Source organism: Equus caballus, chromosome 1, assembly GCF_041296265.1.
Source record: "Equus caballus isolate H_3958 breed thoroughbred chromosome 1, TB-T2T, whole genome shotgun sequence".
NCBI lineage: Eukaryota > Metazoa > Chordata > Mammalia > Perissodactyla > Equidae > Equus > Equus caballus.
This window is the reverse complement of record NC_091684.1, coordinates 193,064,677-193,186,572: the sequence shown is the minus strand read 5'-3', so window position 1 is coordinate 193,186,572 and position 121,896 is coordinate 193,064,677. Positions and strand designations below refer to the sequence as shown.

The following is a 121,896-nucleotide window of genomic DNA, read 5'->3' as shown; positions in this document are numbered from 1 at the left end:
AAGAGGAGAAAATCAAATTTAATTTTGTATGTGCAGGAACCCCACCAACATGAGAGGATCAAAGACAAAAAGGTATGATGAGGTATATATTCCATCTTGAGCTAAGGAACGGGATAGGGGCCTGAGGCTTTTGTGTGCATGAGGGCAATTCACAGGACAGTAAGAAGAGCAGATATTCAGTAATTAGAGGTTTGTCCTGCCACACAGATAGGTCATACGAACCTATTTCTCATAACATCTCTTATTATGGGCAAGGGCTCCTATTTAAATTCTTTAAGGGTGAGGTGAAAGTTTCTCTTGAACCCAAAGGGTCCCAATTGCCTTTAGTCCAAAATATTTCACATGCTAAGGTGGCACATCCTGGGAATACCTGTTCTGAGACCCTTCAGTGCATAGAAAAAAAATCTTCTAAGAAGACAAAAATTAAGACTGTAAACTAACCTCTGCCTGAAAAGCTTCAAGTACAAGTGACATTCTAAAAAAATGCAGCCTACTTATGTACTGTTTTTTCCCCCAGACTGCGATAGTTCCAAGGTTAGCCATTTCCCAGGTTAAAATGCTTGAGTTTAGAAAGATAAATGTAAAATTTCTCCTGTGAATTCTAATAGTCCTCTATATTATTAAGAGGGCATGAAGAATTTTTCCTATCAACAAATTTTTAAATCCTCGATCACAAATGCCTGTAGAATTGGGTGATATTTTGCTCACATTTAACTTCTGTAACTCATTCTGTAAGATTCTTTGGCATTCATTTCTATTTTTTCTTATCTAGTAAGAGCAACCTGGTTTCTATAGGGACTTACCCCTTCCTCATTTTGTGCAATCTTGGTGGAACTTCCAAAGTATCCTCTACTCTTCTGGAAAAAGAATGGTCATTCTACCTCAGATAAGCCAATCAGAATCTGTCTCTCAGGAATTTGACTCTGGAGTCATAAGACTTTAGAACAGAAAATAGTTGGAGATGATCCATTATGGGACATCTGGTAAAGGAAGTGTCATTAGTTTTTCTACCATGATTCCCAGCGTTTTGTGGTTTTTTATACTTTTCGAAGTCTGATCTTTCAGATTTTCTTCTGATTATGTGAGCAGTTTCTTATCTAGTATTCCTGTTTTAAAAGTTGACCATTTTATTTGAAAATAAAACATAGATACAGAAAGCCACACAGGACGAGCAAAAACTTCACAAACTATTATAAAGTGAACACCCTTATAACCAGCATCCAAGGGAAGAAATAGAACTTTGGTAGAAGAACATAATAGAACTGCCACCCCTGAATTCCCCTCACCACCACGGGCCCCATCGCAATCTCAGCCCTGTGCTTCACAACATAATTAACCACTATCTTGACATTTAAAATAATCACTTCCTTGAATTATTTACAGTTTTATCACCCAAGTGTAGATACCTACTTTTCCATTGCCCATTTAGCAGATGTTCATATGTCTGCTATCATTTTAGTTGCTATATTTTTTCCATTTTTTATAATACCATTACACTTGAAGTGAATGTCTTGTAGACAGCACATTATTGGGTCATGTTTTTTAAACCTACTCTGCCAATCCTGTCTTTTAATTGCTGTACTTAGACAATTTACAGCTGATTTAATTATTGATATGTTAGGGCTTAAGTCTGCAGTTTTATTTTTTGTTTTCTATTTGTTCCCTTTGTTTTTGGTTCTCTATGATCTATTTCTTCCTTCCTGTGGGTTAAACACTTTTTAGAATTCCTTTTTTGATTTATCTATAATATTCTTGAGTATATCTCATTGACAGATTTTTCAGTGTTTGTTTTAGGTGTTACATTTTATATATATATAACCTTCCTCAGTCTTCTAGTGTCAGGCTGTTTCATACAATGTGAACATAGGATTCAATCTACAACTGTGAGATGCCCCGTCTAATGCTAATTCATGTAAAATATGATCCTTTTTCTTGATGATATAGTGAAAACATATGGTAATCCTAATTAAAGTTCATGGCTATTCATTGTTTGTACAATAGATTTGAATCTCATGCAATTTTTATGGTGTAAAAGTGAATGGTGAAGGTACTTCTTCTAATATGAAAAGTGCAGAATTAAATTTTGAAATTAGAAAAATAATAGAATTATAGAATAGCACAAGGTGTACTTAATATTAAATTAAACTGGATAATTTTTTCAAAGTAATCATTTTTTTTTTTTTAAAGATTTTATTTTTTCCTTTTTCTCCCCAAAGCCCCCCGGTACATAGTTGTGTATTTTTCGTTGTGGGTTCCTCTAGTTGTGGCATGTGGGACGCTGCCTCAGCGTGGTCTGACGAGCAGTGCCATGTCCGCGCCCAGGATTTGAACCGACGAAACACTGGGCCGCCTGCAGCGGAGAACGTGAACTTAACCACTCGGCCACGGGGCCAGCCCCTAAAGTAATCATTTTTTAAAGAGGAAAGACAATGCTAAGTTATAGGAACAAGGTAGGTTTTCAAGATACTCTTTCTTGAAGCTAATACAGTTAGACACTGAAAATTGAAATAATTCCTTGTTTCACATTCAGAAAATCCATGTTTATTTGAAGGCTTTGGCTAATATAATTTTTTTTGGGGGAAGATTAGCCCTGAGCTAACATCCATACCCATCTTCCTCTACTTTATATGTGGGATGCCTGCCATAGCATGGCTTGATAAGCAGTGTGTATATCCGCACCTGGGATCTGAACCTGTTAACCCCAGGCTACCAGAGCCGAGTGTGTGAACTTAATCAATACACCATAGGGCCTGCCTCTACATATAACTTTTTGAATTATGTAAAACCAAGTTGAACAAAACTGGGACAGAACCATTAGAAAAGTTAATGAGGTCAGCATCATGGTGGAGTAAGTTCTCCCAGTAATCTCTCCCCTCCAACATACAATGCAAAGGACATTCATACTCTAACAGAGGACATGCAAACACAACACAAAAAACATTGGACAGACCCATGCAGCCATACAACAGAGGGTAGAAAGGCTGGAGCCCTGCTTGCAGGAGGTAGAACGGGGTAAGAGAAAAGTTCGCTCCCTCCCCTAAAGACTGTGATCCAGGACCACAGGAGGCCTCCGAGAGGGAAGGAACAGGGAGGGGATGTTCATTCACAGGAACATCAAGGATCACTGAGGTCCTTTGCAGCTTAGGGGGAAGCCCTCCACTGGGCTGAAAGCTTTTGTGGGGGGTGACCTCATCAAACCAACACCCCAGGAGAGCAGATAGTGAAAGCAGAGCGAGAAAACCCTGAGAGCATGCTGCAGAAAGCGCCCCTCCCCCTACCTGCCCAGCATGGCTCCAGTGCCTAGGATCTTTGTGGAAGGCACAGGGCTCAGAATATGTGGCTCTTGATCCCAACTCAGTGACGACAGGCAGTAACTGCAACCAAATAACACCACGATGTGGAAAAACAAAGCCAATTCCTCCAGCAATATCAAACATTATATTAGATCTCCGGACCAGAGAGAAAATGACAAATACCCAGAAATCAGTCCTGAGGACCAGAAATATGTAATCTAAATGACAAAGAATTAAAAATAGATATCATCAAAAAACTCTATGAATTAAAAGAGAATGTAGGGAAACAATTCAAAGAGTTCAGGAGCTACTTCACAAAAGAGATTGATAGTATAAAGAAGAATCAATCAGAAATATTAGCAGTGAAAGACACATGGAAGAAATAAAACAAAATATGGATTCCCTGAACGCTCGAGCAGACATCATAGAGGAGTGTATCAGCATAATTGAAGATAGACGTGTTGCAATGCTCCAGATAGAGGAAGAGAGAGAACTAAGACTAAAAAGAAATGAAGAAAATCTCTGAGAAATAGCTGACTCAATTAGGAAATGCAACATGAGAATTATAGGTATTCAAGAAGAAGAAGAGAAGAAGAATGGAGCAGAAAGCCTTCTCAAAGAAATAATAGCAGATAACTTCTCAAACCTAAGGAAGGAGGAGGAAATCCATGTGGAAGAAGCTATCATATCTCCTAAATATGTCAATGTAAAAAGACCTACTGCAAGGCATATAGTAGTGAAACTTGCAAAACTGAATGACAAAGAAAGAACACTAAGGGCAGCAAGGCAGAAGAAAATAACCTACAAAGGAACCCCTATCAGGCTTTCAGCAGATTTCTCTGAAGAAACCTTATAGGCTAGGAGAGACTGGAATGACATATTCAAATCTTTGAAGGACAAAAACTTTCAGCCAAGAATACTCTTTCCAGCTAAAATATCCTTCGGCTATGATGGAGACATAAACACTTTCCCAGACAAACATAAGCTACGGGATTTTTTAGGCATGAGATCCCCCCTACAAGAAATTCTCAAGAAGGCCCTCATACCTGAAAATAAAAAGAGAGAAAGGGGTTACAAAGGACAGAGTAAGTAGATAAATAGGTAGACAGAATCAGAACAGGATAGCAAATACTCAAGTATAGCATTAAAGACGAAGGAGGGAAAACACCAAAACCAAAGATAATCTTGTTATTTTAACCACAAATTCATAGCACAAGATGGAATAAGATGTGAGAAAAACAAATTAGGAGGGGAAGAGGAAAGGGACTGAACCAGTTTAGTCTAAGGAAATAAGGTGCCATGAGAAAAGGGACTATCTTATCCAAGAGATTTTGAATAAAAACCTCATGGTAATCACTAAACAGAAAAGCAGAACAGAGACACAAATAATAAATAAGGAGAAAACAAAGAAACACAACATAAAAAACTACATAACTCGAATGATAGACCAAAATACACAGGACAAGAAATGATGGAAATGCAGGAAAACTGGAAAATGAGTGATAAAATGGCAGCATTAAGCCCTCATATATCAATAATCACTCTAAATGTAAATGGATTGAATTCTCCAATAAAAAGACACAGTGTGGTGAGAAGGATTAAGAACAAAACACAACAATATGCCGCCTCCAGGAAAAACATCTCAGCTCCAATGACAAACACAGGTTCAGAGTGACGGGATGGAAGACGATACTTCAAGATAATGGCAAACAAAAGAAAGCAGATGTTGCCATACTTATATCAGACAAAGTAGATTTCAAGATAAGAATGGTAAAGAGAGACAAAGAGAGGCAGTATATAATGATCAAAGGGACATTCCATCAAGAAGAAATAACACTTATAAGTATCTATGCACCCAACACAGGAGCACCAAAGTACATAAAGCAACTATTAACAAACCTAAAAGAAGATATTAATAATAATACAATAATAGTAGGGGACCTCAACACTCCACTCACATCAATGGATAGATCATCCAGACAGAAAATCAACAAGGAAACAGTGGAATTAAATGAAAAGTTAGACCAGTGGGACTTAATAGATATATATAGAACACTCCATCCAAAAACAGCAGGATACACATTCTGCTCAAGTGCTCATGGAACATTCTCAAGGTAGACCATATGTTGGGAAACAAGGCAAGCTTCAATAAATTTAAGAAGATTAAAATAATAACAAGCATCTTCTCCAATCACAATGCTATAAAGCTAGAAATTCATTACAGAAAAAAAGCTGAGAAAGGGACAAAGATGTGGAGACTAAACAATGTGCTATTGAACAAGCAAGGGATAATTGAAGAAATTAAAGGAGAAATCAAAAAATATCTGCAGACAAATGAATATGAAAATATACCATAACAACTCATATGAGATGCAGCAAAAACTGTATTAAGAGGGAAATTCATCACAAAACAGGCTTACCCTAACAAACAAACAAAAAAATCCCTAAAAAGCAATCTCAAACTACACCTAATTGAAGTAGAAAAAGAAGAACAAATAAATCCCAAAGACAGCAGAAGGAGAGAAATAATAAAAATCAAAGCATAAATAAATGCTATTGAAACAAAAAAGGCAGTAGAAAGGATCAATGAAACAAAGAGCTGGTTCTTGAGAAGGTAAATAAAATTCACAAACCTCTGACCAGACTTACAAAGAGAAAAAAAGAGAAAGCTCAGATAAATAAAATTAGATATGAAAGAGGAGAAATAACAACAGATGCCACAGAAATATAACCGATTATAAGAGAATACTATGAAAAACTATATGCCAAAAAAATGCACAATGTAGAGGAAATGGATAAGTTCTTAGACTCTTACATCCTCCCAAAGCTGAATCAAGAATAAATAGAGAATCTGAATTGACCAATCACAAGCAAAGAGATTGAAACAGTAATCGAAAGCATCCCAAAGAATAAAAGCCCAGGACCAGATGGCTTCCCTGGGGAATTCTACCAAACTTCCAGAGAGGGTTTAATACCTATCCTTCTCAAGCTATTCCAAAAAATTAGGGAAGATGGAACACTTCCTAACACATTCTATGAAGCCAACATCACTCTGATGCCAAAGCCTGACAAGGACAGCACAAAAAAGGAAAATTACAGGCCAATATTGCTGATAAACATAGATCTAAAATTCCTCAACAAAATATTGGCAACTCGAATACAGCAATACATCAGAAAGATCATACATCATGATCAAGTGTGATTTCTACCAGGGACACAGGGACACTGGGACACAGGGATGATTCAGCATCTGCAAATCAATGAATGTGATACACCGCAATAACAAAATGAGGAATAAAAACCACATGATCATCTCAATAGATGCCAAGAAAGCATTTAACAAGATCCAACAGTCATTTATGATAAAAACTCTTAACAAAATGGGGATATAAGGAAATTACCTCAACATAATAAAGGCCATATATGACTAACCCACAGCCAACATCATACTCAATGGGCAAAAACTGAACACCATCCCCCCGAGAACAGGAACAAGACAAGGATGCCCACTATCACCACTCTTATTCAATATTGTACTGGATGTTTTGGCCACAGAAATTAGGCAAGAGAAAGAAATCCAAATCAGGAGTGAAGTGAAATTCTCACCATTTGCAGACAACATGATCTTATATATAGAAACCCCTAAATAATCCATTGGAAAACTATTATAAAAAATTAACAATTACAGTAAAGTTGTGGGGTACAAAATCAACTTACAAAAATCAGTTGCATTTCTGTACTCTAATCATGAACTTACAGAAAGCAAACTCAAGAATAAAATTCCATTTACAATTGCAACAGAAAGGATAAAGTACCTAGGAATAAATTTAGCTAAGGAGATGAAGGACTTCTACAATGACAAGTATAGCACATTATTGAAAGAAATAGATAATGACGTAAACAGATGGAAAGAGATTCTGTGCGTATAAATGGGAAGAATAAACATAGTTAAAATGTCTATACCACCCAAAGCAATCCACAGATTCAATGCAATCCCAATCAGAATCCCAATGACATTCTTCACGGAAATAGAACAAAGAATCCTGAAATTCATATGGGTTAACCAAGGACCCTGAATTGCTACAGCAATCCTGAGAAAAAAGAACAAAACTGGAGGTCTCACAATCCCTGACTTCAAAATGTACTACAAAGTGATCAAAACAGCATGGTACTGGTACTAAAACAGGCACACAGATCAATGGAACAGAACTGAAAGCTCAGCAATAAAACTGCACATCTCTGGATAGCTAATCTTTGACAAAGGTGCCAAGAACATACAATGGAGAAAAGACAGTCTCTTCAATAAATGGTATTGGGAAAACTGGACAGCCACATGCAAAAGAATGAAAGTAGACCATTATCTCACACCATACACAAAAATAAGCTCAAAATGGATCAAAGACTTGAAGATAAGTCCTGAAACCATAAAACTCCTGGAAGATAATATAGGTACTACACTCTTTGACATCAAACTTAAAAGAATCTTTTCGAACACCATGTCTTCTCAGACAAGGGAAACAAAAGAAAAAATGAACAAGTGGGAGTTCATCAGACTATAGAGCTTCTGCAAGGTAAAAGAAACTAGGATCAAAACCAAAAGATAATCCACCAACTGGGAGAAAATATTTTCAAATCATATATCTGATAAGGGGTTAATCTCCATAATATATAAAGAGCTCTTACAACTGAACAAGAATAAACTAAACAGCCCAAACAAAAAATGGACAGAGGATATGAACAGACATTTTTCCAAAGATATACAGATGGCCAATAAACACATGAAAAGATGTTCAACGTCACTAATCATCAGGAAAATGCAAATCAAAACTACACTAAGATACCACCTTATACCTGTTAGATTGGCTATCATCACTAAGACTAAAAATAACAAATGTTGGAGAGGATGTGGAGAGAAGGGAACCCTCATGCACTGCTGGTGGGAATGCAAACTGGTGCAGCCACCATGGGAGACAGTATGGAGATTCCTCAAAAAACTAAAAATAGAACTACCATATGACCCAACTATCCCACTACTGGATATCTACCCAAACAACTTGCAATCAACAATCCAAAGTAACATATGTACCCCCATGTTCACTGCAGCACTATTCACAATAGCAAAGGCATGGAAACAATCCAAGTGCCCATTGACTGATGATTGGATGAAGAAGATGAGGTGTATATAAACAATGGAATACTACTCAGCCATAAAAAAGACAAAATCATCCCATTTGCAGCAACATGGAAGGACCTGGAGGGAATTATGCTAAGTGAAACAAGCCAGACTGAGAAAGACAAACACCAGATGATTTCACTTATACGTGGAATATAACCAAGCACATGGACAAAGGAAACAGTTCAGTGGTTACCAGGGGAAGGGGGTGGGCAGTGGGCACAGGGGGTGAGGGGGAGCACTTTTGTGGTGACAAACAAGAAATAATGCACAACTGAAATCTCACAATGATGTAAACTATTATGAACTCAAATTTAAAAAAAACAGAAATGTTAGTAAGCAACTGGTATTTTCACATTTTTTGGTTATAAATTTGGTGTAATTATTAGCTACTGATTTTATAGGAATGTTTCCAAATCTTACCAATCTTTTAAACTGTGTCTTACATATTCTTAGAAAATTAAGTTTACGATTCATGTTTTAGTTAAATTTTGAGTATTTGGACTCAAATTATACTACAACAAAAATGGTAAAAAACAACAAACAACAATGGAATCAAATGAATCAGAAAGATTTCTTTGTATCTGACACATTAGAGATGAGTCCAATTGCTTCTTAGATTGAGGAAAATGGAAAGTGGGCATCTGACTTCCTCTGGATATGGAATACTGTCTGAAGTCTGTTTCCTAATCCACAGACCAGAATAGCTCTTGGCTGTCTCCTGAGACTTCTGACTTGTAATTGTCTTCCCGCCTGAGGACACTCTGACTTGGAAATGCAGCATATTTAAAGTTGACTGGTTCTGCCGAGTGTCTGTTGAGGGTGCTCCTGTTGAATCCCAAATCCTTTGTGTTCAGTGTGATCTCCTGGACTGCTTTTTATTCATCCCGTTTTCTCTACATTTTGCCTTACTGCATACAGTATTGATTCATAGGCCCCTGGTACATGGTCAATTTTCCTGTGAAGGTCAGAAAATACAGACTTTGAAACGTTTCTTATTGAGAGTGCTCCTGTCACTCAACTTCCGTTCTGAGTTGAAATTGAGAGTATAATTATTTATGTCCATAGTTTGGCTTGAGGTGTCTTATTGCTATAACCATTGCACAGGTCATGGGGCAAAAGTGGAAACGAGTCCCTGATTTGTGGAGACCCTGGAGGGGTACCCAGCTGGAGCAGCAATGCTCATGAGTCTGGTTCTTCCCTCTGCCTTCATTATGATTCATTCTATGTCACTCTCAGAAATGCATTCATGGATATTTATTCCTTGCCAAGTTTTAGGAAAATCCAATTTTTATATGTTGTCTAATTGCTTGTTACCAAAGTTAAGTTCATTTGTTTTTCTCACTTTAAGACCTTCAAATAGATTTTCCTTTCTTATTTGAAACAACTTTCAGCTAAGATAAATGAGCCAAAAGAACAGCTTCACTGATGTGCCTTCCCTTCTCGCTGGCTTGATGAAAGCTCGCTCTTTCTTTTTGGAATAGACCGTTCAAGATCTAGTCTGGCAGGAAGTCAGTCTCTGTAAAGTCTTCTCTGCTGGAAGCCTTGATCTGCATTCTTTTTCTCTCTTCAGGTCTTCACCCTCCATAGTGGCCGAGGGGTCATAACTGCTGCTTGTGGCTGATGAGGCTGCCTCGTAAAACACTCTCTTTCTCTACCCAAGCTCTGCGTCATCTGAGACCTGCAACTGAGAAGCTCTCTCAGGTAATATCTTTGTGGTTCTCCTGCACTTGTTCACAGCCCACATTATTTGCTTGACTTTAACATCTCTGTTACCGGGGAAGTTTTTAAATTTTGAAATGGGAAGTACTGGAAACAAAACTGATATAACCTGTTGCCTAGTCCATACTTTTCATTGTTCTGAGTTATCACACCAGCTGCTCATAGAAACACTGGTTGGATTGAACTAAAAAAGCTAAAGTGAAGTTTCAAAGTCGAGAAATTCTTGTCATTCTGGTAGACTTATTTTAAAGTTTAACGACAACCCCAGCTATCAACATGAGGACAAAGTGAGAATGTGAAGTTTGGATTGATTTAACGAACGAGAGATTATCATTACTCCGCTGGGGTATTTTAATGATTATAAACAACATATCAGCTAAATAGGTAGGTTATGAGTTGATAATTTGAAATGCACTCAACATAGCTTGATTATGAAAGAGAAAATATCATCTACTACTTTCACAAATTAAGTAAAATTGACAGTAAATAAAATTTTCAGTAGAGTGAAAGAGATCAAGATGTCAAAATAACTTGAACATGTGTAGCTACACAAACTTCTAAGCAACACTAAATACTTCTTCGACATAGTAAGGACTTAAAAGTCAATTTCTTCACATTATTTGCATATACTGTTAGTTTTATATTTGAAAGCCGAAGTCAATGTTCTGTAAAAATTTATTTTAAGTGTTTATAGAGGAAATGCTGTTTCTTTTGATTTATAACACAAATCCTTTGTATTTGTGGTTAAATACTCTTTATCAGTCTATAGGCCTTGACAGGAATGTATAGAGACAATTTATTTCTCATGAATGAAGACATCTGGCAATTTAAAAAGCTATTATAGTTTATATCTTTCATTCCTGCTCATACTCAGAAATAAACACTGGGTGGAAACATTTGCTGCAGAGAGAATTCTAAAGTATTGTTCACATTATATGGTGCTAGATATTCTTCATTTGCTCCCCCAAATCTATTCCTCTCCGTTCTCCACCCTGCTCTGTGCCCTTGTCCTCTCATTTTCCTTGATTTGACCAGTGAGGGTATTGGCAGGAGATCAGAGGGCAGACAAGAGAGAAGGCAGGTTTATTTCTCCTCTCCTCGACTTTCTGGGTCATCGATTGTCAGTGGCTGCTGTCTTCTGTTAAAGGCCACAGCTCCCACCAGGTGGCGCTCTCCTACAGCTACAGCTTTCCTCTCAACTGTGGTAACCTTTCCTTCCCATACATCCGGTAAGCCTTTTCAGACTTACGGTGCTAACGATCCCCTCCCCTTCTTTGCCAAACAGGGTGCTTCTCTGTGCCTTGACAGTTTTTCTTTACTCTTGCTAAATCCTTGTAGATTGTTTCTGTGTTAGTTTCCTAGGGCTGCCAATACAAATTAACACAAACTTGGTAGCTTAAAACAACAGAAATTCTCTCGGTTTTGAAGGTGGGAGGTCCGAAGTGATGGTGTCAGCAGGATTGGTTTCTTCTGGAGGAGAGGAGGAAGGATCTGTTCCATGCCTCTCTCTTAGCTCCTGGGGATGGTCAGAAATCCTTGGTGCTCCTTGGCTCATGGACGCATCACCCCAATCCCTGCCTTGGTCGGCACATGGCCTTCTTTTCTGTGTCTCTCTGTGTCTTTTCCATCTATTATAAGGACAACTGTCACTGAATTTAGAACCACTCCTAACCAAGAACGATCTCATCTTGAGAACTTTGCCTTGTTACGTCTACAAAGACCCTTATCCCAAAGAAGCTCACAGGCTCAGGTTCAGGGTGGAAATGTTTTCTGGGGGTCACTATTCAACCCACCGCGGTCTCTTCCTTAAATTCTCCTCAGTTAATCCTGTTGGACCTCTGAGTAATAGAGATACTGGTTTTAATATCTCAAAATAAGAAAAACCGGAAGATTATAACAAGCTATTTGATGAAAGAAGATATTTAAAATTAAACATGGCATGGCTAAGTTCACACTACAATAGAAACTAGAAATATATTGTCTAAAAGGAACACTAGTGAAAAGCATATTTCTACTCTCTTAAAGGACTGCTTTTCTTTAGAGTGCCTTTAAGACAATATACTTCTAGTTCCCTTTGGAAATTCTATTTTAAAGAAATGAGATTATTTGGTTTATTTGAAGTCCACTTCCCCTACTAGAGAGGATTTAATGAAAAAATCTCTAATAAAATGGATTAGTTTTAGTCTTTAGTCTATCTTATGGGAACTGTTGGGGCACAGATGTAGGCCTTACATTCCTGGGTCTCAGACGGTTAAACAACAGGCCCTCCCCTCTGTGATCTTAGCAGCTCACAAATATTTAATTCAATTGTGCAGTATATCAATATAATTCTCTAGCAGAGGAAATCAAGGACCAAGACCTCAATTAGGAAGACACTTTTTTTCCCCCTGGTGAAAGAAAGCACCCATGGAGTATGAAAGAGGCACTCCTCAGAGCAGTGGATAAGGCTGCAGCCCCAAACAACCTGAGACATGGGGAAATCAGGCCAAAAGCTTTCTACAGAAAATGGAGGAGGAGAAACCTGTGCAGGATACTCAGAGGCGGAGGACGGCGAGAGGACCTCCGAATTGGGCCCCAACCCGAGTCAAGACTCTTCTTTCAGTCACAGGGGCTTAAGCATTTTCATCAATTTGTGTTAAGTCTTGCCCTCCTCCCACTGTCTTATATTTAAAGAATCTGTGCTTATTAGAGAAAAATGTGTAAGGTCCCACTCCAGAGTGCTCAGTCACTGCGGATGAATCCTTTGTAATTCTTGTAACCTTCTCAACGAAAGAACCCCTCCAGGTTTTGTTAAAAATAGTTATTGAATACCTTCCTCCCATCTTTGTAAGTCGATGCTGGTGAACCAAGGAAACTAAAACTATGTAAGACTCATGCCTTTCAGGATGTTGCTTTAATGAACTATTTTATAAAAACTCTGGACGTGCTGCATGGTGTGCAAAGACGGGGTCCTATTTCTGTCATTCAGTCGAATACAAGAGAATGTTTAAATGAGAGAAAGTAATCTCCGTCTTCATTTAGTCATTGTTCTTTGAGGAACCTATTTGAAAATGACATTTTCCTTATTATAAAAAATGCAAATCTTTTCATATTTCCAAATGTTTTATTTACATTGAACAATCTAGCAAGATTAAAAAGTCTTTCTTCTTCCAAGGAGGAAATGAAAAATTGTGAAACTGCAAATCTGTATATATTTTCATTAAAATGAAAGAAAATGAAATACCATTTCATGAGGTAAAAATGTCTTGATGAGTAACAGAGATAAACATGGCATGAAATAAATTACTTAATAAACAGTTCACAGCTATGATTTCTTTAATACATTATACTTGACTCATATTGCCTGTTCCCATTAATGGCTGAGCATAAACCATTTTTGTCAGTGAAATTTTATTCAGTTTTAAAAAGAATAATGTAGTTTACAACAGATTTAACTACAGCCATCAACTATGCACCATCCTGTTGCTTTCAGATTGTAGATTGAGCATATGTTTTTAAAATCTTAATATGTCATATAATCAGAAGTGTTTTGTGTTAATATATGGCTTTGTTCGTCTGATTACAGCCTTGGAAGAACATTAAAGTTTTATGAGAGTCCTATAAAATTCAACAGTTTGATGGAATACTAAACAGAGTAATCACTATATTTTATGGAACTTTATTCTGACATGAGTTAGATTTTCTCCAGTGATTATTAGATGGAGTGACTTTTTCAGATCATTAATTTACCACTTGCTGTATGTGAGTAAGGATGGTACCTGGGTCTAGAGTCGTAGAAAATTAAAAATATCTCAAAATATTTATCATATTACTGTGTGACTCAAACCTTGGAAAGAGAAGGCCTTCAGTATGTGAGGACAGGCTTTTGTAAGAACCTAATAATAAATCCGTTGTCTTCTTTTTCTCTAGGAGTTCAGCAAACGTTTTCTGTGAAGGGCCAGGTAGTAAATATTTTCAGTTTCCTGGGCCATACGACTGTTTCTGTCTGCCTCAACTACTTCATTCTGCCCTTGTAGTGTGCAAGCAGCATGGGTAATATGTAATTAAATGGGTGTGACTGTGTTTCAATAAAACTTTATTTATAAAAACAAGTGGCAGGCCTGACTTGGCCAGCAGGTTATAGTTTGCTGGCCCCTGCTTCTAAATCTTGTTGGTTAGCTGGACTTTTCTTGAAGACAGCAATCAAGGGGAGGAATCAAGGCATCAGGCTGTTGCAGTTTTCTTCAATTTTTTTTAGTCAATACCCAAAGCCACTAATACAGGAGAATGAGCTTTTCCAGTCCTGGGATTTCCAACTATGTGATATTGGCCACAGGAAATCTTTAGTTTATTTACTCTAACTGATGAAGTTAGTGAATGAAATAACAGGTTTCAGCTGCATCATTTAAGATCTCCTAGGCTGAAGGCTCATTAAATTAGGTACAATTTCCCAAAACAATCCCCTCCGATATCGCACTGTCTCCTGAATACTTCCAAATTTCTTTCCAGACATTTTCTGAAGGTCAAGCTGACTAAAACTCATGCACTTGTATCCTTGATTACTGTTTCCTTCATTTGCATGGAGATTTTCTAATTATAATAATGTGGGTCAGGGGGCCCCATTACCTGGTTTGTAACTAGAGAGTTCACGTCCGTTTTAATCTTTGTGGAGAACTTCACCCCACGAAATTCAACTATCACCCTCACTTATCCGCGAATGAACACAACTTGGGTCTTCTTCCTCATCTCAATTATGTTGGCAGCCATTTAGATTCTTTCTTCTCATTTTACTGACCAGAGCATTTTAAATACTCTCTCTTTTTTGCCCGCAATCTTATATGAGTAACATACTTTTCGTTGTGTATTTTTCTTATTTAATCAATTTTTTTCCTCACTTTATAAGATCCTACTACTCACAGCTGACTCATCTTGTAGTATGTGGCAGTCACACTTCCTTACCCTGAGGTCTGAGGAGATACTGACTTCGAAGCAATGGACATTCTTCAGGCAGCATCAAGGCCTCCATCGATATGGAAAGCATGGGGAGAGGCAGAGTAACCTGCTGGTCCAGAGCTGGAGGGCCTGTTCTTTGTGAACTCTGTCCCACTGAGTTGGAGTTAAGTCATGGGGTCCTCTTCATCTACTTTCTGCCTTCTTTCGTAGGCACCGATTTCTATTATATAGTGCCTCTGGAATGGGTAATTTTTGGGGAGATGGTATAGGCCATGTAAGTATATGAAAAATGAAAATGTTAGCATTTTTTTCAGATGATTTATTCATTCAACAAATATTTATGGATAGGTTGGCCATACAATTTATTGTACAAATCATGACACTGCCCTTTTATTTTTCTGAAAAGAAGTAAAATGGAAAATAGGAGGAGACAAAAGGATGGTCATTGTATTTAATGAGCCCTTCCTATGTCTATGCCAGACACCAGAGACATAGCAGTGAACCAAACAGCAAAGTCCCTGTCCCTAAGGCACTTTCATTTAGAGTAAGGGGAGACAGATAATAAACAAGCAATAAAAAAGTCAACCTTTAAAAACAAATTATAAATTAAATATATTTGTTATAGGAAAAACTAAATTCATGGACTTTTTGTGGTTTCTTTGTTTTATATATTAGTATAATGGTGATTAAGAAAAGTTAACTACTGCTAGTTAAGAAAGTCTAAAACCAGACTTCCTGGGTTTGAATCCTGCCTCTTCCAGTCAAAGTACTAATGAGGAGATTAAATGAGTTAACACATGGAAAGGACTAACTCTGTGCTCAACACACAGTAACTGCTAAATAAGTAATATGCTACTTTTCCTATTACTTGACAAAGGCACTTCATCAATGAATCCTCTGAGAACTGGAAATCAGATTGTTTTCACTGTTCAACTGCGAAATCAATACCTCAGCGTAGAGATATATCAACTTTCTCAAAACCGAAGCATAGTTTTCCAGAGCAAAAAGTGTATTCTAGCTTTTTGCATGGATGAATATAGCTAAAAAATTACTATGTCAATCAGATGTGGTCTTTTAGCTACAGGATAAATGTTGGTATTGCCTATCCAAACTCCCCCAGGAGGGAGCGCGTCTTAGCCTGATGGCTACGCCTGGTGGTCCCCTCTGTTTCGGTAGGGGTCCCCGGAAAAGGTCCCCTTGGGACTTATGCCAGAAGAGAAGATCTTTCTTCCCTTTTTTTGTTGGTTACCTGCTAGTCCTCTAAAGTAGCGCGAGCTCGTAGTGGGAGCCCGCCTGATTAGCTTCCTCATAGGCAGTTGAGGTTTAGTTTCCCTTGCTGTGCTTAAAAGCTAAATTGGATTTGAGTTTTGACCATATTCCTTAAAGGAATTGCTGTCTTATTTTTGGTGTGGGGTACAGAATCTTTGATTTTACAGCCAACTTTGGTATATAGGTTCAACCATATGAAATTGCCATTTTTGTAGGTCAAAATGGTCCAATATTGGCAATATCACATGGCTTAGTTGAAAAACCTGGGCAGCCAAACTTAAGCACCTATTGTGCTCAATGTGATTCAGCTGCCTGCCTTTGCTTGGCTGGCCACATCAGTCAGAGAGGGGACCACAGCCAGCCAGCCAGGTGTGAAGGCTGTCTCATGAGTACAGCTGAAGGCAACAAACAGGACACGTCGTGCCCTCGTGGCCTCTTGGCAGCAGGCTGAGTGGTTTATGCAAGTGCTACTACTGCTCTTGCCAGACACAAAGGGACTCAGCTCCCTCAAGAACTGGTGGACCATGGGGACAAATCTGCTCTCTAGACTCAGGTTCTGTGTGTATCAGACCCTGTCTGTAGTGATGACAAACTGTAACCCTCATCTTTCCTCTTCAGCTAGGCGTCCTTTTCTTTCCTCCTGGGTCTTTGGAGGCTGCGTGAAAGCTCTCTCTGTTTTATCCACTTGTGTAAGCCTATGCCTTGTATGAGGCCCTCTCATCTAGAAGACAGGAATCCCCTCTGGCTTCCTGTCTTGGTTACACTGTGACACAGCAAGGCCACTTCTGGCTTGGAGATAAAGGAAGGGAGCTGTAGTTGACTATTCTGGTCCTACTGGAAAGACCATCCCTTTGGTTAGAGTCCTGCATCAGGCTGTTTTCCCCCAATGCCGTTAAGTATCCTGTTCATCTAATTCCCTCTTCAGATTCCAGGCTTGTCCAACAATCTTCTGCTCATCATCCAGCTTCTCCTGTAGGTATGCCCTGTCACATGGACTTACGAGTATTCTGGTTTCTGTGACCTTTTTTTCTTGTTGTGAATTAATAAATTTGGCTTCAGATTTATGTCCCCGTCTTATGAGTTCAGTTTATGTGAATTTCTGCCTGTGGAAGTTGCCTCTCTTTATTGGGTGCCAACACGATCTGATTTCTGTGAAAATGAGCCAAGACAAGTTCTCCAAACTAAGGAATTAAATCCTGTGAAGTCTTTTCAACGTTAGCCAAATTTCCCTTTTCTAGTCCATCAACAAATACCCTGTATCGCCATGGCACTTAGAACAAGTAAAAGCTTCTTTTTGCTTAGTTCTAAATTTTTACACGTATTGCTTCCCCCGCCCCAAAACCTTAATGTAAACAGTTTGTAGGATTTCCTGCCTAGTTGTGGAAAATTTCTTATCTGGAAATTCTTAAGATATTAGATATTTTTGGAAAAAACATAGTATTATTAAGTAGCTGTAAAATATACCAATTACATAGATACACCAAAATTTGTAGAACAGTACCACTATTGTTAAATATTCAAGTTGTTTATATATTTTTTCTATTATAAATATCTCTATGATGAGCTGTCTTCTTAACACATTCTTGTGCACATCTATTATTTTTCCCTTAGTATAAATTCCTAGAAGTGAAATTCATGAGTTACTATGTGCAGTCATTTTAGGCTCCTGATGTATACCTCCATTATTTAAAATGAGAGTATTAATTTACACTCCTATCAACTTTGAAAGCAACTTCATTTCATAGCACACTCACCAACACTGGTTTCATTCATATTTTTTAATCTTTGTGTTGTTATAGGTGAGATATACCCTGTGTTTTTATAAGTAGCTTTTCTTTCAGTCCTAGTTAGACGGAATTTTTTCAAATGCTTTTGGCAGTCTTCATTTGTCTTTCTGAAAAACACATTTTCATCACCTGCTCGATGGCTGTACAGCAGACGGGGAGACATGGCGAGGATCCTGGCGGTCTGAGGCTCAGAGACGCCAGTTATTTGCTTTCTTCATGAGCAATGGTGAGACTCTCAGACTGTGGCTCTTCAATGACAGATCCTATGCCTGGAAGACCAAGCCTATTTCCATCAGTGCTTTTATTGTGATAGTTGAGGCTTTGATTGTCATAACTGATCCTTTTCACACAGCGCCGGAGGCTGTATCATAGGCTACAGAGGGAGCTATTCAATCTCATGTATATTACATGCACCTTCTAACAGTCAATTCACATAATGCAGACACTTACATTCCTTTTTGAGGTATGCATTTCAGGCAGCAAACCCAAAAGAGGCGTTTATTGCATCATCCTGTTGCAGTCTCCTAAAATCAATTAAACTTGGTACACTGGAAAAGCAAATTTTTGCCCATATGTGATTTAAAGCACTTGTTTACAGCTGTTGGGGCTGCTAAAATAACTTGTTTACAGCTGTTGGGGCTGCTAAAATGACCTCCTGAAGCTAATCACCTGGAAAACATTATGGATTTCTTGCTGGAGGAGTGTTGCCCTTGGACTCGCTCTGGTCTCTGGTTCTTGCAGTCTCTGAAGAAAACCTGAAGCATGCCTCTCAAAATGTCAGTACCCTTAATCTCATCAGTGCTCTTTCTGTTCTCACTCCTAGCTCTTCACCCTGGGGCAGCACAGAGGGCAAGGCTTCCATCCATCTCTAGAGTGGCTGCGCTGACTGAGAAGTAAGGTCTTCCGAAGGCACCACAACTTCCTGTGCGTTTGTCTCCTGTCTGCGCTGTGTTGTGCAGCTGTCCTTGAACCCCTGATAACCTAATCTACATCCTTTCCATCCAAGTCACGGCTCTCATCTGATTACCTATTGGAATCTGTTTTTAAATGACGTAAATTATTATTTTTCAAACCTGTGCACATCCTTTTGGATATACAAAGTCTAATGTAACATGTCATGTTACACATTCAGAATAGTGCTGTTGCTCCTTGTTTCTATTCATCTTTATTGCTTTGCCTCTCCCATTCCCACAGAAGCTTCTCTAAAGCTTTATCACTTTTGAGCTTTCCTAATTCCACACTGTGTTCCTTCCTCTCAGCACTGGCCACTTTCTCACTGAGCAGATATCAGTTATGAGCCTTCCATCTTGCCTTCTTTCTGTCTCTAAATACCCTTGCAGATTCAGACACCCTGCTCCTCTCCTAGAGGGGAGTTCACTCTCTTTCCCAAGCCTTAGTCCAATAAGTGGATCCTTGTTCTTATAGCTTTAGTTTTTTTTCCTTCTTTTTATTAGTTTCTTTACCTCAGTTTAAAAATAAAGTTTCTCCCTCCTAAAACATTAATTTTACTTCCCCAAATACTTTCATTCAACTTAAGCACATCTCTTTACCTATATCATTAAACTTCTTGATGGACTATCCAACAGTTTTGTTTCCATTTCCTCACCATCAATTTAAACCTCAACTCACTCTAATTTGAGATTTGATTCTCCTTGGTTCCTGAGATAGCTCCTCCCAGGGGCACTGAAGACTTTTTAATCAAATAGTCTATTTTAAGTATTTTCATTTCTTTCTGCTCTCTGACACTAGCTAGCCACTCTTATTAAGTTTATTTTCTCCCATGGCTTCCACGCTAACAGTCTCTCCTGCTTCTTTTTTCCTTTCTAAATATTCCTTCTCACCTACCTTCACAAGCTTATCTACCTGAGATTACTTCAAGAATCCCAGGATTCCAGAATGGCTTCTCTTGTTCTTTCTCTTTTTCTTTCTCTTCTTTCTACATATACACGCTTCTAGACATTCTTATGTCCTCCCATGGCATCAAATTCCATCTGTTTACTGTACACAGTATACACTCTACTGAGGAAGAAATACAACACAAAATACACAAATCAGACAGTTACAATACTAGATGGTAGTTATATGCATATGTGTATTATTCTCAAGATGCTACCTGACCCCAATCATTTCAATCTACTTAACAACTTACATGGATTATGGTTTGGCTAATTTTAACGCACAAATTAGAATCAAAAGGCACATAAAAGAGATTACATGTTCCATGACAGCGGAAATTATTGGACTCCTTTGATTCCCCAAAGACCCAGGAGATAAGGGCTTTATACATCGTAGGCACTCAGCAACTTTATGAGACTTGTAAATAGTCACTGTGACAGTGTGTGACTGTGCTTGCCCAAGAAAGCTCCTCATGAAATAAAGCACAAAGGATAAAAATAGATGCTGCTCTTACCAAGTGCAATTTCCTAAAGATTATTTTTTGAGAACCAAAGCTAAAGAAATAACTTTAAATTACACACAATACATTTGTATTCAAATGTGACCTGTTCTTGGAAAGTTGAATAGAAAAATAAGATTCTGTAAGCTGCTAGGCCCCAGGACCATTATTGATCCTGTGTCTTGCTGGTGTTGGGGAGGAGGAGATGCCCTTCTTGTGTTCTTATAGCTGGACTGATAATAAAATTGACACAAGACCAGATGAACAGGAGAAAAACTCAATTTAATATGTATGTATTGGAGATCATAAAAATGATGCTCTGAGAGTGAACGAAGCCGGTAGTATATATATCTTTGAAAACAAGGCAACAATAAGTTTGTGAGGAATGACAGGACAAGGGACCTTAAGTTTGAAGCACATAATTAGTGAGGAATTTAAACAGAGTTTAGACTGGAGGTAATAAATTAGCAAGGTTTGTTTCCGCAGGCTTCTCGGCCCTGAATTCTCTAGCTCTGGTGATAAGGAGGCAGGGAGATTCCACACATTTCACGTGGAAGCTTTATTTCCTGCTTTCAGGGGAACAGAGACAGGAGCATCAGAAAGCACTTTTTTGCTTCTCAAGTAACAAATTTAAGATAATCAGTTGCCATCGTGGGATATTTTGGGGCACCCTGCACCAGTCCCCAACACCAGCGATTCTTGTTAAGTGGTAGGCAAAAGTGATTTTACATAATCATGTTAATCAAAAGATGAAGATGTAGAAATGTATGAGGCCTTTGAGCACTGCAGATAATTTTAGAAATAATCTGGTCTTATCTCTTCATTTTATATGAGAGAAAATTGAAGCCAGAGGGGTTAAATGTGTTCTTCAATTTCACTTAGCCAATTAGTGGTGGCAAAGCAGGGAGAATTCAAGTTTCAAGGCTCAGGGTTTAATGTGCTTTACATTATAAAACAGTGCTCATAAATAGCCAAAGTTGTTGTCAATTCTGGCAGAAAAATTAGACCTGTTTTCACATCATTCTTTTAATTAAATAAATAGCCCCTCCTCCTTACATCCGAGTCTATTTATTTGTTCCCTCTTAGACAGACGAGGTTCTGTGCAGGTAAAGAAAAGTGGGGCGACTGCTTTACTCAGCATGGTGAGTGAAGCTTCCAGATGATATTAATATTGGTGATTATGTTGCTTTTTTACAGGCCAGCTTTTGTTCCCCAAATGCATCAGGTGGTTGTTTTATGTCTAAATATCTTTATTTCTTATTTGCTCAATAAATATCCATTAAAAATGTACTTTAGGGCCGGCCCAGTGGCGCAGCAGTTAAGTTAGCACATTCCGCTTCAGCGTCCCGGGGTTCGCTCGTTCAGATCCCGCCTGCGGACATGGCACCGCTTGGCAAGCCATGCTGTGGTAGGCGTCCCACATATAAAGTGGAGGAAGATGGGAATGCATGTTAGCTCAGGGCCAGTCTTCCTCAGCAAAAGGAGGAGGATTGGCAGCAGATGTTAGCTCAGGGCTAATCTTCCTCCAAAAAAAAAGAAGTACTTTATTCCAGTCATAAGACTGGGAGCAGAGGATAGAAAGATGAATTATAATCCAATCTTTGCTTATGGAGGTGATGTGAGCATCCATTGAAGATTGATCAAATTGAATTGAAATCACACATGAAAGTGTTCTGTTAATTGTAAATTATAGTAAATATATAATCAAAATAATCAATTAGATGCAACTTAAACAATATAAGTGCTATAAATATGTATGTAAATACACTGATACTGCGTGGATACAAAGGAAGTGAGGTGGGAAAGAGGAAGACAGAAAGTTGTCATGGTGGCAGTAATCTTGAAGTTGAGTCATGAACAATGAGTAGGTGGTCTTGAAGAGATGATGATAGTGGGAGGGCAGAAGTGGGAATGAGGAAGACAGAAAGTTATCATGGTGGCAGTAATCTTGAAGTTGAGTCATGAACAATGAGTAGGTGGTCTTGAAGAGATGATGATAGTGGGAGGGCAGAAGTAGGAAGCATGGGGTAGGGACTCCAGGCAGAGAGAGCAGAGGAAGCAAATGCGTAGAAGTGTGAAATAAAAGCAGTTCTGCAAGGTTAGAACTTAAGAGGATGGAGTGGGAGGAGAGAACGGCAAGAAGCTGGAGAGATAGGGAGGAGCCAGACTTGGAGGGGCTTTATATGTCCGTGGTAAGGAATTTGTACTTCATCCTTGACTTTTGGGCCCATAATTGTCATCATTTGAAAGCATTATTGAGCATACTTTGCATGTGTATGCCTTCATAGTATTTCTTATGGTGTGGGAGAAAGAACCCTGGACTTAGTGTGAGCACACATGAAAGCAAGTTACATTAGCAGAAGTAGTATAAGAAAATATTGCAAATATTTTATGGAATTTTGGGACTGGAAAATACAAATAACCTAAACATCATGTTAAATAGAATGAATGCAACTTCATGCATTACATTGCAAAATTGAAGGTTAAGTATGGCATGAATATTTTAATGATCCCCATTTGATAGAATATTTTCCAACTGGGATTGCTCATTAGATTAATCATTGGAGATTATAGTTATGATTTTTCAAATGGGGAAGATGCCATATGATTTCACTCATATATGGAGGGTAAAGCAACAATAATAAACAAACGCATAGATGCAGAGAATAGATTGGTGGTTTCCAGAGGGGTAGAGGACAGGGAGGAGGGTAAAAGGGGTAAAAAGACGCATTTGTGCAGTGACAGATGGCAAGGAGACTCGGTGATGAACACGATGTAGTCTTCACAGAAGTCAAAATATAATGATGCACACCTGAAATTTATTTAGTGTTATAAACCAATGTTACCTCAACAAAAATTAACTAAATTAAAAAGGGGAAGAATATTGAGTTTACAAGTGAGATTTTTGAGCGGATCATTAAAAGAATGATTTTAAGTGCTAACAAATGGAATCAATAGGGATCTGTGGTAGGAAATCTCCAAGATGGCCCCCAATAATGTCTACCCTTTGGTATTCAGGCCCTTGTGAAATACTCTTCCCTTGGATATAGTCTGGACATACTGACTTGCTTCTAACCAGTAGAATACATAAAAAATGATGGGATGTCACTTCTGAAATTAGATTATGAAAGCCTGTGACTTAGGTCTTGCAAAGACTCTGTCTTGCTTGTTCTTGCTTTCTCACTCTGGTGAAGCCAGATGTGTGCCATATGACAGGGAACGGAGGGAGGCCTGTGGCCAACGGCCAGTGAGGAATTGCATTTCATATTCATTACTTCCTATATCTAATTCCATTTTATATTTAGAAAGTCATCATTCACCTTGAGATAAGTTAAATTTTCACTCACTTTTTTTTAGTTTTTTATGTTTTTATTTTCACATTGGATCCATTTAGAATTTATTTAGAATCCTCCTTTTCAAAGTTAAAAACATCCACCATACCATTTCTTTCATTCACAGACCATGATGATCCTTCACTGAGAAAATTTCCTAAAAGTGATTCAGAGAACCCTGAAATCTAAGACACTTTTCAAGTGATTTCACTAGTGACCCATTTCCTCAACTAGTGACTTCTGGAGTTGATCCAGATTCTGACCCTGGAAGTACTCTTAGTCCAAACGCTGAGCACAGATGTGTAGGAAAGAAAGTACACAGTTCTTAAAATAAATGTTTTACAGTGTTAGCAATCATTTCATTTAGGAGATGTGTGATTATTTTCTCTCCATTTTTTCTTTTAATTTCTAGCAAACGCTCCTGTAAAATGATTATGTGGGAAGCTATAAAAGAATGCATTTTACAAATAATTAATACTAAAGACCACATATAGAATCAGGGCTAATGAAGAAACACCAGTTGACTCTCGATTATCACTGCATAATGCACAGCAACAATCTGACTTTGCTGAAATTCTGAGGTGTTACTGTAAAATGGGCTGCGTTTTCAGATCTGGTGCCAGAACAGTTGCATGAATCATTCCTTGTAAAACTTTCAAACAAATTGGAATTGTCATTCTACATGGCAATCCAGTGACAACAAAGAACACTTTTGGAATGCATTTCTTCAAAGTCATGCATGCTGAATGGTACAAGCCAAATTTTGAACTTGGTGCCCCACCTATTAAGAATAAAGTTTCGTATTTGAAGATAAATGTACTGGCTGACCAAGAGTCAGCGTGTGCTTTGAGTTGTCTTCTGAGCAGTATGGTTTGCATCGATTCAGGCAGGTGCCTTTTTTACCCGTGTGTGCTGGATCCAAGGGGTGACTCCTTCTAATTTTAGGGAAGAGTGTTGTTAAGTAATACCGGAAGAGGTTCCACCCAAATAGGATTTAGTTGATCTTGAGGCGAACTACCTTTCCAGGTTTTAGGATAGACCCAATCACCAGGTTCCCATGGGTGGAGCTTGACCTGTGTAGGCAAGGGGAGACAGAACTTTCCATATCTATTGAGTGCATTTATTACCTGACTTAGATTGCTTGCGTGTTTGCGTAGAAACTCCTGGGTCCACATTTACAAGTGAATCTGTGTCTTTTAGGAACGGCCTTCAATAGGTCATTTCAAAGGGCCTGAGCTTCAGTTTGCCTTTTGGGGCTGCCCTTATTCTAATAAGAGCAGTTGGTAGTAATTTGAGCCAATGTTCATGTGTCTCTTGACACAGCTTAGCCAAAGTTTTCTTTAGAGTTGATTGGCCCATTCAGTTTTTCCAGGTGGCTGTGGTCTCCGTGTGGCATGTAACCTCCGCCTGGTCTTGAAGACTGGCTAATTCAGGCTGGCCCATTGTCACTTTGAATGGATCTAGGCAATTTGAAGCGGGAGATTATTTCTTTTAATAACATTTTTGCTATCTCATGTGCCTTTTCCCATCTACAAGGAAAGGCTTCAATCCATCCGGTAAACATGTCCATGAACACCAAGAGGTGTTTGTATCCCCCAGGGGCTGTGGGCATTACAGTAAAATCAACTTCCCAGCCTTCTCCTGCTAGACTTCCCCAAATTTGAGTTGCTCTGGCCAACGCGAGTACAGGAGGTCTAGTTTGCCTGTTGTTTTTCTGGCAATAGATACATTGTTCAGTTATGTTTTCAATCAGCTCTTTCATGCCTGGGGTGCTCATGACCTTTGCTAACCATAGGTATAAGGTTTCTTTCCCATAATGGATAGAATTATGAGCATTTTTAAGGAGGACCCAGGCTATTCATCTGGGAATCCATATCTTCCCTCATCGGTTTATCATCCAGCCCCTAAATTTTGGGGACTACTGGTAACCTTTCATGGTGGCTTCCCTTACTTCATCAGGGGAATATTCTGGAGTGAATTCATAGAAAGGCAGACAAGGAGTTAACAGTAGTTGAAGGAGTTCTCCTGATATAGCGGCCCTTTTGCTGCTGATTCTGCCAAGATATTCCCTTTTACGGCCACTGAGTCTCCTCTCTGATGGCCTCTACAATGGACCACAGCTACCTCCTTAGGCCCTGTACTGCCTCTAGCAGTCTGAGATCTCCAGCCTATATTTAGTTTCTTTACTGCTGCTCTTAAGAAGTCCCCTTTCTTTCCAAATGGCCCCATGAGCATGAATTACAGAGAAAGCATACTTAGAGTCAGTATATCTTGTTATTATTTTTTCCTTTCCCGATTCCAAAGCTCTAGTTAATGCAATTACTTCTGCTTTTTGAGCTGAGGAGCTGGTGTTAGTCCCTTTGCTTCTGTGGTTGCATGCAGGGACACTATTGGATAACCTGCTCTTCTTTGTCTGTTATTCATGAAGCTACTCTCATCCACAAACCACACTTCCTCAGCCTTAGAAAACTGTTCACTCCAGAGATCCTTGTGATTTGAGTAAACCTGATCAATCACTTCTCGGCGGGCATGGGTGAGAGGCCCATTGCAGTCAGGGAGAAAGGTGGCCAGGTTCAAGGTATGGCAGGGTTTTAGAGAGATCTGAGGGGAGTCTAGCAGCACAGTTTGATGTTGTAGTATTCTATTCTGGGATAGCCAGAGATGTCCCTTAGTCCCTAGTAAACCAGACACTTAGTCACCAGTAAGCTACACACCATCATAGGTTGGCCCATAGTCGATTTTTCTGCCTCCTTAATTCATAGGCAGGTGGCAGCTATGGCTCTCAAACATGGGGGCCACACTTTTGCCACAATGTCTAGCTGCTTTGAAAAATAGGTTCCCACTCTTTTTAAGGGCTCCAATATTTGGGTTAAAACTCCTGGAGCTATTCCTTGTTGTTCACGGACATATAGGTCAAAGGGTTTGCTGAGGTCGGGTAAGGCCCGTGCAGGCGCTTCCATTAGTAGGTTGTTAAACTTATTGAAAGCTTGGTCACGCAGCTTGTCCCATTCGAAGGGGTTTGTTTCTGGTCCCTGTAATTTGTCATAGAGAGGCTTGGTGGTCAGCCCAAAATTAGGAATCCAAATACAGCAAAAGCCAGGCATCCCCCAAGATCGCCGTAGCTGCCTATGAGTTTTTGGTGGAGCAAGTTGATCTATCAGCATTTTTGTCTCTTGAGGGAGGCCACGTTGCCCTTCTGAGATGATAAACCCTAACTACTTCACAGTCTCTTTCGATATCTGTGCTTTTCCCGTTGACACTTTATATCCCTTACTGGCTACGACGTTTAACATGGTTATTGTGTTCTCATCAGCGATTTCCTTAGAAGGACTGGCTACCAGGATGTCATCCACATGCCGTAACACAGTACACTATCTTAATTTTAACCTCCTTAAATCTCAGCCCAGGATCTCCCTGAAAATTGTGGGAGAGTTTTTAAACCCTTGGGGTAAGACTGTCCAGCAGTACTGCTGTTTTTGGTGGGAGTCTGGGTCTTCCTGTTCTAAGGCTTGAGTCCCATATTTCCTGGGACTCGGGGTCCCATGGGATGCAAAAGAAAGCATCCTTTAAATCCAGTGCCGTGTAAAACCTGCTCTCCCCAGGAAGATGAGCCAGCAGAGTGTAAAGATCAGGTACTACAGGATGTATATCTTGGACTGCTTCATTAACAACCCCCTAAGTTCTTAAACAAATCTGTATTCCCCTGTTCTTGATTTTCTAACGGGTAAAATGGGAGTGTTACACGGGGATCTACATGGTCTGATCAATCCTTGTTCTGAAAGTTTCTTAATTACAGGAAGGATTCCTTTTACAGCTTTTGGCTTGAGGGGATATTGTTTTACTTGAGGCTGGTGGTCTATCTGTTTTAATTTCACTTTTACAGGTGTGGCACTGGCCGCCCATCCACTTTGCCTTTGTGCCCATACCTCGGCTTAGAATGTCTTGGGGAATTTCTTCTTTTTCAGGTCCTGATGCGTCTTGTAACAAGGCCATGAGCTTGACCCCTCAGGTTCTGGGAACTTGGATTTCTATTTTATCTTGTTCCCAGCTCATTGAGGCCCCTAGTTTTGATAATATGTTCCTTCCATGGAGGGGAACAGGGCACCCAGGCACATACAGAAAGAAATGTCTTAACACTTTAGATCTTATTTCGCAGGTCAATGGCCCCTTGAAACCTTTTGGTTTCCTGACACCTCTTTTATATAGCACTTTATTTTTCTTCTGCCGAAGAAGATTCACCCTGAGCTAACATCTGTTGCCAATCCTCTTCTTTTTTCTTTTTTGCTTGAGGAAGCTTCGCCCTGAGCTAACGTCTGTGCCAATCTTCCTCTATTTTGTATGTGGGTTGCCACCACAGCATACCTGCTTATGAGTGGTGTAGGTCTGCTCCTGGGAAACGAACCCAAGCTGCTAAAGTGGAGCATGCCGAATTTAACCACTAGGCCACAGGACCGGCTGCCATACTTTCTTTTTGAAAAGTTTCCTTTTTGGGTATTCAACACCGTGAATGTGGCTCCAGTATTGAGCAAACATTCAAGGTGCTCTCATCCCACTGCTAAGGTCATCTGGGGCTCCTCAGAGGAGATGAGGATCTGGTTGCCTGGGGCCAACTGGGGAGCCCCAGAGCAACATCACATCTCCTGTGTGGTCAAGGGAAGTTGCCACGTGTGGACGACTGTAGCCTTGTCCACTCCCTTCCCTCTGGGGATGGTTCAGATGATCCCACTGTCAATGTCCCTCCTGCTTGCAGTGTGCACATTCATTAGGCCCCAACTCTGTTGGTGGCCTTCTGGTCCCTAGGTGGGGGCAGGGATCACTCACCCATGGTGACTTCTTCCTCTCCCTCTGGTTACCCTGAGCAGTCTGGAGGGCCACCGCAAGCAGTGTTGCTTGTCTTTGCATACTTTTATCTTTCTTCTTCTCTTCTGCCTCGCCCAGCTTGTTGAACAGCCTAAAGGCAGCTTCTACTAACTCTGCAGAACTGGTATCAGGACCTACAACCAAGTTTTGGAGCTTCCTTCACATATCTGGAGCACTTTGAGGTGTGAAATACATATTAAGAACAACTGTACTACCTTGAGCCTCCGGATCCCAAGCTGCATATCGCTGGAGGCAGTCCTATAGCCTTTGTGGGAAGACAGAAGGGTTCTCCTCAGGGCCTTGCTGCATTTCTCTCAGCTTTGACCAGTTAGCTGGTGGCTGACTCACCATCTGCATTGCCCTTAAAAGCAGGCCCTGAAAATGTCTTAGCTGTTCCTCATCATCAGAGTCATTGGGATCCCAGCCATGGTCAGTTCTTGTCTCTGCCTGCTCACCAGGCCTGTGGATATCTGAACCTGGGTCATACTCTTGATCAGCCTGTTCCCTTGCTTTTAGTAGAACAGCAGACTTCTCCTCAGCTGTGAGGAGTCATCAACAGGCTTTGAATATCTGCCTAGGTTGTATTGTGAGTGGAGATTCCCTTCATCAAGTTTATAAACTCCTCTGGGTCAGCTTTTGACACTTTAATGTTTGCTTTCCAATTTTACAGCTCTGAGGTGGAGAAGGAACGTGCACATTAATAAGTCTCTTTCACCATTGGGCATCTGTCTCAAGGGGTAAATCCCAGGCTTACAGTTGGTACCCAATCCAGTGGTACTGTCTGGCAGAGGAGGGTAAAAGGTCTTTGGTGGCTGGAGAGTCATATCCTTATGGGAAGACTACATGGTGGGGACAGCAGCGGATTAGGTCCTGAATCCACAGGGCTAAGGGATTTTGGAGTCACAGCCTGAAGTTTAGGTGGGGGTGAGGTTTGCATGTCAGGGGAATAAGGTGGGGGTCTCTCAGGACTTCCTGACTGGTTTGATGGTGGGGCTGAAGTCAGAGACAGAGAGTCTGGTAAGTGGGGAGATGATGTTTCCTTAGGCTTGGGCTTCCTGACCTGGAGGAATAAGCCCTCCTCGTTAAAAGGGTCTTGTGAAATGCGTAGCATCTTAGAACCTTTGAACTCTAATTTTAATTTGTAGCTTTTGTATTTCTTTTGTAACGCCTCATTTTGCTACAGTGCCATGAAGCACTGGACATAGGAGACCTCTTCCCGCATCTTAGTTCTCTTGCAAAATATGTCCAACTGAAGTATGGTGTTAAAATTTAGGGTCCCATTTTCTGGCCACATTACTCCGTCCTCTAGGAATACTGTGGCCAGGCAGTGTTACAGAGGAAGATCACCTGTTTTAGGGTTGATGTGAGTACCCAAAGGCCTTTCAGTTCTGGAGGATGCAGCCCAACAAGTTTCCTCTGGGCCAGAGCTTGCCCCCGGCCCCATATTCCAGTCTTTATTGAGGGTCTATTTCCACCCTCCCAAGGGCAGCCTATGATGGCTAGTGGTGATACAAATACCATAAGACTTTGTTCAAGTGAGATTGGAAACCTTAGCAGCTGCTAAGAAGTACAAGCAGTAAATAGGTCTATTCTAGATGGATCTACTCTCAACTGATCTTCACTGTACCAGTCTTGATACCCCAGTTGGGAGTAATGAATCTTGGTAGCTTCAATTACATCCATAGCCACTAAGCATTGCTACAATGTCCTATTGGGCAGGGGTTCTGGGTTTTTCCCTTGTAAGAATAAAAGCTCCTGAGTTTCTAACTGCGCTATTGAAATGAGCTCTTCAGGAAGGAGGACACCCTGGCAAACAAGGAGCTCTGTAGTGGTTTGATATTGCTTACCTTTTTACCTGTAAAGAACCTCCAAAAGAAGCACTAGCAGTACAAGATCACCCCAATGGGCTCTGAGAAGATGATCCTCAGGAAGAGAGTCTGTGGGGAGACTGCCAAATTTCTCAGAATTTACTGGTGTTGTGATCTCTTTTGCAGCAAACACATGAGAGAGCAGAGTAAGCTGACACTGGGGCTAGCCAGAGATCGCTGATAAAGCACATGAGGAACCAAAAAAGTCTTATGATGTCTAGGAGCCAGGTTGTTAGTTTATAAGGAAAAAGGAAGATATTAGGAAAGCAGCTTCCAGGCATCCCCAGCCACTTTATACTCAGGGTCCCAACTCTGCCTTTTAGCACAATTACAAGACAAGACTCAGACTCTCTAACTTCAGAGAGAATTTAACCTCAACCACGGGGGACTAGCTCCTTCTGTCACAGATACAATAAAAAACACAAAAGGGCCCTCAGAAGGGCTTCAAGCCCCCAGCTGTGACAAACTCAAATGGACCTCAAACCCTCACTGCCCAATGACAAGTCAACAAAAATTGCTCCCATTTGCCAGAGCCGAGCATCAGTTCTTCTGGAGTGACTGGGTTGTGCAATCCTTTTAACCAGAGAGGACTCTCACTCCCCTGAGCCAGGCCACCTCCAGATGGGGACTTGAACCCAGAGACCAGGCTCCCACAAACTTTGTCAGACAACTAGAAGCAAAATAACCCCTATAGTTGTGCCGTGGGGTTGACACCACTTACCTCCGTTGAGAGATCCTCCAAGCAAAATGCTCAATGTGTCCTCTCAATGGGACAGTGATGTCAAGCCAGCAGCACTGACACCAAGATGGAACTTCTCCTCCACACCCGTGACGTCCGCTCCTCAACCTCCAGTAGCGTGAATGGGTTAGCCCAGGATGCACTGCCGCTGCTCAATGTACCATCCATTGGAAATTGGGTGGTTGAAAGAACAGAGCCTCAGAGGGTCAGGAATCCCACCTGGGTCACCAAAATTTGTTACCAGACCAAAACGAGCCCACTCCTTGGTGAGTTTATCAAACTGTACCAGAAGAAGTTCTCATACAAAGCATAATTTTATTTGCAGCATGCAGCAAACAAAATGGCGACCATAGGGAATAATTTCACAAAGCAATTGCTTGCTGAACAAGGAGGGCAGGTGCCTTTTATTTGGGGTAGAAAATGAATATGCAAGAGGGAAGTTTTGTCATTCTACATGGAGGCGGGCATAGGCTGGCACTTGCGCAATTCAGATGCATGCCTCCACACACATTGTGTGTTATGTTAATAGGAATTTAGCTCCTCCCTCATGATATTTCTAGCCTCATAATGAAGCAAAGGTTACTTGTGTACACTTTTCCATTCTTCTGGGCAGGTGTCATTCCTTACAGTGTGGTTTGGACTAGTCTGAGCCAAGCTAGTCAAGCTGGTGGGTAGCTCTTCATCCTCCTGAAAAACAACTTTGGGGAACTATTAAATGCTGATGGAACTTTTTAAGCAACTCTTTAAGCAACTCTGCACAGTTAGCTGGTGACAGTTTCATTGATAAAAGGAAAACACTCACCTGGCAAGCAGTCATTTTGTGAGCCTGAAGATGAACACTATGTGTTAAGAATTGTGGATCAGGAAGCTACATAGAACTTAAGTCCTTACTAGCTTCTTAGTGGTTTCGTTTTTCCAATTTTGGAAGTGGCAGTGGAGAGTGAGGCTCTGATTATCAAGAGAAGATGTGCCATTCCTAGAAATCAGAACATTTCTCTAAGATCTCTTTATTATAAATTTAAGCCAAACATTCATACTATCTCAACTTAAGCATCAGCACAGCCCTGATGATCTCTTCAACAGGGAGAAGGAGGCTCATAGGATATGTCCCGGGGGAGGCTCTCTGCACACAGGTTGACACCTGCTCTCCCATACGTCATCACACCCAAGAATCTCACTCATGAAGCCTTAAGAAATATGCTCTACATATTTTCATCTAACTAAAAATTTATAAAAAAATATTTCAGCTGGATGTATATAATATTTACATTTACATTTCTTGTCATCAGTCAAACCAAGAGGCAAGAAGGACAATTTAGGTTTTGGAAAAAATGCTAAGATGTCAAGGATTTGTAAATTGAGCTTCTGCCTTAGTTTTAGTTGAAATGTTCAGGCGTGTTGGTAAAGAGAGGCTGGAAGACTGGCTTTTCAGGTTAAACTTACTGCTGTGTATTAACAACCAGGTGATTAATTCCTCAAATGATACTCAGGCAGTTAATTCCTCTGGTCCAGAAACTCATTTTTTTTCCTGTTCACTTATGGATAATCAGAGTACACAGAATGGATATACTGTACCAAAAAAGCCCGAAACAACAACTTACCAGACAGTGATTTATGAATGCATGCCAGCCTTTTAATTTATAACTGGGGCAGGTGGGGGAACTATGGGAAGGCAGTGCTTTCCCGGGGACCATCATCATTCTCTTATCTCGTGGGCCCATGCTTTCTTCCATCAAGAGACTCAGGCAATCGAAGTGCTGCTGAGTGAGCAAAGGGACTTGTGTATTTCTGTAGGACGTTTAATTGGAACTGGCTGATGTGGAAGCTGATTACCTTCCTCCAACATTGTGCACCTTCCTATTGCTGGAATCACACAGACCTCTGAGACACTGTCTTTCTTCTGCACAGCCCTGGAAAATCACTCATAAAATGATCCTCTCTAGCTCTCTTTATTTCCCCAGCTTTACACAAACTACCATAGTTCTACTATGAAAACATTTTCTGGACAAATTGGATATTATTATGTGGGGGCCTGGGATTGGCCACCCCAAGATATGTCTCTTTGACATGAGGATTGTTTGGGGCTGGTTACTGTTAATAAACTGCAGACAGGAAAGCAACTGAAAAGTAGAATTTACTTACCCTTTGTTAAGAGACATTTACATTGTAAGGGAAATCTCCATCTGTAAAGGTGTCTCCCTCTCTGTACCAGGAAGAAGGGGGATGACCTTATCTCTAGAAACCCTTATCAGTGCAGAAGGCAAGGACTTAAATCTGCATAATAATCTTATTCCTGTTTACTGCGCTTGTCTGGTAACCTCCTGTAACTGACTCCCCCAACCCCCAACATCCTCCTTTGTCTTCAGCTGAATATGATATTTAAGGTGGTTGCTTCAGCCATTTTGGCGAGTTGCTCTGCTTGCTTGAGCCTCTCCCATGCATGCATGTTATAAAGCTTTATTTAATTTTCTTCTGTTATTCTGTCTCATGTGAATTTAATTGATTCTCCAGCCAGAAGAACTCACAGTGGGTAGAGGAAATGTCTTCCTCCCCTACAGTTATGTCATAGCTTATCTTAACAATAGTTAAATTTTAGATATTTTGATGCCGTTTAAGAGACAAACTTATTCTTTAAATTTAAGAAATATGCCTAATTCTCATTTGAAAAATGATTTCTTAGTAAACAATGGCATTTAAAAAAATATCATTTATTATTTTTTCCCCCATTAAAATGAAAATCTAAATTTGATGCAGGGACTCAGGAAAACAACAAATTAAAAATTCTAAAAAATCTGAAACATAATAACAATCAAGAATATTTTGTTACATGTTTTTCTTACAAAAACGGTAATATGTTGAACATACCATTTTATGCACAGATTTTTAATTATATCATGAATAGTATATTTATTTATGATAATAAATAATCTACTATAATTGTGTTTTAATTGAGAAATATTATTCTGCTATATGGGATATAATTTACTACATCCAATGGTGGACATTTAGATTCTTCCCAAAATGTCATTAATATAGATAATGCTCTAATGAAAGCCTCTGTTTAAATACCTATTATTTACATCTTTGACTTTTTCCTTAGCAACCATTTCTAGAAGAGTTTTGCCTTATGCATAGCTAAGTAGAGCACATCACTCTTTCATGTGACCAGTCTAATCCATTGTATCTTTATGTTTTGTCTCAAGTCTGCAAGGTGCTATTTTCTAATTAAGATCTCAGAATCTGGTTTGTTTTAAATCTGGAGCCTGCAATTCCGTGTATATATATTCTCTGTGTATGTGTATATGTGTGCATGTGTGCTAAATATGACAGATATAGCAAAGAAAATAAAGTATATATAAACATACATTAAATAGTATATATTATATGAAGTATAGATAGATTTTACTTTCTTTGAGTTTAGATATTTGTTTCATTAGCTTCTCTATCAGCTCAAATTTAAGCTATGTCTGAATTGAGAAATTGTATTTGAAATAAGTGATACAATCTATATTAATTTGCACTTTAGAAATGTAGCTCCAGTTTATTTGGACCAAAAATATGTGATATGTAGGAAATAACCCATGCTAAAAAAAATCTTTCATTCCCACTTTATCATTTTATTTGTTTGTGATTTGAAGGTTTTGAAGTCTACAAATGATAGAAGATTCTGTTGAAAAATTTATATATGTGGTTCTGGAACAAGGTGTGTGTGTCCATGTATTTGAACACATCTATGTCTATTATGAAGCAGATGTGTGTGTCTTTTTCTACCATGGAAACACCTGTACTTCTGTGTGTATTTAAAACATCTATACCTACTACCTTGGTGTTGCGACATATAACATACAATTCCTCTGTAAGGAGATGGGCAGATCTAACCCTCTCCACAAGGTGAAATTTGGCAAAAAAAAATTCAAAAGTCTAATTTTTTTTAGGTTCTTTAATAGTTGTCTGTCTGGTCTATTACCTTAATTAGATACTAAGTTATAATCAGAAATTTTTTGTTCACATTAATGATTGGAAGTATAGTTAACTTGCCCTACTTTTGAGACAAGTGTTTTTAACCTGAGATCATTGACTGCTAGGAGTTCATGAATGGGCTTCACCATGTGTACGAACCCACCCAGGTTACACAATCCTAATGTTACGTTCATGTGCAATCCTGCATTTTCTCTCTCTGTGAAAGATTCTATTGTTTTTAAATCCTGTTCTCCAAAGGCTCTGTGACACTCATGTGGGTAATAACCATAGTTCTATACGACATATTAGTTACACATCAGAAAACATAATTAAATAGAATATCCATAAGTTAAGAATCTGGGGATTTTGGGATATCCAGTAACATGGTGTTGTGTTTTCAAATGTGGTTTGCCCTGTCAGAGCACAGTTCAGTTTTTATTGTGCTATACAAATCGGGTAACTGAAACAGACCATATTAGTCACATAAAGTTTATTTATTTATTTGTTTAAGAGTGAAGATGTTGCAGAAAATGAAAATCATAGCAATGTTTTGGTTATTCATGTCAGGGTTAATTTAGATAATTGCCCATGTTCTAATCTTGACTTCATTTTTTTTTTTTTCAGTAAATGAGGGAGCCAAGATGAAAAGAAATTAAACATGTCACAGAAATTGGTAGTTCTATTGTTCGTTTGGCTAACTAGCTGATAGTTGTCTTATCCATTTCAACCTGTCATATGCAGGGTATTTCGTGTCCTGAGGATTTGGGGACACATGGAGACATGTAAGAGATGGCCCAAATTTTCCAAAAATTTACGATTCAGAGTGAAAATAAGTTTACAAGATCAACCACAATCTAAGGCAATGTACTATCTGGTACAAATAACTCAAAAGCAAGGTTACATCATGTTGCCTAGCCACGCGATCACAACCGGGAACAATTTCCACTCAGCAGAAATTTGACAGGAGCTGTGCTAAACCTAAGCGTAGGTTTAATTATTATTTATAGATGGTGAGGCTAACAGATCAGGAGGTGACTGCCATTGACAGGGTAGTTTGTTACTCACAGTTCCCAAGAGGAGGGGGCTTGCCACCCCCACGGGACCCCACTGGGAAGTGCCAGGGTTAGTTCGGAGGTGGAGGGAGAGAGGGGAAAACGTGGGCAGGAAACTTTATTGTGGTTTTCGTGGGAAGGAACGAGTGAGGCAGGGTAAGTAAGTTTAGGATCCTCTGGTTTGAATACTTTCAGTGGGCTCTGGGGTGTAGGGGCCACTCTGGCCCTAGTGTGATTAGGGAAGGGGATAGTGGCCCGGCTGTAAGAACCCAAAAGAGGAGGTTGGGAGCAGGGTGGGTTCTGAATTGGTCCCTTTGCATGTAAATGCGCCCCCTGGGCCAGTTGTTTGCTATCTCTAGGATTTAGCTAGCCCTGGGAGGGGCAGACTTTCCCCGATTGCCAAGGCCCCAGATATCAAAACATCAGATAGTACAGAAAATAAAACCTAAGGATTGACAGGCTGTTAACAGACATATGGCCCTTGAGGCAGTTCACCTTCCCACACTAGTTTAAAACAATACTAAAGTAGTGGGGCTATCTGCTAAATGCTGAATATTGAGGAAAAGAGTGAGAAATTCAGTGCTTTCAGTGGTCCAGGAATTGGTTAGTTTCTAATAGGATTAGTTCTTAAAATGCTTCCATTATAAATTGATACTATATTTATCATATCAAGCAATTACCTGAGGAGAACGTCCATTAATTCTGGTATTCCTTATTCCTCCTCCAGCCTCACAATTTTGTTTCAGGAAAGTCAGCACAAGGGTGAAAATATTGGAGAACTCTTAATCTAGGTCAATGCCGTCCAATTCAAATGAAATGCTAGCCACATATGTCATTTAAAATTTTTTAGTAGCCACATAAAAATTTTTAAAAAGGTAAAATTAAATTATTTATATGCATATTTAACATATAATTGAGATAATATATTTTATTTAACTCCATGTATCCAAAATACCATTTCAACAAGTAACCAATATGAAAATTATTTATGAGATCTTTTCATCTTTTTTAATGCTATTTCTTTGAAATCTGGTGTGTATTCAATACAGCACATCTCAATTTGGGTGCTAAATTTCATTGAAATACTTGATCTGCACTTCGATTTCATAAAATTTACAATTGAACAAGTAGATTTACATATCCAAAATTGTTCCAAATATACTTAGAAGTTTTCCAATAACTGAATGCTGCGTATCAGTTTTTGAAATTTAAATTATGTAAAATTAAATAAAGTTTAAAATTCAGTTCCTCAGCGGCACTAGCTGCGTGTGGCCAGTGGTTACTGCATTGGACAGTTCCGGTCTGCAGTAATGATTATCAAACCAGTCTGTGCGTTAGAATCACCCATGGATCGCGCAAAATTGCTGAACTCCACCTTAAACCCATTGAGTCAGAATCTATGAGGTGTTACATCATCCACAGAATAGTTTGAGGGCCACTGGAAACACCAAACATCCAAATGTCTGTAAACAGTGTGTCGCTAGAGGGAAGCTAGGAGGAAGTGTATAAATTCTTAGCTAGTTGGGTGCTCCCTGCTCTCCACCCTCCCTTCCTACCAGTCTCCCCCTCAGTCCTCTGCTCCAGCCGACTGGCCTCTTTGTACCTTTTCTCCTCAAGACTTCGAACTTATTCCCTCTGGAATTATCTTCTCTTCCATCACTGCTTGGCTCACACAGATATCACACAGAAAGCTTCTCAGAGAAGCTTTTCCTGAGAATGTGAAACATGAAATAACACATTTTTCCAGTCATACTGTCTCCTCACCTTTTTACTTGTCAGTTTCAATAACTAACATTTGATATGTTTATCCATTTACTAGTTACCTCCCCCTTACTAGGATGTAAGTCCAATGGGAGATGGGGGTTTGTTTGTGTTTTCTGTTTTATCACCATCATGTACGAAAGTACTTGGCACTCAGTAAACCGCATTAAAGAGAGAAATATAAAATCTCGTTCAGACTGGAATCTTAGAACCTAACAGCTAAGTTTGTGCAGTTCAGTTACCGTTGATGGAAAGTCAGCTTCAGAGTCTACAATAACCAAATGCATGACATCAGCCTCCTGATTGATTTAGAACAGTGAATTTCTGACCAAACGGTGAATTTTACACCGTGTCTTGGGGAGCATAATGGACATCTATGTTCAAAGACAGGAACTGGAGAAGGAAAATACCATATCCAGTGACTAGACTTACACGTTATGTAGTTCAGGACAGGAATGCTCAATGATATTGGATATCTATTCTCAAAAAAAAGAAAATAGTTAAATAGTTCACTAAAGCAATGGTGGGACTTCTAGCAGACAAGATGGCATAGACCCATCTTTCTCCTGCTCTTCCTGGCTGAGTGTAACTATAAACCTGGAAATGGTGCAAGAAACAATACGAGGTTAACTCTGAAAGGTGTCAAGAAGAAGCTGAGCTTGTTTGGGATCCCAGGAGTTGAGGCAGTGAGCGCAGTGGCAGGATGTCTTGAGACCTCCTACCCAACAGAGGATGGCATTCGGGTGCAGCATTTCCAGACCATGGAAGTGGCAACAGAAGGCAGCCCAGGTATGCTGCTCCTCCCTTCTCTCCCCGAATGGAATGGGAGTACCACTGACAACACCAGGGGAGTAAGACATCACCCCCAAGGTGGGCAATTGTGAGCCCCACTAGAAATAAGCATCCAAGGGAGGTACTTCTTCCCCATGGGCCTGAGACTCTTTTTGCAGAGAAATACTGAGGGGGTCAGGTGGATTGAACAAGGAAGATTCAGCTATAGCAGACAGCCTGGTCCTAGGAAGCTTCTTTGTCTCCATGGAAGACTCTTCCTCCCCATTCAGAGGACTCCACCAGGAGCTACCAGGAGGAGGATCACACCATGGTCTTCTCCCATTGAGAGATATCCAGCGGCCTTCCTGAGGAAACTCCTTCCACCTCCTCAGGTAGCACCAGCCGGGACCAGTGGGAGCCCTAGTGGTACCAGATGGACCAAGCTAACCAAAGTATTGCTCCTAAGCCTCTGAAAATTAAACTGCCAGTGGATGAAGGCCCGTGGATGGAGGCCCATACATGGAGGCCAAGGCCCACATGCTACACCTAAACTGGGTGACTACTTGCTAAATAAAAGATTCAAATAGGATCCAGTCTCCTGACATAGTAGACAAAATGTCCAGGATATGATAAAAAGTCACAACTTGAACAAGAAAAGACAATCCACTGATGTCAACACCAAGATGAATCTGATGTTGGAATTATCTGACAAAGACTTTAAAGCAGCCATCATGAGAATGCTTCAACAATCATTACAAATTCTCTTGGGACTAAAGAAAGGCTAGAAAATCTCAGCCAAGTTATGAAAGTTTAGAAAAGAACAAAATGGAAATTATAGAACGAATAACACCATAATTGAAATAAAAAATCTCACTGGATGGACTCAGTTAATTAATCATAGACAGTTGATAGAGGATTATGCATTCTTTTAAAAAATGCTTATTGAGAATTTGGTGAAGCGTAAACAAGTCCTGCATTTTACCTGTATGGACCTTCCGTGAAACAGAGGAGACAGGTGTGAAACAGATTATTGCAGAAATAACGACAGTTGTGAGTAAGTGCCATGAAGGAAATGCTGTGAGTAAGAAGTACAGAGGATCATTCTAAGGGCCTGGAACTTGGAGGAGGGAAGAGGAGAGCAGAGGGTAACTCATGAGGAGAACGGCTCCTCTTTCAAGGGAGTTTGCTGAGTTTCCTACAGAATTCCCTTCTGATGAGACTAGCTCAGGACTGCCTGGGGAGACTCTGCTGCCAGCTCTCTTGATAAAGCATAGACTGTCTGAAATCCTTATGCTTCCTCTGAACCTTAGGATTATGATGAGGTGAGTCAAGGGTTACTTCGGGCTTTCTGGAATGGAACGATGGCTGAATGTGGCACCATTATTAAGACTGGTCATGGAGGAAGTGGAACTAGTTTGGAATTGCACGAAAATGAGGTTGCTTTTGATACACTGAGTTGGAGATGCCCAGTTATCTGCTCCATCCTGTTGGCAGATGGATTTGTGGTTTGGAGCTCAGCAGAGATCAGAAGTAGCGATACAGATTTGCTAGTCTTTAGCATAGACGGAGGTTGATGCGTGGAAGAAATGAGGTCAGCGGAAGGGAGTATGCAGTTGGGAAAAGAGGCTCTAAGACATAAATGTAGCGATTATGAAAGGAAGAGAGTCTGCAAAGAAGACGAAGACAGAGAAAACAGAAAAAAATAATAGAAAGCCAGTAATGTTAAAGAAGGAAGGAATGGTTAATGTCAAATACTGCGTAAATGTCAAGGAGGCAGGAAGACAAAAACAGTTTGCAACAAGAACAGTATCAGTGTCCTTGGCAGGAGCAGCTTCAACAATTTTTAAATGGAGAAAATGGAGACAGCACATGCAGATTTTATTTCTGGAAATTTGGCAGAGAGAGAGAAAGGGAGAGGGTCAAGGTAAAGATTTTGGTTTCGATATTGGTGTGTTTGCATGTTTGTTGACTCAGTAAAAAGGACAAACAGAAAGGAAGAGGTTGGGAGTCCAGTAAGAAAGGGAGTGAGAGATGAGGCAAGGTCCTTGCCGTGGCGGTGGAGCTGGGCTGATGGAGTGTCAACTTTCGTGGGGTAGGGGAGGGAGGAATTCCTTTTCCAGGGAGGGAAGGATCATTTACAAAGCGGGAGGGAACTGAGGTGTTATAACCCGATCCACTTGGATTTCCTTGTCATGTGGAAGCAATGTGTCTTGATAAAAATAAAGGCAGAAGTCATGAGTGGTGAAAGTTTGAAAAAAGTATTGGCTATGTTGAGAGGACTAAAGGAAGAAAAAATTGTTGAGTTTCCAGGAAGCATGACCCCATTAGTTGAGGTTAGAGGCATCTGCATGATGGGTTCATTTGAGTGTTTCTTCAGCAGGTAATTTTTGATCGTCAGTGTCAGTTCATATCTGCTAAATCACCTGATCAGTTTTGGGATGGGAGTTTAAGGAAGCATGGGTACTTATATCGAAGTTTTCACAAATGAAGTTGAATATTTTGTAGCATTGTTGTTGTCAATGTTTACTTCATGGCAAACCTTGTCAATTTACTAAATATACCACTAATGATATTGTTATAATTGATTAAGATTAATCAATGTTTTAATTGATTAAAAACACGCTTTTCCTTTATTTATTATTCTGTAGGCACTTCTCCATTGCCTATGACACACACAGTGCTTTATCAGTCCCAGTGGAGAAGCCTGGAAAAAGTGGCAGTTTCTGCCTGCCACAAACTGTTCATTCATTTGGAAGGAAATGACAAATAGTACGATAATCAGAGATGATAAGCAAAAATGAAAAGATGGCTACAATTTGTGTTAAAGTCTACTGTGCATCAGACATTGGATTGTTTTATAAATGTTATCACAGAGGCACATCGGGTAATGATGAAGAGTGTGGCTGTGGAACCAGATTCTAAGTGCCTAACACGTGATGGTGATTATTATCATCTAATTGATTTTCACAGCAAACAACTGGAGTAGGCGTTATTATTCCCAGTGTATAAACAAGGAAAGCGAAGATAGGAGGGTTAGATAGCATGCACAAGGTCACACAGCTGAGGTCAATTCAGATTCTGATTCCTGGTTGTGCAGCCTGTAGTTCTTTCACTCGACTCTGCTGTCTCTCATCTAATGCATAATGTTGTACAAATTGCATTTTCCTTGCTACTTATGCTTGCAAAGTAGGGGGTATGCCCAGCATGTGGTGACATTAATCGCAGAAAGTGTACCGATGAAAATGAGCCTTACGAAGAGATTTGAATGAAGTTGTGGGCATTAATTAGGGAAAGAGAGTTAGAAAGATGTTCCAGAAAGAGGAAATAGCATGAGTCAAGCAACAGCCATGGGAATGAGTTTTTTTTTTTTCAGTCTGGGAAAGATAAGGAGGTAATCCTACTGGAGTTGGCCTCTGTGCATTGTGAGATGAGAGGATGAGTGAGCGTGGCCTTGCTAATAATGATTTGATTGATTTGTAGCTTTTGTTACTTCCTTGCCCTTTTGGCACTATAGCATTTTAAGAAAAATTGTAAATAATTTATTTTATTTCAATTTGGATCAATCCAGTGGGCCTACCCAATTACATGGCTTTTCTTTTTCTGTGAATCGCTAACACTACACAGAATATTTGTGCACAGCAAAATTCATAAATTAATACTTTCTTATTGATTACCTTATAAATACTAGCTCTATTCTGAGCGAATGGTTTTGTTTCTACGAGTTCCTAACTGGTTTCTCCATTTCTGTCTTGGTCCCCGTACAGTAAAGTCTCCTCCCACAGCCATGGTGATCTGTGGAAAATTCAGGTCCAATAATGTTACTCCTCTGCTCAAAATTTCTAAGTTCTTTCCTGACACCCAGGTTTTCAAAAAATCATGCAAACACAGCTAGCTGTCTCAAGGGGCTATAGTCACAGTGGTGATATTCCTTTTTATATTTATCTTCACAGAGAAATCTTCCTGATGGTGGAATATATACCCAATTCCAGCAAACACGCAGTTTGGGAATGGGTGAGGGTTTCCTGGCCCAGCATTATTAGTCAACACATAGAATTCACCATGTCAAATGGGGTCATATGCATTGCCTCCGTTGCTTGCCACTTTCTTTCATTCAATAATACCAACGTTGCCCCTTCATTATGCAAACAAACAATTCAAGCCTCAATATTCCGCAGATGCGATGGCAGCAATCTCAGAGGGAGCCAGTTCTTGTTTTGGTACTGCTGTACCTCAGACTGTCTTGTAACATCCTGCAAATAATGAGTTTTCAATTAAAAGTGGTTGGCTGTCCCAATGACTGCAAGAGAAGTATTGAGGGTTGGCCTATCCCGCTCCTCTGCAGGGTATCCAAACTCACTACTACACCGGATGCTGGAGAGGGATCCTTTCTGCTTCCATCTGCTCCCTTATCTCATGCTATCCTCTTTCCTCCCTGGGCCTCAAAAAGACTGTCTTCCCAATAAGGAGAACCAGGGGTTCAAATTAAGGCTAATGCTATCTTGCTTAGTCATTCACTCGCAGGTATCCACATTTTCTGGAGGCCCCTTTGGTCCATGGCACAGTTCCTGCATCCATTGCATCGCTAGCCATTACAATCCAGTCAGGAGACTTGCTACTGCTGTCAGAGGAGATGTCTGCTGCCTCTCAGGAAACTCAGTGTAACTGTCTGAAATCTTTTACATGGGACAAGCAGCGTGGGCTCGTCCTCTAGAAGTGGGTGTTTAGTAATGTCTTACTGTTGTTTTAATTTGCAGTTACCTGATGACAAATGATGATAGCATCTTTTCATGTGCTTTTTTCCATCTTTTTATCTTCTTTGGTGAGATATCTTTCAGATCTTTTGCCCATTCTTAAATTGGGTTGTTGGTGTTTTTATGCTTGCGTTTTAAGTGCTTTTTGTATATTTTGAATACCAGTGCTTTATCAGATATGTGTTTTGAAAACATTTTCTCCAAGTCTGTGGCTTATCTTTTGATACTCTTAACAATATTTTGGAGATCAGAAGTTTTTAATTTTAATAAAGTCTAACATCAGTTTTTTTTTATTTCAAGGATGATGCTTTTGATGTTGTATCTATAATCTCATTGCTAGGCCCAAGGTCATATAGGTTTTCTTCTATGTTCCCTTCTATATGTTTTGTAGTATTGAATTTTATATTTAATTCTATGATCTATTTTCAGTTAACTTTTGTGAAAGTCTAAGGTTTACGTCCAGCTTCATTTGCTGCATATGATTTCCAATTGTTTCAGCACCATTTGTTGAAAAGACTATCCATTCTCCATTGTGTTGCCTTTGGTCCTTTGTTAAAGACCAGTTGATTGTGTTTGCATGGGTCTGTTTCTGGGCTTTCTATTTTGCTTCACTGATCTATTTGTGTATTCTGTTGCTGATGCCTCACCGTCTTGATAAAGTAAGTCATCAAGTCACGTAGTATCTGTCCTTCAGTTTTATTCTTCTTTAGTGTTATGCTATCTATTTTGCCTTTCCATAAAAGCCTTAGAATCAGATTGCTGGTATCCACAAACAACTTGCTTGGATTTTTTGGAGTCTGTGTTGAATCTAGACATCAAGTTGGGAAGAAATGACATCTTAACACTATTGAATCTTCCTATACGTGAACATGGGATATCTTTCCATTTGTTTAGATCTTCTTTGAATTCCTTCATTAGCATTTTGTAGTTTTTTCCATGTAGATCTTGTAATATTTTGTTAGAGTTATACATTGTGTTTCTGGTGTAATGTAAATGGTATTATATTTTTAATTTCAATTCACTATTGTTTATTGCTGGTATACAGGAATCAACTGACTTTTGTCTTTACCCATGTATCCTGAAACCTTGCTATAATCATTTATTTGTTCCAGGAGATTTTTGTCTCTTCTTTGGGATTTTCTGTATAGAAAATCATATCATTTGTGAACTAAAACCATTTTATTTCTTCCTTCCCAATATGTATACCTTTTCTTATTTCACTAGATAAGACTTCCAGTAAGATTTCTCTTGTGTCCTATCTTAGGGGGAAAGCATTCAGTTTCTCACCATTAAGTACATTGTTGGCTGTAGGTTCTTTTGTGGATGTTCTTATCAAGTTGAGGAAGGTCCCCTCTATTCTTAATTTGCTGACAGTTTTTATCATGAGTGGATGTTGGATTTTATCAAATGCTTTTTCTTCTTTAGCCTGTTAATAGGGTGGATTGCATTAGTTGCTTTTCAAGTGTTGAACCAGCCTTGCATACCTGTAATAAACCCTTTTTGGTCATGGCATGTGGTTCTCTGTATACATTGTTAGATTAAGTGTGTTAATATTTTGTTGAGGATTTTCACCAATATGCAAATAGGTTGGATTCCTTCTCCTAAGTGAATGATATCTTGGCTGAATATTTGATTCTTGGGTGGTAGTCTTTGCCCCTTTGGAGAGTAGGGGTAAGAGATTGTCAGGCTCCTTTGAAACCACCTAGTTCCCAGGTCTCCTTAGCTGCAAAGTCTAGAGTTCTCCTAAACTCCGAGGTAAGAAGGGTGGGAAAGAACAAGTCTATCTTTTCAGGGGTAGAATTCCCTAGACAAGCATTCTCTGTTAGTGCAGAGGTTTGATATTTCTCCCAAGACCCTCTATTTTTGGTCCTCAGGCTGTGGTCAAACACAATGCATAAACAGCCTTCTCTCCCTCCCTCCTTCCTTTCCCTTTTCCTCTCTCTCTCTCAGAAGAATCTAAGTCCTTACTCATTCCCTCCAGTCTTTTTCTCCCTGCTTAATCTAATAGACGCAAAGTGCAAAACTCGGAAAAATTAGTTAGCAACTAGCTGCCAGTGAGAGGGGACGAGAACAAACAAAGACTTACAGTTGGGGCACTGACTTCCCAGAGCCCCTATATCACAGAGAAACGTGTGTGCCTTCTCCTTTTCCACTTCCCAGCTTATAATAAATCTCATTTTATGCCTTTTAAATGAAATGGTAAAATGCTTCACGCAAGCTATCATTTTTGGTGTCAACTATGCACAAACTTTACACTAACAAAAGTGTTTTACATATAGTGAGGGACTCAATTTAAGCCTAAACTTTCCTGACATGGACACTGCAGGCAGGACTGAAGCCGAGTTAGCAGCAGAGGCTTTGGCAGGAGTGCTGAGAATCGAGCTGTCATTGAAGTGGACAGAGTGGAAGAACAGGAAAATGGCAGATTCAAGTGGTAACAGACAGACCAGTTCAGGAATACAGGTGAGACCATTGCCAATGTCTCTGAAATAAGTCAAGGTTTTTCACAGGGAACTGGAGATCCTACAGGGGTAGCAACTGAATAGCAAAGCCATGAAATCTAGTCATTACTCTTAACATGACCCCCTTTTAAATACCCAAGTGTGGCTTATGTAAGCCAGGTTGCATAGCATTAGAGTGTAGAGAGTGATTCACTTAATTTCATTTAACCAATTAGTGGATTTTCTGTGTCTTTTGACACAAGTCTTTGGCCTTTGTTCTACTATCTTTTCTTTGAGTGATTTGAAGAGGATGATTAATTAACATATTTTAATGAACATCTCACTTGGAGAATATGGCTTTATAAAGCATGCATGATCACTTTACTAAGGGAAAAGTATCTTTCGTTACTCCTGCTCAGCAACTGACCGTGTTCATTTAGAAAGAGGCAGAAGCGATTCCTCTGTTGCTGCTGCTATCTTCCTGACATGGCCAGCAGACCTTGACAAGTACAGCACATAAAGCTTATTTCTGTAGTGATAGGAGTGGGGCTTCACTTCCACCTAAGAAACCCTTACAGGCAAAGCTTCAGTTCCACAAAAATGAGCTGAGACAATCTTACAGCTTGTTCAAAATGCAGCTCGCTCTCCTTGCTTCGTTGCACTGGCTTTCTGAAAGTGGCGCTGCACCACTTGTTGGTTCTAGTCGTCTCCTCGATTCATCCATCAACGTGGGGTACAATTTTCTATGGAACACCAGATCGCTTAGGGACCAAGATAGAAAGATTTGAAATCAGGGTCTCTCACGCTTGGGAAGGAGTTCTCTCTGCTTTTCCTACCCATCAACTCTCAATTTATATTCATTCAGAGTGTTTTAGTTTCTTATACACAAAGAATGGATTTTCCACAGTTGATGGGAAAAGTGAAGAGCAGTGTGAATTTTTGCTGAGCTTAGAGCTAACCTGCTTGATTGACTGTGAGCGTCTTAGAAATATGCGCTGCAAGTTGAGGAATGGGACGTAATCTTGGGCAAATGGAGTATTGTTTGGGTCCTGGAAAGAAGGGATTCATTTCATTTGGTTTGGTAGATGGTATTATATCGGACAGATCATAAAGTTAGGAAAAATATAGTTTCTTCTCCTCTTTCTTGTCTGGCAGAAAGAAAGGATTAAAATAAAAATAAAATAATACATTTTAAATAATACCCTTTCCTTCAGTTACATAGAATTAGAACTGAGATTGTTAGTTTCATTTGGCATTCTACAACTGAGTTGGAAAAACATTATAACTTTACTAAGATTGATGCAAAGCAGTGGTTCTCAGTATATTCAGCATCCCCTGCGAACTTGTTAGAAATGCAAATTCTCGGGGTCCACCCAAGACCTATTGAATCAGAGATGCTGGGATCGATGCCCAGTTGTCTGTGTTTTAATAAGGAAATCTTCCAGGTGATCAGAATTAGGCTGAAGTTTGAAAATCACTGGTGTAGGACACAGGTCTTTCTTACAGCTGATTTATTGCTGGGAGTAGTGAAGAAGGTGTTATCATTCTATTTCACACATGATGAGGTAATGAAATGCCTATTTTAAGGATAAGTTTTAGAGCTCATCCTGTGTCTAATTAATTCCTGTTTTAGAGGTAGACCCTAAGTGCTAAAATAGTCTGCTTTTGTGGAAGGGTTGATCAGAGTGAAATCTATTGTATTGAAAGAGGGAAATGTATTAGTTTTGTAAATAGAGAATATGCATGCTTATTTAGCAAATTGGGGTGTAATATTGTGATCAACAGTAGAGATCAAGGGTCAACATAAGAGATGTTTTACTCCAGTGTCAGTTTCTCAATGAAGCCCAATCAAACCACCTTAGGTAGAACAGCAAGGGCTCTCTGCCCAGCCTTATCCATTCCTTTCCTTCTGATGAGTTTCTGCTTTTTTTCCCCTGTTACAGAGCATTTATTACTTCTATGTATTACATAATGTTTTCTAATTTATTATTTTTTATATTTATTGTCTTTCTCCCCCCAAAAGAATGCAAGCTTCTCGATGGATGGCATATTCTTTTACTTTCCTAATCAATTCATTATCCAAAGAACCCAAAACAGTGCCTGGCACATAGTAGGTACTAAAAAAATATTTGTTGAATGAAAAGAATGTATAGTGTTTATATTCTTGCCACTATAAGAGTGAAGGAAGCCAAGAGTGTTGTGGGAATTTAGCACAATGGAGGAGATCCATTGATCTGGGGAAGCACTTATGCTATTTGCCCAAGTTATGGGATCTCCTTATCACGTTAATGATGATATAATGAGCCACGATACAAGAAAATAATGTACATTGTAATTAGGGATAGAGTAACAAGTGTTCCAGCTGGCTCTCCCATTGGAGGATGGTTCAAGGGGGTAATTGGGGAGGATCTTTTATTGTGGGCAAAGAATGAGGTCCCGAGGGCTATAAATAGAGAATGAAGAAAGATTGGCATATAAATAAGACAGAATATCTTATAAATAAAAGAGATTGTATTGAACTATGAGCTCATGAATTTTGGGGGTATTGCAAACGTGGAGTCTTCACTAAGAAATCAAGACTGGAAGGGAGTGGCTTTTGTGAAATGGCTTGTGTCATTATGATGATGACTTGTCTTGATTGTTTTCCCTGACCCTTGCTGCCACAGCCCATCTGAAGGGGTTAGGACAGATAGAAAAGGAGTTAACAAGATGTATAGTGGCTTAGGATTCTAATATTACTGTCTTTGATGAAAAATACTATTTTGAATGATTTACTTTTCTTCATAATATTCTTGTCCTAGGTGGTAAGTGCAAGAACTTTCCAGATAAGTGAGGTAGGTAGAGAAATTAAATGGTTGGCTGACTCTCTATAGTATGAGCACAGGTTGCCAAATTGGAAAATTAAGTCATTTCCTTCTTCTTAAATTCCCATCACCTCTACATATACTGTAAAGTTACACTCCCGTCACATTAATATCTCTTGTAAGGAACATATTTTTTCCAATTTATTATTTTCAAGTATCTTCTTTTACTAAAGAGAATGCTAATTGTTGAAAAGACATACTCAACTTCAGAGCTGTCTCATTTGTAGGCTGAGCATAGTTTAGATTCAGGTGGATCTGTTTCACTAACTAAAGATAACACCACTAAAATTCATCATAGTAGATTCTGAAAAATTAAATGAACAGCAAGCCACCATTCTTTAAAACTCGTTTATGTTTTATCCCTGGGATTTTCCTGATTACAGCCCAGTCCCAATTAAGAAACATCACCGGTTCCCTAAGGTGTGGCTCTTCATTTCAGCTGTCATCGTCACCTACTCTAGTAACCAGGAATGCAAAGGAAAAGAGCCCTGTTGGCTGCTGTTCTTTGAGAGACTCTCAAGACAACTTAGCATCCGGCAGACGGAAAAGAAAAATAGTGGGTTTGTGTTTTACTAATTATAGATTTCTAAAACAATGTTAAAAAAATGAAAAGCAAAACACAGCTATCCACAAATTACTTCAGAGAAACATTCTCATGTTTTAGGTGTTAAACTTGGATGCTTGCTAAAAAGAAATTTATTTTTAGCAGAAGAAAAGAAAACTGCATCCATAAATATGTCTGTGTGTGTTCCCATGTGTATGAGTGAAGTGAGAGAGGAAGAGGAAGGGAGAGAGGGAGAGGAGGAAAGAGAGAGGGAGAGACGAATGGAGAGAGGAGAGAGACAGAGGGAGAGAGACAAGGAGAGCAGGGAGGGAGAGAAGGAGGGAGGGAGAGAGGGAGAGAATGATTGATTTCCTTTCCAGGAGGTTTGCTTTCAACATGTTCCCCTGAAAGCAGAAGGCCATTTGGGGGAGCAAAGGCTCTGGACTCAACAGATCTTGAGTGACATTTTCACAGTCAGAGGGGAAGCTCTGCTTTCCTTTGCTGAGTGAGCAGAAGTGAGCCATGGGCTCAACTATCTGCTTTGGATCTATGTGCTTTAGAACTTGGGAATGCCTGGATGCGAAATACATATGGAGATGAAAGAGAGCACTTTCGTTAAGATGTAAGGGGCTTTCTAACTGTGCCTAGATAACACTGAATTTGATCCATATCAATGAGTTAGCTGAGTCTTCAAGGAATTCAAGCATATTTGTACTTTAGGATATAAACATACTCAATTCCATTTCACAATAGCACATTTTGTGGCCTAAGTTAACTCAATATTAAATAAAGCAAATTAACAGTATAAAATGTAGTCATTTTTCAGAAATTTATATTTTAAAATGTGATGTCATTAATGTTATTTATTCTTTCAACTCTTCTATGAATGTTACTTTAATTCTTTTATGAATGTAAACAGCAAGGGTATGATTTGTCTGAGAAAGTTAAAAAACGGTTATAAATTTAAGTGAAAGTCAGTCTGTCTCCTTTCTATTATCACCAAGCACTTGGGCAATTCCAAATGTCAGTGAATGTAAGAGGGTAATTTGCGTACGTGGTGGAATCAGTCAGGTGGTGGTATGAGGGACCACATTCATAACCAATATGCCATGTTGCTTTCCTAGAGCGGTCTGGATCTTAAACTGTATCAACCTCCCCTTTGCCCCACCATACTATTTTTTTTGCTAATCTAGGAAGAGGAAATCTGACCATTTCATAAATTAATTTCTTTCAGCTAACTGTGCTAGAAATTTTTCCATCCTGTGAAAACCTTATAACAGCATTCATGAACAGGAATCAAAGTTCAAATTTTTACTCTTAGAAAAGTCACTCATACATCTTTGACTGATTTGATTAGGTCCTTGCCAGATATGGTTTTGAAGCAAAAGCAGGCATTATAAAGAAAATGCAATATTCTGTAATTCTTCTCCAGAGTTAGCTTGAGTGGTTAGAGATTGCGCTAGTCGGCCACCAATGAGTAAATGGAAATATGTGGATTCTGCACATAAGGAGAAGCATGACCTTATAAAAATGTCAAGGACATTTGGGAATATTTACCATCCCCAGAAGTCTGACTGTCAGGGATTCCTCCAGGAGACATTTAGCACAGCATTGACTGAAAGGATAGAAGATACCAAGTAGCGTTAGTCAATATCTAAGTGGAGAGTTTTGAGCCTACATGAGGGAGCATGTGTGTGTGTGACTGTGTGTGTGTGTGTCTGTAGGGATATAGAACTGAGTCAGCATGGAATAATGAGAGGCCATGAGAAACAAGTCCCATGGAGTGTAATAAACTCTGAATTAACTTGAGGTCTGCGCCGATAGCCAAGACGTCCAGGCCCAGATTATAGATGTGAATGTAGCGCCTCAGGACTCAGATCGGGGGAGGGAGGGTGAAATCCATCCAGAACAGAAGGACCTGGGTGAGTTCGAGTTCCATCCTGACAAAAGGAAGACAGGATTCTTGCTAGTGTGGACGGGGGCCAGGACCAAGATCACTGTCTCATCCATGGTCTCTTCCAACATAAAAACACAAAACAGTCAAGGGATCAAATACTTACGGACATTTTTTACCCTTTCATAGACTAAATTTTATTTCATTTCCCATAACTAATATCCTTTTCTATGTTCTTGAAACTCCTGGTCTTTTTGCCTTTCCCCTCAGAATATAAATGTAATTTCTAATTTCTAATGATCCTAGAAGCCACAGGTGAGAATTCTTGCAACTTTCTACCAATAAACACAGATTTGGCTAATTCTGCACTCATTTTTTAAATTTCTTCCTTCCTGTTACAATGAAACATACCTAAGAATCTCCTAAAATCATCTTCCAGTTTTGCTGAAAATCTTTTATCCTCCCACCTCAGAGAGTTTATTCTACTGATTCCTCTCTTTCCTGTGTCTTCAATTCTCCCGACTTCCTTCTTCCCAGAAGAATTTAAACAGGCTCGAGTCTCTCACATCACAAAACACAATACCGCCAACTCAGCTTCCGTTCCCCCAAAGCTCTTCAACCTGCTGTTCTCCGGCTTTTGTGTCCACCCAGTCACTGAAATTATTTTCACCAAGATCACCAAATACATCTATGTTGTTAAACCTAATGGACACTTTTCAACTTTTTTCTAAACTGGACCACTGCTGTGCACTCTGTCCTTTAAACACCCCTTTCTTTGTCTTCCGGATTACCCACTGTCCTGGTTTTTCATGAATTTCTCTGAGAGCCACTAAACATCTGCTCTGTGGGGTCCTCTTCTTCTGCCAGCAATTCCAGCCGCTCGATTTTCTCTGCCTTCCCACCTGCACTCCTCTCCTTATCTGCACAACCCCTACTCTTCCTAAGGTCACTTGTGTTCTCATATTCTCCAAGAAGTCTGTCCTGAATTTTGAAATACGTGTTACATTCAAGTTTATGTCTCCGCAGCACAGTTCCCTCAAATAGCACTCCTCACTATAGGGTCGTAATCACCTATACACTCACCTGTGTTCGTCACGACCTGGCTTCTCAAACCCTCAGCATCAGCATCGCGTGGGAACTCCTCAGAAAGACAGAAGCTCGGGTCCCACCTCAGACCCGCTCGATCTGAACCTGCATTTTAACAGCATCCCAGGGGGATCTGTATCCACATTAAAATTGGGAATCTTTTAGGAACTTGATAAATATTTGTACAGTGAAATGGAAAAATCTCTATCTATCCAAGAAATCTGGACAGAAGAAAGGAAATGGGATGGATTTCCTTAAGGCTGGAGCGATATATTTAGAAAGACAGAATTTAAAAATACCACCACATTGAGAAGGCTCTTTTTGCTCAGGTGGAGAAGACAATTTCCATCAGCTGCTCTGTGTGTATTTGGTGTCAAGAAGGGTGTGTGTTGTCTGTTGAGGGGCGCAGTGATAGAGAAGGAGAGAGTGAGAGAGGGAGAGAGAGGGAAGAGGGGAAGAGTAAACAGAGCTAGAGAACCTTTGAAATCTCCATCAGTCAAACTTCTACTGACCCCGGAGCACCATGGAGCCCTTGAAAACTGATTGGGTAAACACTGTCTAAAGTGAAGCTCACGGAAGAAGCAGAATTTGGAAGTTCCTCGTAAGATAACACCAGTTCTGCTAATTTTATTCCATTTTAAAGTCATAGGAACAGAGGTTTTGCATTTGGTAAACATTTGCTGAAACCTACTATTCAACTCACAACGTGGTCTACTGGTCACGATAATTCAAAGCAGGGTCAGCAACTATGCTCCATGGGCCACATTCCGCCTGGTCCTGTGTTTGAACAGCCAAGGAGCTAAGAATGGTTTTCACTTTTTAAAAGAGCTTTTAAGAAAACGAAGAATATATAACAGAGACCATAAGTGGTCTGCAAATCCTAAAATATTTACTCTCTGGGTTAACACAGAAAATGTGTACTGATCCTAATTCAAAATTTTACACCAAGATTTGTAACACTATTAGAAAAACCATTTTATGGCAAAATGGTGCAACATGGGAACTATTTAGTAACAGGAAAAGATTTTTAAGCCTTCCTATGTCATATCTGTAGCGTGAATGTCTACACACACACGCATACACACACACACACACACACACACACTAATCTGCTATCTACCAGAAACTCCCAGATGTATTTTTTAGCACAATCATTTTTGCAGAAAATAAGGAAAATAGAACTCTTTTAACAATTCTTTGCTTCTGTTTAACGGGTAGAATTTATTTTCTTTGAAAATGCTCTCCAAGTTTTCACTTAAAGGAAGAAACACTGTTATTCTAGAAAACAAATAACTTTTCAGTAAAGAAGTGCAGTCAATACACAATCTTCCCATTTGCGTCTATTAGTTTAAAACCATGGGTTCTGGCCATCGCTTCCTCTGGAACAAAGGGGCAGTTGTGGTGAGGAAAACACTTCCTTTTTAGTGAGAGTAGATTCCTGTTATGATCTGATTGTAAACATAGTGCAGTTTGAGCAGAAGATCCCAAGATTTGACTGAGAGAACATTCAAATTATAGTGTGGAAAGATCTCTTCGTAAACGCTGTTCAGGGAATATAAAGGACTTTTGTTTAAAATTTCTCAGTGGCTGGATCTTGGAATATATGTGTGTATTTTTGACTCATGACCTATTTTTTGATTAATGAAGTGAAAAATACTTTCCTCGATAGGTAAGAGACTTTGTGTTATTTTTATCTTTCTGTTTAGTCTGGAAGTTGTGGCCTTGTATACAAGCAAAGTGCAGAATTTTTATTCACATACCACATTATCTCATCACATTTGTGAGATGATCTTTTGGAAGCTCTTATCTACTGGTATTCATAATTTGTTTGTCTGACACAAGCTAGATAATCCAAAATGAAGTAAAAGTTATTTTTTAAGGGACTTTCTGGAATAAATTCCATGATTATGAACATATGCAAATTGTGGAGGGAAGGAATCCTCATGAACAATTGAAATTATCCTGTAATTTAAATTTGGCTGATATTTGGTCTTTATTACATTTTCAGTATGGTGTGCTTATGCATAGAAAAACATATCTTTATGCAGTACATGTATCTGTAAATTATTTGAAAACAATTTTAATTGCTGGGGCTTTCATGATTAGACTTCAGTTTATCCCCCTTCTGTTTTATACGACAGCATATAATGTGACCCAGAGGGTGCTTTATAAAATTTAATGTGTTTAAGGAATCTCTAATGATGTTAATTAAGTTTGATCTTGCGTCTAGGCTATTACAGTCTTGTAAAAAACTCTTTTTTAAAATTAGCCTGCGTGACATTCAATTTTTCTCCATATTAGATGGCATCCCCAAAGTTAAAGAAAAAAGTAAAACCATGTATCGCTTAACAAGAGGGATGTGTTCTGAGAAAGGCGTCCTTAGGCGATTTTGTTGTTGTGCAAACATCATACAGTGTACCAAAAGGGAACAAAATTTACTACTCCAAAATGTGTCTCTTTAACATAAGGCTTATTTTAGGCTGATTATTTTTAAGAAAGAAAGACTCAGAAAGTTTTTCTTTTTACCTCCCCCTTATCTGCCTAAAAGTATTCAGATTGAAAAAACCTGTCTCAGAAGCAAGCCATCACCTCAGCATAACATGAACTAGGTGGTGGGCAGGGAGGAGCCTAGAAAAGCCTGTTTGCTGGGCTCCCCTCTATGTTCTTCTGTTTCTGTGTGGCCAAACACTTGTTTTCCAAACGTTTGCTCCTTTTCACCTACCTCTGAATTGCCTGCCTTCCCTTTGAAGTCCCTGACTCTCCCCACCCCAACAACTTCTTTTGTTGTCTGCTGAGGATGGTATTTAAGGTGAGGGCTTTGGCCATTTTGGTGAGTCATTTGGTTGTCCTGGATTTCCCTACATATACATGTTAAACTTTGTTTGTTTTTTTCCTGTTAATCTGTCTCATATCAATTTAATTCTTAGACCAGCCAGAAGAACCTAGAGGGTAGAGGAAAATTTCTTCCTCCCATACAGTACTTACACAAACCTCAATGGTATAGCTTACCACACACCTAGGCTATAAGGTACTAATTTTTTTTTTTTTTTGAGGAAGATTAACCCTGAGCTAACTACTGCCAATCCTCCTCTTTTTGCTGAGGAAGACTGGCCCTGAGCTAACATCCGTGCCCATCTTCCTCTACGTTTTTATACATGGGACGTCTACCACAGCATGGCTTTTGCCAAGTGGTGCCATGTCTGCACCCGCGATCCGATCCAGCAAACCCGGGCTGCCAAGAAGTGGAACGTGCGCACTTAACTGCTGCGCCCCAGGGCCGATACCCATATGGTACTAATCTTATGGCACCACCATCATTGACCAAAACCTTGTTATTGAGTACATGACTGTAATTACTTTTACCATATCAACTTCTAGAGAGAAGCCTTGATTTCACATCAGATATTACTGATAATGTACATAGAATACAAAATTATCAACTACATTTCTTATTTTTGTTGTTATTGACACTCATGTTATAAAGACAATTCAATTATACAACTATTTGTTCTATGATTAAAATATGCACAATACTGCGTAATGGCACATAGTAACAATGTTAATATACAATTAAACATTGTATGTGTTGAATACAAAAGTAAACCCATAATGAGTGTAATGGAAAATAATCTAAGAAAAATGCACAATTAACCATAACATGACGTGAACTTTCGAAGTGATGTGAACGATTCAAAGTGATGTGAGGTTTCCAGGAGACTGTAATTATATCAGGTGAGGACTGGGAGGGGAAGGAAATCTAGGGGGGCTGCATGTCAAAGGGATTCTCAAGACGGCATTGGGAGATAGAACTTCAACAGCCAGAAATGGGTCAGGAGCAGTCCAGACAGAGAGAAGTCACGGGAAACATGGCACAGAGATGGGGACACATGGCAGGTGTTAGGTGACTGGTGACTTCTTTGGTCGATGGTAATCTGAAGGAAACGCAGACAGGGAGAAGGTGGGGAGATCGGGATTTCACGTGCTCTGCTAGAATCAGAAAAAAAGGACTAATTTATATCCTCTAATCTGCTGTGGGATTGCCCAAACGCTCTACAATAAAGTATTTAAACAAATCTCCTCAAACAAATTGGCAGTGAAAACTAGGTAACTGCTTTAGATAAATTGTTCCGGATTTTAAAAGCAGGGTTATCACGTTTAAGTGCCTGAAGTTAAGCCCAAATTTGCTTCAGAAGTAGAAGATGTAACTTGGGTAATCCTTTTAGCAAACACGTTGTGAAATTCTCTCTTCTATTAATTAGTGAATGGAGTAAGCTTAGATATTTTTTCATCCCCTTAAAGCTAAAATTATTTCACTAATTCTTGACTTTCTGTTCATTAAACCATGAAAATACTGGATAATAAAGTTGATTATAAGAAATCACGAATATAGTATATAGTTAAATCTTGGTCCCTAATATTAATTTATTTTTTGTTTTTCATATATCATTTTTTAAATTATTTCTTGACTATACTTCTATAGGGAGGATTGCAGCTTTTTCTTGAATGCTTGCATTTCCGATGGATGGCAATGCGGTCACATGGCCGTTTGAAATTGTGAGAGACGATCATAATGAAAGGGAGCAGCTGTTCGTCGCTGATGAGGAACTCTACGTAATGCTACTACAAAAATACACATCTTCCGTATCAATACGATAGTTTTCATTTCAGCCTTTCTCTATGTGCCTTGGAATTTTCTATGTATATTTTTCACTGCAGGAAATATAATGTTTTGAGGGAATATTGTAATAAGATCTAAGTGTCATACCAAAGGAATAGTTTTGCGAAATTGGCTCAGATTTGAACAGCTGCTGATTTCCTCTTTTTATTATTTCTAGGAAGTGAAACTTTTGAACTAGATTTTCCTGAGGTGGTTTACAGGAAGCTCATATATGAGGAAAAAGATAATAAAGTGCACGAATCCAGGTAGAAGAAAATTTTTGCGTCAAAACGTGTGTTTGAGAATATGTTTAAAAATTATTTGTGGTGATACATTGCCTTCCCATCTTAATGAAATTTATTAAGAGATGTTTTGATATAATAGTAAAATTTGCATTCATTATTTTTCTCAAAACTCACTCAAGCAGGAGCAGTTTCTTAGAAAGCCCGTGGCAGTTATTTGGAGTCAATGCCTGCTCGTTAGGATTCTGCTTCAATGAGGTGGGACTGAGGGTCTTCTCAGTACCATCTCCTGGAGCCTTGCGTGTGGTCTCGTGCAGCATCATGCGTGGGCACAAAGCTGCAAAAATGCAGTAATCATAGGAACATTTAATAAAAGCCAGAACTAAGAATCTCACCTATATTTGACTCTCTGTTCAAAGGTCAGCTGCTCTGATTTTAGCCTAGTAGAGGTAATAGTTAAATAATGATAATACCTCAGATTTACGTTAATATTTGCAGGTAACATTATCTATTAATAATATAAGAAAAAAACAAGTAACAAGTAACAGAAAACAAATAATGTGATATTTACATTAATTTTACAGATACCAAGATTACAGGTAACATAATTATTTCATTTGATTTTCTGAATTCAGAAGAGAGTGATGAAATCTCCTAATGTCGCTGAGTCTGTTGTTTCACCTGTCAAACAGCTTTAGTAACCACTCTCTCCCGCCTGAGTTGACATGGCTAGTGAGGGTGAGAGCTGGACTCTAACCCAGGACTCTGAAATCCAAAATGGTGATCCTTTCTCTTTAGGAAAATGTCAGTTGTCCCAGGAAATGACCATACATGATCTATTCAAAGGCTCGTGACTCCAAACAACACTTTTAGTCTATTTTCTCATCTATTTGTGCTAACTGCATGATGGCAAACATTTGAAAACTAAAATGTTCAGTCAAGAATTCAGACATTTTTCTCTCTGTGATATCCACCAGACATGTAGAAACCCAGAATCTAGAAAATTCTGAACGAAAACTTTAGAGAGCATGTGGCCCATAGGCTCAGTCTACAGAGGACAACACTGGATCGATGGTTCTCTTTACAAAACACAGCAGGGCTCTCCGTGAACCCGACAAAAATTAGACATAATATTGTGGCAATGATGTTTTTAGAGAAAATGGTTATGCTCTTTGGGGTTTTTCATTTAAACAGCCCTTTTTATATTTGGTGGAAGGAGGAATTCTGTCACACTCTTAAGTAAAGAAAAAGCAGTCCAGACCATTTGTGGCAGAGTAAACTGGAAGGCACGTAATTCCAGGGAGGGAAGTGTCTCAAAGGAATCACCATTTGGGTTCTTAGGTTCACCCTTGTTACCGGATTGGTTTAAGAAACTTAATAGACATGACAATGCTGATGTTATGGACCATCAGGGAAGATCGCTCAAAACAAGAATATGCTACAGAAATAAGACATTACAAAATAATTGCCTTCTTTCTTTGTAATGTTTGAGTTTTCCAAGATTGGCAGAGACGGAGCACCATTGCCTTAGCACAAAGCCATGCCAGAGCCTGAGTGTGAGTGCTGACAAAGAACAGAATTGTTCTGAAATGACATCAACACAGCTTGGGACTGCAGGATTCGGGGGCTTTATTTTAGCTTATTAAAGTTTTTCCCCTTTAAGTATAACACTGCATTGAATCTAAGATGCCACAATGTTGTATATTGCAGTTTAATGGTATTAGGTAAAACCTGGATTGTATTCTCCCAGTTGAAGTTTTCGTTATTCTGAGTGGAGTGAATTTCTTTATAATAAAATACGAATAATCCAGGACAACAAAATTATTTTTCCAGTTTCTATCAATATATCAGTTCTCAAAAAGTAATTGGGAGGCCTGCCCGGTGGTGCAGCAGTGGAGTTTACACTTTCTGCTTCGGCGGCCCAGGGTTCCCTGGTTCAGATCCCTGGTGTGGACCTATGGCAACGCTTGGCAAGCCATGCTGTGGCAGGTGTCCCACATGTAAAGTAGAGGAAGATGGGCACAGATGTTAGCTCAGGGCCAGTCTTTCTCAGCAAGAAGAGGAGGATTCATGGCAGATTTTAGCTCAGGACTAATCTTCCTCAAAAAAACACAAGTAATTGAGCACCTATTGCTGTTTTGAGAAAGCGCTAGGTGTCACAGACCTGGGCATGCCTTCAGAGAGCCTACAGTTATCTGTGCATTTTAATACAACCTGAGAAGAGCAATACAGAGCCAAACACAGCAGAAAATATGGCACGTGTCGGAGCAGAGGTAGAGTGTGTGGGCCAAGACGGGGCTTGGTGAATCAGTAAAGGGTCAGTTCCAATAATCAATTATTTTGGTGACATTTAGACTTTGTATAATTAGTGACACCTCTGTTTCTGTTTTCTTTGAAAACTGCTCTTTTAAGTTCATAAAGTTCTAAACGTACGGTAATTGTTAATAATTGCTAATGATAATGCTACAACATAGAATATTGTTGTGATATAAGGAATGGTCTCCTGCTCCTACAGCTGGCATGAGCAACCAAGAATCCTCTCTTTAAGTGTAATATCTACTAGCATTTTACTTTGAATAATTTAAAGTTGCTGTTTTTAAAGGCTAAAAACAGTTGAATATGGGCAATTTCATATGACCCAAACTGTACATCCTGCTAAATGGAAGAAATGTCCAAAGTGACTCTTTCATGCTGTCATTTTGTGCCTTCCCCCTTTTTTTGTTGCCTAGATCTTACAAGAAATACAAAATCAATAATTTTCAGTTTTAATGAATTTGTCACTCCTACCAAATACCAAAATTTATATATATATTTTACACGTGGTTGGGAACCAGAAAAAAATGGATTTTTGATTAAAATGGTGGATTTCTTGCCTTTAATTTAGTCAGTGGTCTTAAAGAGAATTCCAAAATGCCCAAGATAACCTAAGATACTACTGGATTCCATAAAATAAAACTCGCCCAGCCCGAGTTCAGTAAGTGGTCTTGGACACGACAAACAGTTGCGTCCTTGGCATCCAGTTGGAAGGAAGCTTCACGCCCCTTCAGGGAGTGGCCGGCGGTCATGGAGGTAGTTATGGAGGGCACGCAGGTGACAGAATTAAGGTGCAGCGGCTTCCTTAGGGGATTTGGGGAAATACAAAGTACTAGACTCTGTCGGAACTTTAAAGTACAGATCATGAGTAAGAGATTTATGAAAATAGGAATATAAACCAAGATCTTAGGTTCATTCTCAACTTGACTACCCACATTTTTATCTTGAAAAAGTTACCCTGAAGCAAAAAATAGTAAAAAAATGATCTTTTTTATTTTCAACTTTAATCTAGGATTCAGTTACTACTTGTTTAAATGAGATAACAGAAGATTGCAATCAAATATGGATTAAATAATGGGTTTAGAAGCATAAAGAGCTGGCTTTAAAGTGAGAAGATTGCATTGTTCCCTTGTGTTTGGCTTCTTAAGTGCTCCTGCCTTGGGGATAACAGATGTGTTATCATTTCTGGGAAAACCTAGAAGAAAAGGAAACTCATTTCTCCCTTGCTTATTTCATTAGCCATTGTGGGGATGGGCAGGTGAGGGTTGGCAGATGTGGGAGGAAAAAAGGCAAGAAAGGACCCATAGTTTTTTTTTTTTTCATTAATGTTGTGGTAGTAGAAATGTAGGCTGTGGATGAAGCTTTCAAAATATCTTTAATTTTTAAAATACTATGTAAATTTCAGTAAAGGCTGTTTCTAGGATACTGAATTTAGAAATCAGGAGATGATTAAGATTAACCTAAACCAAGAGTAGAGAAAAATGAATAACTATCCAAAGAGATTTCCTAAGCACTAATATTCTTACCCAAAGTCAACTTGCCCTGCATAATTTTTATAGATTATTGCATTCTTTTGTGTTTGATGTTATCTCTCTCAGTGCTGTGTACAGTTTTAGGGTAAATAATTGTAGGCTAATATTTAATATGATGTCATATCAGGATTAATTTGCTGTTATAATGTCCATGCATTTGACACTAATGACTCTATAGCAATCAATATTTTAGCGATCTTTCCATATTTATAATTTTTTATCATGTAGTCATATATTTCAAAGTACTTTAAGAAACCTATACATATGTTTCTGTAGCAAATTTTCTGAGTGATAAAGATTTATATTTTTTTACAATATATTTTTTTAAAACAGAATAAAGTGAGCAAAGGAAAGTCAGGGTGATTACAACTAAGTTGATACCAATTTATCCAATCAGCTATGGTCTAACAATGGGCAAAAAGTTCTACCATTTTGCAATTAAATTATCAATTTTTATTCTGAAATTATTGAAAAATTTCTGTTTTTGTTCTATTTTCATTGAGTTTTGAGAATAAAGAATTTGCCTGTTACCCTGTGTGAGTTTTCTGTGACCACTTCAACATTCCCTGAGTTTGCCTTCTATTTCTGAGAATACTTGAAACGTGCACCACAGAATTTGGCATTTAAATATATTTCATACACAATTCAGTATTTATTTCCTATGAATTTTTTTCAATAATCTACTTCAGTGGGATGTTCTTAATCTAGCAGCTATTTCTTCTTCTCTCTGCCGTGTCCCCTACATTTTAGGAATACTTCGTAGATGGCATTTCATTATTGCCTGGGCAACACATCAACATTAAGGCTCTTAGAAGTTTCTCATCCTTTGAAACTCAATGTTTTTTAGTATTTCCATCTGCTAGTTAAAGCAAAACTACTAATCCCTTAGCATTGATGACCAGCTGTGCTTAGAATTTTCTAATTTTGGTTGACTATGTGTTTAAGCCAGATGAAACTAAAGAGGCAGGATTTTGGCCTATGAAGCAAGCATTTTGGTTCTTGTTGACTTTAGGTAGGGTCACTCGACATGGACATGTCTGAGATGCTTGTGAACTGGTGGATTTAGATTCCTTGATCTGCTGACGGCCTGTCAGCCTGCCCTTCTGAACAGTAATGAGCACATTGTAAGTTCATGGGCCAGCTTGACCCATCTTACACTGAGCTCTGTCCTGCCATCTTCTTTTATTATACTCCAGTTGGTTTTGGGACACGTATCAGCAAGAAGCACCCCATATATTCAGTGAGAATGTTCAGAAACTTTCTTTGAAATATGGGATAATAGAAACAATACACACGTAGATAATTAGTAGTTTTACTCTTAGAGTCATTTCTGCTCCAATTTCTACTGTCTTGCAGGATCAGAATAAGCGTGCAGTCTTCTGCTGGAAAGAAATGGAATAAATGGTCATTTTGAATTTTTAAAAAAATGTTTGAATCTCTGAGAGCTGTTTTGCCTTTTGGGAGTGGTTTAGAAAACCACTAGATCTTTTGAAGCTAAATTAGAATGGTAAGTATTTTATGAAAAATGAAAAAATAGAGGGGCTAGCCCTGTGGCATAGTGGTTAAGTTCTGCACACTCTGCTTCAGTGGCCCAGGTTTGTGGGTTTGGATCCTGGGTGCAGACCTACACCACTCTCAACCATGCTGTGGCAGCATCCCACATATAAGGTCGAGGAAGACTGACACAGATATTGGTTCAGGGCTAATCTTCCTCAGCAAAAAAAAAAAAAAGAAAAGAAAAGTAGAAACATTACAAAATATATTTATTTCTATAAAATTAGCAAAAATGAAGAATGCTGTTATATTCCACGAATTTCAGTGTGTGATAAGATTTCTTTCCTTTGCTCCTGGTGGGAAGGTGAGCATTCCCTCCTTTGCTACCATTTTTTACAAAGAGTCTTAAGATAATTAGACATAATGTCAGGTAAAAAGTCAAGATATAAAATTATATAAAGTCTCACTTATGGAAAACAGGAAAATAAAAATTTCCAGAAGGGAATACATGAAAATATAAATAGTAATTATTCTTGGGAAGTGGGATTATGGATGTAGGAGAGGAAAAATAATTTTCCCTCTACCCTTCTAGGTTCTTGGATGAGAGTCCCTGTAATAAAAAGACAGATTAACAGGAGAAAAACAAACAGAAGTTTAATACCATGTACGCCTCCTGGATGCAAGGGAGAGACCCAGGAAAACTGAGTAACTCCCTGAAATGGCCCAAGCCACCACCTTAAATACCAACTCTGGCTAAGGAGAAAGGAAAGATGTTGAGCCTGGGAGTCAGATATGTGCGGTTTTCAGGCAAAGCATGGCAAACAAGGGTCAGGCCTAGCAGCTTTGTCCTTGCCTTCTGCAGTATAAGAGTTTCAGAGATTTGGTCGACACTCTTACAAATGGAAATTTCCCTTAAAACTGTAACTATCGCTTACAGAGGGGTAAATTTAACTTTAAACTTTAACTTTTACAAGAGTAACTTTAACTCAAAAAGGTAACTTTAATGTGCCTCTAACAAAAGGGTTTCCAGAGCTTCTCCTACGTCTGCTTTTTCTTGAAAATAACCAGTTCAAGATAATCCTGTGCCAAAGAGGCGTATTTTGGAGTGGCAAATTCTGCTCCACTTCATGGGTAAGCTTATACTTTTATACTTTATTTTAATATATATTTAAAATAGATTTTTAATATTTTCCAAATGCTAAGCTGAGCATGTATAATTCTTATATTTAAAAAACCCCCCAAATTCTATTTTTTACAAATGAGAAATAACGGTGATTTCAATAAATGGTGTTGTTGGGAATAAGGACATGAGGGACAGACACTGCAACCTAATACTCAGTCTTCCCTCAAACTATGTTTGGCTCTCCTATGATAAGTTTTATGTAATTTCAAATAAATTCATATTCATGGCTAACTTACATAGAAAGTTCAATTTGACTTTAAAAACTCCTGAAGCCGAAGCAGGCGTGAAGCTCAGGCGCGCGCTGCATCCCGTCATTATCGCGCAGTGGGCGTTCCCTCTCTGCCTGGCCTCCCCTCCTTCTCGTCCCTTTGCTGACAGGATGCTCGAGCGCTGACTGCCGGGGGGAGGGGGCCACCGAGTTAGGTGCAGAGGATAAAGAAAGGTACATAGCCTCTGTCTTTGACGGAGTTTGCAATTAATAGCATAAATGTTCTTGAAAATTTATCTTCATTTGAAACTCGAAGAGATTTAGGAGGAGGAAAGTCTTTCGGGACAGCACACGTTCAAGTTTAATTATTTAGAATCTCACAGGAAGGACGGGCAACTGCATTCTTTGTCTAATGTACTTAAGACTGACTTTGCAATCTATTAGCTCAACTAGGAGAGCCGTCAGCTTGCTGGAATGAAACAGGTAGCCTTGTTTCCTCCTGAATTACAGACACAGAGAGGGAGATTGAAGACCACAGGGGACAGATCTTTGAAACTGTCTCTCTGATGTGGCATTAACCACTCTCCATTTTCTTCAGAAGTGAAAATAAAGCCAAAGGGTAAAAAAAGGAGAAATAACAAAAACATTTTTATAGTTTCTTTATATAACCTAACCCAATAATTTCAGCGAGATAGGGAAGAATTTCTTTGTCTTGTGGATATTCATCTTTTCTAAGTCGAGTTTAGCAACATGGTAATGTAACGAGTGGTGCAAAAACGCTCTTGGATGACCAGTGGGCAGTCAAAGCACGCTCTGTAAATCCTGTTATTATTCCCTGTTGCTTTCTTTATTATTTTCTGCCTTATCCTGTTGAAAGGATTCCTTTACTCAACGTCTCGTCCTTTCAGTAGCTCATTTCTATAAAATCAACTGCCCGTGCTAATTGCAGAGGCATGGCACACACGCACTGAGGAGACACCTACAGGATAACATCTTTATCTTAAGTTTTATAGAGCCCAAGCCTGCTTTTATCTTTTAATTCTCTCTGCAGCAGCTGTACTTATCTTTCATGAGCAGATTTGAAATGTGATGAAAATGCTAACAAATTTGCCAATACATAACCTTTTCTTTCTAATAATATTAAGGATTAGGATGAGTGACTCATTTTCTTATATTATTCATATGCAATTGTGGTCGTTGCTGACTCCTTAATTATAGCTATTAGATATCATAGAATTTCAAATCACTTTGCAACTTTCCTATTATTTGCAAACCAGGTATTTTATTTCAGGGATGCCAATATTACTGCTCCAATATTCAAGCATATTTTAAGAGCTAAATTTTACATCATTCAACTCCTGTGGAAGCAGATAATATTAACAAGGGACATCTCAAATGATCTCCCCACCCCCACTATTCCCACAAAATATTCGTTTTTAATTAATGATAAATAATGTAAAGAAACATGCATTTTTTTAAATTAAATGCCTAGAAGTCCAAGTTCCCTTAGATGCAGACAAAATCATTGGTATGTCTGAATGAAAATTATCACTTTTTGTTCACTTGGATAAGGGTAGTAAGAATAATATCTGATATTTTGTACTTATCATGTGATAGCCATTACGATGCCTGACTGGGAATATTTCATTAATTCACACAGTAATTGTAATATTTCCATATTATAGATGAAGGTAAGTAATTCACCCCAATTTGCGTGGGTAGAAACTGACATAACTAGGATTTGAACCCTTGTCTTTCTGAGTGACCCCAGAATCAGCTCCAGAACCCCCTCCACACACACTTTTAATCACTATAGTTTAATTTGCCTTTTTTTTAACCTTGCTATCCAGGTGCCTCTGAGTGATAGCACCTCAACGCAAGGTTGACAGAAGGGAAGCCATATTGTAGAAGAGAAACCATATTCTAACTTTGAATGACCTCTGATTAACTAACCTATCCGGATATGCACCCTCCAGGAGATGTACGTGCTCTGTAGACTTTGTGCCCTTTCCCAGTTGCTATAAGTTGGTAACTTTGTTCTTTTGAGTTCCTTAGGAATGTGATGACCCCGGGCAGAGAGTCTATGTTGATAGCTCTCATCAATGACAACTGAAAGATCAGGGTATAGGGCTGTTGCTCTGGTCTCTGATGTGTATTTAGTAAAACAAAAGATGATCAGGAACTTAGACCAGATGTCTTCCCAACCCAGAGATGAGATGTCTGCCCCCACCTGGAGACCAGATGCCTCCTCCAGCTGGAGACCAGCCCCGATGTAACTGGCCCGTAGTCTTTGTTCTGTAAGAGGGCTCTTTAGGACAGTAGTCAGTCACCTTCCCCCTTGCTAGCAAGCTGTAATAAAACCCTTTCTCGGGGCTGGCCCCGTGGCCGAGTGGTTAAGTTCACGCGCTCCGCTGCAGGCGGCCCAGTGTTTCGTTGGTTCGAATCCTGGGCGCGGACATGGCACTGCTCGTCAAACCACGCTGAGGCAGCGTCCCACATGCCACAACTAGAAGGACCCACAACGAAGAATATACAACTATGTACCAGGGGACTTTGGGGAGAAAAAGGAAAAAATAAAATTAAAAAAAAAAAGACTGTTAGAAAGTCATCTGACTTACTTTGGGATCAGAATTTGAAGTAGACCTAGCTTATGTGCTTATTTTCCTGTTGAGTCAATTTTCCTGTTTTAATGAGGTTATAAGTGCAAATATATCAATATCGCTCATAGCTTCAGTCTTTGGAAATCTTGTGTAATTTGTATTTCTTGTCATACACTTTTGGAAGAATAAAACTGTCCTTCAGTTAAATAAAGATAAGATTACCTAACTACTGTATTAATAAAATTGCATCTAGAAATTCATTTAAGCTCCTCTGAAGAAATACACTTTTAGATTAAGACCGTATAATTACCATTTCACTCGCCTTAAATTAGACTAGATCAATCCACAAAAGAAAAACATTAGCAGTGAAACTGTGCCTCACTGCTCTTCAGGCGCTTCTTACTTAGCTTTTGATGTTTTATTTGACTTTATGTTTTGCAGTGTTACAATAGGCTCATGTAGATTGTGGAGTTTTGTCAAAGTTGGCTGAAAGGTATACCAAAAATAGCCCCTTAGAAGGTGGATGTGTGCTCCTCATCTGGAAGGATTAGAGGCCTGCCTTTGCATCCAAAATGAGAAGACGTTCTTGAGATCCAGGCTCAGTTCACCTGTTATCAGTGCTGGAAAATACACTTCCCTGGGCATTCACCAGCAGTAAAATACTGTGGAGAGGGCAGCCCTGCACATGGGAAGAGAAAAATGTGAAGAAGCTGAGTCAGTCACTAGTATTTATGATGCTAGGGAGGCGACAGTGGAGGGAGGGTGGTGAGACTAGCATCACCAAAGTGTTGTCTTTCCCCTTAGAGGATGTTTTCCCTGTGGAGACTTTTTAGTAATTATTATTCCATTGCAATTTTGCTGTTTGCTTTTATTTCCAATGAAAAAGATTAAATGTAATCATATAGTGTTTAAAAAAGAAACAATTCCAACAAATTTTAAGCTATGACATTGAGTCAAATAGTTATTAAATTTCAGGTATGACTGAAAAATAAAGGAATTTATGCCTCACATTATAGTTATTTCAACAGAGATTATTTTATTTAATTTTAGTGAGTTTTAAATTTTATATTGGATGAGATAGCATTAGCTATGCTGAGAGGAAAAAAAATTGAACTCTGCTATCTCTGTGGTCTAACCTGCAGAGGCTGACTTCCCGCTAGGGCTCCAGGGCTCTGTGGTTCAGGCTGCTTTCCTGCACAGCTCTCCTCCTGGGAGTGGTGACGGGGCCCGAACTCCTCCATCTTGCAACGTGTTACCTTGGAGCCTATTCCAACAGCAAGGAAGGAAAACCAAGAACACAGAGAGGGCAGACCTGATCTTTGCTGCCTCAGGCAGCAAATGATGCTCCTACCTGCTCCCATTCTATTGGCGAGACTTGTTCACATGACAGCCTCTAGATGCAGGGGGCTTGGAGATGAACTTTAGCTGTATATGGACGAATATGAAATAACTGGATGAATGTATAGCATTATCTTTGCCACATATTTTAAAAAAATGTTCATGGCATCTACTAATTTCTATTAACATAAGCACATTTAATTTGAAAAATTAAATAAAGGGAATGGTTTGATTTTTGGATTCCCAAGCACCATTTTCTAAGAATAGTGCCAAAGCTAAAATTTGGTCATTGAATCTCAGACCCTTTTGTTTGAGATCTAACATCTTTTCACCATGGATAATTCAGAACGAGCCAAGTCATGGACTTGGTTAGCAAGGAAGAAATGAGTTCTAATTAACTGTAGACACAATCTCCGATATATTTGATTATTAACATATATAATACAGATAAATACTGTATCTCTATACATCTGTATTATATATATCTATATTATATATAGATATACATCTAAAAAGGAAATAAATCCTAAAAAGCAATGCGCTCATATAAGAGATGTGAATATTTGATTTCTGTGAAGCCATAGGATCTGTCTTTTTGTATTAAATCTATTTATTATTTCATTTATTTATCCTCTAATTCACCCATGAATTCAGTAAATAGCTATTGAGTCCCTAAAAATAGGCCAGACACCTTGCTAGAGCTTAAGGATAAAAATAAACATAAACAGGTTCCCTATGTGTAAAAAGGTTGTAATCTAGTTGGGAAGAGTTATTTCTCACTGCTTAAAAACAAAAACAAAAACCACAGAATTAAACACCCAATTCCGAAGGAGAAAGACATGCTTCCAAGCGCCGAGGGGCAGAGATGAGGCTGCTGCCACCTCTTCTTGGGAAATGGTGAAATCAGATGATAGACTCACCGAGGGAGGGGGCCATGAGTGTTGAAGGTTGCTATACATTTTCTAAAAAGAATTTGAGAAGGTGTCGCTGACATTATCTAGGACTGGGTGGTAAGTGTCCTCACGAAATATCTGAATAAAATGTCATTAACTCCAAAGGCAATTTTGGTAATAGATTTTTCTTTCCTGCTTTGGACCTGTGCTCCTCTGTTGGGATTAGGCGTACATGTATGCACATGGTCGGGTGAATATAGATTTTATATAATCTATTTGGGTTATTATTTATTTTAAAACACATTTGACTTTTAAAAAATCTTTCAGATAAAACATGGATATAGCCTCATTAAGAATTAAGCAACATGGCAGCAATTTTGTAAAATCTCGTAATTTTTCAAAGTCAATATTCCTTTAGAGAATATGAATCATGAGCATGATAATGTTCTTCTTTTGATTTTAATAGCATCACAGAACGTTTCCACAAGAAGTTTGACATTTAAAAATTATGTTAGTAATGGAACTTACAGAGGATAAAAGATTATATTAAATTATATTGTCATTAGTTGAAAAATACTATTTCTGCATTTTTATCCCTGAGGGTGTCTTCTCATACCCCCTATTCCTGTCCCCCCTGAATATTATATGTGTTCTCTCTCAGAAATAAAGAATTTCCTAATATCATTATATTTTATTAATATTATCAAAATCCTTGTAGTCAAGATAGACTTATTTGGGCCAGCCTATGGGGCTAATGGGGCAGGACAGATTGAGAAGACATTGGCTCTGGGAAATGGCCTAGACATAAGGGGTATGACAAATATTGATGGTTTAGACAGTAACCTAAAATGAAGACACCTGGAGGCCAGCCCTTGGGCCAAGTGGTTAAAGTTTGGCACATTCCACTTCACCAGCCCAGGTTTGCAGGTTCAGATCCTGGGCGCACACCTGCACCACTCATCAGCGGCCATGCTGTCGTCACATTCCACATGCAAAATAGAGGAAGATTGGAAGATTGGCACAGATGTTAGCTCAAGGCAAATCTTCCACAAGTCAAAAAAAAAAAAAAAATGAGGTAGATTGGCATGGGTGTTAGCTCAGAGCATATCTTCCTCACCAAAAAAAAAAAAAAAAAAAGTATTAAGGTGAAGACACCTATCAATATGTGTTCTGAGGGCAAATGAAAAGTGAATTTACAGAATATGGTATTCTATTGAAATGGACAGGGCAAGTAAGATATAGAGACCCAGAGTAATAGGAGTTAGCATTGGAGGCTTAGACTGGGTAGAGAAAAAAGGCGTGATGAGAATACGTATTTGGGTTTTGTTCAGACACGCGCGTGTGCGTGTGTGTGTATGTGTGTGAATTTGTTTCCTGACTTTGTCAGTAGAGGATTTAAATCAGTTAGAAAAACACATGTACTAGGACCTCTACCTCTGGTCAAGATGGATTAACAGGGACTGAGTAGGATGTCCAAAACAAATACAAGGCAGGACAAAAAGATGTAACCAAAAGCTGGTTCTTTGAGAAGACTAACATATTAATAAACATCTGACCAGACTGACCAGGAGAAAAAGAGAGAAAACACACGTTAGGAATAAGAGAGATGATATCACTACAGATGCTGTAGATATTAAAAATATAGTTAGGGAATACCATAAACAACTTTATACCAATATATGTGACTATTTAGAGGAAATAAACGCATTTCTTGAATGACATACACTATTAAAAGCTTGCTTAAGAAAAATTAGGTAATCTCAAAAACCGTATATCTATTAAAGAATTGAATTTCCATTTAAAAGTCTCAACACATAGAAAATAGCAGGAAATTCTACCAACTTTAGAGGAGAAATAATATCAGTTCTACATAAACTCCCCTGGAAATCGAAGAGGACTGAATATTCCCCAACTTTTTCAATGAGGTCAGCATTACTATGACACCCAAATCAGAAAAAAACGTAAGAATAAAAAATAACTGTGCAATATCCCTTGAGAACATAGATGCAAAAAATCCTTCCTAAAGTTTTAGGAAATCAAATCCAACAATATAGAAGTGGGAAATATGATGACCAGGTTGAATTTATCCAAGAATGAAAGGTGGTTTGCATATTTGATAACTAATCAATGTAATTCACCAAATTGGAAAACTAAAACTGAAAAAAAAATATGATCATCCCAGGAGACACACAAGAATGCAGTTGACAAAATCACATCTCCATTGCTGATAAAACTATCAGCAAACCAGGAATAGAAGGGAATCTACTTCAGTTTGGTAAAGGGCATCTACAAAAAGCCTCGTGGTCGCATAAGACAGCATGATGAAAGACTGAGGCTTTCCCCCTGTGATCAGGAACAAATCAAGGATGTCTGTTACTACTTCCACTCAACTTTGTGTTAGAGCTAGTAAATAAGTTTATCAAGTTTTCAGGAACAAGCTGAATATATAAAATTAATTTTACTTCCATATACTAGCAACAAATATTCACAAATTAAAATAAAATCGATGCCACCTATAGCAACAAAGTTATTGAATATTTAGAGATAAATCTGACAAGGTGCAAGATACATACATTAAAACTATAAAATGTTACTGAGAGAACTTGAAAAACACCTAAATAAATGGAGAGGGATACCATATTCGTGGCCAGAATGATCAATATTGCTAAGATGACAGTTTTCGCCAAATCTATAGATTCAATAAAATCACAATAAAAATCCTAGCAGGAGATTTGTCTTTGGTAGAAATTGCCAAGTTGATTTTAAACTTCATATGGAAATGCTAAGTAACTAAATGTAGTCCCAAAATTTAAATCCTTAACAAAGAAAAAAAGTTGGATGGCTAATACTACCTGATTTCAAGGTCTATTATAAAGCTACAATAATCAAGCCAGAGCAGTATTGGCATCAAGCTAGACAAATAAATCAATGGAATAATGAGAGAGTCCAGAAATAGACACATACACATGAAAAATTGATATTTGACAAAAGTGCAAAAGCAGTTACCTGGAGAAAGGATCACTGTTTTTAAGAAACAGCCTGCAATAATTGGATACCACATGCCAAAAACACAAAACAAAACAGAAGATAACAAAAAACGAATTCTAATCTACAACTTGCAGCATATAAAATATTAACACAGAATGGATTAGAGACCTAAATAGAAAATCTAAAACCCTAAAACTTCTAAAGGAAAACATGTCAGTTTGGCTAGAAGATTCAGACTTTCTTTCTCATGCTGCAACTCCGCATGTAGTTATTCCGAAGCACCTGGAAGTACAGGAAACACACTCCTCTTAGCTAGAGAAGACAATTTAAAAAACCCTGAAAACACTGGAGAGAAACTTGGCCTAAGTCACAATTTTGATTAGCTTACGCTATAATTACATTCAAACGTAATCTCTAAGAGGGAGCATTCTTCTTGACATGCCTTGCAAATAAAGTTGGCAGTTAATGAGTGCATTTCCGGGATAAGGTGAAAAGTTCTATACACAGTGTCAAGGAAAGATTGCACTGGACAGAGTTAAACTGGCAAGAAAGACTGTTCAAGGCTGTTGCAATAGGAGAGAGAGATTGAATTCAACTCCGCTAAACAAAAGGCGGGAGGGTTTTTAAGCGCTAGGGCGAGCTACTGGGCGAGTCCTGGAGGGCTTTGGGGGCAGAGTGGTCACTGTGTTTAGGCCGTCTGTGTTTGCTAAGTGGCGCTCACGGTAGTTAGGCTCCTGCACTCTCACAAAGACTGGGAGATGATTGCATTTCAGAAGACGGCTCCCAGGTCCTTGAGAAAGACATTCCTGAGCAGTAAACTGTGCAAGAGGCTGGGAGAGGGTTTATATCTCAAAGGGACAGAGAAATAATTTACCATTGAAAACTTTCTAAACTACTTACTCTCAGAAAAGGCAGGTCAGGGGTTTATAGTTTGAAAGAAACCTGTTTAAAATGTAGTCAAACTGAGGGGAACTTTAAGGCCTCGGGCCATCTTGGTCAACAAATTACTGGGAATATTACGCAGAAGTTTAACACAGCCAACCTTGTTCCTTTTCACAAATGCAGATTTTACCACACAAAAGAGGACAGAAGGATTAAGGTAAATCCATCATCATGCTGGAAAACAATACCTCAGAGAGTGGATTTATGGTATCTTTTTATGTGAAAATACGTATGATTTTACTTATTCTAAGGACCTGGAATGCCACGGCATAATGCAATGTAATTGTCCTACTTGAGGCTCATTATTGTGATTTATGATGATTTGTTTTTGTGATGATGATTCTCTTCTTTCGATATCTAAACAGACTCTAATTTTTTATTCTTTTCGTGTATCTGACTTTAATTGTTCAACACAGATGACTTTACTCTCAATAGATTCAAAAAGTTATAAAATATTTCATTTTGTGGATTTTTAAATGTATAAAATTGCAAATTATATGTTAATAAACCTAAAATTTTTGTGCCCCATTTTGCTAAGTTATCATGTTGAAATAATATATTCTGACAATAGTAACTTCAGGGTTTGTCAGTTTTTCTAACATAGCGTAGTAAACCATACTATATATTACTTTCAAGGGGAAACGTGTTTGAAATGTTTGTGTTAATTAGGTCAATTTAAGAATTAAGAGGTAGAGTTAATTATAGACAATGCTGATTATATACAACCTTTGTTGTAACTATGAAGATTTCAAGACTGTTTTAAAAGGAAAATGTAGGTGGCAAAGAAGCTGATTTCTATTCAAATACAGTACTGTGGTAACCGGAATTCAGAAGGAAGCAGGGAGACCCAAGGCAGTCAAACCCGGCCAGACACCTGAATACGTGACTTGTTGCCAAACACTGTAAAAGCCTGGAGAAAAATTTACTGAAGAGGTTGGTGATGGGATAAACATTCATCTTTTCCTGAGCTGAAATTTCTGCAGGCGTTCATAGGACCAGTTTGGAACTCTCTTCCACAAGGAAAAAGAAGCTAGTGTAATAAATTTAGGGATGAGGAAATAATATTTCTTTCATAGTGCTTTCTTATACATTTTGCCACAAATTGAAAATAGAAACACGGAGGATGTGAGCAGAGAGATCGAGGGACGGTTTCAGCCCTGCCACTACCATCGCTCACGGACTGCAGAAAATCCCACTGTCACCCACTTCCAACACAAACTTCCAGGCGTGGGTGAAAAGATGTTGGTGCAGAAGGCCAAACTGGCCAAGCAAGCTGAGAGATATGTTGACATGGCGAGCTGCTTGGTCTGCAACTGAGCAAGGGGCTGAATTATCCAAAGAGGAGAGAAGTCTCTCGGTTGCTTATAAAAACCTTGCAGGAGCCCATAGGTCATCTTGGAAGATCATCCCAAGTATTGAGCAAATGAGACAAGATGCTAGGAAAAAGAGCAGATGGCTTGAGAATACAGAGAGGAAATGGAAAGTGACCTCAGAGATATCTGCAAAGGATTTACTGTCTCTTGAAGTTCTTGATCCCAATGCTTCAAAGCACAGAGCCAAGACTTCTACTTGAAACTGAAAGGAGAGTACTACTGTTACGTGGCTCAGGTTGCTGCTGGTGATGACAAGAAAGGGATTATGCATCAGTCACAGCAAGCATACCAAGAAGCTTTTCAAATCAGACATAGGAAATGCAAACAACACATCCTCTTGTACCGGATTTGGGCTGTAAGTTCTCTGTGTCTATTGTATGAGTCTGAACTTCCCAGAGAAAGACTGCCCTCTTGCAAGGATAGCTTTTATTCTCCAAGTTTTATTGAAATATAATTGATATATAGCATTATATAAGTTTAGATATACAACATAATGATTTGAAATATGTATATGTTGCTAAGTGATTACCACAGTAAGTTTAGTTAACACTCATCACCTCATAGTGAACAAGTTTTCTTTCCTTGAGACGAGAACGTTTAGGATATACTCTCTTAGCAACTTTCAAACATACAATACAACATTGTTAACTATAGTCATCATGTTGTACATTGCGTCCCCGGAACTTATTTATTTTATAATTGGAAGTTTTTACCTTTCGTCCACCTTCATCCATTTTGCCACCTTCCCCACTGCCCCTGACTCTGGCAACCGCAAAGCTGACTCTGTTTTGATGAATTTGGTTATTTTAGATTCCACGTATTAGTGAGATCATGGTGCTTGTCTTTCTCCATCTGTCCCATTTCTCTTAGCACAATGCCCTCAAGGTCCATCCATGTTGTTGCAAATGGGAGGATTTCTTTCTTTTTTATGGCTGAATACTATTCCATTGTATATATATATATATATATATATATATACACACACACACACACACACCACATTTTCTTTATCCATTCATCTGTCGATAGACACTTTGATCGTCAAGGCAGCTTTGGATGAAGCCATTACTGAACTTGATACAGAGAGTCACACAGACAGCATGCTAATAATGCAATCACTGAGAGGCAGCTTGACAGGGTAGAGGTCAAATACCCAAGGAGGCAAAGCTGAAGCAGGAGAAGGAGGGGAAATTAAACAGCCTCCCGACTTTTCTATTTCTCATTCTGAAATTTATACAGTGGACCGTTTGTTGTCCATATTGCCCCACAAATAGCTGTCCATTACAATTTATGACAAATATATGTTACTTCTATTCGAATTTCTATGTTTAACACAGTTTTTATGTTTAACATTAGGGGAATAGAGCCAGTTAACATTTAAAGATTGATCTGTTTTCATTTTTTTTTTAATATTCAGACTTGATTTGTTTCTCCATTTATTCAGCTCTTGTTTTAACAAGATATTTTATCTTGCTTTAATAAGGTTTTGTTATTTCTTCCTATAGGTTTTGAACCTTTATTTCTTTTTCCCAGAAGTGTATCATTTTATTTGGCTATTGTCAATTAGACTCTTTTTTTATTGAAATATAATTGACATATAACATTATATTAATTTCAGGCATATAACATAATGATTCAATATTTGTATATATTGTGAAATGATCACCACAATAAATCTAGTTGACATCCATCAGCACATATAATTACATGTGTTTTTCTTGTGAGGAGAACTTTTTAAGATCTACTCTCTTAGTAACTTTCAAATATACAATACAGTATTGTTAACTATAGTCACCAAGCTGTACATTCCATTCCATGACTTACTTATTTTATAACTTGAAGTTTGTACCTTTTGACCCCCTTCATCCATTTCACCCATCCCCCACTCCCTGCTTCTCGCAACCACCAGTCTGTTCTTTGTATCTATGAATTTGCTTTCTCCTGTTCGTTTGTTTTTTAGATTCCACATATAAGTCAGGTCATATAGTATTTGTCTTTCTCTGTATGGCTTGTTTCATTTAGCACCATGTCTTCAAGGTCCATCCATGTTGTCACAAATGGCAAGATTTCATTCTTTTTATGGCTGCATAGTATTCCATTGTGTATGTACAGCACAATTTCTCTATCCATGCATCCACTGATGGACTCTTAGGCTGTTTCCCTGTCTTGGCTATTGTTAATCCTGCTGTAGTGGACATGGGCTGCAGATATCTTTTTAAGTTAGTGTTTTTGTTTCATTTGAATAAATACCCAGAAGTGGAATTTCTGGATCCTATGGTAGTTCTATTTTTAATATTTTGAGGAACCTCCATACTGTTTTCCATAGTGGCTACACAAATTTACATTCCCACCAACCGTGCACAAGGATTTCCTTTTTTCCACATTCTTGTTTTTTTTGTTTGTTTGTTTGTTTTTATTTTTCCTTTTATCTCCCCAAAGCCCCCTGATACATAGGTGTGTATTTTTAGTTGTGGGTCCTTCTGTTTGTGGCATGTGGGACGCCACCTCAGCATGGCTTGATGAGCAGTGCCACGTCCATGCCCTGGATCCGAGCTGGCGAAACCCTGGGCAGCCAAAGTGGAGTGCATGTACTTAACCATTCAGCCATGGGGCTGGCCCCTCCACATTCTTGTTGATATTTGTTATTTCCTGTCTTTTTGATAATAGCCATTTTAACACATATGAGGTGATGTCTCGTTGTGGTTTTGATTTGCATTTCCCTGATGATTAGTGACGTTGAGAATCTTTTCACGTACCTGTTGGCCATCTGTATATCTTCTTTGGAAAAATGTCTGCTCAGATCCTTTGTCCATTTTTTAGTTGGATTGCTTGGTTTTTCTTTTGCTGTTGAATTGCATGAATGCTTTATATCTTTTGGATATTAACCCTTTCCCAGATATATGATTTGCAAATATTCTCTTCCTTTCAGTAGGTTGCCTTTTCATTTTGTTGATGGTTTCCTTGGCTATGCAAAAGCTTTTTAGTTTGACATAGTCCCACTTCCTGATTTTTGTTTTTGTTGCCTTTGCTTTTGATGTCAAATACAAAAAAATCATTACCAAGACCTACGTCATGGAACTTACTGCTCATGTTTCCTTCTAGGACTTTTAACGTGTCGTTTCTTATGTTCAAGTCTTTAATCCATTTTTAGTTGATTTTTGCATATGATCTAAGACAGTGGTCCAGTTTCATTCTTTTTCATGTGGCTGTCTAGTTTTCCCAGCACCATTTAGAAAAGACTGTCCTTTTCCCATTGTATATTTTTGGCTCCACTGTCATAAATTAATTGACCATACTACATGTGGGTTAATTTCTGTATTCTGTTCCATTCAACTGTGTGTCTCTTCCTATGCCAATACCATACTGTTTTGATTACTATATCTTTGTAATATAGTTTGAAACCAGAGAATGTGATGCCTCCAGCTTTGCTCTTCTTCCTCAAGATTGCTTTGGCAATTTAGGGTCTTTTGTGGTTCCATACAAATCTTCAGGTTGTTTGCTCTATTTCTGTGAAAAATACCACTGGAATTTTCTTAGAGATTGCACTGAATCTGTAGGTTGTTTTGGGTGGTATGGACATTTTAACAATATGAATTCTTCCAATCTGTGGGCATGGACTATCTTTCCATTTATTTATATCAGTTTCTTTCATAAATGTCTTCCATTTTTCAGTGTACAGATCTTTTACTTTCTTGGTTAAATTTATTCCTGAGTGTTTTATTCTTTTTGAGGCAATTGTAAATGGGATTGTTTCATTAATTTCTCTTTGTGATAGTTTGTTATGTGTGTAGAAACGCAACTGACTTTTCTATGTTGATTTCGTATCCTGCAAGTTTACTGAATTGATTAGTTCTGACAGTTTTCTGGTGGAAGCTTTAGGGTTTTATATATAATATTATGCCATCTGCAAATAGTGACAGTCATACTTCTTCCTTTCTGATTTGGATAACTTTTATTGCTTTTTGTTGCCTAATTGCTCTGCCTAGGACTTCCAAACTTATGTTGAATAAGAGTGATGAGAGCAGGCATCTTGTCTTATTCCTGATCTTAGATGAAAAGCTTTTAGGTTTCCACCATTGAGTATGATGTTAGCTGTGGGGCTTATAATATATGGCCTTTATTATGTTGAGGTATGTTCCTTCTACACTCACTTTGTTAAGAGCTGTTCTCCTCTTGAGGTGGCCAATATGGGTATATGGAATTTTTATGAGTAGTACTTTAGTACTTTTCTACGTTGTGACTTCATAAGGGCTTGTGTTAAAATTGCTTCTATGTCTAAGCAAAGAAAACTGCCTACATATTGGTTTGTCATGATATAGGATAGGATAGATAATTTGTTCCTATAGTTATTGTGAGTACGTTAAGGTTTGCAGCACCTCAAAGACTGTGGTAGAAATACATACTCCATGTGTACCTGTGGAATACACAAACTCAATGTGCACACTGTTGATTATAGCTGCAGAATTGTTCCTTTAGACAAAGCTGTGACCCAGTTTAGTCTAGAGAAGGGCAGAAATTATTCACATTGCATTATTTGTAAAGTTACCTATTATATGTTTGCTTTCATTATTTTTGCAACACTCATTTTATTTGCATTCAAATATTTTAAGCAACCTAAGCACAAAGATACAAGTAAAGATGCAGTTAAAATGAATTGGTCAATATCCATTATTTCATGGATATCAAGCAGAGAAGTAAAACAAAACCCAAGTGCTTACCTTCTTTTAGGTTTTTGGATTTTGTGACTTTTTTGGGAAACTTATCTAACATGCATGTGCTGTAAAAACGTTTATCAGGAAAATAAGTTAAGAAGGTGGCTAGTTTTGTTTAATATATTATGAAATTTTCATGAGCAATCCAAGCATAATTATTAAGAACATGTGTATTGAGTTGATGTAAGTGGAATAAAAGTTTTATGAATAGAAAAAAAATAGAAACATGAACTCTCAATTTTTCTTTTACTTTATTCTTCAGTTTAACTTTAATGTTAAGAAATACATTTTATCTTCTTTGGTGTCAACATTTAGCTTAGAAGGTACTTTTCTCAAGTCTTTCTCCTGCTTTCAGAATGTGCTTTAGAAATGTGACTGATTTTAACGTATACTTTTCACCATTCTTCGCCTTTGCTGTATTTATTGATTTATAATGCTTTGAAATTTTAGTTATTTATTTTAACAAAAATAAGTTTAATACTGCTCATACATGATTCAAAAATTATCTTATTCTTTGGTGAGAAGATGAACATGTGAATATCCTAGAATATATCCAAGAAATAAATACTGGAAGATTAAGCTGGTGGAAAGTTCAGAGCTTTAGAAGGTACACACGTCTTTTCTGCTGAGGCCAGAATGCTGGTAAGAGCAGCAGCCGCTGGCCAGACCGGAGTCCAGTGGGCCAGCGGTCTGAGCAGGGGCACCGCACTGACCAGGAGTCGGAGTCGAACATGAGGAGTCCTGTTCTAAGCAGATGAGTTTGTAACCAGAGGTGACTGCCAGGCAAAGAGTGACTAATTTGGGGCAATGAAGCTGATGTCATTGTGTTTTGGATGATAACTTTCTTAAGCATGCCTTAAATATTTGTTGACTGATTGGCAACCCTGGCTTTTTATTTTATGAGATGTTGAAAGAAGATCTCTGAGTTGGATTTGAAGATTTGTTCTAAGAGAACATTCATACCTTATTTTACATTTTAATTTATTGGTGAGATATAAATAAATATCACAGGGTTTTAATAAATCAAAGAACAACTTTTACTACAGATTCATATTGGAACTTACAGTACAAATAATTTTATAGAGGAAAAAATATATGTATCTGTGAGAGACTGCATATATAAATGGGCAGTGGCGGGCCATAAATAAAAATAGAACTCTGGACCACAACCTCTTTAGCAACCAGGCACGGCAGCCAAACCACGACCTCTGTAGCAATCGGCCCCAAACAGCAGAACCTGATGAGTATCTGCCAGCTTCTGTAACTTTTGTCCCACTGATAACTTAGGACCAATCGGAGAAAACCAAATATGCTTCCCCAGCCCAACCCCATAGGGCGCCCTGCTATGTAACAAGCTCTGAAGAGGCACCGCCTGATCTCATCTGAGTGCTCTTCATTCACTTCCACATCTGAAAACATAAATATGCGGGATACTGAAAGTTATAAAATCCCAACAATATCGTCTAAGATTTTTAAATGACAATTTCAGAGTGTAAGTTACTCAATATTAAACAATTTCATGACAGTAAAAATTCATTGACTCTCTGCCACACATTGAGAAGCAGTCAATTTTAATTTAGATTCTAGCTTTCCAACCATTTCTTAATTTCGAAATATCGATTTCCACATCTACACTTACAAAAGCGAGCGAGATCATCTGAAACTTATTTTAATATATAATTTATAGTGGTCCTTTGAGTCATTAACCCAGGATCATACCTGATAATTTGAAGTTTTATCCAGAAAAGAATTTTGACTTTCAGTTAGTTGGTGAGGAATATCCAATATTTAGATAAGAAATTCAATTATCTTTTCATAGAAGCCCAGATAATTAGAGCTCAGAGAGCCAGAGGGGTTATGCTGTTTCATTTTAATGTACAGCTGAACCAATTCTGTTTTTAGGTGTATTTTTCATTTCAATAAATTGGATCTGCCTTAGGAGCCATAAACTCACACTACTGCATTTGTATTTATTGTTTTTTAACTAATTCTTTTGCTAAATAATACATTAAGTTTTGTTCTGTTAAATAATAGAAACCCCTAACTTTATAAAAATCTCCCTAGACTTTTCTTCTGAGCTATCATTTGGTTATGTTCAACCACAAAATACAATGGACATGCCATAGGAACTTTTCTGAGGCCTTTAAAGTAAGAAACAAAGGAGACAACACCTGGCAATGTACGATTCAATCAGGAAATCAAGGGTTCATGAGTGCTTCTCAAACTTTTCTACACTTGATAAAAATAACAATAAATGCAAACACATATAGTGTTTATTACGTGCCAATGATTGTTCTCAGCACATTACAGGTGTGAACTCATATAAGCCTTACACCAATTCTAGGTAAAGTATAATTTCTTAACACTTCCTTTAGATTTATAATTTTTGTTATCTAAATCAATGGCTCTTATATTTTAGATTTGAATATAATTTAAAATTAAAAAGAATGGGAAACAGTCACAGGTTATTTTTTGCCAAGCAAGGTCATAAGAAGCTACATACCACCATCAGTACAATTACTATCTACGGCCATTACCTTTTCATTAAGAAAACAGATGGTTTACCATCAAAACAAGCCAAACTCAGAGTAAAGGGCACTTCTTTACTGAAAAAAATAGTCCTTTATGAAAAGCTTATTTTATTCCTTATTTTTTCAGATTTTAACATGCTTTATTGATCATCGAAGTCAATCTGTGATTTTACCGTGAAAAATAAATCAGAAATTTTGATAGGTCCAACTAGTTGAGGGTAAAACAGTCAATCTTTTTGTTAATATCACTGAAAACAGAGAACAGTCAAATTTCCCTAGTTTTGTGTGAATAAATTAATTGGCTGCGTGAATTCTTTACTTTTTAATTATGAATTTTTTTTTGCCTAATGACTGAAAGCAGTGAATAAAGTGTAAATGGTAATAGAAAAAAAAAATGAAGCAGGAAATTCACACACAAAAATGAAATTCACACCTATGCTCATTTGCCTGTAAAACTGTCAAATAAATGTGTTTGCATCCTGAGCGATGAGTTTGTTTTCCTCGTGCTCTTCTTTAGTTACATGGCTTCTTACATCTGTGAGTTGGCACTTGCTTCTCTAACGTCCTCTACTTTGCCTTTAATATCACCCTACCTGTGGGTTACTAAGCATCATATTTCAAGGTCAAGAAATTTGGTGTCTGTTTGTAGAGCATACAAAGCATAACTCAACTTTTTTTTTCAGTGGTTTAACTTTGAAGCTATTTTAATTTGTTACTTAGATGCCACTTACTAATTTTTTCATTAATTACTTCTTCAGCTCTTTAGTTGGTCTATAACAGTGATATGTTGGTTATTCTTGTGGATGACTAATAAAATGAATCAAAATGTACCCTGTTGGTTGAACAGAGAGTTGGATGATAATTCAACTCTACATAGAGACAAATGATCACTGAGAGTAATCTAAGTGCTAGATTAATGTTTTATTGATTTGTGAAAAGGAACGAAAATGTGGTCATGTTCTTTGCTTTCAAAGAGGATATTACTTTTGGAATGGTTACTTTGATTACATTAACACCTTAATCAAAGTAAGCAGAAAAAGACTCATGATTACATGGTGATCAACTAGCAAAATGTTACTTAAAAATATCTGACACAATAATGTGAGTGCGACGGTGGAAATATGAGTTAGGAAAAGTTGATTTGCTTGGTGATTCATAGAGAGAGTTCATGGAGGAAACGACCCTGGTAAAAAGAGTTTTCTACTGCATGGTAATGTATTTGATCTCAGCTATCTCATTTCATTTGAAAAATTAGTTTAAAATAATTTGTAATGTAACATATTGTAGTGGGTTGAATTGTGGTCCCCCCAAAGATATGCCCTAATCCTAACCCCCAGTACCTGTGATTGTGAATTTATTTGGAAAAAGGGTCTTCACAGATCAAATTAAATTAAGAGTTCTGAAGAGAGAGTAAAAAAGTAGGAGGAACTATGAAATGGACAAGGCCAGTACCTCGAATATTGTGAAGAGAAGCTAATATAAGGAAAGATGGGTCAAGCAGGAGGCCAATTCTGTATAATTCTGATATAATAATAAAGAAAATATGGTTTGGACATTTAATAAATAAGTAGATAAAATGTCCCAAGATGAGAGCATCCCGAATCACCAAGGTGGGTGCTAAGTCCAATGAAACGTGTCTTTATGAGAGACAGAGGGGATAAAGCCGTGGGAAGATGGAGGCAGAGATTGGAGCGTTGTGTCCACAAGCTAGGAAATGCCAGGGATTCCTGCAGCAACCAGAAACTAGGAGAGAGTCACGAATGGATTCTCTCTCAGAACCTCAAGCAGCAACCGATCCTGCCAACACTGATTTTGGATTTCTGGTCTCCAGAACTGTGAGAGGATAAATTTCTTTCGTTCTTTTTTTTAAGCCATCAAGTGTGGTGATTAGTTACAACAGCTCTGGTAAACTAATACACTTATGCAAAGACTAAAATGTCAGAAGATTGTAAAACTAAAACAGACACTAGTTACAGCATATTGATTCGACAGGAATTAAGTAGAGGATTAACTCTAAATTATGTCTCATCCCTACTTTTATTTCATGTCTATATTAACAAGCTTAAATAAAATTAATTGAATTTGCAACAGCTCTTGATTTCTTGTTATGTTCCAACACCATTGAAGATAGAGGAATTATATAAATGGGTATAGTGAAGTCAAAATTTACAAGCAGAAACTGATTGAAAATGAAAATTAATTTGGAATCCAACCATTTAAAATATCTAGGGAAAATACTTCCTGTAACATAAATATTTAGGGAGAAAGTCACTTGGGAAACTTTTGAATGCTTAAGCAAAACTTGAAAGGTGTTAACCAAATGATGTTAATTGCTGTGAGATTAAATAGCAAACAGCAGAACAAGAATCTTTATGCATGAAGTCTTTCTACTTTTCAATCAATTATTGTTTGTATAATTACTTAGCAATTTTGTTATCTATGCAATAGTTATTTAAAATCAAGTCAAAAGAATGCCACCATATTTTTGGGAAATTTTTTTATGCCCTAAGTTAGGCTGACTCCTAGATAAATGCTCTATATTTATCCAGTTAAACTTGCCAAACATCTATTTAAAAGAGCAACTAACTGACATAATTTTGGTCAGATACTTAATCCTCTTAAAATGTATTTTAGAAAAGAATTAAGTAGCATTTTTTTTTAAAAAAGATTTCTACTCAGATTTGTACAGAATCTGGATGGTTACTGTTATTGCCAACTATTATGAGAATAAATGTTTGTGTCCAAATGCCAGAATTTTGAATTCATCATAAACTTCACAGAAGATAGAGTTCTCATTAAACAAACAAAATGTGGCATCAAGCCAAGGGGATGAAGAGAATTGAAATCTCACTTTGGATAAATGTCTAATTAATCATTGTTGACTAATTAATTCAACTCTTTTATTCCTAGTCTAAGCTCTTCTTACTTGGTATTAAAATATATAACAAATGGAGTTTCAAGAATATATTTTGAAAGATGCTGTGTCAAAGTAAAGGTTATCTCCTGATGAGATTTTTAATTAATTAGAGAAAAGTTCAATAGAGGTTTAATATGAAAAAAGCTTCACTGTTACAACTTGTTCTGATGCGCTACAGAGTAAAGTAAGTTTGTAAGGCAGTATGGAATATGTTTTAGTAGCTGAAGTTTCTCTTTATCAGAACATATTAAGCTTATTTTGTGTTTTGTAAAATTTCTATTGCAGTAGGTATGTAGGGAAAGCACCGGAAAGATATGTATTAGTGGTAGATTAGTTTTAGATTCGATTCCTCCCCCTACAACCTAAAACACTGAATGAGCTAATCAATGGAAAGCACGTCATCTACTAAACAAAGCAGATGGGCACTCAATAAGTGCTATTTATTATTATATTTACAATTTTATTTTTTATTTATTCATCTTTACTAGACATTTTAGAATGTCTCTCTCATCTTATTTTTTAAGAAGAGTAGCCCTGAGCTAACATCTGCTGCCAATCCTCCTCTTTTTTTCTGAAGAAGACCAGCCCTAAGCTAACATCCGTGCCCATCTTCCTCTACTTTATATGTGGGACGCCTGCCACAGCATGGCTTGCCAAGCGGTGCCATGTCCGCACCTGGGATCCGAACCAGTGAACCCCCGGCTGCTGAAGCGGAACGTGCGGACTTAACCACTGAGCCACGGGGCTTGCCCCTTGTTCTCTCATTTTAAAATCTGAAAAAAAATTGAAAATATTAGTGGATTTTAATAAACCTTTTGATTATTGAAAATGTGTCTCTTTTTACTCTATTTACTAATTAAAGAACTGACAGGGATTAGAGTTCACATATGTTCTTACACGATAGGATACATAGCTGGCTATTGCTGATATTTTCCTGAGTGGTGTCAACATCAGGGCAAGGATATTTATAAATACCTTTGCGTTAACTTTCCTGCCTCTCCAACTCCATTAACCTTCACCTTTGTGCCATTTCAACAACCCAGCCCCTTGAACACACACTGGATTTTGTTATCTTTTAGAAATGCTATTTTTCTAAAATTGTTAGAAATATTGTGTTTTCTTTGCCTACCACTTGCACAACTATCTCCGCAATTAACTGAATCTTTCATCATGGAAACTCTCAAAGCCTTGATCATCTTATTTATTTGTTTGTTTGTTTATTTGTTATAATTATTTTTACTAATTTGTTGGGCCTTTCTTGTCTTCACTTCCTTCTCATTTTAAAGCATATCTTATGGTCAATATGAGCCAACAGTGTTTTGACTACAATCAATAGAAAAACAGCTAAGTCTGATTAAAGCAGAAAAAGTGAAATAATAACCGTAGGAAGGGCAGGGGTGTAGCTGGTCCTCATGGAACACTGGAAATGGGTGATTTATTCAATAACTGGTACTAAAACAATTGGCTAAGCAGGGAGGAAAAAAACTAAAATATTTAATTTAATTTATATTTATTTTTACAAAAAAATAAATTGAGGATCTATTTAGAAAAGCAAATTTATAACTCTAAAAAAAAAGGAAAATCTTTTTATAAACTTGGGATAAGGAATAGTTTATTAAACAAAGGACAAAGGGAAAATATTTAATGTATTTTACAACCTTAAATTTTATATTTATATATATATTTATACCACAGAAAACAGCATAAAGTTCAGAGCAAGCTGCAGATTAAACATTTGTAATGCATACAACTGACAGAAGGCTGACAATCAGAGTAGGAAAATAATTTCTAAAAATCAATAAGAGAAAACACACAGTGGAAAATTGGCTAAAGACTATTGTATCATCCGGGATTCAGCAGGCATCCTATGATACATTCAAAAGGGGATTTGACGAGAGTTTGATACAAGGACTCTTTACAAAGATCAGGACAGGATTTAGGAAACCAACTAGGGATAGACCAATTCTGTGAGGCCAGGAAAAGAAGAAAGAAAAATGAAGGGGTAAGAGAAGAGAGAAGTTACCAGAACACAAAAGGGATAAGAGGGTTGCATGACAGGAGCTGCAGCCTCTGGTGGAGGAACACAACAAACCCATGGCAATGAGCAGCGAGATCCCAGTGGATAAATATCCAGTATCATTCCTGACCTACTCTCTGGATTTTCTGCTAATGTCTCCCTTTGGGCAAAGCCAACTGGAAGCCAAAGGGATGGGAACTAGCACCCAACTTACACAATTAAATCTCCAATTAAAGGTGGCCAAATCTAAGCTTCCAACAGTCTAAAATTTTGCTCAGATGGGTGATGAGAGATGTTCTGTTACAAATAGGTTTTAACTCAAAGAGACTGATTTGAGGATATGTTGTTAATAGAGTGTCAGATTGTTTGCCAATTAAAATATCCATGAATGAGGTTAAAACTCCATTAGCCCATACAGAGGGCCTCTAATTTGAGCAATACCATAGGCCCTTTGCACCAGTAGTTTGTTTGGTGATGGGCAAGTCGGCAAGATCTTCGAATAGTAGGGTATTTGCCAAACTGGGTGAAAGAGAGAGAGAGAGAAAGGACATATCATAAGCTAGTTAGAACGAGGAATGAAAGGCCATAGAGCGCTAATAAAGACAGACATATGCTCTCATTGACATAGGACACATTTAAGAGGTAATAGAAAATGTGTACGCCGTTGTAGGCTTTATGAATTTGGTTCATGAAACAAAAAGGCTATTCTGGAGATCCCAACATTACATATTTTATATTTATAAGCCATATCTAGTCTTGCTGCAAATAATACTGTCAACTGTGGATCAATTAGTAAAACTGTTGGATGCGCTGCCGATACCGTACTGCCATATTATCACTGTGATGTATGATCTAACATTTTTTCCTACTCATCAAAGTAGGATCTATTAGGTACGTTACACATAGCATTTTGATGCCTGAGAATCTTTCTGAACTTATGGGACTCTGAATGACCTAGACCACTGCCAACCCCTGAGATAATCAAAAGGTGATGAAGATTGAGCTATGTGTGGAACCATTGAATTTCAGAAGGGAACAACAGTAAAACTGTCTCGTTGGACAGGCAGTAGCAATGGCCATTGCCTAGAGAAAGCTGCTTTATGGCGGAGGTAGACACACAGCTTCCTAGTTACCTAATTGCTTTGCATTGCTGAGAATAGTGCACTTAAAACAAGTAGAAGAGACACTATCATCTTACCACAAAAGACTTCCATAAAATCTTCTTTTTAATTAAATCTTTAGCATGATACTATATAGAGATAACTTCTGTAGCTGATTAATTTCATGCTTTTTAGGGGGAGAGGAGCATTTTCTTTGAATAGTGGTAATCATGCAAAAATATTATCTGTGCCTGAGACTTTTTAAAAATTACTTAGAGTGCTATCAGTTTTGTGTGACACAGAGAGAAACAAAGCCAGAAATTTGCTTCAAAAACAAACAAGAACAAAGCTTTTTTTTTCCTGTAACAGGCATAAAATGAGCCAGAATAAGCATAAAACTGGCCAACTGGTCTAAGTAGAGAGCTTCTCCAGGATATAGTAAAATCAGATTAGAGCAAGTAACTCTCACCTGCAGGATTTGCAGAAGATACCAGTGGGGATTTCATCTGTTTTGAGAGAGAAAGGGTAGACCCCACCCCAGGGTTTTGTATGAGAAGCTAGGAAAGTTTTTTAACTTCTCTTTAAAGTTGGAAGTGCAATAAAAGAAGAAAAATTAACATAGATACTAGTTAGTGATGATATTAGTGTTGATACTAGTTGTGATGAGCCTAGTGGGTAATAGTATCCCTTATTAACCACGATCTCTGCCATGCGTGTTACAGATATAAAGTGTTTCAACTATTGTCCTTATTATAGAATCTTAAGATTGGATAAGGCCTTAGAGGATCATCAAGAAGTTGGTGTTTGAATCCTTTCTATAAATTCCTGACAAGCATAGCCCATCTTTGCTAGAATACCTACTGTGCAAGGGCGTTTATTTATGACCTTCTAGGACCACCCACTCTCACCTAGGGATAGGTTTGATTTTAGACGCTTTCTCTTGAGTGTCTGTCTTCTCGTGGCTCCTACCTAGTATCCTTGCTGTGATTTATGTGAACCATAATAAAAATGTCTACTCCGCCTTCCACTGGCTAGCCTGTCCATATTTAAGGCATCATGGTGTTTGAGACTTTTTTCATCTTGGGCTGAGTCTTTTGTACCACATGAGAAATGAAACTTATGGGCAGGGCTGGCCTTAAACAAAATTGTTTATCAGGTAGTATTTATCTTTACTAACATCTTTCTAGGGTGTTCACACTGGTACATCTTCTTGGTCCCAATGATTGCCATGTCCCACCTAAGTTACAGACGTATTGCCACTAAGTTACCAACATCTCCATCCATCCCAGCACTCACTGAGCAGTTGAGACTATATCATTCTTTTGATACTAGCTATCCCACCATTAATTATTATTATTTATTTTATAAGTGTGTTTGTGTTTCTCTTCTATATTGAAAGGTCTTAAGAGTGGGGAAAAATTGTGTATTTTTTCTATCATCATCGACAATCATCTTTATCACTGTAAATAGCTAATGTATTACATGCTTGTTGTGTGACAGACAATGTTCTAAGGCTTTGCATTACATGTATTAACATTTCAAAATATCCTCATGAAATAGGTGCCATTATTAGTCCCATTTTACATATGAAGGCACTGAGGCACAGAGAGGTCAAGCAGTTTCCTCAAGATTACAGACGTAATAAGTGTTGGAACCATTGTTTGAACCTGGGCAGTCTGGCTTCAGTGCTCACTCTCATAACCACTATATTACAGTGCCATCTACAATCTAACATAGGAACTTTCACTGCCTCTCAGCATACTTTCCTTGGATGAGTTCATCTGTGCCCCTGTTTTTAACATCATTTAGATACCAGGTCTACTATCTTCTGTGCTTCATATCTTTATTTTACACTGCAAAGTGTGCAACTCCATGTGGAAGCACTATGACTATGTCAAATGCAAACTATCCCCAAATAAATTCATCATCTTCCCCTCAAAACCCTGCCTTTTCTTTGTCCCCTCTTTCTTCAGATGAGATCATCATATATGAATTTGCCCAAGCTAGAGATGCAGGCTTCCTCGTGGATTCCTCCTGTTCCCATGCTCGACCACCTCCACTGAATCTCAAAGTCCTAGAAATTCTACTTCAGTGTTTCTCTAATGGGACCTCTCCTCTCCAGTTTCATTGTGATTATCTTAGTTCAGCTTTTCATAATTTTTCATTTGAACTATTGCAGATCTAGCCTCAGAAAAGTCCTCTCCTCAAATGTTGCTCCCTTCTGATGGATCTGCCACAGCACAGCCAGAGAGCTTTATAAAACATAATAGTGAGTCTGTCATGTACCTGGTTAAAATGCTTAAATATCTTCCCACCTCTTTCAGGACAAAAGAGACTCTAGCAAATCAAACAAAACCCTTCATAACCCAGCTTTGCTCACCTTTCCAGCCTTACATATGGTCACAGGTTCTTAAGCAATCTGCTGTGTGCTGTTTTCTGTGCCAGGGTGACCTGCCACTCATGGTCTCTCCTTGACCAACTCTTATCTGTTTTTGGAAGATTAGCTCAAATGTCACCTTCTCTTGGAATTTTTCCCTACAGCCACCGACACACCAATATCTGATTAATCTTCTCATCACTGCATCGATGGTTTTCTATGTGATTTCAGCAGGATGGCAATGGTTGATTTTTACTTTTTCAAGTCTATTTTCCTGATAGCCTGTGAGTTCCTTGAGGGCAGTTGTTGTGCTTGCTATTGTTGTAGTCGCAATGCGTGGGAAGTTACAGACCTACAGCAAAAGTTAGTTGGATAAATGTTGATAATGCCTCCAAGTCTATTAACAGAAATGGGAGGGCCTAAGGCCAGGATGGGAAAAGGTCTCATCTCTGTGCTAGCTCTCACTGCTCGAGGGGCTCCTGGGAACACGGCGTTGACGTGGATGCTGAAGCAGCGGTTAGCGTCAGTGGAAGTGTGTTGGAATTTATTACTGATATTATCAGGGGCCTGGTAGGGGAAAGGGAGAGGTGGATTTGACTACCTTGATACTGTTCTGATGATATTTTTCATTAGGATTTGCCTTCAGATAGGAAATCCTCAAAGATTATTAAGATGTTGATGCTCCTTGAAGTTAATTTTTAAAAATAATGAAATCTTTGGAACTTATTCCAGGGGCTGGAAACTTGCCTTTGGCCTTAAAATTATGCCACTTCTTCAAAAAATGGGAAGGAGTAGAGTACGGTGGTTAAGTTCCAGAGTGGGGGGTCAGGCAGTGCTAGTTTGAAGCTCTGTTCTACCACTTATTACTTGCTTGACCTTGGGCAAGCAACTTAACCCCTCCTGGCCTCAGTTTCATCATCTAGGAAATGGGAGTAATCATGCTGATACCTACTATCATTATAATTCTAACACACCTCTACAAGAATAATTTTAGGGCTGGTCCCGTGGCCCAGTGGTTAAGTTCGCACACGCTCTGTTTGGGAGGCCCGGGGTTTGCTGGTTCGCATCCTGGGTGTGGTCCTGGCACTGCTCATCAAGCCATGCTGAGGTGGCGTCCCACATAGCACAACCAGAGGGGCCAACAACTAGAATATGCAACTATGTCCTGGGGGGCTTTGAGGAGAAGAAGAAGAAGAAAAAAACAAAAGAAGATTCACATCAGATGTTATCTCAGGTGCCAATCTTTAAAAAAAAAAAGAATAGTTTTATACAAATATGTCCTATTTAGAGACTTACGCCAAATCCAGAGCATTCTAGGTTAAATCCAATTACATGTACCATTGGTAAGTATACTTGGCTCACATACTGTAGGACTTCACCCAATGTGCCGTTATGCAACGCAGAACGTAAGTGCTTCACAGTGGAGCTAAGTAATTCCAAGCAGGTCAGTTTACATTGTGAAATGTGTAATGTAGGCAGACGATGGTAAGAAAGGACCATTGAGTTCCTTCTGAATGCTGGGCACTGTTCAGATCCTTTCTACTTCTGCTGAAATAATATGTGCAAAAGTCTCAGTAAGGTGTTTGACACACTGACACATACATATGCCACTAAGAGCATTATTTATAATCTTCACCAAAACTAAACAGAGAAGGTGGATTTATTTGATACTGAGATATATGTTAAACTCCTCTCTATAGTCAGCAAAGACACAGTCGATGTCTTCTATTTACTGAGCACTTTGTATGTGGCTGACACTGATTCTAACTTCAGTAATCTCTAGATCGTATCTTTCCCCAGGTAACCCTGATGAGACCATGTGACAATTCCAGACATTGGTGAATGATCACAATGCTCTGGTTAAATTGAATATAATGATGTGTGTTACTAAGAAGAGGTAAGGATACGAATGATTTTTCCAAGGAGGAACCTGAGGGTATAAGCTTGTTGTCATGGGAACCTCATCCTGTGGCCACTATACGGATCCGGGGATATAGACTAACACACTGTATACTAGTAGCTCACAAAGAACAGGATTTTGAAGGAGTGTGAAATTACCAGAAGAAATGTATTTCTTACCAACTTAGATACGAGAACAATTTCTTGACTTTTCCTTAGCGAGGGGAAAAGGCAGCTTTAGGGAATCTGGACTGCCCTTTAGAGCCCAGTTTCCACCCAACTGAAAGTTAGGCCTGATAGGGTTTGACCTGAAGAAAAGCAGAACACCTGATCATGCAGACGCGAATGCGGGACGCCTCACAACGCACGTGTTTCAACCAAGCTTCTCAAAACAATAATGAAGTGCGTTGGGCAGCTCTCTTATTTCATTTTAGAGTTGTTAAAAGAATATTGAAGTAAAACCATGGAGATGAGACTCGCTTGTATAAGCAGGGATTACACAGAGATGAGTTATTTAACAGTATCTCCACTTCCAAGCGTCTGAATGTGGGTCTTCATCACTGATCCCAAGTTAAATTTGATTGCCCTGTTATCCTTTATTTTCAAAAACAAAAATCACACCCCTTAGTATGACAGCTGAGGCTGCCCTGGGAATTCAGCGTTTTGCTGAGGAGAAGGAAAGCCTCATAAGTGGACTTGGTAAGGTTTTTTTAAGGAACCACAGACCTTATTTTCTTCTTAGCGCTTGGTGGTTCTGGGACTGGTGGGCCGTGCGGCCGAATGTGCTGCAGCGGCTAATTTAAAGTTCTGAGGGAGTTTAAACCAGCGTGCATTTTTCATCACAGACAGGTTAAAAGGTTTTTCAAGTATCCTGCTTATTCATAGGCACCTGGGATCCGGTAGGATTGCATATCTGCCAGGACCTCGGCAAATATCACTCCCAATTTGGCCCTGTAAAGGACAGCCCCAGAAATTCTTTACACTTGTCCTACCTGGAAATCGACTGCACATTTTATGGCAACTTTGGCTGTGAACTCTTCATTTCAAGGCTCTACATCTTTATTTTAATATGCATTGCTGTTCTTTATTTGTGCACCCAGGGAATACTAAATTCAAGGTAGGCTGTGAACGACGAGGGTCATCGCAGCTCCCTTTAAACTGGCTACTTCGAGAGCTGGAGAGCTCCTGACAAAAATCGCATCCGTGTAGTTTTTGCTACTTTCAGTTCTCTGTAGAGGCCATAGTAGATTGATTCTTACAAAGAAAAATTATGCTTTTGGTGACCTTACTGCCATATATGAATATGCATCCTATAATGTATTGTGTAGTCAGTGCATTGTATTGATATCAATACTGCCCTTTTATTCAGAACGAGAATAGTTTGACACAGAGGCATGTGAAAGAGGAAAAAAAGATGTCAAAACAGAAGGGTTGTTCACACAGCTGCGAGACATTGCTATCCCCTAACGTCTTCTATAAAGCCTGCAGCCTCAGACCTACTGTGGATAAATAATGACATGTTATCAAAACCACACCATCGAGTTAAAATGGTCCATGTCAAACTAATTCTGCCTCACCAGGTATTTCTTCCCATTGATAATACTCTTTTTGAAAATAAAAAAGGGTCCACAAATTCAGATGTGTATATTGTAGGGATGATATACAATTGTACTTCAAGCTGACTGCAAGCAATCTGTCAAAAAACAAAGCTAAATTCTGAGTAATAAAATCCATCAGATGATTGATATCTTGCATTAAAGTGTGAGTTGAAGAAAGCAATTTTGTTTATGGGAAAGTCTTGGCTCGGCACATTTTTCATGTCACATAAAGATGGAAATCTTACCTTATGGCTGTAGATTACTGTTATATTTCAGCTTCTGTAATTGTAAAAGGACACACATCTGTTTTAAAATAAGAACTATTTTCTTCTGATAAAAATGAGCTCATTTTAATATAGTTCTTTCTTCCAATACATATCATATTCTCCTTTGCTTTCATTCCTATGTTAACTCCTTTGTGACTCTTTATTTTAGCAAGATTTAATAAACAAATGCATCTTCTAAGAATTTTCAGAATTTCCAGATTGCTCTGTGTTTGTGGGCACTCTATGCTATTAACAATCAGTTAAAGATATAAAGCATTTTTACTTAACATTTAAGAATATTGTGAATTGAAGAAAACTGGGTCAGCATGTTCTCATTTTTCTGTGTAGGAGAGAAATGAGTGGTGATATTAAAAATTTTGTATAATTTCCGAAGCTTATCACTTTCCAATTTCTTTGTGTTAAGTACTTTTTACATAAAGCTTTCTAAAAATGCACAGTATTTATAGTTGACAAAATGCTAATGTATACATCATTAATCTCCATCTAACCTTTGAAGTATGAATTAATATTGTTACTATTTTTGTCTTCCTCTTTCGTATACCAGGAAACTCAGGCTCAATGAGTTTAAACCATCTGCCCAAAGCTGATCATGTAGAATTTAGCAGACTCCAGTCTTTTGATGTGGTAGAATTCTAAATGATTTTAGCTCACTTGCCTTCTGACTTTTATGGGTAGGCCAACTCTAGCATCGGAGTTAACCTACTTTGACTGAACTAGAGCTAAATTTAATTAAAAAAGTTTTGTTTTTATTTCTTTGGAGGAATGTGTGGCTGTTGAATAAGATAATGGAAATTGGTCTTGCAATGGATGAAGAAGAGACTTTTGTTACCTCTGAAACAGTAAACATCTTTTCAACATAGAGGCAATTAATATTTAATAAATATTGAGCAAAAATAGAAGTATTAATGCCATAGCAGACCTGTGTAAAATTTGTGAAAGTTGAGCGGTATATTCTCTCTTTGGATCATCTTTGTATACCATGTAAAAATTTCTTTCTTAGGAGAAGGACAATAGCTAAATCTGGATTCAGCCCAGTGTTATTCAGGTCTGCATTTCTCTTTCTGGTATCACAACTTCATGTCCTTTTCTACCCTTCTGATTCTCTAGCGGGTAAGCTAGTTCTAAAGTGGGGCCCAATGATTGATTCCTAACTTCTGGTATTCACACTCTTATCTAATTCCCTCCGCTCGAGTGTGAGCTGCCCCTAGTGACTTGCTTCTAATGAATAGAATATAACAAAAATTACAGGTGGCACTTCCGAGATAAGGCTGTAAAAGACTGACTTCTCTCTCTCCCTCTCTCTTGTCCACTCCTCCCTCTTAGGCTGACTTTGGTGAAGCCAGCTGCCATGTTGTGAGCTGCCCTTTGGAAAAAACAGTGTGATGAAGAACTGAGATCCTGCCTACCAGTCCACAGAGAACTAAATCCTGCCAACGACCACCAAGCAAGCCTGGAAGCATAGCCCATGCCAGCTGAATGTTGAGATAGCTGCGGCTTTGGTGAACCCTTGACAGAAGCCTTGTGAGCGAGCCTGAGCTGCGGGACCCAGCTGGTTTGGTTCAGACTCCTGACTCACAGAAATTGTGAGATAATACACGTGTGTTGTTTCAGGCAGCTAAGTTTTGTGGTAATTTGTTGCCCTCCTAGATATTCTACATCGTGTCATCTTACATTATTTTCAAGCAAGCTCTTATCAGTGTCTAAAATGATCTTAATTTATTTGTTGTTTATTATCTCTCCTACTCTGACTAAGATCTAAATCTTCTAAGAGTTTAATCTTATCTTTCTTGTTCATCTTCAGTTGCCCAGTGTCTAGAAGAGCACCCGGCATGAAGTTACTGGTGCTCAGTCATGAATGAATGAATGAATGAATGAATGAATGAATTTACTTAGAGTTTTCTCTCCAGGCCTTTGTAATTGTCTCTCCCTAAAATAGAGAAATGGCTTAGGGCAAAGGCATTTGCTTTTTCTCTTTATCTCTACCTACAGAAGGATAATTTCTCAATTATTTTTTAACCTGCTGCTAATCTTCTTTCTAACAGCTTTTTCACTATTAACTTCTCCATGTCCAAAGGTCTTCATAAACAATATTCCTGTCATTTTCATTTTGCATAAAATTAGGTAAACACAAAAAAGCTGATTTTTTGACATATGGTACATTTTCAAACTTGCTTTTCTCTGGATTCTGAGCTTGCGTTCACTGGTATTTTGCTAGAGCAACATATTGTCTCTATTTTTAAAATCTTTTTATTTTCCACATTGTTTCCTTGTGAGAAGTGTTGGCTTCCTAAGTAAAGATCTTAAAAGTGAAAATAAGAAACACCTTCTCTCTCCCTCTGTCTCTGCCTCTGTCTCCTGTCTCTCTCTCTTATTTGTTTTCCCTAGACTATTGTTAGTTTCATAAGAGGTGGGGAACTTCTGGCTTTTGGACTAAATTTGGCCCTTGGCTTCATTTCATCCAGCCCTCAGAGCAATTTTGCTATTGTCACTGATATAGAAGCTTGTAACATTAAGGACTTCGGTTGTTCTTTCATTTATTGTAAAACTTGTTGGGATTTAAAATTACAGTAATTAAGAAGTTATAAACAATAAGTTCAAGGTTCAAAAAGGATTGGCAGTTGTGGTCTAAAGTTGGAGCAAAACCAACTATCAGCTGTTTTGTTACCCATCTTTCGCCGATCGCGTCAGGAGCTTGATAAGGGAGACATAAACAATCCCGCACGCGTTCGTGTTTGCTAATGATTTCTATTGATGATGATGATATCTTCAAAACCCAAAGCATTCAGCTGCCAGTGAGGTAAAAACAATTAAAGTTACTGTCAATAGTTGCCTAATGTTGTATTATATTTAACCACGTTTGAAATTTAGAGTAATTAACTAAAAATATAACACATGCAGTCCTGTATTAGGGCAAGGTGTGTTTGGCCAGTCAAGGCAGAGCGTGAGAGGGGAAGCGAGGTGGAAGACGGAGACGGCTGATAGAAGGACACGGTCAAAAATTCTTTTAATCATTTTCAATAGGCTAAAGTCCTAACCATCTTCTAATGAGTGAGGAGTTGAAGAATCACTTTATAAAGGAAGAAGACACGGTATGAGAGAAAGTGAAATAATATTTATAGGGCACCTATGATATACTGGATACAGTATTAGGCACTTCATATACTTTATCTTATTTGACACAGCAACCTTAAAAGGTACATTTCCCCGTCCGTGAGAGGATTCAATTCTCTGTCTTCTCCCAGCACAGCCAGAACTGAAGTAAACAACACAACGGTCTCCCCATAACTTCAGCCTCACCCAGGCTCTTAACCAGCTGGGAGTTAGTTTACCTTCCTACTAACCCAAATAATATTTCAAACATTCTGTACTTTCTTTAATCTCTTACTCTTCCCTTCCTACATCACTCTCAGTTGATGATTTTGTATCTTACTTCAGAGTGAAAATAGAAGCTGTCAGACATCGCCTAATTCATTTTCTGGTCCCTCTCGCCACCTGACAGTAATCTACACTTTCCTCCTTCTCTGCTATTAACCTGGGGGACTGCATCTCCTTCTTGATGTGGATTAGATACTCCCTTGTCTTTTCAGAAGCTAAGCAATCAAATACTCCCTCTCTCTCCTTTACCTTCAACATATTCCTCTCAATTGAGCCCTTCTTCTTAGCAATTAAATATGCTACATGTGAGTATCTTTTCAATTTTAAATATATTATAATATTTAAATATATGTAAACATTATACTATATGCTAATTTTATTCATTACAAATCCATAGAAAAATTAATAATTATTTTCCTCTCTTAGGAAAATAATCTTCTCTAGGAAAATAATCATTCCCCTCCTCATATAAGCATGTAATTAGTTTTTTCATCTTAAAACCACCCTCTCTTAGCCCATTTCTGCCTCCAACTCTTGCTCTATTTCTGTCCTCCTTTCATAGCAAAAACTCCTTGAAAGAGTATTGTTTTCTTCTATTTCTAATTTCTTTCTTTCTTTTTCTCTTAGCAAGCTTTTTGCATCAAGGTTACTGATAGACATCATTAAATCCAGTGGTCCCTTCTCAGGTGTGATGTTTCCTGAAATTTCAGCGACATTTGCCATAGTTGATCATTCTTTCCCTTGAGCCACTTTCTTCACTTGGTTTCCAAGATGTTGTCTGGTTGCCCCACTAATTCTCTGGCTTTTCCCTCTCACTGCCCTTTGCTCACTCCTCATCTCCTTGACCTCTAACATGGGATGGCTCAGGGCTTACTACTTGGACTTCTTCTCTTCTCTATTTAAAGTCACTTCCTTGGGATTCTTGCCAAGATTCAAAATTTCATAAGCTGCCAACTCCCAAATGAATACCTTCAGCACAGATCTCTTCCCTGACCTCCAGCCTCACATAGTCACCTGCCTACTTGTCTCCTCAACTTCAATATGTGATATGCATCATAAACTTAACATGTTGGAAACTGAGCCCTTATATGCCTGCCGCTCAGACCCGTGCCTCTCACAGTGTTCTCTAGTGCAGTAAAGGGCAAATTCATTCTTCAATTTCTCAGGACAAATCTTGCAATCATCTTTAATAACTCTTTTCCCCTTCATACTTCATATCTTAGGCTCTACTTTAAAAATATACCCAGGATACAAATTCTTATACCTCCAGTGCATTCTACCCTCATCAAAATCACAATTATTTCTCACCTCAAACTTCTTAGTTGGTCTCCCTATGTCTACCTTCAACCTATTCCCAATCTATGAAGAAGCCAGAGTAAATGTTGTGAAACCCAAGGCAGATCATGCTCAAAATCCTCCAGAAGTTTCCCATTCCATTCTGGGTGAAAGTCCAAGTCCTCACAGTGATCCACAAGACCCTACATTATATGCTCTCATTTCAGATGATCTCTCCGACTTCATCATCGCTAGCTTCTAATCCAGCCGTAAGAGCCCTTTAACTCTTCAGTTCTTCCCGAAACACACCCGCAGGCTTGCAGCTCTGACTTTTCTACTTGATATTACTTCTGCCTGCAGTGGTCTTTGCCCAGATATCTGTTTGGCCTACTACTTTGTTCTTTTCATAACAGAATATATGTTTTTTAACTTATCTTGCTTTTGTCTGTCTCTCCCAATAAAATATAAGCCCTATGTATTAGTTAAAGTAACACTAGATGTTGTAACAAATAAACCTCCAAATTTCAGTAGGCTAACATAATACAGTTTATTTTTGGCTCATATAGATGTTCAGTTATTTTTATGATCAGTGCTTCAAGATAGCATTCTGCCTCACGTAGTCACTCAGTGACCCAGGCTGACAAAAGCCCTGCCATCTTCTAATTTCGTCATCTAAGGTCATTCTGGAGGCCATTCCTGTTTCTTAAAGACCATAGCGCAGAAATGACCAAATTTACTTCCATTACAATTCCAGTGATGATACCCAGTGAGACAGCAACACCTAGATGAACGTGTGTGGGCAAAGTAGGCCCTGATTGGACAGCTACCCTCCAGTGGCAACAAGGGCCTGACTATTTGTTGATCACCTAGCTGTCTATGCCACATTCCATAGGAGCTGTGACTATTGACTATTTTATTTATTCCTATATGCCCAGCATCTACAACAGTTAAATGAATAATTGAAATATAAGCAAACAAGTAAAACAAATAAAGACACCCTGCCCAGGCACTATCCTTTCCCTTCTCCAGCTTATCAAAATGGTAGCCCAGACTTCCCGTTTCCCTCTAACTTTCCAGTCATGCCTCATCTCACTCCAATATGAGTTCCACCAAACCTGAACTTCCTCCTTGTGAATAAATTCACCAGAAAATGTAGCAGAATAATATTTTTGCCTTTTTAAAAAAATTTCTGTGATTCTCTTTTTTATCTTGTGGTGCTCTGTCCATTGAAATAGAAGCAACTATTACTTCAGAGAGAGGGCAGAACACAGCTGAAAGTAAAGAAGTCAATGTTCAGCTTTAACGTTCCAGACAATTTTAAAATCTCACAGGAGTGCCAAAGGTCAGGAAACCTGATTTTCAGTTGCGAGAGTTAGGCACTTGAGAGTGAGAAAAGTTCTCCTTTTTCTCTGAACTTCCAAGGGTGTTTCTACGTAGTGGAAAGCATACTTTGAAATGTGCTCTTGGCATTTTCGTCTAAGCTATAGAGCAGACACAGAATGGCATGGGAATGGTTTCATTTCACTCTGCAAGGAGGTGAAAAATCGTCCCCGCGCTGCAGTGGGAAAGTAGTCTGGGGAGGGGAAGATTTCAGGTTGGGTTTTCCAAGAGCAGAGTCTGGGATAAGAGCTTACATGAGACCTGTTTACCTGGGGAGGTGATCTTCAGGATCGGGAGGAGAAACTGGGGAGAGTGAGACAGGGAGGCTGGGAAAGCCAATATGAGTGTGCTACTGAAGCGCCTGTTGTGAGCAATGGGGAGTTTTTTTCTGGAACCTCTGAGAAATATAGAGACCGCCTTCTAGAACTGTCCCTCCAAGGATGGGAGGCAAAAGCATTTTATTCATTGGCTCCTGTCTCAAACTGGTCAAGACTTCCTCCCAAGAATGTTAAGTTCTTTGTACTTCTGAGCCATCTATGCCATTCAGGCTATCACAGCGTTGGAGAGGGTCCTGTGGAGAGAGTATAAAATGGGGCAGTGTGCTTCGTAGCGGGATCTAGAGGCAGGAAGTGACTTGAAGCCCTTATGGAACTGTCCACTCTAATTATGACTGAAGGGAGGTGAGGCCTTAAAGATATGAACTGGACACCAGAAGTATCTCGTATGGGGAGAATCTAAGGTGGTAAGACAGACACTTAGAATTAGTAAGGAACCCTTTTTTGCTCTTTCCAGGTTTTGAACTAGAAGAAACTGGAATTTGAAGTAGGATGGCCATAATGTACAAACATCACAAATTAGGTATGGCAGGGACTATGGATATCAGCAAGAGCATGCCATGCCTTTCCAAGCAACAAAAACCAGGCAGGACAAGTTATATACTAATTGGCGGCCATCGAAGCTCTGAGAGCTATGCAATGCCTGGACACCCTCCTCGGACATTAGGCTGCCCCAGGTATGGAGAAAGGAAGGAAGGGCACAGGGTAGGGACCCTGAATTTGACCCAATACTTGAGCAAAAAGGTGATTCCAAAAGGGAATTCGCTTAATACCTCCAAAATTTGTTTACCTCCTCTCAAAGAAAAAAGAATCTGTAGAAATAGGAGCTAATGAGTAAGTTAAATTCTATTATGGAGAAATAAACATCTGTACATATTTAATCACTTGACTTACACTTTCAGAACCAAAATCTTAGAGTTCCCTAGAATTCTTTTGTCTCCATCAGCATTAAACTGACTTGGCCACGATTGCACGTAACCAACGAAGCCTAACTAATACAAAACTTGCTTCCAGAGAATGAATGAGCTGACCATTCTGTTCTTTTGGAAATGGGATTTGGTTTTCTGAGACAATGAGATTCCTGTTCCTATTCTGGGAAGGGACCTAATAGCCCATGAAACAAAATAGAACCACAGGGCGAAGCTCTGAGATCCAAGCAGTTGCTGCCGTAGAATAATTTTAAAAAGAGTATGAATTCCTTGGGGCTGGCCTGGTGGCATAGTGGTTAAGTTTGCACACTCCACTTCTGCAGCCCAGGGTTCACTGATTCGGATCCTGGATGCGAACCTACTCCCTGCTTATCAAGCCATGCTGTGGCAGCATCCCATATGTAAAATAGAGGAAGATTGGCACAGATGTTGCTCAGGGTCAATCTTCCTCAAAAAAAAAAAAAAAAAAAGAAGAGTATGAATTCCAGGGCCACTGTGTATAGTGAGTGCTTCTGAGAGCTTTGGATAACTTAAAGTAAAAAGATAAAATTGCACATCACTAAATTGTCACCTTGTATCAGGAGATGAAATCTAGGGGCTTTCTGACTTTGTTGAAAGACAGTTTTTCACTGTATACCAGAAGTGACTAATTGATTATTGATTCTGAAGATTGATGATTATCATATCAACTGAATTCATCACCTCCTCAGGTCTCTTGTATGAAAGTTAGGGAACTAACCAACAACTGACGGAGATTTGACTATGAGAAAAAACCATCCAGACAAGTTTAGAGGATCTGGATGTGGAACGTGCCACATTGGAAGTCCTCGGAAAGCCCTGTGGGCATGTTGTCTGCTGGAGAAAATCCTCCCCTGCTAACAGGAGGCGGCTAACGAATCCTTTCATGCCCTGTTGTGCCTTGTTAGTAACCAGAATCCAAATCTACATCGCCAGGCGTTGAAGGGCAGAGTCAGAGGAGGGGATTTGAAGAATTTACCAATTTGATTAATCTAAAAATATGAAAAAAATTAAGGGAGTTGGTTTTGAGGGTATAATAAGTAAGGCAGGTGCAACAAAATTGTAATTATCCTTTATTTATTGGTATGGCCATACTCTTTTGAGATTCTGTATTTAAGGGATTAGCCAGAGTGAGAGCTGTGATTCTAATCGTTTCTAGGTTGAATAATAAAAACCCGAATTGAGAGTTGGCTCATGCTAAGAGACATGAATTGGCCAGGACTCCCTAACCATCATGCAGAACAGAGGTTGCAATCTGGCAGCCTGCGGCCTGGATGGGGCCTGTCCACATGTTTTGTCTGGTCCTCATAGTTTTGGCCTGCAAAGTGTTTTTAAAACAGTTGGTTTGTACTCCAAGAGATCTACTTAAAAACTTTTACTTCCACCCTCTTTTTAAAAGATCTGGCAACACTGAGTTCATATTCCTTCGTGGTGACAGTTTGCTGCTGTCTGCTTATGGTGGGGTGGGTAGCTTCAATTCACTCCAGGCCCTTTGCTCTCTAGAGCAGCCCTGCTCCAGCCCACTGCACTCGTTTTAATTAGATTTTGTGATCCCTGTTGATAAGGAAGGAAAAAAAGGACTCTGAATAATAGAATCTGGATTAAATCTATCCTATATTCTACCTATCCACCCAGAGGGATCTTGAACAGTAGATTGATGAAGGAGCAGAAGAATTGATAGAAAATACTTTTAATGACTCTCTTAGGCCTGGGATACTGTTCAAAGGGCCTACGATTGAAATGGGCTCAGATTCCGGCAAGAATGGAGAGCCTCATGGTGGCAGAGCCCAGGGTACGGCACTACACTAACAGAAGAAGACAGAGAATGTACCTCAGAATGTGACCTTACTTGGCAATAGGGCCATTGCAGATGTAATTCGTGAAGATGAGGTCATGCCGGAATGGAGTGGATCTCTAATCCAATAGGACCAGTATCCTACAAAAAGGGGAAATCTGGACACCGACACACACACAAGGAGAATGCCCTGTGAAGATGAAGGCAGAGATCAGGCCAGTGTAGCAGAAGCCACGATTGCCAGCAAACCCCTAGAAGCTGGAAGAGAGACATGGAACAGATTCTCCTTCACAGCCCAGCCCTCAGAAGGGACCAACCCTGCAGACATCTTGATCTTGAGCTTCTAACCTCCAGAGCTGTGAGATGATAACCAATACAGTTAGTTCCAGTACTTTCTGAGGACAAGAGCTTCAGCTTTTCCTTCTATTCTGTTATCCAATATTCTTGGAATTATTTCCTCTTGGGTGGGGGAGAAGGCTCAAAATAAAATCTATTTCATTTTTTTCAAAGAAAGTAATAGACACAGAAATGTATATCCCACAAAGCAATGAATAGGTCACCGTGGACCTTGTCAGTATGACCTCTACCCCTTACTCATCCTTAAAATGCCAGCTAAAGTGAAGGAAAGGGGAAGAGAAATCCATCCACACACACAAAGTGAGACTAGGTTAGCACTCTGTATTTTTCCTCCATAGAAAGATTTTAATTATAATGACAAGTAATTATTTATGGGGTTATCTGTCAACGTGTATCTCTCTACTAGTTGAAATCTATGACGGCAGGCAAGAATTGTGTTTTATGTCTGCTTAGTAGAGACTGGAACATAGTAGACACTCAATAAATATTTTGGAATGAATTAAATATTAGGTTTATCTTATTCTTTGTGTGTGTGTGTGTGTGTGTGTGTGAGGAAGATTTGCCTTGAGCTAACATCTGTGCCAATCTTCCTCTGCTTTGTATGTGGGACTCCTCCACAGCATGGCTGATGAGTAGAGTAGGTCTGCACCCGGGATCCAAACCTGCAAACTCTGGACCACAAATGTGGAGTGCATGGAACTTTAACCACTCGGCCATGGGGCCAGCCCCAGTCTGTCTTATTCTTAAAGTCAATAATAGTCATTGGGTATAATTAACAATGAAAAGTATCTCATACTTAAACTACAACATTTAGTATCTATTTTAGAGTTCTTAAAATATCTGTCATTGTTGCTTTTGTGATAGAAAGTAATTAATCCTTTCAGAATTTATTTTCAAAAGATTATTTCTCCTCTAATTCTTTGTTCATTTCACGTATGACTGTGACTATACACCAATACCGTATATTTACATATTATCAAGTTCAATTGTCTAAAATTAAATGCAAGCTCCTTTCAGCAATTTAAAAGTAGAAATTAGCACTAATTACTACTTAAAGGAAAAAACTAAAGCATTTTGTTTTCTGATGAAAGATCAATCAAATTTAAATGAATGTATCCACCTCATAACTTATTGTAAAAGCAATTGTCAAAATTACCCTTGCCTTGTCAAAAACATGTCAATGGAAAGTTTAACATAATTGAAGCAATCATTTTCATATATAGCATCAAATGCTATCAAAAGTTGTTCAAATACTTGTTTCACACTAAAAGAAAAAGCAAAAACAGAAAACAAACTTACAAAACAGCTGTCTTTTATATTGATATTTTTACATATATCTTTATCGAAGTGCCCCCCTGACATCACCACTTCAGTGTCTAAGAGGCATTCCAAATATACATCTCTAAATAGAACTCTTGATTTCTTCTGCCTTTCAAAGTTGGTTCCTGTCTTTTTTTGGTCTCAATTCACTCAGTTTCTCAAAACAAAAATCTAGAAGTCAGTCTTGTCACCACAATTTCTTTGATTTCCACATCCAAATTAATAGCAAGTCTTGTTGATTTTAGCTTCAAAATGTGTATTTAATATGAATACTTCTCTCCATCTCCTTTGCCATAACCTAAGCCTATGCCATTATTTTGTGGGGCCACTTCAACAGTGCCCCAGGTGGTCTTCCTGCTGCATCCTTTCCCCTTAAAATCCATTCTCTGTGCCATAGATCATTTCACCATCAATGGCTTCCCACTGTATTTAGGTTAAAATATAAACCATTTGCCACAGTCTTTGTATCAGCTGGGTCCTTGTAGAGATGGAGTTTGGAATGCTAACTCCTAACTCCTAATGTTTTTGGGGAGAAATACCTTTGAAAGCAAAAGGGAGAGAGCAGAATTTGGAAGAGAGAGCCACCAAAGGGCAATTCAGATCTAAAAATGTCTCTGCACCCCCAACAGCTTGCTGTGGAGCAAAAGTCGCTCATAAAGGGGTCCTGCATTGAGTGAGTGGACCTGGATATGGCCAGGGCTTGTACGAGAGGCTTGCTGGGTCACCTGCTGATGCCCCTCAAGGAAAGCATGCAGTTAGCTTAAACACTCTGGTGGATCTGATGGTGCCAACAATTGGAAGCTGTTAGTAACCACACTCCTTGCAACCAGGCAGTGAGGTAGTGAGTTTCTGTGCCTGCTCGGTCTTCGAGGCCCTAGGTCCTCATTCAAATCTTCAAATTCTTCTCTTGGCACTCTTCCTTGCAGCCACTGCTCTCTAATTTTCTTGTGCACACCTAGTCCTTTCCTGCTTCAGAATCTTTGAACATTCTATTTCTTCTGGAGTATTTTTGATATGTATTAACTCATTTAATTCTAAAAACAAACCTATCAGGTGAGTGTTATGATTAGCAGCATTTTACAGATGAGAAAACTGACGTGCAAAGAGGTTAAGTAACATCCCCTGTGTTCCACATCCAGTAAATTGTAGAGCAGGGTTTCTAACCCAAGACCATGGCTCCAGAAGCCTTGCTGTTAACGAGTATACTCTCCTGTCTTTATAGATATTCTCATGGCTCAGGTCTCCGCTTAATGATCACTTTCTCAAGGAAGCATTCACTGACTACCTGAACTTTGGTAATACCCAAACCCATCCGGTTACTATTTGTAATCCCTACTATATTTCCATAGACTTAATCACAATATAAAATTATTTTTTTGTGATATCTTTGACATTTATTTTGTCTTACCATACAAGAATGCAGACTCCTTGAGGTCAACGACCATGTCAGTCTTCAGTTCACCATGCTCTCCGTTGTAGCCGTAATAAAGCTTGACTATCACAGAACTGCTGTAAATGTTTCATTTAAAAAAGGTAAATGAGGGGCCGGCCCCATGACCAAGTGGTTAAGTTAGTGCGTTCTGCTTCGGTGGCCCAGGGTTTCGCTGGTTCGGATCCTGGGCACTGACATGGCGCGCTCATCAGGCCACGCTGAAGTGGCGTCCCACATGCCGCAACTAGAAGGACCCACAACTAAAGTATACAACTGTGTACTGGGGTGGTTTGGGGAGAAAAAGCAGAAAGAAAAAAAAAAAGAAGATTGGCAACAGTTGTTAGCTCAGGTGCCAATCTTTAAAAAATAAATAAATAAATGAGTTACGAAAGCTTTTATTCTCTAGAAAAAGGAACAATATTAGGCTGTATTCATCTTAGAAATCAATTTAGCTATAATATTGAATAAGTAGATACTGAAATCTGTTATATTTCTTTTACTTAAGAAGGGATTCATGTTAATTCACCTCTGAGAAAAAAAGGGAAACCTAAAAATTATTTGGACTTTCAAAGGTAATATACATATAGATCTCTCTCTCTTTCAATCTCTTTCTCTCTATTTATCATCTATCTATCTACACACACATACACATACGCACACACACAGCCTACTAAGGGGCTGCTTCACTAAAATAGGCAGGAAAAATTTAGATCTGCTAGAGAGTAACATATCTTGACATCCCTTGGAGGGGATTGGTACCGTATTTATTTCTCACTAAGCCAATTTGCATTGTAGGAGCCTCTGATTTAAAGTGATGCCAGGTCCATGAGAAAGGACCATGTAATGAGGCTCAGAGGTACACATACCATTGATATCCCCCAAGCCTGTTCTAAAGGAGTGGCTATCAGTGTTTTAGGGGAAAAGGGAAAACTAGACCTTTCAGGGGTTATTAGACTGTGGATCTGAACCAACACTAATCCTTATTGACAACAAACTACATGGTTCACCAGTTAGAATGAAGACCTATAGGTCAGGTGATAAGTGACGTTTTAGACCGAATTCATCCCACAGTGAGTTTAATGCGACCACTGAACCATCTTCGGAATGTAGAATGAGAATTGACACACTAAGTAGCTGGAAGAACTCCAAAGTTAGTTTCCTGATCCATGGAGCCAAGGCCGTGAGGTTTGGAAATGTCAAATAAGCCTCGGGAATGGCTTCTACCCTGTTCCCATCCCCCAAACTTCAAGGTAGGGAATCAATACTGCCTCCCTGGGGGAATTAGGAGTTTGGATGTGCTAACAAAGACTTGAAAGATGCAGGAGGTTTCACTCTCCCGCTGGGTGCAGAACTAGGTAGCTCTTGGGGAATGACTGTGGATTATTACAGTCGGAGATACCAGTCACAGCTGTAGTTCCAGATTGTGTTCTTTGTTGGAGGAAATAAAAACATTTCCTGTACCTAATATGCAGCTATTGCCAATTCAACCTTATCACTGAAGACATCCAGAAGCAGTGCACTTTCTCACGGCAGAGACGGCAGAACATCTTTATTGGTTTCCCCTAAAGCTATGCTAATTTTCCTTCTCTCTGTCATAGCTTTTTCCTTTAAACTTCCTAGAGTATTCACACCCATGTTAGTATCGTAAACAAAATGTATTTGCTCTTTCCTTACTGTAGTTATCTCTATAAAAACATTGATATTCATGCAAGCATCTTAAAATGACTCACATCTTCTAAAATTTTATATTTCCTAAATGAATTGGAATAGCTATGTCTGGTTACTAATTAAAATATTAATTATAATTTACAAACGCATAATATGAATTATTAGGAATCTTGGCAAAAAAAAAAAAAAATATACCAGAGAGGATTTTGGGAAAATGTGGTAGCAGTGGCAACATCCATTTGGGATCTTCTCGAATCCTTCCGTAAAAACTGACAGCTCAACCGGAAAGCAAAACCTAAAACCTGTGGATAGTATTTTCAACCAAACCACATAACCCCTCAAGTCCCAAACTGCAGGTGAGTTGGAACAAAGTGCCAACAGCTGCCAGACATGCCTGTCATCACTATCCGTGCAAGGGAAAGCGGAGGGACGAAACTGTTTTTATTGGCCTGAGGGTGTTGGTTTGTTCTGCCTCTGTTTTTTGTGTCTCATTTCTTCTTTTCCTAGGCTGGGTTTTCGTGTGCGTGTACAATTAGGAGGAAGAGAGCTGAGGGCTGCAATAGGGTGGGAGCAGCTCAACACCTACTTGATCGGCGACACCATTTCTAGGCTAATGGTGGCCGAGGCCCACCCCTCGGGTTGAGGTGGATGGAGCTGAGGTGCCAACACTAAATTACATCAGGAGCTTTCTTGCCGGCAAAATGAACCCTGTGGGCTCACGGGGCTCCATCTAGGCCGTGGGGAGCAGAGGGAAGAGATGGAAACAAAAGTGCCCTGGGTCTGGTGTTAGGCTGGCGGCCCCAGATGTGCCTCTGTGTGGTATGTAGTTTTTCTGGGGAGTCTGGGGCCCCCACTCAGAGCAGGAAAACTCCAACACAGCCAGCTTGAAAGTGTAGTGGGGAAGCTTTAGGATAGCAGCTGCAACTGGGAGTGGTGTTACCCTCTTGAAGGTGAGTGAGTGTCAGGGGTTGTGGTCTGAGCTGAAGCATAGCTCCAGGAACTTTTGAAACTCATACTCCAGGACTCTGTCAAGACAGGGCTCCACCTGGTGAGAAATACTGACAGTGGAATGCACATCAACAGAGACAGAAGTACAAAAGGAAATATAATTAGGAGTTGGGGGGGGAAGGGAGTCAGAGAATCTCAGAAAACCAGATGCCCTATCTTTAACATTACGCAAAAACAAGAGAAGAATGGGCTTTATGAAGTTAGAAAAGATATCTGAACCAAGTCTCCTAAAAGTGTAGAAAAATGAAACTCACGCAGAACTGAGGTCTAGAAAATCATCAAATCTCATATAAAGTTGCCATGGGAAAAAATGAGTATAAAGAGAAAAGAATATTCTTACAGGGATTAAATTCTGTCAGAAGGACATACTCAAAAAACACATCAAAACTTACTTAAAAATAAGCCAAAAAACATTAAGAAAATGATTAAAAACATTGAATAACAGCATAAATCAGAATTAGAAAGCTGCAAAAAGAGGAAAAAGAATTCAAGTAAAATTAGAAACAAGAGAAGAAACATTTTAGAAACGAAAACTAAACTAGAAGAAATATAAGAAGAAACACATATTGAAGACAGATGTGGTAGATGAATATTGCCCCTGCCGGCCCTCCCTGCCAACACCATCCCCCCCGCCCCAAAAAAGCTATCAGGTTCTAGTCTCTGGAACCTGTCAATGTTACCTCATGTGGAAACAGGGTCTTTGTGAGTGTGATTAAGTTAAGGGTCTTGGGATGGGGAGATTATCCAAGATGATCAGGGTGGGTCCTAAATTCAATCACATGCGTCCTTCTAAGAGGGAGCTGCAGAAGACTGGGTCATACTAAAAGGGAAGGCAACATGGCGAAGATGAGGTAGAGATTGGTGTGACGTGGACACAAGCCAAGGAACGCTGGCAGCCTCCAGAAGCTGGAAGATGCAAGGAAAGGTTCTCCCGTAGAGCCTCCAGAGGGACGATGGCCCTGCTGACACCTTGATTTTGGCCCAGTGATACCGATTTTGGACTTCTGGGCTTCAAAATTGTGAGAGAATAAATTTCTGTTGTTTGTAGTGGCAAGTTTGTGGTAATTTGTTATAGCAGCCATAGAGACAATGACAACAGATGACGAATGCAACCTGTGGGAATAGGAGCCCCTGAAGAAGACCAGAGTGAGGAGAATGGAACAAATACTAAAAGCTGTAATTCAAGAAAACCCTACTGAAGTTAAAAGAATAGTACGTGTTAGGGGAGCACATCATGCACCTGAGACTGTTGGCCTAGAATGACTAACACAAGGACATGTTCTAGTAAATTTACTGGATTTTTAAGAAAAGAAAAAGAAATCATCTGGGTATCTGTCTAGAAAATGTACATGTGACTTAGAAGAGACATAAAATTGAATCATCATCAGTGTTTCTGACAGCAATTTTTTTATGCCAAAGAAAATATAGTAACATATTGAAGATATTTACGGAAAGAATATGTGAGCCAAGGATTTATGTGTGGAAAAACCGGCTCTCCAGTAAAAAGGAGGCACACACGCTTATCAATATTCAAGAAATCATGGAGTATTATTCCCAGGGGTATGTCTAAGGAGTCTACTAAAAAATGGATTTCAGAGTATCAAAATGAGTTGAGACATTGACATAGGACTGGAGGTGACCATAAAATTTATGATTCTTAGTGGAACTAAGATTAAACGAGAATGTAAGGAGAAGGATCTTATGTAATATGTAGTGGATGTATGATCTGACAATATAAACATAACCGTAAAAATGGAGAAGAATGCAAATGGCATATGCAAAAAATCATAACTACTTTAATTATTTACACTAGTGGTGGTACTGTTAATACTATTTCTGACACATTTGCATTTTTCGTATAGGATGAAACAAAAAAGTAATTATGAGATATTCTAACTCCATCGTCTGTGCTCTTGAGAATCATGATCCTCAGTATGGAAGAAAATGGACATAGAGTAATGTAGATGAATTTGTGGCAAGAACCCTATAGTTCTGCATTTGAACTGGAAATATTATTAACTCATGAGGTATTTTACCTATCGGCGTTTAGCTGTATTCATTTATATCCCATTCTGTCCAGTGAAAAGAAGACACTGACCAAACCAGTAGCAATGAGCATGCCGTGTACGCAGATTGCCAACTTGAAATATTGCCTCCCATTATGAGGGGCCAGCGCTTCTTGGATAGATGGCTGATTTTAAGGCAGGTAACGTAGCAGATAAACCTGGAACATCTTGACGTATTAGGCATCAAGGAAGCTATCAAAACCCCTATGGTCATATCAGAAAGACTTAGGAGCTAGCTTAAAGAGTCTCCCGCTAGCTGAAGATTGAGCAACTTGAGGTTAAAAAAAGATAAGAACTAGATTGGATTGAAACTGACAAAGCTTTTTCATCTCTGAGTTTACAATGATATTTTTAAAAACCACAATTGGTCACATTTTGAAAATGAGAGGGAACAAATTCATTATCTTGAAAATAGGTTAGATAAAAGAAAGAACTGAACATTTATCTTGCTTTTTCTGTAAGAACCATTCCACTATGTAACCACATAGAAGGAAAGCAGCTTTTCTATTTTTTTTTAAAGGTTGGCACCTGAGCTAACATCTGCTACCAATCTTATTTCTTTTTCTTCTTCTCCCCGAAGCCCCCCAGTACATAGTTGTGTCTTCTAGTTGTGGGTCCTTCTAGTTGTGGCACGCGGGATGCCACCTGAGCATGGCTTGATGAGCAATGCCATGTCTGTGCCCAGGATTCGAACCGGTGAAACCCTGGGCCATCGAAGCAGAGCACGTGAACTTAACCTCTGGGCCACCGGGCCAGCCCTGAGAAGTATCTTATTTAAAAATTATTATTGCTAATAGATGAAGAAAATGATAGAATTAGAATGTCACCTTTTTACAGTTCCACTGAATTGAATTAACGAATCCAGGTCTGAGCATCAACCTCTGCTAGCAGGGGGCTGGCCCTGTGGCCAAATGGTTAAAGTTCCATGCACTCCACTTTGGGGGCCCAGGTTGGTGGCTTTGAATCATGGGTGCAGACCTACTCTGCTCATCAGCCACACTGTGCAGGCATCCTACATACAAAAAATTGAGGAAGATTGGCACAGATGTTAGCTCAGGGTGAATCTTCCTCACAAAGAAAAAAAAAAAGGAAACAACCAGCTATTATATGCTTCCTGATGACAGAACTCAGAAAAAACCCCTTTTTTCTTGTCATAGGAATTGAATTTGAATTTGATCACGCATCTTAATCCAAATGCCAATTTGCAGAAAGTTCAGAGAATATGTTGAACTGCACCATGAATATACAATTAGCAAAATACAGGCTGGAAAACTACAGACCAGTGAGCCAGGTTCTTCATCATGTAAACGCTACCAAAGAAATGGCACAGAGGGGAGACAACTGTTGGCTTGGATTTCCCTTTCATAACATTGTTGCATTTCTTTACTAGAATATTTGATTAAAACCTTGGCAGGATAAAGAATCCTAGGTTGGCAATGAATTTCTTTCAGTATTTTGAAGGCATTGCTCTACTGTCCTTTTTTTTTTTTTTTTTTTACTATAAGACTATTGAAAAGTCAGAAGCCATTATGATTTCTATTCACTTGCTTTTGAGCCTTTTAACCCCCTCTCTGAAAGCTTTTTGGATACTTTACTTTGTCCTGATGTTTTGTTTTTTTTTTTGCTGAGGAAGATTCATCCTCAGCTAACATCTGTTGCCAATTTTTCTCTCTTCTTTTTTTCTTTCTTTTTGCTTGAGGAAGATTAGTCCTGAGCTAAGATCTGTGCCAGTCTTCCTCTATTTTGTATGTGGGCCGCTGTCACAGCATGGCTGATGAACGGTGTAGGTCTGTGCCTGGGATCCAAACCCACAAACCCAGGCCACTGAAGCAGAATGCACTGAACTTTACCACCACCCCATGGGGTTGGCGCCTGTCAGCATGTTCTTAAATTTCACAATGATGAATTTTAGTGTGATGCTACTTCTCATTCCTTGAGTTGAGAATTCTGTGGAATTTTTAATTTGAAAAATCATATCCTGCAGTTCCAGAGAAATTTTAAATATATTATTACATGTTTTCTTCTGAGAAAATCCTATTACTTTAAAGTGGAAGCCCCTAGATCAATCAAGATATTAACAAGTTACGTCCAGTAATATATTAAATATATAGTGATCAAATGAAGTTTATTTTAGGGAGGCAGGTTGGCGTAAATTTGAAAATTGGTTAATTTGCCACGTTAACAATAAAAGGGGAAAGCGATAAGATGATCTGAATAGATTTAGGAAAAGCAGTTGAGAATCTTAATATGTGAGCATGATGAAAAGCTCTCAGAAAGCAAAAGAAAAGGGAGATTCCACGAACTTGTATGTCCCAAACTTCACAGCTAACATCATAGTTAATGTTCAAGCATTGACTTCTTTCCTTTCCGGTTTTGGAAAAGGACAAGTTATGTCCACTAGGCCCGCTCCCAATTCTTATTTCTTTCTGGTGTTCTAGACTCGGATTAGCTTTCTTCTCAGATTTATCCAGATAAGGTGCTTAGGTGCCAGTTGCCACATCAGTTATCACTGTTTCACGCGGGTTCAGGCTTCCCAAAGTGGGTTTCTTGTCAATTATTTTCTTATTTCCTGTTTTAGTTTTATTTGCTCTTATAGTTTTTTCCCTCCCCTCTCACTTAAAAGAAATTCCTTTTCTGTAATTATAATGAGGTGTCAGGCGATGCGCCAACATGCCACGATTAGTGGAAAGCCCGGCCGGGAGTAGGTAAGTTTAAAATTTTCGAGGTTTAAAATCTGTCAGTCTTTTCGTACACATCATCTAAGTTTTTGTGTTTACTTAGAAAGTTCATTTTCACCTTGATATAGTTAAAATATTTGCCTTCTAATACTTTAATAACTCCTTTAATGTTTAACCCTTTAATCAATTTGATGCGTGTGTGTGTGTGTGCGTGTGTGTGTAGGGATACTGAGCGGGTCACGGGTCTGCCGTGATTTTCCAGTGGATGGCAGATCGTGCAGTATACTTTATTAAATGATCTGTGCTCTCCCCACTGGTGTCAGGGCACTTTTCTTTGGACGATAGTTCTATGTATGTGTTTGTGACTTTTTGTGGAACCTGTACTCTGCTCCCTTTATATCTTTGTCAATTTCTGTGCCAGTTCACACTGTTTCATTTACTATAGCTACATATTTTGTGTTAATAGTGATGGGGCAATATTTTCTTGACCACATTTGCTGATTTTTTCCATATGAGCTGTACAATTAGATTTTCATTTTCTCTAAAAGTTCTGTTGCAATTTTGAGAATACTTTGAATTTCTAGATGCATCGTGAGATAATTAGTCTTCCTGCTCAGCCAGGTTGGTTCAAGACCATCTACAAGGGTACTGATCATGTCTGTGTGGTTCATGACTTTATCCTGATTGCCTAACCTAGTGTAAGTGTGCAAGAAGACATTTATGTGAATAAATATGTGTGTAAACTCTCTTTATAGCTGATATACTATTCACTGCAATAAAAAGGTAATACTATTAGAACCAGACCCATCGAGGCAAAAATATCTCCCCTTATTAAATCGTTGTCTCCTTACATTCAGAAAAACCTCAATTAAGCAGGAAAAGATAAATAGATTCGTATGTGTGTGAACATACATTTATGGCAACTTGTGCACAACATGACAAAAAAGCACATGTTTGGTTTCATTTAAACATCCCCTGCTAATTACATGGTTTGGTCTAATGACAGCGATAGTAATGAAATTATTAAAAATGTTACTTGTGTGCTGCTTTGTGACTTTAACATTTAAGTAATTAGGCTTAAAACAATCTGTCTATAAATTTAACTCTGTTAATGAAGGCAAGAATCTGTCATATATTTTGTATTATTACATAGATATATGTTTCTACTTAAAACAATTTAGCTTTGACTCTTCAAATGAATGTTTCTTTACTTCATCCAAAACACTGGAGGAAACCTTTTCTTTCTTCTCTTTCCACTTTGTAAACAGAGAGGTTCATGGCCACCAATCGTACTCTAGACAGTTCTGTATTCTCCACACCGCCTCCCTCTAAGGGCCGGGAACTGGGAACTGCCTGGCCCCCGAGTTTTGCCTCTGGAAACTGGCTCTAAGAACAAAAGTTATCTCATTTGGTACTTTTGACAGGTCCCTGATTTAACAAATGGAGGATCCCAAGTTTACAATTCATCCAGACTCTCATTATCTAAGGCAAGGGCCCTAAAGCTGCAAAGATAATAAAAGAGAGAAAAGAAATTGAAAAGCTTTAGGGACAGATGAATCGCCTCCCTCGTATGATCTGAATTGCTGTCCGTTCATCTTTGGGAGATGTTTACTAACTTCATATATCTTCTAAGTGAAGGGGTGTAGGTGCATTTCCCTTTTCTGATCTAGATGTTGCACGTGGAGTAAAGGCTGTGATAGAAAGCCACGAGGGAGAGTGTGATTTATTATAGTATCATTCTCTGATGTAAATATTCTTTGAATATATTGATATGTAAAGCTCGTAGCTCTTGGTTTTGTATCAGACCGATGCTGGGAAGTCTGGGAGGCTTAGCTATGTAAATTTCTTTCCACTGTGTTGTTTGACGGAGCGCCGGCTTAAATCTTTCCCCCTGTTTATTTTAAATGTTGAAAATAGTTTTGGTCAAGTATTTTAGGCAGATGAAATAAATTAAACAGTACTTTGGTATTTAGCAGCTGTTTGCACACACATTAATGACCATGTGAGATAAAAGTAGGCAGAGTCTTTTCCAAGTGGTTCAGAAGCAATTTAATGGAGCTGTTTCAAATATGTATTCCATTAGGTTTTTAGAAATATTATGAGCTACCTTATCCTAACTTGAGATTATTATGTTTATATGTTTTGTAAACTGATTTTTTTTCACTCATTGTGGTTGTTAACGTTTACTAGGTCGTTAAGTCTTAGAAGATGTAGGTCCTTGTTTATAGCTGCATAGTCGTTCATCTTGAGATTGCAGAGTGATTTATTTAGCCATTTCTTGTGTTATGGACTGAATTACATAGCCCTCCACCCAATTCGTATATTGAAGCCCTAAGCCCCCAGTGTGACTGCAGTTTGAGATGGGGCCTTTAAGGAGGTAACTAAGGTTAAATGAGGTCATAAGGTTGGGGGGTCCCAATTCAATAGGACAGGTGTCCTTAATAGATGAGAAGACACCAGAGATCACCCTCTCTCCACAGAGAAAAGGCCACGTGAGGACGCAGTGAGAAGGCACCACACCAGCTACGGAGAGAAGCCTCACCAGAAACCAACCCTGACAGCACCTTGACCTTGGCCTTCCAGCCTCCAGAACTGTGAGAAGTACATTTCCAAGTCACCCAGTCTGTAGTATTTTATTATGACAGCGCAAGTAGACTAAGACATCTTGTTAGTGAACACTTGGTTTGTTTTACGTGTTTTACTCTTACTATTTTACTATTATATATTACTATTTATTATTATATTTTACTATTTGCTATTTTATATGTTTTACTATTATTTTGATATAATGGGAATTTTTTCCCATAAATCTTTATGTACTTCTCTGTTTTTTCCTAATAAAATTCAATATGTGGAAATACTGTGTCAAAAGCTATACATTTTTGCATCAGAAGCTGGGAGGAATTTTTATCTAGGACTTTTTGCTCAGAAATCTTTTATTCAAGTTTATACTGCCATCAGCGGCACATAAGAGGCCCTTTCACCACAGGCTTGCCCAAACTGCGTTTTAACAAAAAAATTGTTTTCTGAAGTAAAAAGCAAAGAACTTTTTCTTGTCATTTGAAATTTACGTTTCTTTGATTATTTTTGAATTTGGTTGTCTTTACATATTTATGGGGTTTTTTTATATCTTCTATCCTGGATTGCCTTTCTTGGTCTTTGCCCATTTTTCTAGTTGTGTATACTTTTGAATACTAATGATAAAATCCATGAAGGTACACTCTAAAAACTTCTGCCCTTTTTACTTCTTAAGATAAAATTGATTTAGAGCTTAAGAAAAAAATATAGCTGTACCTAAGTTGCATCTCCATTAGAGATTTAAAATATTCATTTATTCACCCATCATTTGATGAATATTTATTGAATGACTTCCATGTGCCTGGCAATACCTTAGATCCTAGTGTTAGAGCCCTGGACAGGATATAGTCTTTGCCTTCTGAAATTTATGTTGTCGTGATGAAACGACAGGAAGCAAGCAACGTGTCAGATGGTGTGAAGAGCATAAGGCAGAGGGATGACACAGGAAGGGTCAGGAGTGTGGGGGAGGGGTGAGGTGGCGGCTGTTTGCAGAGGTGTGTCAGGGAAGATCTCTGACAAAGTGACTTTGAAGATCTGAGGAAAGTGAGAGAGTGGGCCAGGCAACTGTCTAGAGGAAAAGCTTTCCGAGAAGGGAGAAATGCAAATACAGATGCGTGGAAGTCAATGTGTCCTTGTAGGATATCGGTGTTTAAAAATTGTGCATTGGTGCTAATACTGCATTTTCAGAGTCTACATGCTCTAGGAATTTAGTATTAAATGGAAGATCCCTTCATTTAAATATTAAAATGGTTAGGATTAAAGTTACTAGTCTGTCTTCTCTTTGGTTAATTGCTCAACCAATGTTTTTGAGCTAGGCAACTTCTTGGACACTTGGGCACATCAGTGAGCGAAGAACTTTGAACACTTTTTGGGTAGGGCTGTATGTTATTGCCATGTTATTGCTGATGATGGTGGAAAATATTGCCCGAGTTGGTATAGTACTTAGGATCTTTATGGCAACATTTCTAAGCACGGGTTCCATGGAATACTACTTGAGAAATTTTAATATTTTTCCAAGAAACTATTTTGTTTGTCAAATAGATTTTGGAAATGCTACAGATCTTTCCTTTCTGTGAAGAACTTTCTCAGTAAGGAATTGCAAATGCAAAGGCCTTGAGGACAATGTGTACTTGTAATAACATATTGATAGCTATGTAATATTCCAAAAAACACATTCATTTTTTTTCTGATGAATATTTATTGATATGCTATGAGCAAGCATCTTGTGAAACACTGGATTTGATTATTAGATAAGTGCATCGAACTTCATTCTTTTCCTCCTAGAAACCAATTAGTACCACATTATGAGATAAACTACCTTCCCAAATCATAGTTTATTATGCAAAATTACTTTTTAACAGTAGATCTGAATTAAACCCAGTTATAAGAAATTTAGAGTAATATAATGTCAAGACCCTGTATTTAATAAGGTACGTTATTAGACTGTCCTTCTTTACCAAACATTTCTGAGTTCCATTTGAAAATATATCACCAATGGAAAATTCTGACTTTGTGTGGGTGGATAAGCTTTCCTGAGTGGCTTAACTTCCTGGCGAATATTCTTTTTCTTCCAGTGCCTTGTGAAGCTTTTCAATTTACTCTAAAACAAGGAATAACGTATTTGACTTTCCATTGAGCTAATTGATACTTGTACTGCACACTGAATTTTCCTTCAGTTGGGTACTGAAACTGGAGATGATTTAAGTCTCAGAATTCTAACACCCAGCTCACTGGGAAAGGAGAAGAGAGCAGTGACAGCTCTTTCCTGGACTAAGGTGTAAGATGTTGGCTCCTGTGGACAACATTCAGAAGGTTCAGTCTGGTCTGTCTAATTATAGAGAACTATACCTAGGAACAAAAGCCGTGAGATGGATTTCCTCTTTGACCACCTTTTGTCTTGTGCATATAATTGCTTATTTCACTGCATACCTCGTAGTAACCTCAATTTTTAAAAGGCAATTGTAAATAGAAAGGTTTCATTGCTCAATGTTATTTATTTTATCATATATTTTTCCCACTTATAAATTATTTTGATTGTTTTTTGGGTTAGTAAGATATATCTTTAAATTTTTTTTTTAAGAAAGTATATGTGAGGAGTGTATTTCCCATACTTCCATGATTACTTGAATGCCTGAGAATTTCATTCATTTACTTTCAAATGAGAATAATAGCTTGGATGCGTTGATTTTTGAATTGAAATGTTTTCCCTTTCAAACTCGAATTTAGGATTTCCCTTTATTTTTGAAATTAGAAAAGAAGAGGGATATATTTAGTGTGCTCCCTTTTCATTAATTATGCTTGGTTCTAGGCAATGTCTTTCATCTGAAAACCTGAAGTCTTCAGCTCATTAAAATTTTATTCTGTTATCTTTTTATTTATTGCATAGTCTTCACTTTGTTTAAAAACTTCTTTTTAGTATTGCTATAAACTGTATCTTTTGGATACAGTTTTTGTATCAGTTATCTATTGAAGTGTAACAAACCATCTCAAAGCGTATTTCCCTAAGTACAATTTTATTAAGATCCTTTGAAGAGATTTTAATTTTATTAGTATACACATACAATTTAACTAAATGAAACTGGATTCATTATTGAAAAAGTAAACCGTGCAGTGTCTTTCTTTGGCATGTGATGAGCCACTGTAAATACTTTTCTTTGTTATGGCAGATGGTTTAATTCTTTGTCTTTGTCGTCTGTCTTAGTATCGGCCCTGACTTGGCTAGGATTTTCACCTCTGTTGTACTTTTGCTAAGTTAGCTCTCAGGAGCCACCCTGGGCCTGTCATCAGAATCCCACGGTCACATCCTGAGGTGCTGCATTGGTGACCAGCTGCGTGGACCCTGACACTGCTTTGCTGTGGGCTTGTGTTTATCAACACTGTGATTGCAGGCTCTGTGCTCCTACCTGTGAAACTATTTTTAGACTAGGGCAAAGTGTAAAGAACTCGAATAGAAAAAGCTTCCTTATGTGGTGAGCTTGAATGTGAACTGTTGCTTCCCTTTCAGTTACTGACAAGTAACTATTATGGTACTTTGTATGTGGGAGGAGTTCAACAGATATTTGCTTTCCTCTTCTCTTCCTCCCTGTGTTTTTCTTGATCCATCCTTTTGCGGGACTGTGCAGATCATGCCATCATCAAGAGGTATGTCCACTGAGTGAGAAGATGGTCTTCACGTGATAACGAAAGTAGTGTCTTCTCTACATAGAGGTGAAGAATTCGAGGAAGTGAGACTAGACTAAACGGCCAAGGCCATTTCTTTTGAACATACATATTTGTTGTGTGTGGGTATTTACATGCCTTGAATACTAGCGTGTGTTTGTGGTTTGTAGATCAGGGCTGTTGTTATGAATGGCTGGGTAGTTGATTACTATTCTATGATTTGGGGGCAGTGACTTCTTTCGGGTATTTTCCTTGTCATTGTCCTCGGTTTCAATGATTATAGCCTTGAACTGTTTCTTCTTCTGTTCTCCATGCTCGAGTTGGCTGACTCTTAGGAGTTTGTTCTTGGAGATTTTCAAGTTTTCTCCCAAATGATTTTATTTTTGAGTTTTAATTTTGGTCATAATCTTAAAAATTATATAAACGTATTCTGGATCATCTAACTGAAGCAGAAAAAGTCATTAGAACAAATATGTGACTTAAAATTGTGTATCATTCTAATCTGAAGAATAAGTTTTTGATATAGAATGCTATATTATCAGTGAGTGGAAATTTTGACTTAAACCAGACATTATACTATATAATAATTCAATCAATCATTTATTTATTCATTCATTCAACATTATTCATTTAGTGCTCAGGAGTAATAAAGGTAAGCATTTCTCTTCTCTTATTGTTTAGTAGGAAGAAATTAAACAAATGATTACTACATATTTAATTATTTCTGTCCTAGCATATTTATAGAAATTCAAGCTCACTGAAATTCACTAATGGATATTAATACATCAGAAGACAATTACATGATAAATGTTCACTGTAGAATTGTAAATAGGGCCTGAACTAATATATTTATCAGTACTTCCTTCTGAGGTGTTAATACTCTGTCTTAAAATGATAAAACAAATTATAAATTTATTTTTCTTCAGTTGAGTGTAAGTTTTGCTTATATTCAGTTACAATTGTACTAAACTTTTGAGGCTGTAATCTTCTGGAGAGAAGTGTGTGCTGCTTCACAGCTGTGAATAGTAATTAGCAATGTAATACATGACCTTAGATGAAAGTGATAATAGTAATGTTTTATTTCTCTAAACAATTTTGAGTGCTAAGGAAAGTAATCAATTTAGAAAATGATGTTTTATTTGGAAAATTGATGACTACATGGTATTGAATAAATCATTAAAAAGAGATATAAATAAGGAATCTTGACGTAATAGAAGCATAGATAGAAAAATACTGAGTTTTTAATGAGAAAAATAGTTTGCCCATAACATATATTTTTAAATCCTCATGGGAAATGAGCCATTTCAATTGAAGAGTGGGAGAAACTTAAGTCAATAATGATGTTTTCCAATCATAAGCATGTATGTCACTGGGCAAAATGGGTTTGTTCTTTAAAACAAAATTTTTTTTATATCATGTTCACTACCATTCATGGGCTATTTCTTGTGACTCAAAAAATTACAAAAAAAAATACATTTTTTTACCCAGAATAATGTCAAATTATCAGCTTGACATTTTGAATAACTAAATCAATAGGGTTTTTGAATGGATTCTAACAATTGCTCTTACAGATTCAGTTACATACAAACCAGGTCTAAGGTGATATCTCCAGGGTTTAGTGAATGTCTCTCTTCCACTGTGGTAGGTTTAATAAAGAAAATTATCCCAAAGACTGCGTCCAGTTCCACCTCCTGCATGTGGCTTGGAGGCTAGCAACACATCCTTTGGGAACTGTGGGAAACCTCTCTGCTTTCTTCTGAAATGATCCCAGTGACATACATTCAAACGTGACTTGAGAAAATGGTCTCCAACATTAGCGGCAGTCAACTATATAATCACGAGTAAGGCACCCTCATCATATTCTTCAAGGAAGCTGCTAGAAGCTGCAGTTGAAAGAAGTGTGTGTGTGTGTGTGTGTGTGTGTGTGTGAGAGAGAGAGAGAGAGAGAGAGAGAAAGAGAGAGGTTTATTCTGCTGACTGGCAGTATGCTATTTATCTTTGGTAACAAATGAGTAAGCAGTCTTCTTGTCGAGCTGCTTGCCATATGTTGTCTACCTTCCGTGTTCCCTCCTCCACTCCTTGCCGTGACTTTCTCCAGTTATGGGTCAGGAAAAAGAACTGCTTCTTATCATTTTTTGATGTGGACTCAGGTGTAGAAATTCTATCTTTAAAGTTTACTTTATTCTCTCATTGGGGAAGCAGTTTTCAAGGCACGAGATATATTTTCATAGGGTTTGTTATATTAAAACAAATAATTCTAATGAATTATTCTTTCTTAAGGGGACAAGTTTTCAAAATGTTTTATATTTTTAAGAGGTATTATGTTTT

At 38.5% G+C, this 121,896-nt stretch overlaps 1 long non-coding RNA gene and 1 pseudogene across 1 annotated transcript; both read left to right on the top strand.

Moving 5' to 3' along the window:
* Nucleotides 1-10,033: 10,033 nt before the first annotated feature.
* LOC138925217 (uncharacterized) lies at nucleotides 10,034-95,149 on the top strand. Its single transcript, XR_011441135.1, has 3 exons — nucleotides 10,034-10,170; nucleotides 19,000-19,069; nucleotides 95,019-95,149. It is a non-coding gene; the product is annotated as an uncharacterized lncRNA (long non-coding RNA).
* On the top strand, nucleotides 73,950-75,640 carry LOC100062944 (14-3-3 protein zeta pseudogene; annotated as a pseudogene).
* Nucleotides 95,150-121,896: the final 26,747 nt, after the last annotated feature.